Consider the following 140,094-nt stretch of genomic DNA (forward strand, 5'->3'; position numbering starts at 1 on the left):
ATCAATAAAATCCAAAAACTAAATTTCTAAACATTTATTATTATTATTTTTGTTGTACTGATGGAGAAAACTGAAGTAAATACATAATTTAATAGCCTAAGGCAATGTTTACGAAACATTTTCTAAGTTAGAAAATGTTCTTCATTTTGTTACAAGTGGTTTTATTATGTAAATATTTTTTGTGTGTGTACGTCTACAGCGTGACTCTCAACAGACGATTTAGGGCTTACTGTGAGATAAGTAGCTGGTCGGTAGTTATATTGATTTCGAGCAGTTTGACTAACCTATGATAAAATGTGTGCTAAAAGGCACTAAACTTTCGAAGTACTTTATCGAAATGCTTCGCAACTTGCTAGAAGAAATTACTTCTGATGTAAGACACACACAAACAAATAAAAAACAATGCAAGTCATTTCTCTCACACCTGCTGATAACATATAACTTGAGAAAGTCCAGGCTTGTTGTGTTTATTTATATGACCAATGCACCGTTCTTACATCAGGATGTCCAATGTTTGTTTCTTGGATCAGCATTGCACCGTTTTTCACATCACTAAATACAACGCATGTTTCTAAGATCACCGTTTCTCGCATTATGAAGCACTTGTTTCTCAGATTAGCATCACACTGTTTCTCACGAAGTTTAACACTTGCTTCTTAGATCACCAATTCACTGCTTTATTCTTCTAGGTGAGTTTTGAAGGAACCAGGAAATATCCTCGTATTTTCTCGATCAAAATGTTATCCTTACAGGCTTAAGGTTTTCATTGAGTCTAGTACGTTTCTAACCTACCAGAGTAACGGATTCTAAATCCGTCTTAGTATCCTTTGCATATTATAAAATCTGCTACTATAATTTTGAAAATAAATTATTTTACTTTCAAGCTAAAACTCGAAAAATAATTTCAATCTGGAATATTGCGTAAAACAGCAATTTTGCAATCCAACATCGCGCTCACTGCTGGCCTGGCATGGCCTAGCGCGTAAGGCGTGCGACTCGTAATCCGAGGGTCGCGGGTTCGCGCCCGCGTCGCGCTAAACATGCTCGCCCTCCCAGCCGTGGGGGTGTATAATGTGACGGTAAATCCCACTATTTGTTGGTAAAGAGTAGCCCAAGAGTTGGCGGTGGGTGGTGATGACTAGCTGCCTTCCCTCTAGTCTTACACTGCTAAATTAGGGACGGCTAGCACAGATAGCTCTCGAGTAGCTTTGTGCGAAATTTCCAAACAAACAAAATTAGGTTAGATAATTAGATAAACTTACTCACGGGCGTCTGCAGGATTTTTTAGGGGGCGGGGGAAAATTAGAGATAAATTTTAAAGTGAATAAAAGCTCCGTATTCATGTGCTAAACGAATAAAGAAGAAATTACGTTTCTTATTTTCCAGAGAGTGGACACCTTCCTGCAGACGCTTACGAACTTTCTTCAACAGTTTGGAACTGCTACACCGAGCACTGCGAAACGTATGTATTGTTTGTTTGTGTTTTGAATTTCGCGCAAAGCTACACGAGGGCTATTTGAGCTACCTGTCCCTAATTTAGCAGTGCAAGAAGAGAGGGAAGGCAACTAGTCATCACCACCCACCGCCAATTCTTGGGCTACTCTTTTACTAACGAATATTGGGATTGTCTGTCACACTATAACGCCCCCACGGCTGAAAGGGTGAATATGTTTAGTGTGACGGAGATCTGAACCCGCGATCCTCATTTTACGAGTCGAGTACCTTAACCACCTGGCCACGCCGGGGACTACAAGTATGTAAGTATTTTGCTAATATATAACAAGTCGTTGTAAGGGGGTATCTCGTGCTTTCCTTTAATAACACGAGGAGCATTTCCACCTGTAAAGATTATTTAGACTTTGGGTTAAGGAATGGTCCTCGTGCGCATGAAATTCCAAATTCATACTCAGAATTTTACCACGTATCTCGATAGAAATTTTAGATATTTTCAAATGTTTTTTTAGCTTTTAAATTCACGTTTGGTTTCCTTTGTGATTTGTTTGCCTTTTCGAGCTAAAACTAATGACCGTTGATTTACAAATACTTAGATTTTTGCACCATATTGAAATTCTATCAATAAAATCCAAAAACTAAATTTCTAAACATTTATTATTATTATTTTTGTTGTACTGATGGAGAAAACTGAAGTAAATACATAATTTAATAGCCTAAGGCAATGTTTACGAAACATTTTCTAAGTTAGAAAATGTTCTTCATTTTGTTACAAGTGGTTTTATTATGTAAATATTTTTTTTTGTGTGTACGTCTACAGCGTGACTCTCAACAGACGATTTAGGGCTTACTGTGAGATAAGTAGCTGGTCGGTAGTTATATTGATTTCGAGCAGTTTGACTAACCTATGATAAAATGTGTGCTAAAAGGCACTAAACTTTCGAAGTACTTTATCGAAATGCTTCGCAACTTGCTAGAAGAAATTACTTCTGATGTAAGACACACACAAACAAATAAAAAACAATGCAAATCATTTCTTTCACACCTGCTGATAACATATAACTTGAGAAAGTCCAGGCTTGTTGTGTTTATTTATATGACCAATGCACCGTTCTCACATCAGGATGTCCAATGTTTGTTTCTTGGATCAGCATTGCACCGTTTTTCACATCACTAAATACAACGCATGTTTCTAAGATCACCGTTTCTCGCATTATGAAGCACTTGTTTCTCAGATTAGCATCACACTGTTTCTCACGAAGTTTAACACTTGCTTCTTAGATCACCAATTCACTACTTTATTCTTCTAGGTGAGTTTTGAAGGAACCAGGAAATATCCTCGTATTTTCTCGATCAAAATGTTATCCTTACAGGCTTAAGGTTTTCATTGAGTCCAGTACGTTTCTAACCTACCAGAGTAACGGATTCTAAATCCGTCTTAGTATCCTTTGCATATTATAAAATCTGCTACTATAATTTTGAAAATAAATTATTTTACTTTCAAGCTAAAACTCGAAAAATAATTTCAATCTGGAATATTGCGTAAAACAGCAATTTTGCAATCCAACATCGCGCTCACTGCTGGCCTGGCATGGCCTAGCGCGTAAGGCGTGCGACTCGTGATCCGAGGGTCGCGGGTTCGCGCCCGCATCGCGCCAAACATGCTCGCCCTCCCAGCCGTGGGGGCGTTATAATGTGACGGTCAATCCCACTATTCGTTGGTAAAAGAGTAGCCCAAGAGTTGGCGGTGGGTGGTGATGACTAGCTGCCTTCCCTCTAGTCTTACACTGCTAAATTAGGGACGGCTAGAGCAGATAGCCCACGTGTAGCTTTGTGCGAAATTCCAAAAAAAAAAAAAAAAACATCGTGCTCACTACTTCAACTGTAAGTAGTTTACGACACATTAGGGAACGTTAGGTTCGCAAAATGGAAATTGATGACACAAACTGGGTTAAACGATTAAAATGATTAACAAATAATCGTGATATATTTCAGCATGTGTGCATGTCACGTGATATCCTAACTAGTAAATAAAGCCAGAAAATAAATTAACCGCGGAACGTGAGTGTACTTCAGTTCATTATCACGGCCCGAAAGGAATTTTCATATCGATGTTTTAGACATATAACGTCGTGACCATTACAGTGTTACCGTCACTTTTAGATTTGTTTTAATTATTATTATAAACATCTGGACACAGAAAACCATCTACATAGAACATATTTATTACGACGCAATTAATATCTTCTACATGTTACCATGGTTACTCTCCATCAAAACAAGTCTGTATAAATAAATAAAATAATTGAAACATTAATATATTCTCACATTACAATGGTTACTCTTTATCAAAACAAATCTATATAAATAAATAAAAAAATATTTTTCAGAATCAACATTCGTTAAAAATGAATTAATATGATAATTTAAATTAAAAATGTCACCGTAGCGTGACAGAGGGGCCTGGCATGGCCTAGCGCGTTAAGGCGTGCGCTTCGCAATACGAGGGTCGTGGGTTCGCGTCCGAGTCGCGCCAAACATGCTCGCCCTCCCAGCCGTGGGGGCGTTATAATGTGACGGTCAATCCCACTATTCGTTGGTAAAAGAGTAGCCCAAGAGTTGGCGGTGGGTGGTGATGACTAGCTGCCTTCCCTCTAGTTTTACACTACTAAATTAGGGACGGCTAGAACAGATAGCCCTCGAGTAGCTTTGTGCGAAATTCCTAAACAAACAAACAAACAAGCGTGACAGAGACACCTATTATTTGCTAAGCATACCACAACTATGTTTAATAAGACAAGGAATAGTGAAGGTTCGTAAAGTGTTGATTTTTAAGTAGTAATATCTTCTACATGTTCTCATGGTTATTCTACGGTAGCGTCAGTATGTGAGAGCAATAGCCTGGCCTGGCATGACCAGGTGGTTAAAGCACTCGACTCGTAATCCGAGAGTCATGGGTTCGAATCCCCGTCACATCAAACATGCTCACCCTTTCAGCTGTGGGGGCATTATAATGTGACGGTCATTCCCATTATTTGTTGGAAAAAGCATAACATAAGAGTTGGCGGTGGGTGGTGATGACTAGCTGCCTTCCCTCTAGTCTTACACTGCTAAATTAGGAACGGCTAGCGCAGATAGCCCTCGTGTAGCTTTGCGAAAAATTCACACCAAACCAAACCAAGCAATAGCTTATAGTAGTAACAGCTTGTGATAACGATATTTTGTGGTAGCAACATTTGTGACAGCGACAACGGATTCATCTCGACTTTGGATTCATGTAACATCCGTTTCCCATAAGGCATCACAGGTACAGAGTTTATTATTAAGAAATACATTCACCTCATTTTTGTTCATCTATAAAATTTTGTTTGCCTATAATTATGAAAAATGATAATTAAAACACGAAAAAAAAGGCTTGGTAGTCACTTGATCTTTGTTATCTGAGAATGTATGCAAATAGTTCCTCCACCGAAACCAAAAGTAAAACAATAGAACAACTGAATTCGTTAAACCTCATGAATGTACATTTATATTAGATTTTAAGCCTAAACCTGTGTTAAAGTAACCTCATTTATGACCAATCTCCATCTTCGATAAAGTACACACTTTTCTTCTTTTCAGAATTTAACAAACTTAATTGATTACAAACCACCTGGTGATGCAGAGGTGACATTTTGTAGATGAGTCATCGTGAATCCTTACAGTGGATATAAATAACAGTTTCTATAGATATATACTGGACTTTGAAAGAGTTGCCTTAAGATTTGTCTCTGCTAATAAGTGCCAGAGATGTATATCAGGAAGACCGTGAAAAAAGAAAAGTTTCTTTCTAAAGTAACGTTTTATGGTAGGCATTTACGTATGTATGTGATGCAGTTTCGTCAAACCCCAATTGTTGACATTTAGTACTTTGTTAAACAGTTGAAGTGAATATCTTTTTGTAAATCTAGGCTAAAGTCACTGCTCAATCTCATATAAATTCACACTGTTTGTAAATTGTTTGTTCGCATAATTCTCACACAATCTTTGAAGCAAGTTGGACTAATCTTTGAAGGCAGATTCAGCCCCCACCCTATATATATGAAGTGTGGAAGGTCGCTCAATTATGATAGGAACTTGGAGTATATTTGTAGGCTTACTCACTAATTTAGCTTAGTGAGACCAGAAGATATTTTTGGAGGCGGGGTGCAGATCTTCCCGAAATCAGAGGTAATGGAAGAATTTAATCGATCAACCCCATAAGTCATAATGGCGGGCCTGTGAACCTTGACGTGGACCTCACTTAGAAGAATCAAGAATTTATATAAATATTTTTAATCTCATAATTTACCTTGCGATACGTTTATTTCTTTAAGATTTGAAATAAATTTCAGATTTTAACTGTCTTTTGAAGACCATCTTCCGGTGGCTCATCGGTAAACTTCAAAGGTAATAACGCTAAAGATGAAGATTCAATGGTCGTGAACGACATAACACAGATAATCCATTGGATAACCTTGCGTTAAAACAAATAGATACACTGTTGAAGTTCAGTCTTGACCGCTGTAAAGCATCATCTGAAGATTATGAAATTTTCCTGTTTAATGAAAATGTTAAAACATCTCAGTGTTTTCATTGAGTTTTCTAACGTCATCATTTTGTCACGTATAAATGCATTTTATGCTCTTAATGAAAAGTGAGAATGAATGTTTTCTTTATCTCGATGCAACTAAAAAATATTGTTTGGTCTACTTTGAGCAACACTTGATGTCAGTTCAAGAATTATACCAGCCACGTCAAGATTTCTGAAAGGAATCACGTGTTTGTGCTGCCTTAGTTCGTCAGTAGTGTCCAGTCGTGTTTTTGTGTTGTGACCTAAATGATGCTTCAACGTTGCTACGTGTGGCTTTGTTAAAAACAAGGTGTCACGTTATTCGTCTGTTAACTCCAGAGTTCATGTCATTTTCCAAACCCAAATCGCAGATCTTCCAACTCTTTCTCCAGATACCATGTATCTTGAACTTTTACTGAGTAAATGTTCACATATTTTATTTCTGTGACGTTTTTATCATCGTAGTAATGTACCTTCTTTAAAATCAACCGAATCATGACAAAAATACATATATACAACATTGGAAACAGTAATTTAAACTGTATTTTGAAGTGATGGTCAGTGTGAAAGGATACAAATTTGAGAATACTGATGTTTAACTGTGATCATATATTTCTTGTTCTTCGGGAATGCCTTATACATATTAAACCAAAGTGGAGTTATTATCTCTGAACGTCTTGATTGATAATATAACCATGTTTATAATGATATTAAATGGTTTGGGTTTGAAAAGGGACTGGTATATCCTGATGGTCAGGACATTGGACTCTTATCCTGTGGCTTACAGGTTCGTATATCGTTACCAAACAAGTTTGCCCTTTTAGCTGTGGGGGCGGTATAATGAACGGTCAATTCTATTTCTTCTAATCTATCACTCCTTATTCAGGGATGGATATCAAATAGCCCTCAAGTCGCTATGAGCGAAATTTAAGAGACAAACAAATTGTTTGAAATAAACTTAATGTTTCTTGTTGTTGTTGGTTTTTAGATTAGAAATAATGAATGTTCCCTAATATACTTACATCTAATTTGTTCAAGTCTGTGTAAAGCTGAGCCAGAAAAGTAAGAAATTCTTGAGCTGGGGTAAAGTTGGCCTCTTTTATATATCCTTCTGGTGCTCCTTCTGGTTGCAATCAAAAGGGGATCAAGTATTAATTAATTAATTAATTTCTTATCTTACCCACTTTCACGTTACATCTTTACAGGGTTTGTTCTTTTGTATAAATTAGCTCAATTTTTTTATTCTAACTTGGCTGTTTTTTAAAACGTATTGTTTAGATAACATTACGTTTTGTTTTATTACAATTATCAAAAACTTATTGAATCAATAGAATTGTTGAAAATTTACTATTTTTATATAAATGCTCATCAACAGTTTGGGCTGTTTTTTTCTATTAATTTATGTCATATGACACATAATTTCAAAAAGGCATGATAATAAAAAAATTCAATTTAAACTGAGATTGAGATAACGCTATCAGAGGAGTTTGCAGCATGGATACTCAAGTTTTATTCTTTTCACTTAACTTTGTTTTATTAATTCCTTAAAGCTAAAATGTGCCCCCCCGCTAGTACAGCGGTACGTCTCCGGATTTACAACGCTAAAATCAGGGTTCGATTACCCTCGGTGGGCTCAGGAGATAGCCTGATGTGGCTTTGCTCTAAAAAAACACACACACTTAAAGCTAAATTAATTTAATTGAGATCACATTAATGCCTTTCGTTGCTGTAAGAGGCGCTAACTACCAACGAAAAGTATGAAAGATGTTTTTTAAAATAACTACACATCATTGAAACGTATTAAAGATGTTTTTAAATTACTGTACATCGTTAAAACGTATGATAGATTTTTCTTAATTATTATACATCACTAAAAAGAATGAAACATTAAAAAAAACACATTACTATACATACATGAATGAAAAGTTGTTGATAACAATAACTTTGGGCTTTAGCATTTCTGTATTTTTCGTTTTGTTTCTCACGGTTTCGGCACATTTTCATGTCCTTCCAGGTTTTGAAAGTCACGTTGCCAAAAGTGTGCTTCGTTTATTATGTCGCTAATTTGGCATTGCAGTAATTACTACATTTTTTATTTTAAATCAAAGGATCCTGATACCTACGTATGTAAATATATAATGTACATACGACACATACTAGACGTTACAATAAAACGTATAAAAGATGTTTTTCAATTACTAGTCATCATTGAAACTATAAAGTATGCTTTTAAATTACTAGACATCATTAAAACGTATGAAAGATGTTTTTAAAATTATTATACATGATTAAAACGTATGAAAGATGTTTTTAAAATTATTATACATGATTAAAACGTATGAAAGCTGTTTATGAATAACGAGACATCATTAAAACATGTGAAAAACGTTTTTAATTACTAGACATAATTAAAACATACGAAAAATGTTTTCCAATTACTAGACATCATTAAAATGTTTGAAAGATGTTTTTAAATTACTAGACATCATTAAAACGTATGAAAGCTGTTTATGAATAACGAGACATCATTAAAACATGTGAAAAACGTTTTTAATTACTAGACATAATTAAAACATACGAAAAATGTTTTCCAATTACTGGACATCATTAAAATGTTTGAAAGATGTTTTTAAATTACTAGACATCATTAAAACGTATAGAAGATGTTTTTAAACTACTAGACATCATGAAAACGCAGCAAAGATGTATTTAGATTACTAGACACCATTAAGAGATATGAAAGGTGTTTTTAATTACAATACATCATTAAAAGGTATGAAAGATATTTTCACAAATATTATACATACTTGAAACGTATCAAGATATTTTAAAATTATTATACATTACTGAAAGGTAAGAAAGGTGTTTTTAAATTGCTATTCATTATTAAAACGTATAAAAGATATTTTTAAATTACTAAACATCATTAAAACGCATAAAAGATGATTTTTAAATTACTAGAAATCATTAAAACGAATGAAAGATTTTATAAAATTATTATACATGATTGAAACGTATGAATGATGTTTCTTAAATTATTATACATCATTAAAACGCATGAAATATATTTTTAAATCACTAGACATTATTTAAACATATGAAAGATGTTTTTAAAATTACGATACATGATTAAAACGTATATAAGTTGTTTCTAGATTACTAGATATCATTAGAACACATGAAAGATGTTTTTAAATTACTAGACAACATTAAAATGTATGAAAGATGCTTTTATATTACTAGACATGATTAAAAAGCATGAAAGATGTTTTCATAATACTAGACATGATTAAAAAGCATGAAAAATCTTTTGAAAATTATTATACATCATTAAAACGTATGAAAGATCTTTTTCAAATTACTACACATCATTAGAATGTATGAAAGATTTTTAAAAATTAATAGGCATTATTAAAACGTATGAAAAATGTTTTTAAATTACTAAACATCATTAAAAGGTATACGAAAAATATTTTTTAATTACTCTAGATCATTAAAACGTATGAAAGATATTTTTAAAATCATTATAAATGATTGAAAGGAATGAAAGATTTTTTTTCAATTATTGTACATCAGTAAATCGTATATAAGATATTTTTTAAATTACTATTCATCACGAAAACGTATAAAAGACGTTTCTAAATTGCTAATTATCATCAAAACGTATAAAAGATATTTTAAAAGTACTATACGTCATTAAAACTTAAGACAAATGTTTTTAATTACTAGACATTATAAAATGTAAAAAGATGTTTTGAAATTACTATTCATCATTAAAACGTATAAAAGATATTTTTAAATCACTAGACATCAATAAAACATATGAAATAAGTTTTCAAAATTGCGATACATGATTAATACGTAAGAAAGCTGTTTTTAGATTACTAGACATCATTAAAACATATGAAAGATGTTTTTTAATTACTAGAATCATTAAAGGTATGAAAGATATTTAAAAATTATTATACATGCTTGAAATGTATCAAAGGTGGTATTTAAATTATTATAAATCATTAAAACGTATGAAAGATGTTTGAAAATTATTATACATCTTTAAAACGTATGAAAGATGTTTTTATATTATTATACACCATTAAAAGGTATAAGTAATATTTCTTAAATTACTATTCATCATTAAAACATAAAAAAGATGTTTTGAAATTGCTATTCGTCATATAAACGTGTAAAAGATATTTCTTGAATTAGTAAACATCATTAAAACGTATAAAAGATGTTTTGAAATTATTATACACCATTAAATTAAAACGTTTGAAAGATGTTTTAAATTACTAGATATCATTAAAACTTATGAAACATATTTTTAATATTATTATACATGATTAAAACTTATGAAAGATGTTTTTAAATTATTATACATTATTAAAACGTTTGAAAGATGTTTTTAAATTACTATTCATCATTATAAGTATAAAGTATGATTTTAAATTACTAGACATCATTAAAACGTATTAAAGATGCTTTTAAATTACTAGACATCATTAAAACGTATGAATGATATTTTTAAAATTATTATACATGATTGAAATGTATGAAAGATGTTTATTAAATTATTATACATTATTAAAACGTTTGAAAGATGTTTTTAAATTACTAGATATCATTAAAACGTATGAATAAAGTTTTTAAATTACTGGACATCAGTAAAACATATGAAATGTATTTCTGCAATTATTATACATGATTGAACGTATAAAAGATGTTTTTCAAATTATTATACATTAAATTACTAGATACCATTAAAACGTATAAATAAAGTTTTCAAATTACTAGACCATTAAAACATGTGAAATGTATTTCTGCAATTATTATACATGATTGAAACGTATAAAAGATGTTTTTCAAATTATTATACATTATTGGAACGCATGAAAAAGTGTTTAAATTACTATACATCATTAAAACGTATGAAAAACATTTTTAAATTACTAAAACATTTTTAAATTACTAAAAATCATTTAAACGTATGAAAGATGTTTCTAAAATTATGATACATGATAAATCGTATGAAAGCTGTTTTTAGATTACTAGACATAATTGAAAAATATGAAAGATGTTTTTTTAATTACTAAACATCATTAAATGTTTGAAAGATGTTTTAAAAATTGTTATACATCATTAAAACGTATGAAAGATGTTTTTATATTATCATACACCATTAAAACTGATATTTTAAAATTACTATTCATCATTAGAACATATAAAATATGTTTGGAAATTGCTATTCATCATTTGAACGTGTAAAAGATATTTTCTAAATTAGTTAACATCATTAAAACTTATGAAAGATGTTTTTGAAATTATTATACATAAAGAAGACGTATGAGAGCTGTTTTTTAAACTAATAGACGTCAGTAAGACGCATGAAAGTTGTTTTGAAAATTATTATACATCATTAAAACTTATTAAAGGTGTTTTAATTACTAGATATCATTAAAACGTATGAAATATATTTTTAATTACTAGACATCATTAAAACGCATAAAAGATGTTTTTAAAATTATTATACACCATTAAATTAAAACGTTTGAAAGATGTTTTAAATTACTAGACATCATTAAAATTATAAAGTATGTTTTTAAATTATTAGACATCATTAAAACGTATGAATGATATTTTTAAAATTCGTATACATGATTGAAATGTAAGAAAAATGTTTTTAAATTATTATACATCATTAAAACGTTTAAACGATGTTTTAAAATTACTATTCATCGTTAAAAGTATAAAGTATGCTTTTAAATTACTAGACGTCATTAAATGGTATTAAAGATGTTTTTAAATTACTAGACATCATTAAAACGTATGAATGATATTTTTAGAATTAATATACATGATTGAAACGTTTGAAAGATGCCTTTAAATTACTAGATACCATGAAAAAGTATGAATAAAGTTTTTAAATTACTAGACATCGTTAAAACGCATGAAATGTATTTCTGCAATTATTATACATGATTGAAACGTATAAAAGATGTTTTTTAAATTATTATACATTATTCAAACGTATGAAAAAGTTTTTAAATTACTATATCTCATTAAAACGTATGAAAGACATTTTTAAATCACTAGAATTCATTTAAACGTATGAAAGATGTTTCTGAAATTATGATACATGATAAATCGTATGATAGCTGCTTTTAGATTACTAGACATAATTGAAACATATGAAAGATGTCTTTTAATTACTAGACATCATTGAATGTTTGAATGATGTTTTTAAATCATTATACATGATTAAAACGTATGAAAGATGTTTTTAAATTTCTAGATATCATTAAAATTAGGAAAGATATTTTGAAATTATTTTACAAACATATGACAGATGTTTTTAATTACTATATATCATTAAAACGTATAAAAGATGTTTTTAAAATTGTTATACATTATTAAAAGGTATGAAAGATGTTTTTAAATTACTTAACATCATTTGAAACGTATTAAAGATGTTTTGAATTATTATATATCATTAAAAAGTTTCAAAGAATTTTTTTAAAAATTACTATTCGTCATTAAAACGTATATAAGGTGTTTTTAAATTGTTATTCATAATAAAACATATAAAAGATATTTTCTAAACTACCAGACATCATTAAAACGTATCTAAAGATGTTTTTAAATTACTAGACATCATTAAAACGTATGAGGAAAGTTTTTAAATTACTAGACATCATTAAAACGTATGAAAGATTTTTTAAAAATTATTATACATCATTAAAACGTTGAAAGAAGTTTTTATTTACTAGACATGATTAAAAATATGAAAGATGTTTTTAAATTATTAAACATCATTACAACGTGTGGCAGATATTTTAAATTACTAGACATGATCATGTGTGAAAGATGTTTCTAATTTTCTAGTTATCATTATAAGATATAAAAGATGTTTTTAAGTTATTATACATCATTAAAAAGTATGAAAAATGTTTTTTAAATTACCAGACATCATTGAAACGTCCGAATGATGTTTTTAAATTATTATACATCATTAGTACGTAAGAAGTTTATAAAAAATAATTATACATCATTAAAACGTATGGAGTTGTTTTTTAAATTAGTATACATCATTAAAACGTGTGAAAGATTTTTTAAATTACTTTACATGCTATAGATACCTAACTAGCAGCATTCCGTTGTTCAAATAAATATCTTCACGAATGGAATATATATGTAATAAGCACTTTTATGATTTACTTCCAAGGAACAGAGCTAGAGAAAGAACAATATGTTGACGTTTCGTTCCTATTAACCTGAAGTTGTTGCTTTTGATGTGTGTTGATAAACGCAAACTAATGATATTCTAGTATTGGGAGTAGTTGTGAAAATATGTTAGAGTTAGGCCTAGAATGGCTTGATGGTTAGGGCGCTCGACTCCTATTCTGAGGGTCACGGATTCAGATTCCAGTAACGGAATATGCTCGCTTTTTCAGCCATGAGGAACTTATAATGCTACTACCTATTCTACTATTCATTTTTAAAATTGTAGCCCAATAGTTGGCGGTAGGTGGTGTTAACTTGCTGCCTTCTTTTTAGTCTTACACTGCTAAATTACAGAAGGCTAGCGCAGATAGCCCTGATGTAGCTTTACGCGAAATTCCAACCCAAATTTCAGAGTTGTACTTGAGTATAGAGTAACAATAGAGCCAATACATTTGCTGCCGTGCCGTAACTGATATGTTTGTACATTTGTGACTGTTATTAGGCAAGATGCAATCTTCTATTTTTCTACGTAAAAACGTTTGTAGAGGCTTCGTATATAAAACAGAGGTTTATTTAGTAGATTTATTTTCTAAAATAGATAAACGTTATTCATAAATTGATTAAAAACTGAATACACTCCATTATTCTTGTCTCCCAGTGGCATAGCAGTATGTCTGTTGATTATTCACATTGCTAGACTCAGAGTTTCGATACCTGTGGTGGGAAGAGTTTGGTTTGTTTTAAAGTTCGTGCAAAGCTACTCGAGGGCTATCTGTGCTAGCCGTCCCTAATTTAGTAGTGTAAGACTAGAGGGAAGGCAGCTAGTCATCACCACCCACCGCCAACTCTTGGGCTACTCTTTTACCAACGAATAGTGGGATTGACCGTCACATTTTAAGGCCCCCACGGCTGAAAGGTCAAGCATGTTTGATGCGATAGGGATTCGGTTGAAAGGAGCTATGATGATTCGAACCCGCGACCCTCAGATTACGAGTGAAGTGCCTTAACCACCTGGCCATGCCGGGGCTCATGTGGGAAGAGCACAGATAACTCATTATATTACTTGGTGCTTAGTTTAAAAGAAACAAGTAGACAAGTAGTAATAAACAGTAACATTTTTACCGCTCTTTAAATTATTAATCTCAATTGTTAACATTTTAATATATATTGATATCATTAAAAACAACTATATTTGATAATCGAATTAAAATTGACAGTTTCAATTTAAACATTACACTTTCTAGAAAACTCATTTTACTTCCTTTTTTTTATATACTAGCTACCCTGCATTAATGAGTAATTTATATCTATAAACTTATTTCCATGGGTGTTGCCGTTTGGATTTAAAATTTTCGTATCTTAGACACAAAGTTGACCGATAAAATGTGATTTAAGCAATTTCTTAAACTTAAAGTGTTAATAATTAGTTATTCTTTCGTGGCTATTGAAAATATTAAAAGTATTTGCCACCAGGGATATTTTTTTGAATAGTAAGAATAATGAGGAAAGCTGCCAAATGTAAATTTGTTGTTTATGTTTTACTTAGGCAATAATAACAGTTATTTTCTTAAGGAATATTTTTTTTCCTGAGTTGTAGAACTACTATGAACAAAGAAAACACCTGTAAAGTTATAAAGATTTTTTCCATTTCCTGAATGCGCACACATAACGAAAAATGTATTCAAATGAGCGAAGGGAAACGGTTTGTAACTGTAACATTAGGCCTTAAAATTCCGATCTTCTTCGCTTTAGTTGCCATGGTTACGGCACGAGATTTTTCATGCTCTCCCAGGTTTTGGAAAAAGAGCAGTAAAAAAAAAAAGGCGTTAAGCCGCTTCTTTGTTTTTATTAGAAGTCACGTGACCAAATGCACGCTTCTTTTATAATCTCTCTAATTTGATATTGTAGTAATTACTATTTTTTCTGATTTTTTTTTCATTAGTCCACCTTGATACATATACACACTCACACACGTACACGCATATTGGACATAACTTTAAATCAATTAAAGTCTACACGTTCAATATCCATGACTGGGAAAGGATTCTAACTCTATCTGATCTCTTTTTATCACCACCTAACCTGATGAACCGTATATAAAAGCCCGTTAGGCCACACTGTGTGATGTAACACCATATCCACCTACCTCTCTACTCACCCAGTGCAACGGCTTCCTCCCAAATGATTTTGTAGCATGATGGTGACACAGACTGCGCGGGTTGGAAGTGAGTTCGCCTGCGATACTACAAATTATTGGAAGTCTAGTTCGGAGCTGCGCGTGCGACTTAGGTCTATACAGTTTTTCTGTGTCCGTGAACTTCCTCTACTAAACTATTGATCGAGATGTTCCGTCGAGTAACGAAGAGAGAGAAGTGAGGATTGAGTCTCGGCTCTTGCTGAGTTTCCACAGCGCACGACTCTTGGGCTAGATGGACCTCAGCATCAACCTATATCGGTGCTAGCGACTAACAATGAAGTACACGGTTGGAATTCTGGCATTCTTTGATTATCTGTTTTAAACATAAATGTTAAAAGTTCGCTTTCCTCAAACTCAAATCTCATAAGCGGTGCTATGTTTAACACATGTCTCCCAACCCTATTTCTAACAGGATGGAAGCCACATAGAGCTAAGAAGTTGTGAAATTTATGCCTGGCCGGAAGATTGCTACTTGACTACTTCCGGTCCGCCTGGAACGCAGTATTAGAAATGTGGAGCAAATAGGAGGCCAAGGACTAAAGCTGTCCACAGTTGGTGGACCTGCCACTGTTCAGATACTGTGTGTGGTGCTGGTCTAGTCATTTCTACGATATTTCACAAAAGGAACAACACGGATTGTTCTCAACACGTCAGCCAGCGCATCTATAACGCCGTAATATTCACGTCTACATAACTACACATGGAGCCTGACCAAGTGATTACTACAGGGTGCTCTACAGAAACAGGTGCACAGCAGAGAAACGTTCTGTATGAGATGTTTGTCTGTCTGGTATTCTCTTTCTATGTTTGATGTTCTTCAAAATAATTTCGCGTAGACAGATTATCTATTCTTGTACAAGGATCAGAAAAATAGGCTTAACAATCTATGTAGGTGATAAGAAATAATGAAAACGTTGTAGTTACAATATATTTAGATATTTCCACGAATTACATGTGAACTTATTTGCTTGGATGATAATGTTAAAGTTGATATATAACATTACTACCGTATGTTAATTTATTTTTCGTTATATATTAAAGCAATAACGTTTTCTAATACTATTTCCATCACCAAGTTATGGTTATAATGACAATATTTGTGGTTAAGCTATGTGGGTTGTGCCCACTAGGGTTATCGAACACCGATAAGTGTAAGCTTACAACTAGGCCACTGGTAGGGAAAGTATAATGATTTTCGATGAGATATAATTAACATCAGTTTCAGGTTATGTTGAAGACGAAAAGTTCATCTAGGAAATTAAACATGAGAAATTTACTGTGCCTATTTTAGGTTGATTGATCAACCGAAAGTAGGTCAAAATGGAGGAATCTGTCAGTTGTGTCGCTTGTCTCGAAAACTGTTCTTTATTTATTAGTACGTTCCGCAAATATGTCCTATTAACTATCTGACTTTGGTTCTACTACAAACAAACATACTTATATATCTTAAAACTACACAAATACGTGTTTATAAATTATCACTTACATTTTTGTAATTGATGTAAAACTACAAAGGTCGCTGCACAACCTGCATTTATGTGATAAGTTAACACGTAAATATTTGATTACGTGATAAACTTATTGTAACAAAGAAGTGAAGAAAGTAAGCAATACAGTTACAATAAAATAAACGCTTACTCTGTAGTCGCAATTCTAGAGTTATATAAGTTCTTCTGTACTAAATGGCCAGGTGGCTAAGGCACTTGACTCATAATCTAAGGGTTGCAGGTTCGAACCCCATCTCACGAAAGAAGCTCGCCCTTGACCAAAGAGTTGGTTAATCCCACTATTCGTTGGTAAAAGAGTAACCCAAGAGTTAGCGGTGGGTGATGATGACCTGCTGCCTTCCCTCTAGTCTTACGCTGCTAAATTAGAGACAACTAGCTCAAATAGCCCTCATTTAGCTTTGCGCGAAATTCGAAAACAAACATTTCTTTTGTACTGAATCTAGTCTTTCTTCATGTAACACTAAGATAAATGTTTATGAAATTTAGTTTTTCTCCATGGAGCAGAAAACGTAAATAAATTTTGCGTAACGTAGTCTTGCTACAGGTAATAACTGTATAAATGTTTATCCATCGTAGATTTGCTTCGTGGAACAGCGAACCAAAGTAAGTGTTCTAGAATGCAGAGTTGCTTTATATAAAACCTAGATAAGGTTTATGCACTTTAGTTTGCTTAATGGAACAAGGAACCTAAATATGTGTTATTTAGTTGAGGCTTTCTTCATGTAATACGAACCCTAACCCGCTTTTGTGTTTTAGTTCAGTTTAATAGTATGGAAAACTTGGGAAAATATTACGTAATAATATTGTTTTGCTTCATGCAACACCTAGATAAAAGCTTAGGTTATTGTAGTCTCAGTTAGAATAAGAGAGGACCTAGGTAAGTGTTCTGTAACATTGTATTGCTTCGTGTCACAAAATATATTTGGTAAATACTTATATATCATTCTTATACTTCATACACAAAGCTCAAGTGTAAACGTTTTTGGATTGTAGTTCTGTTTCTTGTAATAGTGCTATAGTTGCCATTACTTTTGCCTTGTACAATAGAGAACCTAAAAGTATTTTATCCTATTATTGTTTTATGTAAGAGAGAACCTTCCCTAATGTCTATGATTTATTATACCATTTCACAGTGACGTTTTGTAGTTTACTTTGATTTTAACGATTGTTTGTAGAATTTATTAGCAAGGTCAATCCATTTAATATAGAACGTGTAAACAAAACGTGTGACACATTTTTCTACATGACACAGAGTCTGTTCAAAAGTTTATATTTAGTTATTTGATTTGTAGTTATACGGAAGTATTTTGCTTATTGTTAAGTTCAAAGCTAACTGTTGAGCTATCAACGCTATACCAAATGCAGGGATGTACCCCAGAATATAAGAGTTATAAGCCCTCCAAATTGCCACTTAGCTACCAGAAGGATAAGTTTGTTTGTTTAAAGTTAAACACAAAGCTGCACAATGGGCTGTCTATGCTCTGCCCACGACAGGTATCGAAATCCTGTTTCTAGCGATGGGAGTCCTCCACTGAGGGTGAAGGAGACTAAGAAATGTATACATATAAACTGTTATTCTCTTCAGCACAACAAACTCGTAAAAATATTTATTTTTTCTTGTGTCTGAGTTTTGTTTGTTTGTGTTAAACACAGAGCTGCACAAGAGGCAAACCCCAGTTGTGCCCACCACGAGTATCAAAAGTTGGTTTTCAGCGCCGTGTCTTTCACTATAGAACTATTTCTGGGACAGGGAATTTATATCGGCAAAAGGATTTTAACAATGGGTATTTTTGTATTGTTTTTAGAATATAACTTACAGTCAAATATTACCGGTATACTGGACACTTTTATTCATAATTTACAGCAGTAAATTCGTCATTAATTCATCACTATAGTAAGGGTTGGTTAGGTTTATCGTGAAATTAAGACTACATGACGCTTTTGCAGTCGTTACCCGGTGGGACAGCGGTAAGTCTTCGGAGTTGCAATGCTTAAAATCAGCGGTCCGATTCCCCTGGGTGTGGCTTTGCTATAAGAAAAACACAAAACTCTTGGATTCAACATAATCCAGTTTTGTAGTTACTAATCTCGAAACTATTATGCGATTTTGCTCAAAAACGTTTTAAGGGTACAAAAACTTTAAACAAAGGCGAGAAAGGGACAGTGCGAAGTAATTATAGGATGTGTTTTACCACAAAGTCTATTTGATGAATGGGATAAATTTTAGTAATCACAAAATTAAAGCACTTTTTCCAAATAGGGAATAAGAATTTTATCAGCACGTGTGTGTGTAAAGTGTGCTACAAAATTATGTTAAAATTAACTCCACGATATTTCGCAGAAGTTGGGAGAATTTGATAATATTTTTTGGTTTTTGACAAATTTCAGTGTTTTTTAAGCGCTCTTTCGATGCATGCGACTTTCTACGTTATGTATATATAGTACAAATATGCATGATCTTATTTTATGTAAAATAGTTAATTAAACTAAGTTTGTAATCACCCAAAATCCACGACACGGGGGAGTATATATGCAGGTGTAACGTGATCTTCGGCTACTTAGACAAATAACTTCTTAACCCCCCTTGTCAGGATACCTTACCCTCTCTTTTACAGAGGTAATGATTTGAAATAGATAAACGATCAAATAATTTATTTTCTTTGAGTGTAAATTAAATCTGTCTATCTTACTCATCAGATTCAGAAGCACACAGGATAAACAGAAAAAAAAATATTATCAGAAAATAACCCAAATGATTTGGAAAATATAATATTTATTTGAGCATTCTTATTAATATACAAAATCATATCTTCCAAGTCATAGACGACTAATCAGTACACTACACCTAAATAAAATTTATTCGAAAAAAACAACAACTGCGGGACACTGAATGTTGTTTTATAGCTAGGGATATGTTTGTTTTACGATGATGTCACTACAGAACTTCACCAGTCAGATATCACTATTTTACACAGAAGTGTACATAACATTGTCAGTTTTCTTTTACAAACAACGATCTAAAACTAAACTTAACCCGCTGTCCTTACATTGCTCTGGAACTATTTGACTATGCGTGTTCAAACGACAAGGTGAAGCAAAACGTTTTTCTTTGCTCTTTTGTAGTGTATCCAAATTACATTACAACATAATACGTGAGGACAAATACAATTTAGCCTTTAACAGTGTAATTAATTTTAAGAATGCTATAAAACACTAGTAGGCAGCTTGCAAGTTTTACTTTTGTCTTGCCTTTAAGAAAATTGTCGTGTTCAATTTGTGGGACGTGTAAAAATAATGGCCGGAAGTGAAATCAACACTTAAAGCTTTCTGTCCAATCAGAGAAAAGTAAATAAAAGAAATAGACGAAAAAAAAAAATCCTCCCCCAGACGTAAAGACCAATGTCTGCAAAAATGTATGACGTTTTACGATCAAATATATTTATTGCATCCGAGACCTTTCATATCATCTTTACAGAGTCTTAGCTGTTATGTCTCCCACTAAACTTAATTTTTACAATTGGTAATAATAACGCAGAAGTTTTCTCAATTTCTACTCGTACGAGACACAAATAAAACGTTACTAGATGAAAATGCAAACTCATTAGAAATAGTAATCAATGGGGATTATAAGATCATTATAAACAGTACTTGATGAGGATTCTAAAAACATTAGCAACGGTACGAGATGGGGATTATAAGATCATTATAAACAGTACTTGATGAGGATTCCAAAAACATTAGCAACGGTACGAGATGGGGATTATAAGATCGTTATAAAAAGTACGTGACAAGCGTTCCAAAAACATTAGCAACGGTACGAGATGGGGATTATAAGATCATTATAAACAGTACTTGATGAGGATTCCAAAAACATTAGCAACGGTACGAGATGGGGATTATAAGATCGTTATAAAAAGTACGTGACAAGCGTTCCAAAACATTAGCAACGGTACGAGATGGGGATTATAAGATCGTTATAAAAAGTACGTGACAAGCGTTCCAAAACATTAGCAGCGGTACTAGACGGAAATTGCAAAATTATTAAATGGACGAGTGTTTCCTTAAGTTTTGGTTTTCAATAACTCAATACTTGACATGGTATAGAAGGAAACACTCGTCCATTTAATAATTTTGCAATTTCCGTCTAGTACCGTTGCTAATGTTCTTGGAATCCTCATCAAGTATTGTGTATAACGATCTTATAATTCCCATCTAGTGTTAAATGGACGAGTGTTTCCTTAAGTTTTGGTTTTCAATAACACAATACTTGACATGGTATAGAAGGAATATTACAATAAGTCTAAAGCTAAGTTACGATTTAAAACAATACATGATCGTCTGCACTTCACAAAGACCTGTACTTCCTATAAAAGTTAAACAGAACGAATACAAATATAGAAACTAAATTTGGAGAAATACAGTTTCACGTGGAATAAATCTAACTAAATTAAAGCAGTATCAATAACTATATTATAAAGTAGTACGTTATTTTACGAAATTCTTCTAGTGTTCAGTCCAGAAAACCAGTTCGAATAAGATTTTACCTTATGCTAATAGTCCTTGTTCACACTTTCCAGAAAAAAATAAAAAAACGGCGGATTCAAATAGTGATCTAGTGGAACATTGTAGTACTGATGAAAAATAGATTCCAATCTATTTTTATATATAGTTATTTCCAATGAATATGTAAAGCAATTCATCCAGCTATCGTTTAATAAACTTTATTGTATCCCAGCCGGCCTCAAGAGACGTGGTATTATACGAAAGGTCTCGTCGACCCTAAATTTAGTATATTCATGATGTCAGAAAAACACCTAGGTATAAGAAATCTTAATATACAAGATAAACTCTTTGTAAATTGAACGTTTTCGAACGCAGGCCTTCTTTCTTCAGGATCAAACTATACATCTTTCGAAAGATGTATCATGTAAGAGGATATAGAAGATAATATGGTTCACAAATGATTAGAAACTTTATTACATTCACTGGTAAACTGTTATTAATATATATATATATATACTAGTTTATTACAACTTTAAAAAAATATACTATTTTATTATAACGTAAAAAGAAGTCGAAACAAAAATAAATTAAACAGAAAACACTGTACTAATTGAAATGTTCCCAAGGTAAAAACTACAGTGTGGGATAATAAAATGTACTATAGATTTTGGAAGTGACTGAAGAAATAGGTCCCACATTGCGGTGGGGATACACTGTCTATCAGTCTTATTCTCTATTACCCAGTCTTACGTAAGAAATAAACGAGTAGCAATATATGTATAAATGGAAATTAGGAGAGCGAGATGTGGATGCTGAGGTCTACCATGTCCCACATCTGTATTATCCTTCACTGCCTGCAGACAGTTGTAAGAAAATGACCGATTTCAAAAGTAAAAAAAAAAAAAAAAAAATTAAAATAAGAATAAGAAAATAAAGTACCACCTTTGGGGGTAAGTAAGTTGAAAACTTACCTTTTGAAGTTAGCATTACAGCCCCCAATATGGTAGAAAAACCCTAACTGATAACATAGAAGACGAATTGTATTAGAATGAAGCGTCTCATCCAGTTATTTAAACAAACTAGTATAGCTCCGAACCTCCACCCATTTATTAAGTCTACTCTGACTATCATCCTCTAAACAAGCTTTCATATGCGGAAAGGTGTACATCCGCATAAAGTAGTGCCAAGTTGTTAAATGACTTTATTCATAACAAAAAATAGTTATTAGAAATTTTAAGTACGATTTCTCTAATTCTAATTTCTTTATATTCATTTAATACATTCTTATATTTTTTACAGAATAGCTTAATAATTTTATTTAAAGTTTATTTATTAAATCCATTAACTATTAATTTTTGTAGCAGCGTTTCAATATTACTGATAAAGCATTGTAATTTATTACAAATTTTACAATATTTGAATAATAGCGAAGTTATAATGCTTATAACAGAAGGATATGTACATTACTATTAAAAGAGGGTAAACCATAAATTAGAAAGGTATAATACCTTCTTTTATGAAAATATTTGCATTGATATCATATCAATTATTTAAATTTCTAAATCTAAATAATGTGTATCTGTATTAGATATTGAACTATTTTCAATTTCTAATTCTGCTGGACAAGTAATATTAATAACATTATTTATTTCAGGATTATTTATACTAATTAACTCAGCTACACATCTGTAAGTTAAGGTAAAAATATCTGGATTTGTGTAGTTTTCAATAAATATATTTCATACCCTTTGACAGATTGTTTAGGCAGAGTATTCATGATGAAACGTTGTAGAATGGAAGGCGACTGCCTGTTGTGGAGACACAAGTGTAGAGGACGATATTTTGAAAGTCTTCCGCCTTTTGTCTTCAAGTCAGAAGACTTTCGAAACGTCGTCCAGTACACTTGTGTCTCCACAACAGGCAGTTGTCGTCCATTCTACAAAGTTTCATCAAATATATTTCATAATAGTAAAGATACAAATTTGCTATACAAATGGCGTAGTTAGCTCCCATTGGAACTCCTATTACTTGTTTAAAAACTTGTTTATTGAAAAATATATAATTATTGTAAACGCAGAAATTTAATATCTATTATGTTTTTGGAGCTAAAGTTCCTTTCTTCCAGTTCTGTAAAAGGATAACAGAACTATTCTATTAATAAATTTAACACAAAGATTAAATATTTTGATGGAACTGTGGTGTACAATGTGTTAAAATCAAATGATAGAATATTATTTATTTGCTCACAAATTTTTAGATATTTTAAAATAGGTTGATTACTTTTCACTATCCAATTATTATGTTTTTATTATTAACACTTACATTTTTCATTTATTGAATTAGAAATAAATTTAAATCCAGTTGGAGATCTATGTAGTTTGGGAATAGCATAAAGAAACAGTAAATATACATAAGAATTTGGGTTAGAAAAAAGTTTATTATAAGCTTCAACAAAAATGTTAATTACTGTATCTTTAGATTGGTTACCAAGTTTAAATATTTGTGTACTATTGATTTATTTTATCATATTTAGTGCATAAAACTTTTTACAAATGATACTGATGTTACAGTTACCCTTATCAATGGGAACTATAACATATTTTTCTTGCAAATATTTAATCTTATCTTTTAACTGACGAAACGATAAATCTGTATGTTATTTCTTTAATTTTATATGAAATAATTTTATTTTTATTTTTTTAAGTACGTACAACTTCTCTTCTAACTTCTATATATATTGCTACTATTTTATTTCCTTCCTGAGACTGGCGAATGGAGGTTAAAACTGATAGACGGTGTATCCCCAGCGCAATGTGAGTCATACTTTTACAGTCACCTCCGAAACATAGAGTACATTTTATAATCTCACATTATAGTTTGTGTCATGGGATCTTTTCAATTAGTGCAATCAAAGGTAACATATTGTATAGGATGATCCATAATTATGTGCCCACCTGCTGTTTTCTATTTTCTACATGAGTTCCGCCCGTTTAATTAAATGCAAAATTAAAAGCGACCAGCGTATTCTTCGTCCACCTGAGTAAGCGTGCAACGCAGCTGGAAAGAAACGAAACGGCATATTACAGTCATATAAGGATAGCGCGCAAATGAGTATCTAATTATGATCCACTTTGTATTACACCGGCATTAATTTCTTCAGAATATCAATATGGACTTACACAATGAAACATAAGAATGGCTCAATCTTTATTTAAACGTTTGTTCTATTTTCATGTTGCTAGGCTTGTATTATCATTAATTAAAGGGGAGCATAATAATCTATCCATGAAAATGTAATTTGTGAGCACTTACAACAACCTGTTGTGTCCCCCGCTAGTACAGCGGTAAGTCTACGGATTTACAACGCTAAAATCAGGGGTTCGATTCCCCTCGGTGGATTCAACAGATAGCCCCATGTGGCTTTGCTATAAAAACACACACACACACATACAACGCGTGGCTTGTATGGTCTGTGTCTTGCAATCTCTAGTCTACCTTTTATCAATATGAACATGTCCTCCAATGGACGAAATGCTAACTAATAACTTTGTAACGTGTGTTGTTGTTCACAGCAAAATCTTGTACTCGTGTTTCCTTTATAAAAAAAATTCTCCATACATTTGTTTCTTTCTTAATTCATGAGTGTTGAAACTGTGTGTGGTTGAAAATTCTGTAAACACTTTTTTCTTTTTGAAGATTTTGAATCACATCTTGTTTGCATTTTCTAATACAAATATTTGTCATTCATATGAATAGTTCTTTCTCTTTGCATATTTACCATTTTTTGGATAATTCATTGTGCAATTATCGAGTTCAATCTCATTTCAAATGCACTTTACAGTTGCTTACTAAGCCTTTCTTTAATTAAGTTCAGATTCGAATATGGAAAAGACCGCAATATTATCGCCATGTTGAAAAACGACACCGTTTTGGCGAGTACAGATTAAATCTAAAGTTAGCTAAGCCTATTTAACTGTCGCTAACAAGGTGTAATATTATCGTCGTTCATTTCTACAAATAGTATTCCTTAAAGTCATAGTATGCTTAAAACTTTATTCTCGAAATAATGTTTTAGCATATAATCATATTTATCGAACAAGTTTATTAGAAGTAAGAGAGGATTTATTTTATTGTATTTAAGTGCCTGTGATTCGATGGACTTCCACCTTTTGTGATACATTCGTCTGAAGATTTCATTCATCACGTATTGGTTGCTTAACCCTTGAACAAAAGAAGTATAATTTGCGATAAAATTATATCTAACGTAAACCACTCGTAACATAGTTTGTTTGTTTTAAATTTCTAATTCTGCTGGATAAATAATATTAATAACATTATTTATTTCAGAATTATTTATACTAATTAACTCAGCTACACATCTGTAAGTTGAAGTAAAAATATCTACGAAAGGGCTATCTGTGCTAGCCGTCCCTAATTTAGTAGTGTAAGACTAGAGGGAAGGCAGCTAGTCATCACCACCCACCGCCAACTCTTGGGCTACTCTTTTACCAACGAATAGTGGGATTGACCGTCACATTATAACGCCCCCATGGCTGAAAGGGCGAGCATGTTTGGTGTGACAGAGATTTGAACCCTCGACCCTCAGATTACGAGTTGAACGCCTTAACCCACCTGGCCATGCCGGGTCCAGTCGTAACAAGTAATCGATTTTGAATTTTTACCGCTACCTTTATGGTGTGTAAGTTTCGTTCAGGATTCACAGTACATACAGCGAAACCATTTTATCGAAAAAAAAAAGGATTTACAGCTTTTCAAACTTCACTTTTTCAAGTATAATTATAAATCATAATAATGGCTTAGGAGTTGAGGTTTCTACTTATTTTGTGCTCTTAAAGATGACTGCATGCTCTTGTAAATGTTGTATTGAGTAGCCACATTGTTTTGAGATTGTGTTGCAGTAACTTGTAAGTTAACGTCAACATTAGTCTTTGTTCGGATAGGCTCTAACGAGATTCATCAACTAGAGATCGTAATGAATTAATTCATCGGGTAAGTCATTCATTTTGACCATAACATAGTTAACCCTTAAACAGCGGCCATCATAAACTCCTGCTGCTATCTACATTATCGTTGTTTCAAGGTCAAATAGATAGAAAATAAATTGTCAAATGTAATAAAACCTTCTAACGGATTATACAAGACATAATTATTATTATTTTTTAAATTACGTAAATAAAAGATATCATGGTTTGCTTCCAAGAAGTTCTATTTTATTATTTGCTTTTACTGTATTTTTCAACTTATGGATTAGCGGACGTTTTACGTCAGAATAGTCTTGAAAGATGTGGGCGGTGGAAATCGATACGTTTATCGGATTATACTGCTGTTCAGTTGCTATTACAAGCCAAACCAGGATTCAAACGTATACTTTAGTAATTCATTTTTTTATTATTATTTCGCTGCGTAGAGTCTCAACTAATATTTGACTGAGTTTTTTTTTTTTTCATGCTAACACTTCGTACAACCTTTATCTTCCAGACATCCGCGAAGAAGCGTCCATGTTTCAAACTTACATCTTCCTTTTTGAACAAATTATGTGTAGAATGAAACAGCTAACGGAATACCCTTAGCATCAAACTGGAGATCGATCGTTAAAATAAAGCCCAAAACTCGATTCTCCTACGAATGGTGTAATTGGCCCTTGAAAACGTTTGAGGGAGGGAATTGTAGAGAACTACTGTGATTGGTCTCCATTTTGCGGCATTCACTAACAGTAACTTGTTTGTTTTTGAATGTCGTGCAAAGCTACGAGGGCTATCTGCGCTAGCCGTTCCTAATTTAGCAGTGTAAGATAGAGGGAAGGCAGCTAGTCATCACCACCCACCCCCAACTCTTGGGCTACTCTTTTACCAACGAATAGTGGAATTGACCATACACATTATAACGCCCCCACGGCTGAAAGGGCGAGCATGTTTGGTGTAACGGGGATTCGAAACCGCGACCCTCGGATTACGAGTCGAGTGCCTTAACCACCTGGCTATGCCTGGTTTAACGTTCAAATAAAATTTTAATTTTTTTGTAGTACTCAAAATTTGCAACAGGTTTGTCTTTTAAAGTTACCTAACATGCAGTGTTTGCTTTAGAGCGAAACTCCGCTGAACGTAAATATAGTAAAAAGAATAAATAAAATATGTAATGTACAACAATAAGTGGATGGACATAAAAGCACAACTTACTTTTTTCTTTCGTTCCCACAAAGGGAAACACGTTGTGTTTTACAATAATTTCAACACAATATTGCCACTTCAAAAGACAGGAACATACTTTTAACAGCATTTTCTATAAAACCAGTTGCTTAGCAACACTTTTATTCCGCTTTTATTGACCTAAGAGAGATCTGAACGTTAGTACACTATGTAAACCCCAAGAGAATGCACTGACATTTGAATTTAGACCAAAAACGTCAATTTACTTGTACGCGTGGACACATCAAAAAATATATCCAGAAATAGCTTAGCCAAGTCTGGTGAGTAGTTGGTACAGGAATATATGAAATTACAGCAAGTTTATCAGAAAATAGTGGTCTAATTCTAAAGACATGTAATAGGAGAAATCTTAAAGTATAAATATATATACCTAAAACTCACCAGCGGATTCCAGGTCTGTTTTACGGTTTATCTTGAAATTGCTTTCAACTACACGTTTTTTTTCATGTTGTTCTGTTTTCATACATGTGAAACGGTTCTAGAATTTAATTACAGCGTGTGATGTTTAGGTTTTAGTTTAAGTTTACAGAGACCATTACTTTTTCTTAATATTTATGATCCCTCACCGGAACCGTGTTTCCAACTCGTGATGAGCATAGACAGCCTATTGTGCAGCTTTGTGCTTAACTTTAAACACATCATATAATCGCAAGGATTTCATTAAAGCGAAATAATTAAAACATGTTGTCACTTATACCAAGTTTTAACAGTAGTTGTGCGGGTTTGTTGCTTCCAATCTTGAAATTCCACTTTATCGTAAAAGAGTAGTCAATAGCTAACACCATCATAATCGACGCAAATGTGTTTTCATTTCGTCATCAAGAATTTTATTTTGTACGTATAATTGTGATTTTTTCTCTAGTATCGTCGATTTTATTTTATATTAAACAATTGACATGAAAGTATTCCTTAATAAAGACTAAACACTTTATATGGTTTAGAATATATGTGGTACAATTATTCTCTGTAATGTGAGACCTTGAGTGTGCTGTTGGGCTATGGCATGGTCTGGTGGTTAGGACGCTCTACTCGCAATCTGCGGGTTGCTGGTTCGAATTTGTGGGATGTTAAATAGTAACAGTTAATTCCACTATTCGCCAGTAATAGAGTAGCCCAAGTATTGGTGGTGAGCGGTGATGTCTAGCTGTCTTCCCTCTAGCCTTACACTGCCAAATTAAGGAGGGCTAGCACAGATAGCCCTCGTGTAGCTTTGCGCGAAATTCAAGACAAAAAGAAACGGTCAGAGCAATGGTCAATTCAAGTATTCCATAAAGAAGAGTTGGGGGGATGGTGCTGTTTACTAATTTCATTCCGTGTAGCCTGAGCTCAAAATCAGAGACAGCTTTGTGGAAATATTAGAGCAACATCATGGAGCGAGGACTCAATATTAAGTTATTATTATTATTCATAATTGAGTAGCTTAACCTACGATAATCTAGTCTTCATTTATCAACTTGTTTGTATATTGATCCTTACCAGCGAGGCATCATATTGAATAGTCTGATGTTTCGACCTGTTACAACACACGGTGTAAAGAACTATCAAAAGACAGTTTACGAAATCACTTGTTTTCTACGTAAAATTAATGTATATGCGTTCCAATTGGTAACTCATAGGATTAATTGCAGTAATACTAATAATATTAATGTTTTTTGGATGATCCGTATACTGTTAGGAGATGTAATACCAGCATATTCGTGGGCTCACAAGCAATGTGGTGTAAAAATATTTTTAAAAAAAGGTTTCACACGGATCTCGTCTGAAGTTTTACGGTTAACATAAGCCAGTATAATGTTTCCAGAGACCAATTAAATGTTACAGAATTTGGTTCTAGTTTTAAGTTGCACTCTTCTAGGCCTTCACTGATTAAGAACTCTTTTCAACATTCATTCTTCCTAATCGAGTGACTGGGATCTTGTTGACGAAAATAAAATAGAAACAGAAAGAAAAAAAACAAAATAAGTAGTGAATATCATTGGACATCTGGTCTTTGTGAGAGCATATTTAGTCATACTTGACCAGTTTTGTCTGTGAATAATAACAAACTTATTTTAGTCATACAAGACGTGGAACTGTTGGTAAAAATAATTCGAGTAAACATTTTGGCTCGATTAAGAACGTTATTGTTACTTGTACAAATAAATATTTACGAAATTATTCTCCATGTTGCCTTCCAGTGGCGCAACGGTATGTCTGCGGACTTGCAACGCTAGAACGTTGCTCATAATACTCGAGTTATTTTCTTGTTTGGATGAAAAATTCCCTTTACTGTGAATACCTGTCAGGTTATAGGTTAAACTGACCATCCAGCTCGACACAACACTGTTATTATGATGTATTGTATTATTCACCCAACGTATCTTACAGAGTTGTGAATTCATGCTCGTATTGCTTGGAATGTTTAATACATCGTATCCTGTTATCAATCCCGCTTAACATAATTTATCTTGATGTTGAGAACTCAAGCTTCGATAGAGTGCTTTACTATCAAACCAATTCAACATAGTGTATCTTGGACATTGCAAACTCGTGCTTGAATTGGACGGAACATTTATGATAGCATACAGCTTAACACAGTTTCTCTTTGTCATTGCAAACTCATGTTTGAATTGCCCGGAACATTTATGATAACGAACAGTAATATTTATCCAGCTTAACACAGTTTATCTTGGGACGTTGCGAATTCATAGCTTGTCGTACCATCCGCCTAGATATAAATAGTTGGACTGGTCGAGCATTCATTATTACGTACCGTTATTTCAAAGCAGCATTTTGAACTACGTTTTTGCCAGATAGGATTTCCTTAGCTGTTGAAATTAAGTGTGAAAAAAACGAAAGACATTTGATAAAACTATTAATTACCGATTTGACTAACAATACGGCAGAAATAAAGAACGTTGCGGTTTTATGTCGTGTATAAAATACTATGATATATCATTATTAATTTTGAACAGACTTATGTACTGTTATATAGACTTTACTTTTCTTATAGCGAAAAATGTCTTATATTATATATGTTAAACACCAGAAAAATTTACTGAATAATAAGAAGTAACTAGAATCTAATCTATATCTAATTCATTCTATTAATTTCTACGTATGTGTTGCTAAAACTAAATGTGTGAAACGTAAAATGGGTTTATGTAATTGTGTGAATTGTTGCCAAGATGGGTTGCAAACTTAGGAGACCTGACGCTACTGAGCACGATCAACACTTTCAACTGTGGGCGTGTTTTAAAAGCGGCAGCTAGTCCTGTATTTCACGTAAAAAGCCGGACTGTATCCTTGAAACGGTAAGACCTGCTATTCCTGAATTCTAAGATAATCTCATCTGACCGTTTAGCACACGTTCTCATATCGTGCCATTAAAATTGGAAATTCCTATTCAGAATTTACATAAATATCAAGATACGTATATATATATATACCCTGCTGATGACACGATTGTAGTTTACAAATATGTTTTCTTTCAAGCACTTAACGGGAATCACATCCTAATTGTTTTGTTTTCAAAGACATGCAAAAAAGAGCTATTGGCAGTTTTTTATTTTAAATTTTTAGGTTCTTATAAGACAGACTCATCGACAAAGAAGCTACTGGTAGGAATATAGTCTTAGGTAAAAAAATATAACGCTAGTAAAGTTTATATGATAAGAATTTTGTACTCGAAAATAAGTACTTGTCTTAGCCTACTGGGATTTTAGTGCATTAAATCACTCTGTTGATACAATTCTGCAAAATTAAATTTATCTTTTTTTTATTTTGCAGGACTAGGAGAAGTATTCACGATTCATGTTTATGTTTTGAATAAGGGAAGTATTCACGATTCATGCTTATGTTTTGAATAAGGGATGTATTCACGATTCATGCTTATGTTTTGAATAAGAGAAGTATTCATGTTTATGTTTTGAATAAAAAAAGTATTCATGATTCATGTTTATGTTTTAAATAAAAAAAGTATTCATGATTCATGTTTATGTTTTAAATAGGGGAAGTATTCACGATTCATGTTTATGTTTTTATACTTTTGTAATATTATTTTTTTTTTCAATTTATCCTCCCTTTCTAATTTTGTATTTGAATAGTTCGATATATTTCTCAGTTTTAAGTAGACGACCAAACCTACAGATTGAAACAGAAAGCTGTGAAGGCCTGTTTAATTTGACAACACATAGTCAAACAGTAATTTGTAAAGGCGTATTTAATTTGACAACACAATATGTCATTTTTGCTTATTCTCTGAAATCACTTTTCGAAATGGTCTTTAAGTTCTAATACATTTTACTTTTTGAAGTTAATGTTATTATTAATGATGAATGCAACGTTTAAAATTTTCTCAACATATTGTTAATTTTACGTTTAGAAATATTTTTTTTGCATTATTTCTGTATTTCTGAACATGTTTAATGTTCTGCAAACGGAGTTTGGAGAACACTGATCCAGAAACATTTTCTGCTACACAAAACAAGTGATATTTTGTCGTTATAGCTATAACGAATGTTCGACGAGGCATACTACACAGAAAGGGAAAAAAACAAAACAAAATAAGAACATCCAGAAACCTTATGTCAAGAAAACGCGAGATAGAAAATTTTCGTTTTATGTTTATTTTATGAAAATAGTAATATACACATACATAAGCAACTAAATCTAGTCTTTTGAAGTGGTATATAATTTTATCTGTGAGAATAAATAAACATTCGTATGAAACAAGCTATGGAATCGTATTTATTATTACGTGCAACGATATGCTTATGTCAGCGGGCCACGCTCTACCTTAGTGATTACTCTGCCCAGGTTATAAATATGAAAATTCGCGACTCGCATACCGTTACCACGTGAACGCACTCCAAACTCTGGATCATGGTTTGTTTGTTTTTTGTTTGTTTTTGAATTTCGCGCAAAGCTACTCGAGGGCTATCTGCGCTAGCCGTCCCTAATTTAGCAGTGTAAGACTAGAGGGAAGACAGCTAGTCATCACCACCCACCGCCAACTCTTGGGCTACTCTTTTTACCAACGAATAGTGGGATTGACCGTCACATTATACGCCCCACGGCTAAAAGGGGCGAGCATGTTTGACGCGACCCTCAGATTACGAGTCGCACGCCTTAACCCACCTGGCCATGCCGGGCCCTGGATCATGGACGCGCGATAAGTACGACGTTCAAATACAATCGTTTGGTTGAACAAGAGTAGCCAAAGAGTCAGCTGAAATGTGAAGTAGTCGAGTACTACAGGCAGATAACACTTTTGTGTTTATTTTAAGTTTATTTGAAGTAACAACTGTTACAGTTGGAGCGAGTACATGGAACATTATCAACTACAATGAAAGCAGAACTAATGTTTGGTATTATGATGATATACTTGTTTAATGTGTTCCTTAATGAATAGGTAAAATACACAGTATATCATTTCGGGGTCAGATATTGTATTTCAACTGAGAACAGCTATGGATACAACAACAAAGAAAGGGGACTGGAAGTCCATTTAATCTGTAAAAATATTATAGAAGTAGCTTTTGCCCATCTTGTATTAGACTGTAAGAAATGTTTGCACCATAGCTGGTGATTTTGTGAATCAATAGACCATAAGTTATTCAGATCCGAGTGAAGGTATGTGAAGGAAATATTAAATATGCCATTTACTGCTTGAGAAAATATAGCGCCATATTTGGAACTTTATAATGCCAAAACACTAGTTTCGGTACCAGCGATGGGCAGAGCACAGATAATCCATTGTGGAGCTTTACGACTAACAACAAATAAACAAACGGAAGAACAGTAAATGCATGTTTAACAATAACGTTAGTTAGTTTTTCAAAAGGTTAAATTTGTGGTTGTTGTTTTGTTGTTTTTAATTAAGCACAAAGCTACACCATGGGCTATCTGTGCTCTGCTCACCACAGGTATTGAAACCCGGTTTTCAGCGTTGTAAGTCCGCATACATACCGGTCAGCCACTGGGAGGCTAAATTTGTGGTGTAAGTTTGTCTCTTCGTGCTCCCCTCCCCCACTAATACAGCGGTAAGTCTACAGATTAACAACGCTTAAATCAGGGGATTGGTTCGATTCCCCTCGGTGGGCTCAGCAGATAACCTGATATAACTTTGGCTTAAGAAAAACACACACATATATTGTTTTTTCGTGCTTCAAAACATAAAATGTCCTTAGAAAAAAAGAATCATACATAAAGATATGGTTGCTTATAAATTCAAAGGCATGTAATGTGATGTTTAGGAGATTAAATCCATATAATGCTAAATTCACGTAAATTCACGTATAAAGACGCATTATTCACAATTGTAACAATGCTTAGCGTAAAAACTTAAGCATTATCTACTATTATGCAGATAAGTTATGCCTAATGATAACGCTATCTATTGTTATAAAATGAATTATTCATCTTAGTACAGTTACGTTCTGTTATAAAGATGCAGTGGTAACACAACCTACTGCCACTCAACTGTATATGTTGTGTTCCAGCCGTCTTAATGAGCTTTATATTGAGAAAATGCGTCGTTGGTGATGGACATAGTGTAGTTGAAATACTATTATGCACCCTTCTTGTTCTTATAAATCCCTAAGAGACTGAATAAAGAACGTACAGTTAAAATATAATAGGCTTAACGCTGTAATGGTTAATAATGTGTAAGTAAAGTTATTTTGACATGTTTACATCTAGTTTTGGAATTAACTAACTTTTATCACTTCCAAGTGAAAACGTATTATTTATTTCGGATGAGTCTCCGAGTTATTGGGTTGTGTACGTTACGTATTACTATTTCAAATAATCGTAAATTTGAATTTGAGCTTGGAAGTTAATTATATGTTAATATGTATTATATTTACATTACATAACCAAACGTATGTGGACATCCGACCATCGCACTCATATGCGCTTGTTGAACATCACATTCCAAGACTATGGGCATTAATATGTAGTTGGTCCCCGTTTTCCTGCTATAACAGCCTCCACTTTTCTGGGAAGACTTTTCACTAGATTTTGGAACATGGCTGCAGGGATTCGCTCCTATTCAGCTACAAGAGCATTAGTGAGGTCGGCACTGATGTCGGGCGAGAAGACCTGGCTCGCAGTCAGCGTTCTAATTCATTCCAAAGGTGTTCTATTGGGTTGAGGTAAGGGATCTGTGCAGGCTAGTCAACTTCTTCCACACGAACCTCTGCAAACCATGTTTTTATGGACCTTGCTTTGTGCATGGGGGCGTTATCATGCTGAAACAAAACAGGGCCTTCTCCAGACTGTTGCCACAAAGTTGGAAGCACACAATTATCTAGCTTGTCATTGTATGCTGTAGCATTAAGATTGTCCTTCACTGGAACTAAACAGCCTAACCACAACCATGAGAAACAGCCCCAGACCATTATTCCTCCTCTACAAAACTTTACATTTAGCACTATGCATTAAAGTAGGTAGCGTTTTTCTAGCATCCGCCAAACCCACATTCGTCCGTCAGACTGCCAGATAGTGAAGCGTGATTCATCACTCCACAGAACGCGTTTCCACTGCTCCAGAGTCCAGTGGCGGTGTGCTTTACACCACCCCAGCTGACGCTTGGTATTATGCATAGTGATCTCAGGCTTGTGTGCAGCTGCTCGGCCATGGAAATCCATTTCATGAAGCTCCCGACGAACAGTTCTTGTGCTCACGTTGCTTCCGGAGGTAGTTTAGAACTCGGTAGTGAGTGTTACAACTGTGGACAGACGATTTTCACGCGCTTCAGCATTCGGCGGTCTCGTTCTGTGAGCTTGTATATCCTACTGCTTCTTCGTAGTTGAGTTGTTTTTTGCTCCTGGACGTTTCTACTTCGCAATAACAGCACTTACAGTTAACCAGGACAGCTCTAGCAGGGCATAAATTTGACGAACTGACTTGTTGGAAAGGTGACATCCTATGACTGTGCCATTGCATGGCTGTTTGCTTGATTTTATGCACCTGTTAGAAATGGGTGTGGCTGAAGTAGCTGAGCCCACTAATTAGAAGGGATGTCCACATACTTTTGTCCATGTAGTGTATTTTGTTTGTATTTGGACATGTTTGTTTGTTTTCAATTTCGCGCAAAGCTACTTGAGGGCTATCTGCGCTAGCCGTCCCTAATGTAGCAGTGTAAGGCTAGAGGGAAGGCAGCAAGTCGTCACCACCCACCTCCAACTCTTGGGCTACTCTTTTACCAAGAATAGTGAGATTGACCTTCACATTATAGCGTCCCCACGGCTGAAAGGGCGAGCATGTTTGGTATAAGGGGGATTCGAACCCGCAATCCTCGGATTACGAGTCGAACGCCTTAACCCACTTGGCCATGTCGGGCCGTCCTTGAATATACAAACATAAAAATACAGTTTATAATAAAGGTTATTACCAGCGGTTGTTATAAAAGAAGACTTGAATACAATAGTTTTACAAACTTACAGACAACACTGAGTCTTGTATCCGGTCTAGAACTAAATATTTTATCGACGATCCAGATCCACGACGAACAAATTAATTCTGAGTTGATATTTTTACACCACGCTTAAGCTAACTGGTTGTCGTTTCTTCATTGGCCTTACACCGGGTACAAAATGACTCCTTCCAGCGTAGATATTTAATTTCCTCGTAGAAATAATAGCGTCTAAAATAAGTTACTGAAGTTGAACGGTTTGTAATGTTCGAACTCTATAATGTTCCTGGCCAAATTCTGTAGTTTTCCGATTAATAAGCGATAATCACAGATATAACTTCCTAGGCCTACAGCGTACTGACTCTAGCTATCCAATAATATTCTCCTCTTGGCACGTTACTGTTATACAAATCACACAAGTCCCTCGAACCTTCACTAAAGTTCGCTTGGCAACAGTGATCTAACGCGTTTTCATAAACAAATATTGTTTCTTCTCGCTTTCAAGAATTCTCTACAAGTTTCGAGGACAGGCGGGACTTACACAATACAAGTTAAGAATATAAATCACTAGCAAAAAAGAAAACTATACAGAAACAAACGTATGAACTAAAATAATTGTACAACGGTAAATCCGTTACATAAGTAAGTCATATGAAATACAATTATCATATGTATGCTCCTGTAACCCCCACCCAAGCCTTTGTCAGCTAAGCTAAACTTCTTAAGATAACATTATGTTACGTGTTGTTTATTGAACGAATTAATTCATTAGAAGCTTTCTTATTACTTACTGGCATCTATGAAAGTACGAACAACAGCGATCTAGGTCAAAGGTGATTAATATAATAACAATTCAGATAATTCAGTAATATACAAATTTGTAAATTCAGCATGTAAATAAGTTATACTGTATTACTTTTAATGTCACTTATATATATATATATCTTTACTAATTGTAAGAATATATCGGGTTGTGAGCTCAGTAACTGGATATAGTACTGACCTAAATCTCCCAGCATGGTCGATTTTTGAAAGATATTACTGAGATTACGCCCCAAAATATTGCGAAGAACAAAAATACTCAACTGATGACACAATGCATTCTTCTGATTGCAAGAAATAAAGGTATATTAAATGAAATTTGTTCATACATGACTTTCAGTTTTTATATATGTAGGTAGCTTACTTTGATCCGAAGCTAATATTAGGTAATAAAAAAACAGAATTATAGTCAGTCTCTGTCATCCAGAGTAGAGAATAATCCATAAATATTCTAACGTTTATAGAAGGCTTGAAAGAATAAAGAAGAACACTTTATTAAAAACTCAAGACGTTAAGAAATACACGACGTTTCGACAAGGTTTGTTTCTCATCAAGTATTAAACCTTATTAGTTCTAAAGTACGTTTCTCATTATTAAATTTGAGCTCATAAAACTAATTCGTCACATGTTTTGAGCTCCTTTTGTTTCAAGGGTATTTTTAATCAGTTTTCACTTTTATCTTCCTTTGTAATTATTCTAGATTACTTCCAGTACTCAATCGATGCAAAGAAATAGTTTGAGACCATTAAAAGTGATTCAAACTCAGATTCTCTTTCATGTACGAGTCCAAAGAGAAATCTAGCACAAAGACTGACCCACTTATATTTAATTTTTTTTGTGCGACCAGTTTGTCTGGTATAAAATTAGCTCGTTAGGATACAACACACACTGTTATTCCATCAGCATGTTAACTCTTTCGTGGCTGTTTGACTTTGACAAAACGTTACTTCACTATACATCCAGAGACGACCTCTTGTAAGTTATATACCAATTTATAAGATCTCTTCAAGCAATGCAACTTGATTGTTATTGAAAAGTATGTGACAATTACCTTGTTTTTTTCATTTTTCCCCAAACGACTCCAATTAGATTTCATAATAATTATGCTTTTGTTGCTCGCTAAGTTTTAATTGTAGTTGGTTTCTGGAGACACATATAAATATTTTTGATAAGAACGCTGTCATTTTATGATACAAAAATTAGATAAATATTGTTTACGAACACTAACTGAAACACAGTATAACTAATAGTAAAAGATAGATTTTGCCTTTTATTTTTCGTTAATGCTTTCTCTTTTAAATGTTTAAGCTTCTGTTTCACTTATGTAAAAATGCATATATTATTAAAAATATAAGATTTTCCTAGCAAAGAAAGAGAAAATTATTTTATATATGCTATATACATATAGCTTGTTATAAAGAAAAATAAAGAACGCTGCATCCCAGGATATATGCTATAATGTGGGATATAAAATGTACCCTAGGTTTTGGAGGTGAATGTGTAAGTAGGACCCATACTGCGATGGTGATACACCATCTATCAGTCTTAACCTTCGTTTGCCAGTCTCACGTGCAAAATAATAAAATAATCAAAGAACAGAAATTATAAGAACGAAATGTGGGTGATCAAGTCCACAACGCACCGCATCCATATCACCCCTCACTGCCTCCAGGAGTTATGCGAAGGTTACTGTTCCCCAAGGTAACGAAGAAGTAAAATGGAAGTTTTATGTACTTTAAAGAAATAGAATTAAAGAAATACCATACAGGTTTATCGTTTCACCAGTTAAAAATAAGATTCAAGAAGTAAAAGAAAAATATGTTTTAGTTTTATTTGTAAAAGGTTTTATAGATTAATAATGATAAAAAGAAATCAATAGTACACAAACATTTAAACTTGTTAACCAATCTAAAGATACAGTAATTAATAATTTCATTTAATCTTATAAAAAACTTTATCCTAAACAAAATTTTTATATACAGTTACCTTTCTATATGCTATTGCTAAACTTCATAAATTTTCCATTGAATTTAGATTTATTTCTAGCTCAAAAAAAAAAAATTAAACATCAGCCTATTTTGTTAAATAAATTAGTTAATATTTTATTTGATAAAATTAAAAATATAAGTGTTAATAATAGAAAACATAATTTTTGTATGATAAAAAATAATCAGCCTCTTTTAGAATATCTAAACATTTTTGAAGAAATAAATAATATTCTACCATTTGATTTTAACACATTGTACACCACAGTTCCATTAAAAGATTTAATTTCTGTTTTAACTCCATTATTAGAACAGTTCTGTTATCCTTTCAAAAAACTGGACGAAAGAAAATTAATATATATATTAAGTTTCTGTATTTATTATAATTACATATTTTTCAATAACCAGGTTTTTTAAACAAGTAACAGGAGTTCCAATAGAAGCTAACTATCGTATTGCACAATTACATGTTTATTTTTATGGGAAGAGGTTTATCGAATATTATATAAACCCAGATATTTTTGCTTTAACTCAATAATGTGTAGATGATTTAATTAGTATAAGTAAATGATTTAACACTATTTATACGGTAGAATTAGAAACGGCCCCGCTAGTACAGTGGTATGTCTTCGGATTTGCAACGCTATAATAAGGGATTCGATTCTCCTTGGGGGCTTCAGCAGATAGTCCGATGTGGCTTTACTATAAGAAAACACACATAGAGAATTAGAAACTAAAAATACACCAATATCTAATAAAGAGGCACATTATTTAGAAATTGATAATAATATTAGTTTAAATATTTTTGACAAAAAATATTTTGCTTCTCCAATATATAGTTTTCCCTCTTTTAATAGTAATGTACCATACTCTTCTGTTATAAGCATTATAATTTCACAGTAATTTAGATTTTGTAAAATTTGTAACATATCACAATATTTTATTATTAATGTTGAAATATTGATACAAAAATTAATATTTAATGGGTTTAATAAAGAAATTTTAAATAAAAAATAAATATTGTGATAAATATAATAATGTAATAAATAAATATAAAGAAACAAAAATTAAAGAAAATTCAATAAAATTTTCTGATAACTATTTTGATTTGTCTTTAGGTCATTTAAGCAATTTGGTACTACATTATGCGGATGAATTTTTCTAAATGTTTCTGTTAACTATTTTTATTTGTGAATAAGGTTATTTAAACAACTAGGCACTACTTTATGCGGATGAACACCTTATCACATATGAAAGCTTATTTAAAGTCTGAAAATTGGTAGTCACAGTAGATTTAAGAAGTGGTAGTTGGGAGTTATACTACTTGAGTTAGATAACTCTTTGGAACCCCTGATACTAGTATAATTCGTCTACAGGGCTACTAATTAGTGCCTTACTACCGTAATGGGGACTGGAATGCCAACTTCAGGGGATACGTTTATTTAGTTACTTACCCCCAAGTATGAGTACCTTATTATTATTTATTTTAAAAAAAATATAAATAAGGTACTACCACTTCTAGCAGACAATTGGGGGGTGATATAGATGTGAGGTGTTGTGGGGATGAGTACCCACATTTTGCTCTTTAATTTCTATTTTTGTTCCTTTGATTCTTTAATTATTTTTCGTGTGAAACTGCCGAACAGAGGCTAAAACTGGGAGACGGTGTATCCCCACCATATTTTATATTTCACATTATAACCTTGGGGTCCTTTCAATTGGTGCTGCGATTTTGATTCGGCTTGTTTCTCTCCACTGCTCATAAAAAGCCCAGGCTAATATTTCATGCAGTTTGTATATCGTATTAGTTAATATTACATACGAAGATTATGATTTAGTTCAGAACGTTTGTTTATTTTTGAATTTCGCACAAAACTACACGAGGGCTATCTGCGCTAGCCGTCCCTAATTTAGCAGTGTGAGACTAAAGGGAAGGCAACTAGTCATCACCACTTAACGCCAACTGTTGGACTGCTCTTCTGCCAACGAATAGTGAGATTGACCGTAATATTATTACGCTTCCACGGCTGAAAGGGCGAGCATGTTTGATGCGGCGGGGATTCTAACCCGCGACCCCTAGATTACGAGTCGAGCGCCTTAACCAGCTGGCCATGCGGGGCCAGTTCAGAACGTAAACAGGAGTTTATTGAAATGTTTGTATTTTGATAAACGCGAATTATTTGATTTTTAGTTAATCATTATTTTAATATCTGCGTCTAGTAGAAAATCTAACTAAGAAATCAAATTCACTCTAGATAAAAATTCTATAAAAATTCCATATATAGTATAGATTTAATGTGATAATTTTGAGGATAGTTCTTTGATCCGCCGTCTTTGTAGACTGTGTGAGAATACGATGATTGGTGATGTTACTTTATATATTGTATTTTTAAAAATAATGCCGTCTTTTTATGTTTATCAACTCTCTTTAATATCAAGCCTTATTGCACCAGAAATTTTATTACAATCCTTATTAGAGGATTGTTTGCTTTTTCTTCTGTTGGAAGGATATTAAGTCTCCAAAAGAATTAAAAACCTATTTTGAGAAAACTTTATATTAACTGATATATGAAAATAATCCTGGATATACTATCTAACAAATGATTAATTATTCATCTTTTCAGCTCCTAATATGCAATGTCTCTCCAATCATAGTAGCATTACGCATTACAATGGCTTTGTTGTACTTATTTTACCAAATTTGAAATATAAGAGAAATGAAGAAAGGAAAACAAGGATTTACATCACAAGCTATAGTTTCTACGTTACAGAATGTCGAACTTTACACAATGAATATCTATACTATAATCATGGCTTCTAGGAAAACTTTCAGACGTGAATAAACAACAAGAATGTAACAAGTTACGTGGGGCTGATGTAACAAGCAATTAACTGTAATACTGTTGCCTTTTCAGTATAAGAGTTGAAAGTAAACCAATGATTTGGAGAAACCATCTATTTTCTTTGTTGTACGTAAACTCAGTTTATGGATTTCAAAAACAAACCAAAAAAGACATCTTATGCCAACTGAGCATTTTTTTATTGCAGAAACAATCCACCAAAAATATGCTGACTTGAGGGGAGAGATCCTGGTCGTTGAACTGAAGAAAGGCCCTAATGGACTTGGAATCAGCTTGGTAGGGAACAAAGATCGAACCAAAATGAGTGTATTTGTGTGTGGTATTAATCCAAATGGAAGTGCCGCACGTGATGGCCGAGTACAAATCGGAGATGAACTTTTGGAGGTAACTGACACAGGCAGATAATTTTGTTTTTGCTAGATTTAAATTCATTAAATATTAGAAACATAAAAAATATACTTTTTTATTACTTTTATTAAATATTTTGTTGAATAGCTTCTGATACGTGACTATTTTTTTTTCCATTCAAAGCACGCCTAAAATAAAATATTATATTAAAATTACTACGAACTTTCTGTTTTAACTACATTATTTATTCCTCTAATTGAATATAACGTAATAACCACGATTTCCAAACTCATTAATTAGAAAGTAATAATGTAATAAAGTCAAAAACAGTTTTTTTTAATAAGTGAGGAAGATTGAGTAAGTTGTTTAAGGGGTTACATTACATATAATTATGTTATTGATTTTGCTAAGTCCTTTCATGGTTAAGTTTATATATATATATATTTATATGTATATTTGGTTCTAAGACTCACACAAGTATACTATTTTGCTTATTAAGATTATTTAGTATTTCATCCTTATTAGATTTTTAGATTTAGCCGAAATTAGGAAACAAAACAATTACAAAAATGAAGGAACCTTGATGTTTCTAGCAGTTGGTATGATTGTGAAAACATTTACATTCCCTAGGAAGGTGGGAACGATTTTGTTTATTATATAGACAGTTGGTATGATTGTAAAAACCTTTACATTCCCTAGGAAGGTGTGAACGATTTTGTTTATTATATAGACAGTTGGTGTGATTGTTAAAACCTTTACATTCCCTAGGAAGGCGTGAACGATTCTATTTATTATATAGACAGTTGGTATGATTTTGAAAACCTTTACATTCCCTAGGAAGGCGTGAACGATTCTATTTATTATATAGACAGTTGGTATGATTTTGAAAACCTTTACATTCCCTAGGAAGGCGTGAACGATTTTGTTTATTATATAAACAGTTGGTATAACTATGATTTATTCTACAGGTTCTACGAAAGCTAAAACAGTGGTAGCTACCATATTCCACAGGAAATTAGTTATATGTTCATAATTATATTAGTTTAAGTAATAATAACATAGATGGAGTTCTGTAACAGTTTGTAGGCTGTTCGTATAGATATGAAAAATAATCCGCTTCAAAGACAATCCTTGTATTAAGATATAGCATCTGTTTTATAGAAGTTTTGAAGATTTGATAGCCATTGTTACTAGATTTGTTCATAGACCGAAAACAGATTGAAGCAGAACTGACTTTATAATACCGCTCATACAACGCACTGTTAATGAGTTTTACTGGAAGTTAAATTACTCAGAACTGACTTTACCAAACTGCTTATATAACGCATTGTTAACATATTTTACTGGAAGTTAAACTTAAGTTTTGTGAAAGACCTAAGCTTATTGTTTACAGATTTTTTGTTAATGCGTTATTTTACAGAAACTCTGAGGGCAAACCCGTGGTCATAAACCTACGAAAAATTTACTTCAGCTGTACAGTCAAATATCGTATTTCATAAACCTACGAAAAATTTACTTCAGCTGTACAGTCAAATATCGTATATCATAAACCTACGAAAAATTTACTTCAGCTGTACAGTCAAATATCGTATTTCATAAACCTACGAAAAATTTACTTCAGCTGTACAGTCAAATATCGTATTTCATAAACCTACGAAAAATTTACTTCAGCTGTAAGTCAAATATCGTATTTCATAAACCTACGAAAAATTTACTTCAGCTGTACAGTCAAATATCGTATTTCATAAACCTACTAAAAATTTACTTCAGCTGTACAGTCAAATCGTATTTCATAAACCTAACAAAATTTATACTTCAGCTGTAAGTCAAATATCGTATTTCATAAACCTACAAAAAATTTACTTCAGCTGTACAGTCAAATATCGTATTTCATAAACCTACGAAAAATTTACTTCAGCTGTACAGTCAAATCGTATTTCATAAACCTACGAAATATTTACTTCAGCTGTAAGTCAAATATCGTATTTCATAAACCTACGAAAAATTTACTTCAGCTGTACACTTTTTGTTTTGTTTTGGGAAACGACTTGAAAAGTTTGTGTTAGATATTTTATGGTGAATAAAATAGATATCAACTATATTATATACGGCAAGCTTAGTTACTGTTATTTTAATTTATGAGCCAGGTGGTTAAGGCACTAGATTCCTAACCTGAGGGTCGCGGGTTCGAATCACGGTCGCACCAAACGTGATCGCCCTTTCAGCCGTGGGGGCGTTATAATGTGACGGTCAATCACACTTTTCGTTTTTCGTTAGTAAAAGAGTAGCCCAAGAGTTGGTGGTGGGTGGTGATGACTAGCTGCCTTCCCTCTAGTCTTACATTGCTAAATTAGGAACGGCTAGCGCAGATAGCCCTTGTGTAGCTTTGCGCGAAATTCAAAACAAACGAAACCAGCTGAGAATACAAACGCCTTGTAATAAATGATTGGAAGTTTGCGATGTTGTACACTGAGTTGCGTTTCACCCATTTATATCTTAATAATAGTGTAGATGTACTTAGAAAATCAAATAGGTAAGGAACACCTGAAAATCAGTCCACACTGCCAGGCGTAAGAAATCTACGGATAAAGTAGCAACGTTTGACCTTATTCAAACTCGCGGAAGAAGTGAAGACGGAAAGCCCATAAAAATGGCTGACGCTGATTTTATTTGCTGAATTTTTTCACTTATGGAGTTTGATAAAAGGCTGCAATGAAACGAAAGACCATACGTGTCAATGATATTCAGATACGTGTATATAATAAAAATAAATCCATAATGCATTTTATCAACTTTATAATACACAATACGTTATAATACAAGCTGTTTTTCTTTAGAGGGAGGAGCAATACTTAGTTCATCATAAATATTTGGGTGTTTTGATCCTCCAAGATCTCGTTAAAAACCTACTCAAAATATTATATTTTTTAAACACTAAAGATGCAGCCATTTTGTTGATATTTTGACTGGCTAATTTGGTAAAGCTTTGCGAAAAAGTTTAAATTTTCTCAGCTTTCTAACTAACCACACATTTTACCGAGGAGAATTCATATTACGTGATGACATCATAATCTGTACTTCCGTCCTACGTTTCTTAGAGGTCACAACATGCAGGAGTCTTTACTGTATCATTGGACAGCGTAGGCTCGTGAGAGTGATGTTCTGGTATGGGAAGAATATATAACATTTAATGTTTTTGAATATTGGTGCTGATTAAATCCACTCTTTAATGCTGCATTTTTTTCTAGACGGCAATGATTGTTTTTGAATTTCGCGCAAAGCTACACGAGAGCTATTTGCGCCAGCTGTCCCTAATTTTGCTGTGTAAGACCAGAGGGAAGGCAGCTAGTCATCACCACCCACCGCCAATTGTTGGGCTATTCATTTACCAACAAATAATGGGATTGACCGTTACATTATAACGCTCCCAAGGATGAAAGGGCGAACATGTTGATGCAACAGGGATTCGAACCCGCGATCCTCGGATTAAAAGTGGAGTGCCTTAACCACCTGGCCATTTCGGGCCGACGACAATGAACATTTCAATGTGTTCACATGTTATCTAAAGTACATGACCGTAGCATTGGTCATCTTCGTTCATCATCTCTTTCACAGATCTCAGTTCAGTTGAACACTTTTGGAATAGGCTTAATATTTTTGCTTTCGCTATTACAAAACTCTGTACAAACCTATGAATCGAATTTAATCCATTCTTTTTGAACAACAGATCACAATATATAAAAAACACTTTCTGAAATTTTTGCTACTCCGAATCCACGTTGTTATGAGACGAAAGCTGGCTTAACTTGATAAAACATGACTATCGTAATGGTGAAACTTGATATAATGTGGCAATCCTAACGTTAAAACCTAATAAAATGCGGTCCTAAGAAAGTAGTCAGAGGGTGCAGAATGGCGTTAATATTTAAACTCTTCAACTTATTAATAACACCGAAATAGGTTAGTCGTGTGGATACGAAGTCCAGCTAAACCATAATATTGAATCAACGATGTTTGTTTTTTTAATATAAGGTTTAGTATCTAATTACATGATCTATGTGGTTGATCGGTGTGAAAATACTTCTTTGTTAAATGGTTTTAAAGAAACCTGCACACAACATTGATTGGTCAGAGCAAGAAATATTTTTTTCTTGAACAATTTTAAAAGACTCGTTATCCAAAGTTGATTGATCAGGGTGAGAAATAGTTCTTTGTTGAACAATTTTAAAAGACTCGTTATCCAAAGTTGATTGATCAGGGTGAGAAATAGTTCTTTGTTGAACAATTTTAAAAGACTCGTTATCCAAAGTTGATTGATCAGGGTGAGAAATAGTTCTTTGTTGAACAATTTTAAAGAAATCGTAATCAAGACGTGTTGTTTTTTGTATATATATTTTTGTTTGATTATGTTTTAAGGGTTTTGCACCTTTATTTATGTACATTTTTGTTACTAACTCTTAAAATACCAGGATTTTCGCAGCTTTTAATTTCAGATTTTCAATACGGGTTTCAGTCGTCGTTGAAATAATATACAACTATTTCAAAATAGTGTTGCTTTTTTGATCAATTCTAGTACTTCTAGTATTCGTGTGTTTCGACGTTCATCTGAAAACACTTGTTAATGATTTTTCAAAATTGCGCAGCTGTTAGGGTTTGGTTTTGAGACATGCCTTGTAGAAAAGCTCAACTGGATACAACTCTGTACGTATAAACACATACTTTTCTCAAAACTACACCGTAATGCTTAGAGGCTCCAACAGCAAAACAACTGTCGTTTCCAATTTCACGTCTTGCTGAGATTTGCCTTTGAGGAAAGAAAAGAGAAATAAACAGTCGGTACAACTGACTTGTACAAATATCAAAATGCTCGGTATTTAGTTTGTTTTAAAGAAAAGCCACATTGGGCTATTTGCTGTGTCCACCGCTGGGAACCTAACCCTTGATTCCAGCGTTGGTGGTCCATAAACTACCGTTCTATCGAGGGACTGTAATTAAATAGGCGTTAATGTAAGGTGATCAGCCATTGGCTACATTTCAACTCTGTAGTATACGGAACGAAAAACATATGTTTGAAATTACATAAGCTCGGAAAGGTGAACATTTCTTGCTCCTAAACAGTTTGAACAATGTTCATACGTACACGTGTTTTACTTATCAATTTAAACGAACATATGCATTAGTTACACGCAATGACGACCTTTTGTTGTTGTTTTTTCTGATAATGTTGGGGTATTATTTATTGGTTTGTTTTTAATTTCGTGCAAAGCTACACGAAGGTTATCTGCGCTAGGTGTTCGTAATTGAGCAGTCTAAGACTAGAAAGAAGGCAGCTAGTCATAACCACCCACCGCCAACTCTTGGGCTACTTTTTATTAACGAATAACGGGATTGACTGTACGCTATAACGCCTTCACAGCTTAAAGGGCGAGCATGTTTGGTGTGACGGGAATTCGAACCTCCGACCCTCAGATTACGATCGAATGCCTTAACCACCTGGCCATGCCGGACCGCTAATTGCTGAACCTATAATAATGCGTTTTCAAGTAACATCGTCTGAGTATAGGGTGAGAAATTTCTCTGTTTGTACCTGTGGGATGTCATAATGGAAAGGGTAACAAATGCATTCTACGAGACTTGACTTTGTTTGATAGAACAAGTGTATTTCATCTAGTACATATATACCTGCTGAACTGTATTTCTGTGTATATGCATTGTGTTTTTATCCAGTTTTTCTTCGATTCAATCAGGCAGACTAGAGCAGAAAGATTAATCTTACTGGAAAGTTATCGGTTTAGCTGAGAAGGTAGAATGTTTATCACTTTCAACAACACTAATGAATAAAGTTGCCAGGACTGGCATGGCCTAGTAACCTGATGCCCATAAAGTGGTGCAATGCGATTCGTTGATGCAAAACACTATCCGCGCTTTGGGTCCGTGATGATCAAATACCACTCGCTATCAACCAGACACGACCCACCCCAGAATTGTTGGTGGGGGGCGTGTTAGTTAGGCTGTTTTCTTTTTTTTCTATCAATTTAAAATTAGGAATGTCTTTGCGTAGACGGCTCTTTTATAGTTTGTTTTCTTTTTTGCGAAAAGACGAAACAAACAAAAATCAAACAGCGAAACGAGTTTTTTTTCTTTTTCTCATATGATGCCATATTTCACTGTACTTTCGTCTGCAAGTTCACACACTGGAATTGTTGAAAGCACAAGCGAAATTTATTGATTTAAAGTACAATAACGTAGATAAAGTTCATTATACCAAGAAAAGCTCATTTAGAGTGTAGTATATTGATGTCTAGTCGAAAACATGCATGTTTGATATTATAAGAAAATAAGTTTGAAGTATGAACAGTCTTTTTTTTTACTTTTTTCATTTAAGTTCTGAATTTCCAGCAGGAAGTACGCGAGTTACTTTTTAAAAGTAATACACAAATAACAGAGTGATGGTAAAAGTATGCAAGTTTTAGTATGCAACAAGTAACTAAGTATGCAACACTGCCTCTTCTGTAGTTGGAATTCACGCCAGCCATGGTTATTTGTGTTTCAGCCTGTTCGCATTCAATGATATATAAATTTGACTGTGTCGTTTCTTGTTTGTTTATTGTTAAGTACAAAGTTACACAACGGGCTAGTTATGCCGCGTCCACCACGGGTAACGTAATCCAATCACTGGCGTTGTAAGCTTTCAGACTTACTGCTGAGCCACTAAAAGGAGAGGCTTAATATTTGATGTCTAAAAATTCAAATCAATGATGGATTGGCTCTCAATAAAACTAAGAGACAGGGAGGGATAAGGGAAATGGGTGAACATAAAATCGTAACGGTGGGGATAACATTCCTATTATTAAGGGAGTTACTAGAGAAAGATGAACGCTGTATAAACGAGTGTTTGTTTAAAGGTTACTTCGATTTAAACTGTTGAAAATCATTTATTGCTATTAGAATTTTGTAGTTTTTTTTAACATTAGATGTTATCTAATAGTGAGAACGCTTTGGCTGAAACCTACACGTTAATCAACATTGATTTAAGAGTGTCCTTCATATTTCGTGAAAAACACAACTGACAGATTTGAATAATATATTGGATAAGGAAAACATTACAAAGTAATTTCAGGTAAACGCAACTAGTTTCCAGTTATTAATCGCATTTCATGAAAAAGATGTTTCAGATTACATGCTGTTCTTGAAAGTTCCTCCCTTATTGTCAACAGTGTTCACTATTATAGCTGTGGTTACGAACTGTTGTTCAACACAATAATTTGGCATCATAACAATATTCTATTAAAAAAGATATGGTCACTTCTAGAACAAATACCAGGATATATTTTCTACAGAAACTCCAGTCTACGTAGACATCTAGTATGAAAACTCTTAAGCAAATGAAAGCGGTCGAAAGAAGATGCCAACATTTAGTTTTTTAATGCCATCTTTGTTTTCAAGGTGCTGTTGGAAGCTCGTGAGGTAATCTTCAAATACGTGTTTACTTTGTTGTTAATAACAGTTTTTGGATTAGTCTTTCGGTTACATTCATCGCATATCCTTTTGCTGCTCCTAACTGGATTTGGTGTGTTTTCGGAACTCGTTGCTATCCTAAACGCTTTTAATCCTGAATCCATGGAGGTCCTTGAAAACTTCGTCCTTTGAAATGCTGACCTCTTTCAGCAATCTTGCTATTATAAAATTTTACTCTCTTCAGAAAGACTAAAACTCAGTATCACAGTGGTATGTCTGTGGACTTACAACTAGGAACCGTCTTTGGATAGCCGTGGTAAGCAGATCACATATAACCCATTGTATAGTTTTACTTAATTTCAAACAAATATACAAACAAAAACTAATCAAAAATGCTTCTAATAACATTCCAGAAATACATTTTATCAAAACAATATTACACTGTCAAATTATCAGAAACACTTCTTCAACACGATAGATGGGCTAACATGTTCCCTCTGGCAACGCGCCACTGCTTTGTCATATACAAATCATTCAAACAAAAGTACGTCTGACCTTTATTTTTCATTTTAGCGTTTTTATTTTGTGAGTTTGTATACTTTAAGTCTCTTTTAAAACTATACTACTATGATCTGTACAAACTGTCTTATACTTATATAAAGAATTATTAATAGCGAAATATCAGAACAGTGGAGAAATTTGTTTCGAAATTATCTTATATTTTAGGACATTTCAGACTTAGGTCTTTAATCCAGTCTTAATCTTCGTAGTAAAAGCAATTATTGTAAAGTAAAGTTTATTACCCGTTTGGTTTTGACTGGCATTTGAAATAAACACATTAATTCTTATCTATACGGCAAGTTTTTTCTTGACAGTTTTCTTTATACACACACATTTATGTCTTACGACATTATATGACACTTATTTTATTTGATCTAAGCTACTCGTTAATTCTCAACTTTTTACAGGCCTAATTGTTAATACAATGGCTGTCTTTTTTCTTGAATCTCGTACGTTATATGCGATAGAAATCCAAAGAAATATTTTAACCTTAATGTTAACTTAATTGTATATTTTGTGTCAGAACAAACCTACTTATGCGACCATAAATTTCAGTTGTACATGTCATCATAGTTTTCCCCTGTCATCATAGAAACCTAGCTACTTGTTCATCTTAGTTTTCCCCTGTCAACATAGAAACCTAGCTACTTGTTCATCTTAGTTTTCCCCTGTCAACATAGAAACCTGGCTACTTGTTCATCTTAGTTTTCCCCTGTCAACATAGAAACCTAGCTACTTGTTCATCTTAGTTTTCCCCTGTCAACATAGAAACCTGGCTACTTGTTTATCTTAGTTTTCCCCTGTCAACATAGAAACCTAGCTATTTGTTCATCTTACTTTTCCTCTGTCAACATAGAAACCTAGCTACTTGTTCATCTTAGTTTTCCCCTGTCAACATAGAAACCTAGCTACTTGTTCATATTAGTTTTCCCCTGTCAACATAGAAACCTAGATACTTGTTCATCTTAGTTTTCCCCTGTCAACATAGAAACCTAGCTACGTGTTCATCTTAGTTTTCCCCTGTCAACATAGAAACCTGGCTACTTGTTTATCTTAGTTTTCCCCTGTCAACATAGAAACCTAGCTATTTGTTCATCTTACTTTTCCTCTGTCAACATAGAAACCTAGCTACTTGTTCATCTTAGTTTTCCCCTGTCAACATAGAAACCTAGCTACTTGTTCATATTAGTTTTCCCCTGTCAACATAGAAACCTAGATACTTGTTCATCTTAGTTTTCCCCTGTCAACATAGAAACCTAGCTACGTGTTCATCTTAGTTTCCCCTGTCAACATAGAAACCTAGCTACTTGTTCATCTTAGTTTTCCCCTGTCAACATAGAAACCTAGCTACTTGTTCATCTTAGATTTCCCCTGTCAACATAGAAACCTAGCTACGTGTTCATCTTAGTTTTCCCCTGTCAACATAGACACCTAGCTACTTGTTCATTTTAGTTTTCCCCTGTCAACATAGAAACCTAGCTACTTGTTCATCTTAGTTTTCCCCTGTCAACATAGAAACCTAGCTATTTCTTCATCTTAGTTTTCCTCTGTCAACATAGAAACCTAGCTACTTGTTCATCTTAATTTTCCCCTGTCAACATAGAAACCTAGCTACGTGTTCATCTTAGTTTTCCCCTGCCAACATAGACACCTAGCTACTTGTTCATCTTAGTTTTCCCCTGTCAACATAGAAACCTAGCTATTTGTTCATCTTAGTTTTCCTCTGTCAACATAGAAACCTAGCTACTTGTTCATCTTAGTTTTCCCCTGTCAACATAGAAACCTAGCTACTTGTTCATCTTAGTTTTCCCCTGTCAACATAGAAACCTAGCTATTTGTTCATCTTAGTTTTCCTCTGTCAACATAGAAACCTAGCTACTTGTTCATCTTAGTTTTCCCCTGTCAACATAGAAACCTAGCTATTTGTTCATCTTAGTTTTCCCCTGTCAACATAGAAACCTAGCTACTTGTTCATATTAGTTTTCCCCTGTCAACATAGAAACCTAGCTACTTGTTCATCTTAGTTTTCTTTTGTCAACATAGAAACCTAGCTACTTGTTCATCTTAGTTTTCTTTTGTCAACATAGAAACCTAGCTACTTGTTCATCTTAGTTTCCCCTGTCAACATAGAAACCTAGCTATTTGTTTACCTTAGTTTATCCCTGTCAACATAGAAACCTAGCTACTTGTTCATCTTAATTTTCCCCTGTCAACATAGAAACCTAGCTACTTGTTCATATTAGTTTTCCCCTGTCAACATAGACACCTAGCTACTTGTTCATATTAGTTTCTTCTGTCAACATAGAAACCTAGCTATTTGTTCATCTTAGTTTTCCCCTGTCAACATAGAAACCTAGCTATTTGTTCATCTTAGTTTTCCCCTGTCAACATAGAAACCTGGCTACTTGTTCATCTTAGTTTTCCCCTGTCAACATAGAAACCTAGCTATTTGTTCATCTTAAATTTCCCCTGTCAACATAGAAACCTAGCTATTTGTTCATCTTAGTTTTCCCCTGTCAACATAGAAACCTAGCTACTCGTTCATCTTAGTTTCCCCTGTCAACATAGAAACCTCGCTACTTGTTCATATTAGTTTTCCCCTGTCAACATAGAAACCTAGCTACTTGTTCATCTTAGTTTCCCCTGTCAACATAGAAACCTAGCTACTTGTTCATCTTAGTTTTCCCCTGTCAACATAGAAACCTAGCTACTTGTTCATCTTAGTTTATCCCTGTCAACATAGAAACCTAGCTACTTGTTCATCTTAATTTTCCCCTGTCAACATAGAAACCTAGCTACTTGTTCATCTTAGTTTTCCCCTGTCAACATAGAAACCTAGCTACTTGTTCATCTTAGTTTTCCCCTGTCAACATAGAAACCTAGCTATTTGTTTATCTTAGTTTATCCCTGTCAACATAGAAACCTAGCTACTTGTTCATCTTAGTTTTCCCCTGTCAACATAGAAACCTAGCTACTTGTTCATCTTAGTTTTCCCCTGTCAACATAGAAACCTAGCTACTTGTTCATCTTAGTTTCCCCTGTCAACATAGAAACCTAGCTATTTGTTTATCTTAGTTTATCCCTGTCAACATAGAAACCTAGCTACTTGTTCATCTTAGTTTTCCCCTGTCAACATAGAAACCTAGCTACTTGTTCATATTAGTTTTCCCCTGTCAACATAGACACCTAGCTACTTGTTCATATTAGTTTCCCCTGTCAACATAGAAACCTAGCTATTTGTTCATCTTAGTTTTCCCCTGTCAACATAGAAACCTAGCTATTTGTTCATCTTAGTTTTCCCCTGTCAACATAGAAACCTAGCTACTTGTTCATCTTAGTTTTCCCCTGTTAACATAGAAACCTAGCTACTTGTTCATCTTAGTTTTCCCCTGTCAACATAGAAACCTAGCTACGTGTTCATCTTAGTTTTCCCCTGTCAACATAGACACCTAGCTACTTGTTCATTTTAGTTTTCCCCTGTCAACATAGAAACCTAGCTACTTGTTCATCTTAGTTTTCCCCTGTCAACATAGAAACCTAGCTATTTCTTCATCTTAGTTTTCCTCTGTCAACATAGAAACCTAGCTACTTGTTCATCTTAATTTTCCCCTGTCAACATAGAAACCTAGCTACGTGTTCATCTTAGTTTTCCCCTGCCAACATAGACACCTAGCTACTTGTTCATCTTAGTTTTCCCCTGTCAACATAGAAACCTAGCTATTTGTTCATCTTAGTTTTCCTCTGTCAACATAGAAACCTAGCTACTTGTTCATCTTAGTTTTCCCCTGTCAACATAGAAACCTAGCTACTTGTTCATCTTAGTTTTCCCCTGTCAACATAGAAACCTAGCTATTTGTTCATCTTAGTTTTCCTCTGTCAACATAGAAACCTAGCTACTTGTTCATCTTAGTTTTCCCCTGTCAACATAGAAACCTAGCTATTTGTTCATCTTAGTTTTCCCCTGTCAACATAGAAACCTAGCTACTTGTTCATATTAGTTTTCCCCTGTCAACATAGAAACCTAGCTACTTGTTCATCTTAGTTTTCTTTTGTCAACATAGAAACCTAGCTACTTGTTCATCTTAGTTTTCTTTTGTCAACATAGAAACCTAGCTACTTGTTCATCTTAGTTTCCCCTGTCAACATAGAAACCTAGCTATTTGTTTACCTTAGTTTATCCCTGTCAACATAGAAACCTAGCTACTTGTTCATCTTAATTTTCCCCTGTCAACATAGAAACCTAGCTACTTGTTCATATTAGTTTTCCCCTGTCAACATAGACACCTAGCTACTTGTTCATATTAGTTTCTTCTGTCAACATAGAAACCTAGCTATTTGTTCATCTTAGTTTTCCCCTGTCAACATAGAAACCTAGCTATTTGTTCATCTTAGTTTTCCCCTGTCAACATAGAAACCTGGCTACTTGTTCATCTTAGTTTTCCCCTGTCAACATAGAAACCTAGCTATTTGTTCATCTTAAATTTCCCCTGTCAACATAGAAACCTAGCTATTTGTTCATCTTAGTTTTCCCCTGTCAACATAGAAACCTAGCTACTCGTTCATCTTAGTTTCCCCTGTCAACATAGAAACCTCGCTACTTGTTCATATTAGTTTTCCCCTGTCAACATAGAAACCTAGCTACTTGTTCATCTTAGTTTCCCCTGTCAACATAGAAACCTAGCTACTTGTTCATCTTAGTTTTCCCCTGTCAACATAGAAACCTAGCTACTTGTTCATCTTAGTTTATCCCTGTCAACATAGAAACCTAGCTACTTGTTCATCTTAATTTTCCCCTGTCAACATAGAAACCTAGCTACTTGTTCATCTTAGTTTTCCCCTGTCAACATAGAAACCTAGCTACTTGTTCATCTTAGTTTTCCCCTGTCAACATAGAAACCTAGCTATTTGTTTATCTTAGTTTATCCCTGTCAACATAGAAACCTAGCTACTTGTTCATCTTAGTTTTCCCCTGTCAACATAGAAACCTAGCTACTTGTTCATCTTAGTTTTCCCCTGTCAACATAGAAACCTAGCTACTTGTTCATCTTAGTTTCCCCTGTCAACATAGAAACCTAGCTATTTGTTTATCTTAGTTTATCCCTGTCAACATAGAAACCTAGCTACTTGTTCATCTTAGTTTTCCCCTGTCAACATAGAAACCTAGCTACTTGTTCATATTAGTTTTCCCCTGTCAACATAGACACCTAGCTACTTGTTCATATTAGTTTCCCCTGTCAACATAGAAACCTAGCTATTTGTTCATCTTAGTTTTCCCCTGTCAACATAGAAACCTAGCTATTTGTTCATCTTAGTTTTCCCCTGTTAACATAGAAACCTAGCTACTTGTTCATCTTAGTTTTCCCCTGTCAACATAGAAACCTAGCTACGTGTTCATCTTAGTTTTCCCCTGTCTACATAGAAACCTAGCTACTTGTTCATATTAGTTTTCCCCTGTCAACATAGACACCTAGCTACTTGTTCATATTAGTTTCCCCTGTCAACATAGAAACCTAGCTATTTGTTCATCTTAGTTTTCCCCTGTCAACATAGAAACCTAGCTATTTGTTCATCTTAGTTTTCCCCTGTCAACATAGAAACCTAGCTACTTGTTCATATGAGTTTTCCGCTGTCAACATAGAAATCTAGCTACTTGTTCATCTTAGTTTTCCCCTGTCAACATAGAAACCTAGCTACTTGTTCATCTTAGTTTTCCCCTGTCAACATAGAAACCTAGCTACTTGTTCATCTTAGTTTTCCTCTGTCAACATAGAAACCTAGCTACTTGTTCATCTTAGTTTCCCCTGTCAACATAGAAACCTAGCTACTTGTTCATATTAGTTTTCCCTTGTCAACATAGAAACCTAGCTACGTGTTCATCTTAGTTTTCCCCTGTCAACATAGAAACCTAGCTATTTATTCATCTTAGTTTTTTTTTTCCACACATTTTTCAACCGGCCCCGGCATGGGCAGGTGGTTAAGGTGTTCGACTTGTAATCTGAGGGTCGCGGGTTCGCATCTTCGTCGCGTCAAACATGTTCGCCCTTTTAGCCGTGGGGGCGTTATAATGTGATTGTCAATCTCACTATTCGTTGGTAAAAGAGTGGCCCAAGAGTAGGAGATGGGTGGTAATGACTAGCTGCCTTCTCTCTAGTCTTACGCTGCTAAATTGGGGACGGCTAGTGCAGATAGCCCTCGTGTGCCCCCCGCTAGTACAACGGTAAGTCTATGGATTTACAACGCTAAAGTCAGGGGTTCGATTCCCCTCGGTGGTGTCAGCAGATAGCCCGATGTAGCTTTGCTGTAAGAAAACACAAAAACATTATAGCTCTCGTGTAGCTTTGCGCGAAATTCAAAACAAACAAACATCTTCTTACCGCTTAATATAACGTTCACCTATAGTTTACTTTCCTGGTGTCCATATATCCCAATTTCCTTCCATAATCAACTGAACACCACTCATTAGTTAGTGGCGCGTCTCCCTTTCTTTTCTGTCGTCCACGTGTTATTTGTATAAAATAAGTGATTATTTTTCTTATATTATGATTTATCTCAATTGCAATATAATCCACTATACATTTTAGTAATAACGACAAAAACCTTTACCGACTACGTTTCGTCGAACATTATTAAATGATTAAAGCATTAATTATCTCATGAAATTTAATGTTCTGAGAAGATTAAATGTTCCAAGTACCTACTGTATGTTTTAGAAGCAACACGCACACACATACACTCATATATAGCTGTAAAATTTATACATAAGTTTATATGAGAATTTTGGCTTTAAGTGTCATTTAAGTATCATAAAAAGTGAGTGTAAATGAAGCAGACGTTTTTTACTGATAAATCATAGCTATAAAAAAGGAGTTCAATTAATATTAAAGTTAACACATTTTTGTGTTGTAAAGTTGATCAAGGCTTAGACTTCTTGACGTGAATCTATTACATGCACTGCTACAATAGTTATTCCTTTTTAGTGATGAATGTCAAAAACGCTCTTCATTAAGAACTTTGTGGTATCTTTGTGCCAGGTTGTTTTGTTTTTGTTTTTTGAATTTCGCACAAAGCTACTCGAGGGCTATCTGTGCTAGCCGTCCCTAATTTAGCAGTGTAAGACTAGAGGAAAGGCAGCTAGTCATTACCACCTACCGCCAACTCTTGGGCTACTCTTTTACCAACGAATAGTGTTATTGACCGTCACATTATAACGCCCCCACGGCTGAAAGGGCGAGCATGTTTGGCGCAAAGGGGATGCGAACTCGCGACCCTCAACTTACAAGTCGAACGCCTTAACACGCTTGGCCATGCCGGGCCATTTGTACCAGGTTCAGGAATCCCTTCTGCAGTTGCTGTTGTTCGGTGAACTATTTCATTACATGGTTTTCTTTTCGTGAAAGGCCCGGCATGGCCAGGTGGGTGAAGGCGTGCGACTCGTCATCTGAGGGTCGCGGGTTCGCATCCTCGTCGCGTCAAACATGCTTGCCCTTTTAGCCGTGGGGGTGTTATAATGTGACGGTCAATCCCACTATTCGTTGGTAAAAGAGTAGCCCAAGTGTTAGCGGTGGGTAGTGGTGACCAGCTGCCTTCCCTCTAGTCTTACACTACTAAATTAGGGACGGCTAGCGCAGATAGTCCTCGAGTAGCTTTGCGCGAAAATAAAAACAAACAAACAAACCTTTTCGTGAAAGTTTGTGTTTGCCTTTTTCAAAACGAATGTTGCCCAATCTTAAGTGACACAGCAATGATAATGATTATAACGCTAACGACCATTGTTCAATCTCTTTTGTGGGCACAGTGTATATTGGTCATTCAAAAGGTTTACGTTTAAGAACAAAGCACATAAACCAAGCAGACATTGGACTACTGTATGTCAGATGAAATAGCATGCGTGCAATAGGTTCTTATGTTAAAAATAAATAAACAAAATCAACACATTATTAGTTTGCTATTGGCTCCTAATATGAATCGTTTCACACACTTAAGCTAATTTGATAGAGAATACTGGAGTTTATTTCTGAGTCACTCTTATTACCCACCCGCTGACGCATAGAGTTCAGCCAAAACTGTGAGCTCTCGAAATTCTAGTTAAATATATTAACAACTAGACCACACCCAGCTCTTCGTCTCTACAGAAAATATATAGTTTCAAGAGCAAAACATGCCTTGGCTTTCGTGATAAGAATTTTAAAGATGATAGGTTGTAAATGTAGCTTTTATTCAAAATATATCCTCAAAGTGACTGGCACACTAATGTATTTACATAGTTTGACTGCATAGAAATAACTCGCCCGTAGAATAATAATAACTATAATAGATCAAGTTCGCGAATTTAATTTCACTTGGAGCAACAAGAATTGTTCAAGATCTCCAAATAATAATCCGTTTTCTGTATTAACATGTATAATATACATGTATTATTTACGAATTGGTTATTTTCAGCTCGAAGTATCTAGGTTCATGTTGATGTTGAGACGCCTGATATTTTACATTCCATATCTAGTAATGTTACATTGTTTCTTAGTTTAGATAGATCATTTGGATCTTCATTCACAGTAAAGCAAAAAATATGCATTTGTCATTTCGTTTTCATGGTTGTTTCTTTTTAATGTCCAGGAATATTTTACATTAAATTAAACTTGTTTGTAAGTTGTCTTAGAGAAAATTTAACTGAAGTGTAAATTGTATTGGATACGATTTATTTTTTTTTATGGATGGAATCTACACAAGAGTAGAAGAGGACGATGTCTCGGTCTTTGTAGAGTACTAATCTGGTCGCTGTTGAAGAAACCGTACTGCTGATTTATACGCAGTTGGTCTGAAGTTTATAACGTGATTTGCTTTCTAGAGTTCCTCTTTGATGTAGGAAACAGGTGTCTTCAATGAAAACCTAACGTTCTAGATATATTGAGATTATTTTAGTTTGTCCTAAATGACTCCTAGTTAAAATAAAACATATTTTGGAGAAATGTTGTTTTTTTTTTAATTACTTCTATATAGTACTTTATCTGTTTCGTTTCATTAGTAATAGTAAGAGAACCGGCGTAGTGCACCGATACGGTAAGAAAAAAAATACCTGATCGAAACTAACGGTTTGGTTTTGGTTTGAATTTTCGCGCAAAGCTACTCGAGGGCTATCTGCGCTTCCCGTCCCTAATTTAGCGTGTAAGACTAGAGGGAAGGTAGCTAGTCATCACCACCCACCGCCAACTCTTGAGCTACTCTTTCACCAACTAATAATTGGATTGACTGTCACGTTATAACGCCTCCACGGCTGTAAGGGCGAGCATGTTTAGTGTGACTGGGATTTAAACCCGCGAGCCTCATATTACGAGTCGAGTACCTTAACTATCTGGCCATGCCGGGCCCGAAACTAATGGAAGGGGAAAAATGCGATTACCATTTGAAATAAACGATATGTGCACAAGTTACCTAAAAGCCGATCGTTCTCTCAGTCTTAGTTCTAATTACACTAAATGTACCATTATTTTATGTTGCACATAAGGTTTGTAATTTTAAACAACTCAAATCTTCTTATAGAATAGGACTTTCATTGCAAGCATTGCACTTCTGTGACCAGTGGACTTTCAGATTAACTGAATGCCATTGTGATTTATAAGCCGGGATCATTTTACGATGACATTACTTCTTACCGGTTTAATGAAGAATGGATTTAAACGTATACATACGCAATCTCTCGAGTATAAGTAACATGTTAGGTTTGTTTTTATTTCTATTTTAACTTAGTTTGTTACATGGACATGCTTTTTTATAACTCCGATGTCTGAAATAATTGGACAATATAATCTGTTGTCTCTATTTCTGTAACTCGAGGTTGTTGTTTAACTTGAGTTTGACTAATGACTGAAGAATTACATTGCTTTATTTATTCACTTCATGTTTTAGGTGAACGGCATTGTTGTACATGGCCGCTGCCATCTAAACGCATCCGCCATGATTAAATTGCAGCCTGGCCCAACGTATAGACTAGTGATACTCAGGTAAGTTGAATTTCTTGAACAACCGTAGTTTGTAATTAACTTTGAACGAAACGGAACATTAAAAAAAATCATATTTCACTAAATTTTGTCAGTCTCTTCAGCAGCCTTGAGTGTACAGTGATGGTCTGAGAATAAATAGTTAAGATATTAAAAAAAATGTGTAGAGTAGATAATATAGAAATAAACACAACATAAACTACAGTAAAAAGCCACCATTTATGGAAATAAACATAACATGAATGGCAGAAGAAATAATCATAAAGAGAAGTAAACACAATATAAATTACTGTAAAATCCAACATATATGAAAAGAACCTTCACATAAACTGCAGTAAAACGCACTATATATGAAAATGAACTCAACATAAACTGTAGTGAAAACAACCATTCTAATACCTTTTACACTCAGTGGCTACTTTATTAGGTACACCAGTTCTTTGACACGTATAGCCAAACAGCAAATCACGTGGCTGCAACTCAATATATAAAGCATACAGATATGGTCAAGGGTTTCAGTTGTTGTTGAACCAAACGTTATAAGAAGAAAATGAGTGATCTAAGCGACTTTGACCTTGAAATGACTGTTGGTGCCAGACTTGGTGCTTCCAGCATCTCGATAACTGCTGACATCCTGGGATTTTCACATACTACAGTCCCTAGAGATTACAGAGTGGTGCAAAAAGCAAATAACATTCAGTGAGCGGCAGTTCTGTGTGCAAAAATAGCTTGTTAAAGGGATATATCAGAGGAGAATGGTCAGACTCGTTCAAGCTGACAGGAAGATCACAATACTCAAATAGCCACTCTTTACAACAGTGGTGTGCAGAAAGGGATCTCTGAACGCGTCGAACCTAGAAGCGTATGGGCTACAGCAGCAGAAGACCACGCCAGGCTCCACTCCTGTCAGCTAACAGGAACAGAGGAACACGAAAATTGAACGTCGCCTGGTCTGACGAATTTCGATTTCTGCTGCGACATGCAGATCGTAGGATCAGAAGTTGGCGTAAACAACATGAATCCGTGGATTCATCCTATCTTGTGTCAATAGTACAGGCTGTTGGTAGTAATGTTTGGTGTGGGGAGTATTTTCTTATCCCACATTAGGCCTCTTAATGCCAATGAGCATCAGTTGAATGCCACAGCGTATCTGAGAATTATTGCTAACCATGTGCATCCTTTTATAGCCACAGTTTATCCGTTTTACAATGGCTATTTCCATCAGGACAATGCGTCATGTCACAAAGTACGCATCATCTCAAGCTGGTTCCACGAACATGACAGTGACTTCAGTGTACTCCAATGACCTTTACAGTTCCCAGATTTCAATCCAATAGAAAACCTTTGGGATGAGGTGAAACGGTAACTTCGCAGCACGAGTGTGTGGCCGACAAACCTGCAGGAACTGCGTGATGCTATCCAGTCAACATGGATTAAAATTTTTAAGGAAATTGTTGCAGCATCTTGTTGAACTCATGCCGCGAAGAATTCAGGCACTTCTGGAAGCAAAAGGGGTTCCTACCTGATACTAGGTGGGTGTGCTATATAAACTTACTTTTCCATCATTCTTTGTGAACATTCCCACAAGTATACAGAACGTAAATTCGAAGGAATTAATATAAAAGTTTGAGACTTAACTATTGTAGTTTAATTTGCCATTGTTATCGTTCAAATATCTAAATACCTTTAAGATAATACTTCGAAGCTGATAATAAATTACACCGTATGTTTTGACGTTAAGTGACGGAAAACTTTTGCGTAGTGTAGAAAATCACTTATTGAAGTATTAATTATATATTACTCTTCTGAAATTTATAAAAATAAACAAGAAATTACTAACTATCTTGTTTACCAACGTGTGATCTACTGGTGAGAATAACAAAACATGCTGGTTCCTGTCTTTTTAAAGGGAGGTTTCGCTATTTAAATGCGTTAGCTGTAATATTTCAATGTGCATTTTCATTTCTAAACGCCGACTGATCGTTTAGTTTTCAAAGCTCGTCATATGTGTTACTTATGTGGTTAAAAAGCTCTTTAAATATCGAATGTTACGTTTAACATTTCAGTCGAGTTACACGGGAATTAGGATACCTTAATAAAAGACTTAGAAAACTACTCCAGAGGTCATCAACTAGTGTCTGTGTGTGAAAATGCGTTTTTGTGATAAATTTCTCAAACGAAATGGAGAACCTAATGAGCGACGACGTTTGAGTGGTAAAATTGGAAAAAAAAATCTGCTAAATATAAATGCTCGTAAAAAGAAAATATTATGAAAGCACTTTTGTGTTGTTTTTCTTTTACAAATTCACTTAGAAAACTAAGTTTGGAAATGACTTCTCCAAACAATTCACTTCGCATGAGTCTCATATTTAAGTTACTGTCGCAATTTAAACGTCAGATATATTTATTTATACCAAACACCATTCTTGGAAAACTTTTAGTTGCTTACAAAACTGTTCTTACTATGAAAGCTATCTCTGTCTTATATGTGGTCAAACTGTAATACAATATGAATGCTATTTACAAAAATCCATTGAAATATTTAGAGTCAAACTAATCCGAAATATACGATTAATAATTCTATAAAATAAACTTTATTTTTTATTGAAATGACGTGTGTTTAAAATCTATATTCTTTTGAAAAAAATATTATTTATTGAAATGACTCAGTCACAGGAGCTGTAAAGACAAAGGAATCAATGTGTACATAATGTGGATGTTTTACAGGAGAGAAAACTCCTTGAATGAAATGGCAATTAAACCCTTGACTCAGTTTCCACTCTTACTGGGAGATGAGGTAACTAAGCCTTCTTTTTATATGCATCTATAATTGTATTTCTTCTTATTTACCTTGACAGTATTGGGATTGATTCTTTTTTTTTTTAATTTGCGCAAAGCTGCACGAGGGCTATCTGCGCTAGCCGTCTCTAATTTAGCAGTGTAAGACTAGAGTGAAGGCAGCTAGTTATCACCAGCCACCGCCAACTCTTGAACTCCTCTTTCACCAATGAATAATGGGATTGACCGTCATATTATAAAGGCTGAAAGGGCGAGCATGTCTGGTGCGACGGGGATTTGAACTCACAACCCTCGGATTACGAATTGAACGCCTTAATCCACCCGGCCATGTCGGGCCGATTGATTCTTTAATATTTCGTGATCATGTATGATAGCATGACTTGACATGAAGTTCTGTGTCTTGTTTCTTGTTGAACATAAAGCTACGAATTGGGCTGTCTGTACTCTGCCCACTGCAGGTAGCAAAACCATTTATATTGTTATAAGCCTTGAGACTTAATGATGATACGCAGCTTTCGTCCTGTATTATCATCCATAAATTGTATTTTCTAAATAGCTTTTTTTTATGAAATAAGCTTAAATTGTTTGTATAAAACTCGTTGGTTTTATTTTTGTATGAAAATCTTCAAGAATGAAATCCTTCCAAGACGACTAGTGCAAGGAAACTAAATCTTCTATTTGTGCTGTCTTTCAACATGGCACAATTTTTAACCATGCGTGCACTCATGATACAGATGTTTCGGTACGTTTTTCAAATGCCGCTGATAAAATTGCTTGTGTAAACGTAAGAACATCAGTTATCAAAGGATTCATTCGAGCAACAGCTCCCCGTAAAATATTGCTCAGGATTATTTCATTTGGTAGAGCCCCATTAAAAAAAAATAAGTAACTTATGAAATGACAAATTATTCTTTATTGAACTCTGTTACAGCAGTGTTATATAACCTATAAGCACTTGCCCCCACCTCATTTTAGTTTAGGTAAAAATCACATTTGAAATATTTGTTTGTTTTTGAATTTTACGCTAAAAGAGGGCTATCTGCGCTAACAGTCCGGAATATGTGGTTTGCAGCAGTGTAAGGTTTTGTCGTTTGTTGTATCTTTGGATTTATTATTGCTTGTTTGTTGCTAATCTAGGTGTGTACGTATATTTTTCAACGGCTTATGAAGGATATTTGTTGATGCTGATGAAGTGTTGTTTTACTTTGTTAATTTCATTGTTAATGGCCTGCATGGCCAAGCGTGTTAAGGCGTGCGACTCGAAATCTGAGGGTCGCGGGTTCGCATTCCCGTGGCGCCAAAACATGCTCGCCCTTTCAGCCGTGGGGGCGTTATAATGTGACGGTCAATCCCACTATTCGTTGGTGAAAGAGTAGTCCAAGAGTTTGCGGACGGTGGTGATGTCTAGCTGCCTGCTTCTAGTATTACATTGCTAAATTAGGGACGGATAGCACAGATAGCTCTCGAGTAGCTTTGTGCAAAATTAAAAAACAAACAAACAATCATTGTTAATTTTATCAGGTGAGGGTAGTTTTGTGGCTGTGTTTATTTGGTTTCTTAATATGTTGAGTTTTTATTTTGTTTCATATGTGGAGACTCACACCTAGATCAACAACACAATCAAAAAATAAAACACTTCATCAACATCAACAAATACCTTCCATAAATCATTGTAAAAAATATACGCACACTTCTAGACCAAGAACAAACAAACAACAATAAAACCCAAGATACAACGAACAACTATTCCTTACACTGCTGCATACCGCATATTCCCGATATTATCGAAAAAATAACCAACATTTGAAAAAAAACAAGTTATAACAAAACGCAACATTCCAGTAAACACCAAATCTATTCAAAACCCAGGTGCAAAACTAAAGTCCATGCTATGTAAAAACTACACTGACAAACACAACATTATTTAAAAATACAGTGCAATAACTGCCACGTCTTCTGTATTGGAGAAACAAGCAGCAAAATGGAATCGAAATACAAAGAGCGCAAATAGCCCTTGTGTAGCTTTGCTCGAAATTCAAAACAAACCAAGAAAAACGATTCAAAGAACACACACAAAAACAACATCTTCACACGGTTTTGAACGCTGCAAGTCAAATAACCACAACATAAACACAGAAAACACCCAGATATTAAGTAGGGATACAAACATAAACAAACGCAAAATCAAAGAAACTCTACTTATACAACAACTAAAATCAAAATTAAACCAATATAATAAAGGAACACCTTTATACCTATACTAATTAATAGCCTAATATCTGGCTAGACATGGCCAGGTGGGTAAGGCACTCGACTTGTAATCCGATGGTCAGGGGTTCGAATCCCCGTCGCATCAAACATGCTCGCGCTTTCAGCCGTGTAGGTGTTATAATGTGACGGTTAATTCCACTATTCGTTGGTAAAAGAGTAGCCCAAGAGTTGGCGGTGGGTGGTGATAACAAGCTGTCTCCCCTCTAGTCTTACAGCTAGCGCAGATAGCCCTCGTGTAGCCTTGCGCGAAATTCAAACAAGCCTAATATTTATCTGAACGCCCCTACAATCCCGTACCCATTTACACTATCGTCTTTAAGACATGTGCCCGGCAACAGTTAGTTGCAAACTTTCACTTTGTTATCCTGAAGATGACCTCTGTTTTATTTTCTTAAAAGTGTTTATATCCATACCAATTCTCCTGAGATACAAAATCCTTAGAGAATTTTCTATAGTATTTTAAACAATTGGTTCTTTGATAAAAAATAAATTTGATGGAACTTCAACAGATACAAATTTTTGGCGATTTTTTTTCTTTTTTCTCCCTTTGTTGATTTGACATTAACAACTAAAGATATTTATTCAACGTTTCCTTTACTCCACTCACGTCATTGTAATTAAATAATTGAAAGTACAAAGTTCGTCTGTTACTGATGCTTAGTTAACTTTGTTTCTGCTCTAGGCCTGGCATGGCCTCGTGGTTAGGGCACTTGATTCGCAATCTGAGGTTCGTGGTTCAATTCCCCGTCCCACCCAACATATTCGCCCTTTCAGCCAGGGAGTATTATAATGTCATGTTCAATCCCACTAATTAAGGTTAGCCAAGGAGTTGGAGGTGGGTGGCGAAAATTGGTTGCTTTTCCTCTAGTCTTTCGCTGCTAAATTAGGGCTTGTTAGCGCAGATAGTCCTCGTGTAGATTTACGCGAAATCTATAACAAATAAACTCGTATTTTTATGTACTTAAAGATATTTTATTGTTGTATTCTACGTATTTAACGTTGACGTAACTCAAGGGCCTACAGATTCCACTCTCGTGTTGATTTAAACTCAGCGTTTACAGATATTACGTTTATCCAGTATTTATACTTAATTAAAAATATATCCTTACATCTTCCATGATTTGATGTAATTTTAATAGATACAGGTACAAATTTCAGTCATAAAGTCACTACTTTGATCACACTTTAATAAATATACGTATATAAAAGGATTATTTTATGATAATTTTAGGTTATTTTGAATTTTTTTCTCAAAACTGTAGTTTCTGTTTTTATTTTAATCACCAGTTTAAAATTTATATGTGACTAGTGTATTCGGACATGATAGTAACTGTACGTTTTCCTTTCAATGCCGTTACTTACATTGTTTAAATACCTTTGAAACATTTTGTTTTACACAGAGCACTGGAGAAAGATATAGCGACATCAGGACCATCACAGTAAAAAAGGTAAATTAGTTTTTATATAACAATTTTAAGAAAAGTAAAATTAGTTGTTTTTACTATAATGAGAAATAAACTGATTCATTTTACATATTTAAATAAATTTTCCAAATAATAGAACGGAATGGATGCATTTTCTTACTTTACAGAAACTACGTAAATTCACACGAATTTTAGTTGTTCAGTTTTGTCAATACAATAATACGTAGTAATTTCCATGATCTTCAATAATGATTAACCTTTGCCCCAGAACGGTAAAGACTTTCTATCTGCGACCGATACTTTAATAATTACCATGATCTTCAATAATGATTAACCTTTGCCTCAGAACGGTAAGACTTTCTATCTGCGACCGATACTTTAATAATTACCATGATCTTCAATAATGATTAACCTTTGCCACAGAACGGTGAGACTTTCTATTTGTGACCAATACTCAGTTAATTGCCATAATCTTCAATAATAGTTAACCTTTGCCACAGAACGGTAAGACTTTCTGTCTGTGATTTCATAAACTCGCGTGTTTTCAATTTGTTCTATCCAAATATTTATAAAATTGTTAATGTTTTACTGATTGCTAGATTATTATACAACAGAAATATCAATGATCTTAAAGGCACCTTAGCTTTTAGTAATCAATAATATAATTGTCTTGTGTCGTAACGTGATCAGAAAGTCAAATGTTTCTAAATACATCCTAAATTTACATATTTCAGTTTTCTAGTAAGATATGTTTAACAACATTTTCTTTATGTTTACCGAAACACCTTGTTTTTTTAAAAAAATTCATTTTCGTTTTGACCTGTTTTCCTCTTTGACCTTTTTTATATATTTTAAGTTTCATATAGAGTACTGTAAGTATAGGAAAAATAAACAATAACTTTGCACATTGTATGTGTTTCACAAAACCACATCAGGCTATCTGCTGTGCTTACTGAGGGGAGTCGAACCCCTGATTTTAGTATTGTAAATCCATAGACTTACCACTGTCCAAGCGGGGAACCCGAAGAATATTAAGACATTAGTAGTGTATTGTGATGTTTTACCTCACGGTGGTGGTGCATGTTACTGTTATATATTGTTAAAATTATACAAGTTTAAAATATTACTTATTATAGAAAACACTAAATAGAATACGATTTTCTGTTCTTTAAATCGTCAGGGTAACCACGGATTAGGAATTATGATCATTGAAGGAAAGCACACAGAAGCTGGACAAGGAATTTTTGTGTCCAATGTTCAAGAAGGAAGTCCAGCTTACCAGGTTTGTTTAAAAAGAGGGGAATATTGAATTGTTGGTAAATATTTGTTCACTTTTATTTGCGAAGAAAAGTGTTAAACTGATTCCTAGAAATATATTCAGTTTCTGACTTGGCGATGTCAGAGACTTCAAGAGGCATGACCTCACTTAATAATTTCAGTCATAAAAGTATTGAAATAATTCCAAGGATGAGAAATGTAGATAACCATTATCATCTGCTCCATAATAATGTTTTTAATTAGAAAACTAACAATTTTAAATAACGTTTTGGATTCATTCAACCTTTAGTAATTGTTTAAGCCTAATAGGAGTTGTAATTATAAAATTTATAATTTCTGTTAAAAGTATCTTATACTGTAAGTGACACGTTCCAAGACTGTTTAACCAGTTGTTTGGTCGTTTTGACACCACTGCTATGTTTTCTCAGATTTGGTATTTTTTCATTTAGCAGAATAAATGACATCAACACTGCACACTGCTAGTAAAAAGGAATATTTTCGTAGTTGAAGCACAAATAGTATTAAGATAATACCAAGCGATTTTTTTACGTTTATTCTACTGTAAAATATACATTCAAATATTAGTTTCGTTTTTTTACAGATCGCTACGATAAATAGTGACTACCATTAGTTTACTGTAAAACTGTCAGTGTCAGGAGCATTTCTTGTTTTCCACGCTGTTATTTTAGTCACTACAGTTACTTCGCTGTAAAGTACCAGATTCAATATTGCTTCCTGTTTTTACTACATAGTGTTATTTTATGGCGACTTATTTTAGTTCACTGTAAAATATGCATGTGAAGATTAGATCTTATTTTTTATAGGCTATTATTTTACAATGATTACAGCTTATGTCTGACAAGTAAAATGCTGTTGTTTACACCGTTAAAATATGATAAACATTTTTAACATTATACCTAAACACTCTAGACAACCTTGTTTAAAGAACAATCTTAAATTGTCATCGTGATAATAATGTACCTGTCCACTGCACTCGTTCTATTCTAAGTTGGTAGTCAGGTTTGACTCTAGTGATAGACCTGCCAGGCTGTTTATCGAAAAGTTCGTAGCTTGAGTCGCAATATGCTATTGAATGTATTCGGCACTTTCAGCTTTGGGAACGTTTTAACTGTAAAATACAGTTTCAATATTTAGCTAATAGCAGTCGATGCTTCTGTGGTTGTATTCCCAATAGTTAAAAGTTTCCAAATGAATTTTAGAAGCTTTCATTTGGACGTTTAGCTCATGCGTCCCTTAAGGTACCTCTTATATTGAAAATACCACACTGAAGTTAGATCTAAGTACCATCTGACTTCAGTCATCTTCTTTGGCTTATCATGGGTTTCGGATTTTAATCCGATTTCGTATGCTAGAGATTACATTAAATGTCTCATTCGCCACCGTAATCTCACGTGTGTGGACCACTTGCAGTTCGTACTTTTCGTCGAACGACACACGCTCCAGTATCTAGTAGAATAAATCCCATGACGAGTCTATGCTACTATAGTGGCAGAAGGCAGTCGAATATCTATATTCGAAATGGATTTTAACAAAGTTAGTGTATTTATATAAAATAGGTTTGTTTTGAATTTCGCGCAAAGCTACACGAGGGCTATCTGCACTAACCGTCCTTAATTTAGTAGTGTAACACTAGAGGGAAAGCAGCTAGTCATCACAACCCACCACCAACTCTTGGGCTACTCTTTTACCAACGAATAGTGGAATTGACCGTCACTTTATAACGCTCTCACGGCTGAAAGAGCGAGCATGTTTGGTATGAGGGGGATTTGAACCCGCGACCCTCAGATTAGGAGTCTAGTGCTTTAACCACCGGGCCATGACAAGCTTTATACGAAATATTTTAAAATTATTTAGTTACGTTTTTGCGTCGTTATTACGGTCAGTATAAGATTCTGGAAGTTAAATAACGAAAATATAAATTGTAAGAACAAGAGTGACACCAAGTTTAATTAATGAATTTTAAACCATTTTAATTCATATTAATTAAAGACTTCGTCTCAAACAAGGCGGTCAAAACTGCTTAGGGTTTAATGTTTGTTACGTTTTCCTTCTGTTACAATTTTAATTACACAAAACGCTAGTAGTGCTAATAATGATAAAATTGGTGTCATATGTGAAACAGCAGCAAAAGCTCTGAGAATATGTACGCTGTTCGTGGTTGCTATAGTTTTAGAACGAAGGGTAATATTTAATATTGCTTTGTGTTACTGGAGGCATAACTTATCACGTGGTGTAGAATTAAAGTAACATCCTTAAGATAATTTCGAGTGAATGACAATTAGACACATAAACGACTTAAGATCAAATTGTTTTGCAATCTAAATACAGAGTCCCTCTAATACAGTGAACTTTTAAAGTTGATAAGACCTATTAAAAAAATTCTCCATGTGAAGGCAGATAAGCCATTCATATTTTTAGAGAATGACATTATTATAGTTTGTATTTCTTGTAACAGTAAATAAAAACTGTAGTTACCACTTTCCGCAAACGACTGCGCATGCGCAGATTGAATACGTTCTTTTTAAGAGTATGAAATAATATAAGATTTATTAATCTTCTACCCAGGCTGGTCTCGCAGTTGGAGACATGATCCATTCTGTCAATGATTCAGTGCTGATTGGTACGGACTATGAGACAGTAAGATATTTTCTTATCTTTCGCTTTCGTAACTTTTGATCCTTAGTGAATGAAATGTTTCATGGTGAATAAATATCGACTGGTATGTTTCAGTTGTTTTTTTTTTAAATGATATTTATTGCCAATTATTTTGAAGTGGCGCGAATTACAATGTTTCGTAATTTCGTAGGAAACTAGGTATTTGTATTGGTAACGAAAAAGTCTTAATTTACAATTCTTTGTTGAAGTTTCAGAGATACTATTAATAGTGTTATTGGTTCATTTATTTATAAATGTTACACATTTGTTTTACTAGAGAATATTAAATATTTAACAGTAGCTAGGGTTAAGTATTATCACTTCAGTTAACATTATGTTTTATGTGTATGCAACATCATAAGCAATATTAAATAAATAAAAATATCTAAGTTGCATAATAGGCAGTTGTTAAATGAATGCCTATCGTATAAACCTAGTATGCGTATCCATAAAAATATTATTCTCACTTGATCGACTAAAGCGTTTTAATCCAGTCTGCTATAAAAGGATGTAATGCACACATTTCTTATTTTGTCTTGGAGAACAAGATTCTATGAATAGATTAATGATTTACATGTCAGTTTGTGAACGAAAGATATTCAATCTATGAGTAATCTAAACCTCCCACCACTTTATAATAATTCGTCACTATATCAGTAGCCTGAGACCTCTTACCACTTTACAATAAGTCGTCAGTATATCAGTAGCCTGAGACCTCTTACCACTTTACAATAAGTCGTCAGTATATCAGTAGCCTGAGACCTCTTACCACTTTACAATAAGTCGTCAGTATATCAGTAGCCTGAGACCTCTTACCACTTTACAATAAGTCGTCAGTATATCAGTAGCCTGAGACCTCTCACCACTTTAACAGAGTTCGTCAGTTTTAATCCGTGATGACGAGAAAACCCACTTGTAGAGAAAATTATATATGTAAAAACGGCTGGTGTGGGTAGAGAAAGCACTGATAGAGAAGCGAACAACGTTTCGACCTTCTTCGGTCATCGTCAGGTTCCGAAGAAGATCGAAACGTTGTTCGCTTCTTTATTAGTGCATTCTCTACCCATACAAGACGTTTTTATTAGGTTGAGGAATAATTCGTGAGCGTTTTTAAATAATTTCATTCAAGCATTACATGCAAGACTATACAATACTTCAATGCATGAACACATTACACCCAAAACATTTATTATGATACTTTATTTCATGTAATACCTAGGTATATAGTATGCATTGTTTTAAACGAAATTGCAAGAAATTAAATGCGAAAAGCAGATGGTGTCGAAAATGCTCGATTTTGTTCACTTGACATTCCATTTAATGAGCTGAAAATGAAAGCAAAAATTAAAGACATATGAAAATCAAACACACCATCTATTAGAGCAAAAAATTATCTACCAAATGACATGAAATATTTTGCGAAAGCGTTTCATTTATGAATATATTTTTTTTTAACTTGAAAAAACGCTCACGAATTATTCCTCAAACCAATACATATATAAAGTTCGTCAGTTTATCAGTAGCCTAAAACCTCTCGCCACCTTTCAAGTGTTATTCAGTGTATCCGTGATGCTGAGAAATTTACTTGAAGTAAAAATGTATCTCAGGACGGCTGGTATGGGTATTAAAACTTAGTAATAAAGCATAGAAAGACGTATCGATCTTCTTAGGTCATCTTCAGGCTAACAAGAAGAGTTCAATGTATCATTAACCTAGCACTTTTCACCACATTTCAAGTGTTGTAACAAGCAGTAACTTTAAGTCATAACATCAACCTTCATCCAAATCTGTGAAACTATAGTCAGTTTTCTTTTAATGTGGTAGTTGTTTCAGCTATTTACTTCCTAATTATTAATAATTAAATCATACCTGTACAGAATCAGTAAATAGGGAAATTGTAAAATTAATTTGAATTAAATAAATTCTAATATTCAATTATTTCTCGTGCCTTCTTAATGGATTAGGCTTCCTGGATTTTGAAGCAAGCGAAAGGAAACATTCAACTAGTTGTGTCCAATCCAAAGAGATCTTCCGAAGATGGATTGATTCTTGAAGAGGGAAAGAGAACGTATTCGGAAGCGTTCTCAGAAATCAGGGAAAAAGGTGAGTCTTAAATTTTTTTCGTTAATTCATGAGAACAAAATGGTGAATTCTATAAACACGCACACGATTATAAACGAGCATTTCTCTCTGTACGTTAAGACGTGTTTATTTCGAGCTTTTTGCACTCTCACTGGAACCTTCATCGGGCAATAATGCATTATTATTATTTTAACGTAAAGGGGGTTTATAATAATTGTGCAAACACACATGCGATTCGACATAAATATGTGAGTTTGCGAGAAGGTTGCTAAGTATTGGTTGAAACAACGAAACTATTTATTATGGTTGTCATGTTGTCCCGATGTCTCATTTTTGCCCTAAAATTTTGGATTCAAGTACAGATAGCTCATTGTCAAGCATTAGCAAAACAAACAACAAAGAAACAATTTTATATAAAGCCTTAATGGTTTTACGCCTTAGATCTTTACTGTTTTAGCCAATATACACGAGGCTAAACATTTTGGCTTTTTTAAAAAATATATACTCTCTGACCGTAGACTCTATATCGTACTCTACTGGGTAGAGTTGAAAATATAATTTGTTCAAAACTAAGACCAGATATTTTATTTCCTCACTGTTAATAAGGTTATCCCCGTCGTACCAAACATGTTCGCCTTTCCAGCCGTAGGGGCGATATAATGTGACGGTCAATATTCTTAATATTCTTAAGAATGCGCAGAAACCGAGAAAAATCTGAAACGTCTGCCTTTTATTTCGTCTTTAGCGCGTGTAGTGCATGCTGAAGGGATCTCTACATTTTGATAATAAAGTTCGAAGAAAACGACCTTTGTATTCTATATAATTATAAGAAAACGTTTAATCTAACCGACGTTTCGCCTTTGCGGCTTCTTCAGGGACAGTACATTAAAACGTTTGACATTTCAATATCCCTTAAATTATAAAATTACCTGTGATCTTATATTTCTGCCGCAAGGTGACTCTAACAATGTATAGAATATCATTGTTGCTTCACTGATGGCTTTTGATTTTCTGTGTTTGGGGTTTCGTGTTTGTATAGGAAGAGTTCTGCTGGGGCGGTTTTGTCTCGGTCATGCGTATATAAAGCATTAACGTGTGTGTTTGTGAAGGTCATTCGGTTTCTCCTATTCACGTGCCTTTATATTTGTTACAAATTATTTGATAAATTACGTTTCAGATGTGACCCATTTGTCTTGATCCGTTTTCTCTGGCGTAGTATTGTTTTTGGCAAATTTTGTTTGTGACTATTATGAGAAAATTAATGTATATATTTCAGGGTTGTACTTAGTTTTTGCTTTATGATGATTGTCAGTTGAGATTACTTAACGCCTTTACGAATGATGGTTATTACGTTCTTTATGAAAGGATTATTCGTAAACTAACATTGTTAGAGGTACGTTACACCAGACTCGAAAACCTGAACATTACAAACAATTTTATAATTTAACAAATGTTCTAATAAGGACTAGATCTGAAGAAGTCGTAAAGGCGAAACGCCAGTTAAAATTAAAGTTTTCTTATAATTATCTGGAGTTTAGAGGTCGCTTTTTTAACTATACAACTGGATGTTTCATACTTAGTTTTGTTTTGATCCATACCGAAAGATTTAGTTGAGATTCAGTTGCTTCATTCTTACTATTTTCCTCTTTTTCCTTCTATCTTACTCTTTATTATTATAAAACAATTCGAGAGTAAAACTGACCGTTTCGGTTGGGAAGCCGTTGTTGTTAGTTAAATTTTATGTAAAGTTACCCGGGAACTATCTGCGCTAGTTGTCCTTAATTTTAAAATAGTAGGCCTAGAGGAAAGGCACTGCCATCTTTTGTGATACACTAATCGACAGTGGGATTTGACCGTCACTCTTATAACGCAGCACGAACCCAAGGTGCGATGCGCACTTCTTGGTGTTGTTGTTTTTTGTTTTAGCGGTATAACGACGAATCGCAGTGGATCTCGAATCCCCCAGAGTTTTATAATGGTTATAGGTACAATCAAATTAAATTTGTCAAACTACTATATGATATCTCGTGTTATTCGTTTTAAAACCCAGTCTAAATACCAGATAAAGAAATTAACAAAACAAACAAAGATTTTATAGTATTAGATAGACTAGGCTGTTCAAAAGACGATGCTTATAATTTGTTAGACGTATTCTGTTTATAAAAAGTAATACAAATAATTACTTCTTAACTTATTACACTTTTCTCTCGAAACCTTAAAACTAATTGGGTATCAATATCATAAGTTAATAATAATATACTAAATAATTAAGTACAACAGAGAGTAATTTATGAGCACGCATTTCTCTCGAGTCCATGTTTCATTATTTTCGTTTTCCTGTTGGTTTTTATGTCGATTTTAAAAATTCCCAAACAACAAAACTTGGTTAGATAAAGCAATAATATAATTATATGACGTGTCATGGGATTCCTTGAAATGTCCAACTTTTCTATTGTTTACCTTTTTTTTGTCTTATGTCATTTCAATATGATTCTCCTTGGCATTTACCTGATGTAAAAATAATAATACTTAAAGAGATTACTAAATTAAAACTGGATGATTAGTAGACGTTTATGCCCAAAGGTCCCAAAGGCAATTACTTTGGAACATTACATGAACCTCGAACTGGAGTGAAAAGTTCGATATTTTTATGTATTATCATAAGTATATTAACGAGGAATGCTTATATAGAATTTATTTAAAGTTTAGCATCAGTCATTACACCAGTTGATAACTTTCACTCATTATTTGTTTTGTTTTCAAAATACAACACAATATTTCGTTTGCCTTTCATTATAGTATCAAATGACAACAGGAACGTGGCTAAAAGAAAAAAACCTAACTGTTAGAGTTTATACAGCACCACAACACTTAAATTTAACTGTCACTTAATCTGCTAGATTTTAAGTTATCGGACGAGACGATGTAGGTAGGATTTGTTCACTTCTGTCAGAGAAGGGGTGTGGGTTGGTCATATGGTAGAGATCTGGATTTTAGGGCTAGCGATGCTGATTCAAGTCTAAGCAATATCGCACAATTTTCCATGCACTTTAAATATCTGAGTGAGTTATAAGAGTGACAGTCGATCCCTTAACGTTTATGGTAAGGTGCTGTTGACTGGCAGTCTTCCATATGCCTTTAATATTTTAAAATTAAAAATGGCAAGAGGTAACTTTGCCATACATACAAAATACAGATGCGAGTCCTTTAGACAAATAACTCATTTACTAGCTATTTCTTTTAAATATTGTCTGTGATCTGTGAACAGTTAATAGAGTACAAAGTAACAATATCAATGTTATTACGTGTTTCCAACTTATTCCGTAACGTATTCTGCAACGTATTCCAAAGAAATATTTTATTTTTTGCAAATCGAAAGCTCGGAATAAATTTCTTACATTTTATCGTTTTTATTATGTTATTTAAGCGCGAAACAGTTGACTAAGCGCGATAAGCCTACCACAAGGATCAAACACAGAATTATAGCATTATGAGCCTCAATCTTAACACTAAGTCACGGTGGAGTATTCAAGAATACCACAAAAATGTACCGAAACTTTAATAAAATGTGTGATGTTTTGTTAGAAATCACGATAAAATAAGAAACTGTCAATGCATATTAACTTCTGATTGCCAAACTTAATTTTAGTTAAATTTGGCTTCATGAAATGAATGATTTTTATCCAAATCTTATCCGCTTGCTCGGCATGGCCAGGTGGGTTAAGGCATTCGACTCGTAATTTCAGGGTCGCGGGTTCGAATCTCCGTCTCACAAAACATGCTCGTTCTTTCAACGGTAGGGACGTTATATGTGAGGGTCAATCCTACTATTCATTAGTAAAAGAGTAGCCCAAGAGTTGGCGGTGAGTGGTGATGACTAGCTGCCTTCCCTGTAGCCTTACATTACTAAATTAGGGATGGCTGGCGCAGGTATCCCTCTTGTAGGTTTGCGCGAAATTAAAAACAAACTCTCTACTACTTGTCTGTTTAGCCTACTGTGTCCAATCATTTAAACAAACTACAAATACTTATAGCACGAGTAAGTTATGTCATCTTAACATGGTTCTTGCTTTGAACAGTAACGAATATTCTGTGTGAGCAAACTGTATTTTCTTAAATTCATTTTAGTTTTTGTTTGTTTGACTGACCGTTACATTATAACGTCCTCACGGCTGAAAGGGCGAGCATGTTTGGTGTGACAGGGATCCGAACCCACGACCCTCAAATTACGAGTCGAGCGCCCTAACCACCTAGCCATGCTAGACTTTAATTTTTGATTGAATCGTACAGAATTCAGAATTCTTCAAGAACAAGTAACAAACTAAAAAAAATCATAAGTGCGGGAGTTTAGCTTAGTGATTGTGCTATATATATATATATATATTACTTATAAAGTATTTGTGTGTTGTATATAAACAAGAAAAAAACGAATAGGTTTAATTCTTAAATATATATTTCATTTATAAAATGTGCGTGTTTAGACCAATGCGTGTGGCTCATAAAAAACAAACACATGAATGCTTATCTCATAAATATATATTTTATTTATATAGAAGTTATTGACTGCAGCATCTACCAATACTGTGGCTATAAAAGTAACGATTTTGGTATTAAACTATTCAGAAAACTGTTCATTGTTTGTAGCAGTCGTAGCAGCATCTGATATATCGATCGCGAATTTCCAAATCACTAGTAAAAGTGGCAGTGAATGAAGAGGAGTCAATGAAAACAAAAGCTGATGCGGTAAACATACGCTAGAGTTTTAAGTACAACATCAGAATAAAGTCCATTTGAAAGTTAAAAGTCAACACCAAGCGTTAGCGTATTTTTGTGTTCAGTCATTGCATTTGCAAAAAAAAAAAAAAAATTAAAAATGTATCTGAAGACGGCTGGTATGGGTATTAACACTTTTATTAATAAAGGAGAGGACAATGTTTCGACCTCCTTAGGTCGTCTTCAGGTTAACAAAACGATGTTAGTAAAAAAGTGTTAATACCCATACCAGCCGTCTTCAGATACATTTTTATTTCGTCATCACGAAAATAAATTTCATTTCGATACTGGGGATATTTAGCTGTGCACTTGCAATACTGCACCGTATCTACTTGCCTGGGCTCGGCATGGCCAAGCGTGTTAAGGCGTTCGACTCGTAATCCAAGGGTCGCGGGTTCGAATCCCAGTTGCACCAAACATGCCCGCCCTTTCAGCTGTGGGGGCGTTATAATGTGACGGTTAATCCCACTATTCGTTAGTAAAAGAGTTTGCGGTGGATGGTGATGACTAGCTGCCTTCCCTCTAGTCTTACACTGCTAAATTAGGGACCACTAGCGCAGATAGCCCTTCTGTAGCTTGCGCAAAATTCAAAAAAACAAAACAAACAAAACATCTACTTGCCGCGCTTATGATTATAATATTTTCATGTATATATTAATATGAAAATTAATACTTGTTAAGCAAAATAAATAAAATGGAATTTGTAAAAAACTGGTTATTATCTACTCGTCACTTGCAAGTTTAGGAATAGTAAACTATCGAAGTATTTGTTTACGTTACGCGTCGATTGTTTTAACTTGTTTTTGAAACCTGCATCAAGAGGAAGAAGCTGCAAACTCATTTGGACTTATTTCTACAGCTGTCCCTACTCCGAAACATTCTTTTCTTTTCTCCAAACTATCCTTCCGAACTCGCACTAACCCTTTATCCTCTGCTATCTCCTCGTTGTCCCGTCTGTCTTCCCCCTCCCCAACCTCTACTACTACCACCCCTATATCTCAAACCTGCATCTTAGAGGATTGTTCCTCGACATCCTCTTCCTCACAAGATCTGACACAGAATCCCAGGACGTGCGAGATTGTACCAGGACGAGGAACAACAATAGAAATCATCAAGGAAAAAATCGGCCTCGGTTTGAGCATCATTGGTGGTTATGATACTCCTTTAGTGAGTTATTCCTTTATTTTTCGTAATAAAAATGTTAACACATAGGCAGTTAATAAAATAAAGATATTAACATATAGATAGTTGATAAAATAAAAATGTTAACCTATAGGTAGTTGACAAAATAAAAATGTTAAATAATGGGCAGTTGATAAAATAAAAATGTTAAATAATGGGTAGCTGATGAAATAGAAATGTTAACTTATGGGTAGTTGATAAGAATTCTACTGATATTATGTATGAAATATAATTTTCAAAAGTTAATACCGTAGAAATATGTAAGTTAACAATATCCTGAGATTAGAAAAGCCAAAACGTTCGACATTAAAACTTTTGAAACAGGTACAACATTTCACACATTCGGTGTATATAGCAGAAGGTATAAAAATTGAACTAGTAAACTTATCATATTAAACAAAACACATTCATTTTTATTGTTTTTTCTTTTTTGTTGCGATTGTTGAATTTGGTTTATTCATTATTTTTGTGATGATTGAGAAGTACAAAACAATAAACAAGGGTACTGCAACGTTAGTTACACTTCAGGAATACTCGATTGCGAAACACATAATTAAAAAAAATGAATGAATAAGGTCAAATTATGAATGTGATGTTTAATTTGAGTAACTAATTGTTCATTTGGATCTGTAATTTTAATTTGTCAGCAAAAATGATTTCTAGTTACCGTACAATAAAAATAAATTATTAAAGAAACGGTCACTTGCAACATCCATTGAACGATAAGAAACTTAAACTTTCTACCTCAAATTCGTCTTTTTTTGTTTACTTAATTAACGAAAATGTTTTCAACCTTTCGCCTTTGTGTTGTTTTGTGTGCCTAATTTAAGAACTACAAAAGCATTTTCAAATATTCTTCATTATGTTAAAATCATTAAACAAAATAGCTGCAAACAGAATACAGTAGTGAATGTATACTCTTCAAAAAAAGAAACGCAAAAGAGATATTTTTTTATTTTAAAGAGGAATATATGTAATAACGTTACAAGCTCAGAGTATGTGATGTTACACGTGTTAAAGCACTGATTGTCAGACCAAAATCAGAATAAAAGTTGTGCACTTTGAAAACAGAGGAAAACAACGGATTTTTCGCCAAAACGCATTCGTGTCCAATAAATTTGTTTGAGAGATCTGCATGTTCTGCAAGTGCAACATGTACAAAATCCCTATAAAAGTGACGGGTTCTCGGTTTCCATAGCTCAGTGTTAAGCCACCGACACGCAATACAGTTACGCCAAGACTGACTGAAGCACAACGCAACAACGCCATTGGTCGCTTGGAAGCAGGCGAATCTCGATCAAATGTTGCCAGAGCTGTGAATGTCCATCCAAGCACCATCACAAGGCTATGGAATCGTCACCAACAACATGGATCAACTCGTCACCGTCCACGATCTGGCAGACCTCGTGTGACCACGCCCGCACAAGATCGCTACATCCGGTTACGTCACCTTCGGGATAGGACCACCACTGCGACGTCTACTGCCTCAACTATACCAGGGCTGCGTAGGATTTTCGATCAGACCGTACGCAACCGTCTACGAGATTCTTAGGCCCCATATGCAACCCATCATGGTGAACGTCAACGACGTTTTTCAACATGACAACGCCCGTCCTCACACACCCCGACTCACCACTGTCTTCTTGAGACACCGCAACATCAATGTTCTTCCCTGGCCCTCCATATCACCAGATTTTAACCCCATCAAACATCTTTGGGACGAGTTGGACCGACGTCTGCGACGGCGACAACCTCAACCGCAGACTCTACCTCAGCTTGCAGCAGCTTTGCAGGCTGAGTGAACAGCCGTTCCACAGGATGTGATTCGTCATCTCATCGCTTCCATGGGCAGGAGATGCCAAGCAGTTATTGATGCTCACGGGGGGCATACTCGTTATTGACGTTGAGTGACGTTAAACTTCAACTAGTGAGCGTGGACTTCGCCTTTGCAGATTTTGGATGTTCAGTAGTGAATGTGCAAAGTTACACACATGTCATACAGAACTACCCGGAATAAACTTGTACACAATTTGTCTCAAATTTTGCCTTTTGCGTTTCTTTTTTTGAAGAGTATATTATTAACAACTATATTCTGAAAATAAAGCACAACAATATTATTGATGTCAATTGTTACCAGTAAACAAAACAACTAAACTACAGGGTAGTTGTAATGGAAACCTAAGTCCAAAATTATTAATGCGTGAAGAAACCTGAACGTTTTAATGGAATAATTTCTCACTACAAGCTCATTTAAAACTATAAAAGGATTTGGATTTGGCAGAAAGTGTTCAATGCACTTTCCACCATTTTCAGTCAGTATATTAAGCCTATCCCTAAATGAAGCTCTGCAGGCCTTATCTGTTCCACCCAAGTGTCCTTTGGTTCTCGTATTATCCTGCACGCTGACACGTTTTATTTAAGTAACCAACCTGGTGGTGTTGAAAGGGTGATAAAAGAAATAAAGACAGCCAGAGCTGTTTTGCAAATTTAGTAAAAAAATAAAAAGGTTATGCATGCAGTATAACGTGGCTGTTGAACAAATTGTACCATATCGAAGCTTTCACGTGCAAAACTTTCGATTTTCAATGTGCCTCTAGTGAAATTTTGTATCCATGAAACAAGTAGTTTTAAAGATATAATAATTTTAAATATATATTTTTCTTTATAATCATCTTTCAATATCAAATTAATTTATTAAAAGTTTAGTGTGATATATATTAATAATGATGAATTGTATGTCACTTCGCACAGGTTTGGACAAATACAAGAAGCGAGTGCAGACAATTTTTTTTTTATTTCGACATTTTTCAAATTCTCATACATATGAATTTTATAACGCCCTCTGGTGAAGTTATTTTATTAAATGTGTTTAGTTATACAGTTTATTAATTTATTAGTGTAATTCATAAAGTTGCGACCTTTATTGAGAATTATATTACACTTTTTTTTATTACTAGAGAACAGTTTTAATCCATGAAATATATCCAGATGGAGCTGCGGCAGTTGATGGGAGACTGAAACCTGGAGACCACATTCGTGAGGTTTGAACTGTTTTGTTTTTTGCTACTTTTTGTATAGAAACTCTTTCGAAATTGTGTGATTGTTTTATAGCGTTGACTTATTCACAGATTCTGATGTAAATTCTGATGTAATGTTAGTTACCAATATCTTTAGCAAGGCATTTCTAACGCACGATCTAAATGGTTGACTCTGCCTTCCCAAATTACAGAAACATAGAAACCATAAGAATAGAAACAAAATAAACTTATGTTATCAGTGGTTGCCAGAGCATTTGCCGCATTCTTATATGTTCTTTTTTTATTTCCCAAGAAGTTCCAAAACAACAGAATTCTATGAACACAGCCTGATGACGAAAGATGTTTTTTTTCTAAGCGATACCTACTGCGACTATCTAAGCCTTATTTTTGGCATTATAAGTCCTCAGAGTTACCGCTGAACAACATTGAATAAAGTGTCGGGTAAACTCATTTGTAGCTTTTAAATTGCGAGGCCTCCTCCTAGTTCAGCGGTAAATCCTACAGCTTGCAATTCTAAGATTTGGATTTCGATACCTGGGCAGAGAATGATAGCTCATTGTGCAGCTTCGTACTTAATGACAAACAAAATAAACTACTAGAATTATAACCTGGAAAACATCCTTTTTAATATATGTATTTATTTTATAAATTCTCTTCATCGGTGAATTATTACTACTAATGACGCCTGTTGGATTAGTTTTGTTCGACAAAACTGACCTACAACCAATATGCACAAAAACAGAATATCCGGAAATCGTGTTAAATATTACTTATTTACTTTTAAATGTGGTGGAACTCCTCATGGTGCCGATATATCCCATGCTCGATGCACTTTAACTCCGTCAGTCTAACGGAATATAAGTATTCCTTGTAACAGTGCCCCCTCCCGTCAATGTTTCAGGTGTATGTCAGAACACATCGTTGAACATTTTCACAACAACAAACAAATAAAAGAAAACTCTGTAACACGAGACTAAAGGTTTTGGTTTTGATACACGGGTTCATAAACTTTTGATATAATCTCCGAGAATATTGTATGTTCGATTTCGAAATGCTCATGTCCTGCCAACTTTTGCCAAATGACAACGTTTACGTTTTTACTACGCTTTGAGCTTAAACTTTCCATACCAATTTGAACGTTTTATTGTTTTATTTTAAAACAACTGTTTAAAATTCACTAGGGTTGCGGTTAGTTTCACGTTTGTGAATTTTGTTTGCTAAATCGAACTCACTTTTCCTACGTAGATTTTTTGTACTTATCGAAAGTTTGGTAAGGTATCATCTGTCGGAAATGAATGATTATTCCTCTTACTGAAGATAAATAAGAAAAAATTGGCAACATATGCGTTAATAGCTAATTCAACGTAAACGTAACATAGGAACCACCTTTCCTTCGAAAGTGTCTGAAAAACCAGATCTCTCCACCGAAACATATCTCTTAGAAAATGTTCTGTTGGATTTCTTGCCTCAATTCTTTGTAATCCGACATTGACATGAAATCAGAAATTAAAAACAAAAACGAAATCTAGAATAGAATACGTAACTCTTGTTTGTTTGTTTGTTTTTTAAATCAGTTTTTCACAGTTGGTTTTGTCTTTTGTTTAAGTGTTTGATTCAGTAAGATAAATCATTAATACTCTGAGTTGAAAGAGTTTTCGTGATTAATAATAATGTGGTTAACACACAGCTCAGGGGTTTCATAGAGGAATGTTCATTGTATTTTTTAAAATAGGCTTAGTATATTCCTGGCAGCGAATTCAATAGAAACATTTTGTTATTATCTAAAAAAAATGCTTATTATGCATGAGAATTCGAACAGTATTGTATTTAAATTTTTTGATAATATTCTCTTGAAAAAACTATATGAACCTAGTATTTTTTGCTGACTAACGAAGGAACGGTGCAGTTACTTCTAATTTCAATTTAAAGAATCTTCGCATTGTCAATAGTTTAGGTGAACACCGACGTTCAAAGTCTGCAATTACACAGACGCTTATTTGTGTAAGGATTCTGATTTCCATCCTGTCTTACATTAAACGTTGGCTTCGATCCCTGTAATGGGCACAATGCAGGTAGCCCATTATTCGTTTTGTTGTTAATAACAGACAAATGTATAAATTCGTTATAATTTCAATCCAGGTACGTATTAATTGTTTCGTGTTTTTTTTGTTTTTTTGTAAATTTTGCGCAAAGCTACTCGAGGGCTATCTGCGCTAGCCGTCCCTAATTTAACAGTGTAAGACTAGAGGGAAGGCAGCTAGTCATCACCACCCACCGCCAACTCTTGGGCTACTCTATTACCAACGAAGAGTGGGATTAACCGTTACATTATAACGCCCCCACGGTTGAAAGGGCGAGCATGTTTGGTGCGACCGGGATTCGAACCCGCGAACCTCAGATTACGAGTCGCACGCCTTGACACGCCTAGGTACGTACTAAGTTCAGATTCTAGCGTACAGTATTTGATTCTTTTGTTTGAAAGGTGAATGGAGAAAACTTAAGATATGCCACTCGTGAAAAAGCAATAACAGCGCTACGACAAACGCCCAGCACTGTAAGGATGACTGTCTACCGTGAAGAGGGACTGGACGATGATGGAGGAAACATATTCGATGTCATAGAAGTTGATCTTCTTAAAAAGAGTGGAAGAGGACTAGGCCTTAGCATCGTCGGTAAAAAAAGTGGTCCAGGAGTTTTTATATCAGACGTGGTAAGTTTATAAGCCCCTGTCAACTGGCAATAGTATAAAGTAAGCTACTGTATAAAGACAACGACACATCAAAAGGTTATATTTTATAACGAGCTAACAGTACATATTAATACGTTTCCAATTTAAGTTTCATTTTCCCGCTACTAAGATCATTTATTCAATATTCCCGTTTATTATAATAAACGCAGATTCAATAACTAGATGACTCTTTGTCGTTTTTCTTTCAAGCCTAAATATTGATGCAAATTGTTATTTCTTAAATTAAGTCATAAAAATTTCAAATTTAACGTCTTCGTCAAAATTGATGGCTTCAAGATTTTTCACTCGAACGTGGCTAACTTGAATGACGTGTTCTTCAGTGAAAAGTTTACTTACAGATTAAAGGAGGTGCGGCAGAAGCAGATGGAAGATTGACACAAGGAGATTACATACTAGAAGTCAACGGACATAATCTCAGGGATGCTACACAAGAAACTGCCGCAGCTGTGTTAAAAGTAAGACTTCTGTTTAAATCAGTTTAGGTTAAATTCCAACAAAATGTATCGCATGACTCAGATTCTAATGAATGACTTAAGTGTCTACTAGTGGTCTTGAAGTTTTATAGATTACTTTTGTGGATAGTTTATATTAAGTGTCTTAGATTCTAGTAAAGTGATAAATTTAGGTTTATTACCTTTGCTTCATCTGAATATTTTGTTGGTTTACAGTTACAATTTGTTGGTATAAGTACTGTTGTGCAAACTATTGTGCAAAATCGGATGTTTTGTTATTACACCCGAAGATATATAAACAGCACACAAATACCCTGCTGTCCAAAATCTTAAGGCCAATGAACATAAAGAAAAAATATGCATTTTGCGTTGTTAGACTCAACCACTTATTTGAGCAGAGCTTCGAAAGATGACAATAAGAAAAGGGAAAATAAAAATAAAAACTTCTTCAGCATTTAATATGGAACATGTGAACACTATGAAATTAGTCTAAATACTAGCTGGTGAAAAGTTTAAGGCCATATGAAACGAAGCGTTAATCGGTAAACACGTAATGAAATTTAGTCATTTGTGTTCAAGCACTAGCGTTGTCAACATCTCTCACTGACATTTCCTGTGTTACCTTAGGTAAAAACATGGCAGAGGTTAAAAAGTTGACAGAGTTTGAACGTAGCAGAATTGTAGAGCTGCAAAAGTAAGGTCTCTCTGAACGTGCGATCGCTGATGAGATTGGGCGTAGTAAAACTGATGTTGCAAATTTCATAAAAGACCCTGAGGGATACGGAACGAGAATTTCAAGTGGTCGGCCCAAGAAAATTTCGCCGGCGTTGAGCAGGTGGATTCGACGGGTTGTCCGACAAGACACCAGCCGATCATCAAACCAGATAAAGGCCTTCACGGACGTAGAATGCAGCTCAAGAACAATAAGACGCCATCTACGAGAGAAAGGCTTTAAAAAACGTAAACGTCTTCAAAGGCCACGCCTCCTTCCACGCCACCTAACAGCTCGGTTAAACTTTGCTCAGAAGCACCAAACATGAGACGTAGAAATGTGGACGAAAGTTTTGTTCTCTGATGAGAAAAAATTTAACTTTGATGATCCAGATGGCTTCCAACGTTATTGGCACGTTAAGGATATCCCATCGGAGACGTTTTCTACACGACACAGTGGAGGAGGTTCGATCATGATCTGCGGTGCTTTCTCCTTTCATGGAACAATGGAGCTTCAGGTTATACAGGAGCATCAAACAGCGGCTGGCTACACTGGGATGTTGAGAGAGTATTCTTATTGACTGAAGGCCCTCGCTTGTGTGGAAATGTATGGATCTTTTAGCAGGACAATGCTGCATTTCACAATGCCCGCAGGAGAAAGGACTTTTCTTATTTTCACCTTTCGAAGCTCTACTCAAATAAGTCGTTGAGTCTATCAACACAAAATGCATATTTTTTTTTTATGTTCATGGGCCTTAATATTTTGGCCAGCAGTGTATATAATTGTACATGAATATTTATTTCAAATGTAAGCTCTCAAATTATGAGTGAAATTTCAGTACCGCTTTTTTAATTGTATAAACTCGACTTAATTTGAATAATCAGAATAATTTCTTTTCCGTTGTACTGTTACTTTAAATACAGTAGGGGATGGATTCATACCGCATCTGGCTAGTTCATGTCGATTAATGCTTGTGTTATCCTTGAACCCGAGATTAGAGTGTTCTTATAAATGAACTCTCAGCCTTTTAACAATCGATCCGATGTAGGAGTCCTCACACGTTTGCAGCAAAATTCTTAAATGACACTTGATTGTAGAGAACTGGATTTGATATTTTTTTTCACTGGAAAAGTTTGAATTCTCAATGTTTGAACACACAATGTAGGTTAATTTGTTGTTAAGTTCTGTTGGCTACGATGTTTATTTTTCATCAAGATTCGAACCCATATATAGCTAAGAGTTTATTACGTGTAGCATTTGAACTTCAAAATTCAGTGACCTGGACAGATATATTGGTATGAAATTCTCAACAAACGTGCATTTAAAATTTTATTAAACACATCAAACGTTTTAAAATATTTTAGAATGTAACTGACAGCCACTATTATTTATATTTTGAAACATTATTAGCCATACAGCACCACAAATCGAATATATATGACATATGGTATAATGAATAGTGCTCTCTGATGTGAAATTCTCTTATTTTTGTATCATTTTGGTAAATAAAATACAAACTTGAAGTAATTCTAAATAACACGAAAATTAATCAGTCAACTTATAGTGATTACCATAGATGAAAGATTAAATCAATGGTTTCTTTCGTTTTTGTTTTAAGATTTTGAGGTGATTTTATAACGTTGTGAGCGCTTTAAATTACAAGATATCTTACTTGTGATACGCCTGGCGTATAAATATATTGCATACAATTTATTTTATAATAATAAGGTGTAATAAAAGAGGAAAATGCAGTACATAATTATGGAATTTTTTAAAAAATCTGTACAAGTATTGGCTTTAACCATAAATAAATCTCACGAGCATTGTAATAAATTTATCTATTTATTATGCTTACAAAAGAACGGAATTAGAAACGAACATACCACTAGATGGCGGTAAAATACTTCCTAGCGATAATCCAAGTGCAAAAACGATGTTGTTGTTTTGAATTAAGCACAAAGCGACACAATGAGCTAACTCTGCTCTGCCCACTACGAGTATCGAAACCTGGATTTTAGCGTTGTAAGTCCGCAGACATCCCGCTGAACCATTGGCGGGTATGTGCAAAAACGATTGTTTGTTTGTTTTTGAATTTCGCACAAAGTTACTCGAGGGCTATCTGTGCTAGCCGTCCCTAATTTAGCAGTGTAAGACTAGAGGGAAGGCAGCTAGTCATCACCACCCACCGCCAACTCTTGGGCTACTCTTTTACCAACGAATAGTGGGATTGACCGTCACATTATAACGCCCTCACGGCTGAAAGGGCGAGCATGTTTGGCGCGACGGGAATGCGAACCCGCGACCCTTAGATTACGAGTCGCACGCCTTAACACGCTTGGCCATGCCGGGCCATGCAAAAACGAACACGTAGCTTTTAGTTGCAAAATCTCTGTAGTTTTTAGATACATTATTATTTGTTTTTAATTTTTATTATGATTCTCTTATTGCCATAACCTAATGTTATTTAAGGCTTTTACACAGAATTACCTTCGTGTAATGATTACTGTATTTTAAAATTTATAGATATATTTGTTTCAATTATAAATTAATCTAGTGACATTTAATGAACACAGCTTTTCATCGCTATCAACAATACTATTTTACTATTCTATTGTTTTCCACATACTTTATAGTTATGTTACAGTTTAATATTTGTTAAACATGTGTTAATTCTTATTTGTGACAAAAGGTCGTTTTTATCAGTTAGTAAGACATCAAATGATAATGGATACACATTAGTCTGAGAAAGAGAGTTTTTTTAGCAGATGTATTTTCCATATGGCCTTTTAACTACACATATTAGAAGTGTAGCTTAGAATAAAGTTGCTGTCTTTTTCAGACTACAGTGGGAAGAGTGTGTCTGAAGATTGGGAGATTAAAAAGTGGCACTCACCGACGGACTATTTCAAAGGTTGTAACAAACGCAAAGCGGAATGATACATCAGACCCGTAAGTTTATTATATGTTGTTACTGGATAATAATGAGTTTGAGTAAAGAATGTATACGTACACTACTGTCCAAAATCTAAAGGCCAATGAACATAAAGACAAAATATGCATTTTGCGTTGTTAGACTCAACCACTGTTTTGAGTAGAGCTTTGAAAGATGAAAATAAGAAAAGGAAAAATAAAAATAATAAACCTTTTTAGCATTTAATAGCGAAAATGTGAACATTATGATATTAGTCTAAATACTAGCTGGTCAAAAGTTTAAGACCATACTGAAACGAAGTGTTAATGGGTAAACACGTAACGACATTTAGTCATTTGTGTTCAAGCATTAGCGTCGTCAACATCTCTCACTGACATCTCTTGTGTTACATTGGGTAAAAACATGGCAAAGGCTAAAAAGTTGACAGAGTTTGAACGTGGCAGAATTGTAGAGCTGCAAAAGCAAGGTCTCTCTGAACGTGCCATCGCTGATGAGATTGGGCGTAGTAAAACTGATGTTGCAAATTTCATAAAAGACCCTGAGGGATACGGAACGAGAATTTCAAGTGGTCGGCCCAAGAAAATTTCGCCGGCGTTGAGCAGGAGGATACGACGGGTTGTCCGGCAAAACACCAGCCGATCATCGAACCAGATTAAGGCCCTCACGGACGCAGAATACAGCTCAAGAACAATAAGACGGCATCTACAAGAGAAAGACTTTAAAAATCGTAAACGTCTTCAAAGGTCATGTCTTCTTTCACACCACGAAACAACTAGATTAAACTTTGCTTAGAAGCACCAAACATGAGACGTAGAAATGTGGACGAAGGTTTTGTTCTCTGATAAGAAACAATTTAACTCGGATGATCCAGATGGCTTCCAACGTTATTGGCACGTTAAGGATATCCCACAGGAGACGTTTTCTACACGACACAGTGGAGGAGGTTCCATCATGATCTGCGGTGCTTTCTCCTTTCATGGAACAATGGAGCTTCAGGTTATACAGGAGCATCAAACAGCGGCTGGCTACACTGGGATGTTGAGAGAGCATTCTTATTGACTGAAGGCCCTCGGTTGTGTGGAAATGTATGGATCTTTCAGCAGGACAACGCTGTAATCCACAATGCCCGCGGAACAAATGATTTTTTCATGGCGAATAACGTGATTCTTTTGGACCATCCAGCGTGTTCGCCCGAACTGAATCTCATTGAAAATGTTTTGGGGTAGATAGCAAGAGAAGTCTATAGAAATGGACGTCAATTCCAAACAATGTATAATCTTCGTGAAGCCATCTCCACCACTTGGAATAACATTTCAGCCAACCTTCTGCAAACGCTTATACCGACCATGCCAAAGCGAATGTTTGAAGTTATTCACAATGGCAGCCGTGCAACTCACTACTGAGATCTCTTGTTGGGCTTTTCCTACCCTGTTTAGGACTTCTTTTTGGTATGGTCTTAAACTTTTGACCAGCTAGTATTTAGACTAATTTCATAGTGCTCACATTTACTCTATTAAATGCTAAACAAGTTTTTTATTTTTATTTTGCCTTTTATATTTTCACTTTTCGAAGCTCTAATCAATAGGTGGTTGAGTCTAACAACGCAAAATGCATATTTTTTTCTTTATGTTCATTGACCTTAAGATTTTGGGCAGCAGTGTATATATATATATTGTCCTAACCAACATACGGAACATTGATAATGTTTTATAATCATCTGGGTGGTGGGAGAAAGCTCAGACATGACAGGATTAGTATTCACAGGGTATGACCGTCACATAATAGGGTATCAAAAATTCGCCACTAGATAGTGCAACACTGGAATCTAGCTTCTGCAGCCTTACTTTCCACCTAGAAAGTCTGCAATTTTACAGTTGTAAAATTCATGTTTCTATACCCGTGATGGGAAAAACAAGGAATGCTCATTGTGTAGCTTTTGGTTAAAAAACAAACAAACCAAAACATATTTAGTAAACAATTTGTCTTGTCGAAACTAGTCGGGTTTGTTCGGTTTTGTATGGTATGTTATACCATTTCTTCATTACTATTACTTTATTGTTTTTTACTGTCTGGTTTATTGTGCCGACTCATGCTTTCTTAACTAATTATCACGTGAAATGAATCCGCGTTCCCTGGTTCTACTTTTACAGAGTCAAGAGCACGTTCAATGTCACGTGCGGGAATTTTTTGTCGTTGTTTTTCACGTGCTATGAAGATCACGTGTTGTGAGGTTCAACTCTGACGGCAAGTTGCAAGACATTATCAATACTCTACACATTAAGCATTTGTCAATTTATTGAGGAAAAAACCTTTCGACTGAACTCTTACTTCGTTGAGTATAAATATTCAGTTATCTCGAAGAATTTTAAGAATAGTAAGGAAATGCTTCCTCTTTCAAACGGAAAAAAAAGCATATGCTTAAGGGAATTACGCTTACGCTAGAGTTGGTTGTTTACCCAAATTGATGGACTATTATTCAAGGGCGTATCCAGCACTACAGATTGGAGGGGGGGGATTCTAAAAGAGTGTAGAACTTTTCTTCTACACCAGCGGTTCCCAAACTTTTTCTTGTCGCGAACCCCTTGAGTTGTAATAGTTTTCACAGAAAACCCTTTTTGAGTAGTAATACATTTTGTGAGATAAAATAGTGTTGAACTTATTGAAAATAAAACGTTTCTCTTACACACAGTATGTAACACGTTTACATTGAAATCTGAATCTCTATTGTTATCACTTTACAGTTAGTGCTCAGTAAAACTGAAATGTAATTTTCGAAACAAAACCATTTAACTAAAACAGATTAACTAGTCTTATTTTGAAGAACACAATGCGTTAAAGATCAGTTAAACAGAATAAAAACAGTTTTAAATCTGGTTTTGTATAACGTATTTCTTTCGTAAATATTGTAATCAATTAGAAGGATATTAAACATTGGTAAGAACTGATGAACGAGAAAAGTGAAAAAAGACGCCATTACTAAATTTTTCTCGCGAACCCGTCAGAATTGTCTCTTATTACATTATTTTTTAGAGGCTTTGCGAGTAGTCTTCCTTCCAAAAATACACGTTAATGTATCGTTAGGTTGCCTAGTCTTTAAGAGTACAATACAAAGATCCAGCAATGCAAGTTAATGTATTGTTAGGCTGTCTAGCCTTTAAGTATACAATACAAAGATCCAGAAACGCAGGTTAATGCATTGTTAGGTTGCCTAATCTTTAAGTGTACAATACAAGGACCCAGAAACGCAGGCTAAGGTGTTGTTATACTGTCTAGTTCTCAAGTATACATCACAAACATCCAGAAACGCAGGCTGTCTAGTCCTTAAGATTGTAATATAAGGACACCTTTTTGTCTTTACTAAAAGTGAAGTAAGTGAAGATTAGATCGATCTTACAAATACTTGTTAAAATATACACTTTGTTGTTGTTAGTGATAAACGTGTAAATGTGGCATTTTATTTGTATCTTTGTTGTGCTTGAAAACAATGTTTTGGATGAGTTATTCTACTTTAACATTAACTCTTAATATTTCTAATATTAAACGAAACTGTCTCCTACCAGTTATTGGCTGTTTTATTCATTATTTTGAAACCAAAATTTCACGTCGCTATTTTTTTAAAGTACTAATAAACTTTTATTCAATAACGCATTTCGTGTTTAAACGTTAACGATGAGAGTTCTTTGTTTGAAGTACGTAACGCTACTCTGTTGCACTTATAATAATGTTAGTAGTCTAATTCTAACTTAATTTAAAAGCAGAAATTCATCATGTTTTCTCATTTATCTATTCGTTTCTAACTCGATTTAAAGGTTTTTGTTTTTTTATTCATTCTTTGTCCTCCTGCGCCGTAGAAAACGAAAATGAAGGTAGGTGGCCAAAGATTTCTCAATATTATATGTTGTGTTACGCGATACATTTAAAGTGCTCTAAGAACAGACCAATACCTAACCATTTCAAGCACGAACCTCCTGGAAAACTAAACGCATGCTTTTCTGAATGTTCGTATTAGTTGAAACTTTCTTTGTTCGATAACTTTAGAGAAATGACATAAGTAAAAATGTAACTTATTAAGTAAAAATACTGTTAAGTAAACAGAAAGGAAAAGTAGAGACAAGACCTAATCCGTCATGCCAATATGAAGTATATTAAGTATGTATATTTTATATACAAATTCACTGTTTATTTAATTTGTTTCATTGTTCATTGAATTTTCGCGCAAAGTTTCTCAAGGGCTATCTTTGCTAGCCGTTCATAATTTTGAAGTCATAAAATATAGGTAAGACAGCTACTTTACAACACCCACCGACAACTATTGTGTCACTCATTGCAAATGAATAGCGGGATTGATCGACCATTATAAGGTCCTCACGTTTCAAAGTCGAGCGCAAACCACACCACACTTATTTACTTAAAAGGCTATTAAAATAATTAAAAAAACATTTTTATTACTACAGAGAAATTATATTTTTAAATTAGTTATTGTTTAAAGGTGCTACCTTATATTTATTGACGTTTTCTTCTAAAAGATGCTGAAGTTAGCGAATTTTTAGGTTAACTTATTTGTTCCATAGATGTTAGGGTTATAAAGTGTTTCAAGTTTTCTAGGAGTAGATTATTCTCTTTTCTCAACTTAAAACTGCCATGAATAGCTTTATTTACATTTAACGCAAAAACAGTTAATATTGGATTTAGCTGTACTTCTACGAAATAATTATCTGTATATTCTACAATTCTCAAGATTTATACGTAATTTTAAAATATTTTAGTTATTCGTGTTTTCCCCCCTCAAGCTTCTAGAAAGTTAGAATTATAGAAAGATAATAGAATAGTTTATAATGATACCAGAAAATAAGCTGAGTAAAGGTAGTCCCTTTACGAAACAGCAGTAAGTCTATGGCGCCACCTAGTGGCATCACGGCATGTCTACGGACTTCTAATGATAGAATTTGGGTTTTGATACCTGTGGTGGGCCGATCACAGATAACCATTTGTGTAGCTTTGTGCTTAATTATAAACAAACAAACAAACAAACAAACAAATCTAGTATTTGTGATTTACAATAAGCATCAAATAAATACCGTATTACTTCGAATTTAAGACACAACTTTTTTTCACATATTTTCGAACCGAAAATTAGGTTCCGCCTTAAATTCGAGGTATTATTTTTCATTCTTCGAAAGCCTCGAAAACATCATTTTTGTCGATATGTCCATTAACAAGTCATACAAAAATCGTATCCGTAAGCATCATGATGCTTGGCTGAACAAAGACAATCATACTTTGACACCAAGTGGTATAATAAAAAGGGTATCAACAACAGTGGAGTCTATTTTAAAAGCTTGAAAGGAAGTGTCGCAAAATATTATTATAAAATCGTTTTTAAAATGTTGTTTATCTAATGCGGAAGATGGAACGCGAGATGACATTTATTGGGATAATAGTGCATCAAACGATGAAGAAGGTTCATCTTCAAAATATAACCGTAAATCAGAAGACACACTGGAGTAACATTCTGATTAAATAAAGACAGCAGGAAGAAAAATTATTGTAATGAAAATGTTTAATTTCCTGTATATTATATATTTTATTTTAAATACATTATTAACATTTTTGATTCGTTAATAAACTTTATTAAAACATATTTATTTATTTGTAATTATCATCCTTTTTTTCACTGAAAATCCCTCATTAAATATAGGGAGCGTCTTAAATTAGAGGGCGTCTTAAACTCGAAGTGATACGATACACAAAAGGTTCTAAAGGTTAAAAAAGTTTGAGATGTTTTTTCACGTTAAATTATTTATTATTGGCTAGTTTTTAGTCTGTTTTATTTTATTTTGTTAGTAATAAATATCTTAATGTGAGAAATGCCTGAAAGTGTTTTTAAATTTTCATTCTAAATCCATGTTATGAGTTTAAGAACAAAGTACTTAGTTACAACACTTCAAGATTACAACAAGATACGGGGCATAATAATGTTGTATTGGATAAGAATTCGTGTTTTAATTTTCACTATATGTTCCTTTTGCAGTTCTCTTAGACTCAAAGCAATTCGACTTCTACGAGGACCAAATGGTTAAACTTTAGTGTTGTGGGAAGCTTGTGATGCTCTAATTGGAACCTAATGCTATACGTAAAACAGTGTATGACGAAGGAATGGTTGTTGGAGAAGAACAGCTTCGATGGGCAATTCTCGCCAAGAATGAACAATGATTTGAGGACATCGCAAAAATCAGATCCTAGTTAAGAACAACCAGTAAATTGAGAAGGAAAGCTTTGGCGTGGAAACCAGACCATTGTTCACAATGAACAGTTATTTGAGAAAGTCGCACATAAACAAGGTATGGAAATTCCAAAAAACGCTGGTGATTATGTTCATCTCGTCCTAAACGTTCGGTGGACCAGATTCCTGGTAATACATTCGAAAGAGGTACTTCCAAACGTTCACCTTTAGAGCTGTCTATTATCGCATAACAGTGAGAACTAATAATTTACAGTGCGAATGTATGCTACTAGGGTGTTGAAACTGCATCTCATATAAGACTGAAGATCTTCTCTTAGGCCTTTTCTTAATAAACTGATGCTCAGTTTACAGCTGCAACTTGCATATGATGATTCTTCATAGTAATTGTTTATGTTCACCTATGCAGCAATAACAAGTGATACGAGTGAGCACAATATATTTATATTTATCTATTAAGGCCTCGCATCTGTGGCCAAGTACGTTTCACGTTCATAATTAAATGTGTTAATTTGGAAGTATATGTGCAATTAAAGAAGTCATACTTTAAGGTATTGCATCGGACATCATTGTAAGTATAATGGTGAGGAGAAACTTGTTTCACCAAATCAGAATATTGTGCTTTTTAGAGGCCTTGACAGTGGCCTTCCTTCTAGAAATGCAGGTTAATGTACTGAGAGAATACCAAGTCGTTTCATCTGCGCAATACGAGGATACAGAAATGCAGGTTAATGTATTGTTATACTGCCAAGTCTTTAAGTGTACGATACAGAGATCCAGAATCGCAGGTTAATGAATCGTTTATTCTTTACGTGTACAATATAAAGATTGCAGTATAAGGATACCTTTTTATCTTTACTAAGAGTGAAGTAAGTGAAGATTAGATGGATCCACTCTTTGGTCGTACTGTTTAAATATATATATATATAAGATAAGTAATACCTTAATATGTAATTAAGATAACTCTTTTTTAATCACGAAAATCGTAATTCTACTCATAATATCAATAGTTTAATTCTGAAACAAGAAATGTGATTTTATTTAAATGCGGTTGTGCTGAAACTAGAGTAAACTATGTCTGTAACGAGTAGAGGTCTTGAATGAAAGGTATAAAACCTGCTGGATCGAGAGAACTAAGTTGTATATTTGTTTAGTAACGTGAACTGTATGATCAGTTTAAATGATTAAACTAGAATGTCTTCCTTTTTGTGCACTTCTAATCAATTCTAACTTACGCAAAATCTTGACTTCGATAATAGTTGTTTATAGATACTTACGTATCCAGTTTTACATTACAATCTTGGGCGTGACCTCTTAGTTAGCGTGCTAGTCTGCTGGTCAAGCCATGTGTCACTGAACACAGCACTTTTAGGTGCGTATGCGTTATAAAAGTGACGTTGTAATCCCGTTTCAAAAGACTCGTGATCTCGTGTGCGTTTGCTAACCATCTTCTTGTAATCAATAGTTCAAAATTAAAGACTTCTATATCTGAATCATGATTTTTTTAAATTTGGCTGTTTAACCCATGGATGCACAAGGTTGAACATACTAGTATCACTCACTTTTATAGATATACATATTTAGGCTCTTATTCGCATCATTGAGTAAGAAACAGTTCCCTAATACATATAGGTAATTATGTGATTTAATTATATTTTTTTTTTTACGTGTCATGAAGAAAATCTTCCAGTTTTATAATTTTTGCAAATAAAATCCAAGCATATATGTATTAGCAAAGAAAGCTTATTTACGGCAATTGTGCCACTTCGGTTCACATGGAGAACTTTCACCGTTTCTTTTGTGTTACATCAGACCTATTTTAAAATTTCCAACCAGTTGTGTTAACGGGTGTGAAGAGGAAAAAACTGACTCTTTAGTTACTACTAAGACTATAGTTACTACTGTAGTTTACAAAATATTTATAAATGGTATTTCGATAAAAAATATGCTTTATAAACACATTTTTATCTTATTTTTAAAATTTATCATATATGTCACTTGGTATAATTTCTTAGTAAAATTACAAAGCACCTCACTGTTTTTTTTTTCTCTTTTCGATTGCCACAAAACAGGCAAATTTATCAACTATATAAATTTTTAAGACTCTTGTTGCATATAGTGATGCATTCTCTATATTCATAGGTTCAGGTGGATTATTTAGTTTATTAGGTCTCTTTGAAGTTTATTGATATAAGGGGTCCCTAAACCTAACGTGATCAAATACTTATATCTAGATTATAGAACTTACAAATATAATTTATCTTAAAGTTGACTATTGTGAAAGTAATTGTTTTTGTCGTATATAGTCTGTTTAAATCAAGTTTTTGTAAAGATATTACTGATCTTTAACTGAAAACACAAGTATATATATATTCACGTTAACATTATTATAAACGGATCAGTAAAATACGTAACCCCAAGCCTCTGTTACGTGTACAAAAACGATATCCTAAAACTGCTAATGATAAAGTCTCCGTAAGGCAGACAAGTAAAGACACGCCTCAGTTACGTGGACAAAAGCAATATCCTAAAACGTGATAATGTTAAAGTCTCCGTAAGGCAGACAAGTAAAGACACGCGTCAGTTACGTAAACAAAAACAATATCCTTAAACGTGCTAATGATAACGTCTCCTAACGTAAAGACACGCCTCAGTTACCTGGACTGAATAACAAGTATTTGTTACTTGCCAAAGACTGACTTCGTATATGCACCAAGATAAAGTTACCTAGCAAGCTATTTTATTGTTAAAGCATTCCTCACGCCGAACAAGCATAGAGTAAAAAGCCTAAAATAAAGTTTATTATAAACTTGTGTTTAAGGAAATCTCAATCAGCTACTCGTTTCACTTTTACATACTTGACTCGCATAGCAACTGAAAATTATTATATTAATCCTACGGGGGGCCTATCTCCCTAGTACAGCGGTAAGTCTGCGGATTTACAACGCTAAAATCAGGAGTTCGTTTCCCCTCGGTGGGCTCAGCAGATAGCCGGATGTGGCTTTGCTACAAGAACAACACACACTCCTCCGGCGGGAGGGGGGTATGCCCCCAGGTATACTCTCTAGATCGAGCTTCTCCTTACACTTTCAATTCCCCATCTTTGCAACTTCTTCCTAAACCAGTATTACATCTCATCGTTTTACTTATTCCGAAGTAATCATTGTATATGAATGCGAGCTGTTTCAATATTATCATAAATATGTTATTTGGGCATCTTGAATTTAAGTACGTTTCCAGCAAGAACTAAATTAAGATGAGATATGTTACTTTACATAAAATACACTAATTGTATGAGATATGTTACTTTACATAAAATACGCTAATTGTAAACAAAGAAATATTTCGTTTTTCTTCTTCGTTTGATTGTTATTTATTATTTCTAGTTCATGATGACAATCTCTACCAGATGAATACAGTCACGTGATACTGTTTTCAGACTTTAAAAGATAAATATAAGATATAAATCATTGCAGTGGGACTCAGACTTGAGAAGTTATATCGTTAATGTTTAACAGTGGTTTCGCGCCTGATACTTAAGAGAATGATACACGATGCTTTATGTTTATTATTATTTTTGATATTTAAAATTACGTGTTAATGAATAGAGTTGTAAACTAGAGGGTACAATTAAATAAATAAGGGACATCATTGTTCACCTAGGTCGCGTGACAGACTGGGTATATTTTGTAGTTAGACTGAAATAATCAGTCTGCTAATCAAGTTATCTGTCGAAGTTTGCTAAATATTCTCCTTCCAGCTAATTAATTACTTAGTTTTCTTTCGAAAAAAAACATTCCAGATCTCCTGAAATGCAAATCTTCGTTTAATTATCAATTTTTTTTTCATTAATAGATCAATAATTATTCCATGCACAATATTTCCTCTTTTAAATCGAGGCCCAGTATTTAAAGCTGTCGCTTTTTTGGATTGGAGGGGTGGAAGGTTGAGTGGAGAGGGATCATTATACAAGATAAAGGCTTAGTTTCAAATCTACTTGAAGATATCTTATGGACATTAAGAAAAATATCCACCTCAATATTTAATGTAGCTAATCTTAAAATTTAGAATAACCAGTTGTTTTTTTTTATTTCTCGAAAATACACTTAACTGATGAAAAGCGTGTATTAACATATATGATGAACTACGAGTTACCACTGGCTTAAAATTAATATATGATGAACTACGAGTTACCATTGGCTTAAAATTAATATTTATATATTTATGTGCAAAAAAAAGGTTGAATTATACTTTTATGTTAAAAAACTAAATCCAAGATGACCAAAAAATTTCTCGAACGTAAATGCAAATAAACTTCCTCATCTTTGTTATTTGATTTGTTGCGACATCTTTCAAAGTGTCTTTTATGAATATGTTAGACTAAAATATTGCAAATTTCATATCAACCATTTATTAACACGTGCACATTATTTTAACAAAGTATTCAACCTAAAGTTAAATATTTCTTTTATTTGATTGTTTTATTGTATGCGATATCGAAATTCCAATAAAAATGAATAAAACGTATGAAATACTTGATGTTTGATATTATTTCGTTAAAACTTTTAACAAATCAGAATTGGTGATAAACGAACTGTTATAAAAAGCTACAATAATAATAATTTAATTTCGATATGTAAATACACATTTACTTTTATTTGTTTTATTATCGCTGTGTATCTTTACATTGATCTCTTGATGTTTATCTTGTTAGCTTCAGTGGCGGCGCCAGGATATTTTCGTTGGGGAGGCTGAGGTAAACTGTGGAGAGGCTTCCCAAAATGCCATCAATATGAAGTATAGATGGTAAATTATAATAATGTAAATACCAAGGTACATTTCAGAAAGGTGTACTATTTTGAACTGCGTTTTCAATGCAGTTTTCATTGGAAACTTATACTCTGATTAATAACTCATTATTACAAATTAGAAATAATCTGTTTATGAAAATATGTGTATATGTAAAAGAGGAAGCTCACCTAAATTCCACCCAGTTGATCTTCACAAAAAAGCTGGTTTCTTCATAAGTTCACATTATTCATACAGGCCAAACTGTGATTGTGATATTGTTCTTATTATTATAAGTGTGACAAGCACCTGTTACAATAATGTAACTACTACATTACATTAAATTAGGCACCTCTAAATAACCCAATGACAATTTCAAAATTCATTTTAGAATTGTTTAGAATATTATTTGGTCAGTTGACATGTAAGATTATTATTTAATCATAAGTATAACATTAATTGGATTGTAAGTCACAATTTTGGATGGCTGATACACTTTGCAAAATGATCTCACAGAGGACACAACACCGGCTAAATGCTTCATAGTTTTGATCTATATACAATACACTTATACATGCATGCTATGTTTTACTTTTCAATAAAAGATAAATGAAATTAATGGGTAAATACCTGTGAAACTTTTGGTTTATCAAGTAAAATCCCTGATGATCTGTTGTTACTTGAAATCAACGTGATTGTCTAATCTTTGTCAAAGCTCAAGATAGAATGGCATTACACAGGGGGCGGCAATACAGCACATGAGTTTCAGTGCATTCAGTACGTTGCTATGGGACGCATGACACATACTTCCGTCTTAATGAAGACGTTGCGTTCTACAGATCTATGTCTCTTTGATGTTAATTGTTAAGCAACAACGACGATTGTGTTTTCCATATTTTATGAATATATGTAGGTAACAATATTTAGGGGTTGAGGGGGGCTGGGCACATTTTGGGGGGCTCAAGCCCCCCAAATACCCCTCTTGGCACCGCCACTGATTAGCTTATCATTCAAATATTTAAGGATCTTATGATCCAAACAAGTAAGTAAGTGTTGCATTTAAAAAAACAACATTTTTTCCAAATGGATTTTAAGGAAGCGATAATGTTGGAAACAATCCGTTATTACCTGCAATCACTGTTATCAAGTTAAACCTGGATTTCTTACCTTCGGAAGGACATTGATTGTTATAAAATTTTCAGAGGCTACTAGGATGATACCTTGGGTGGAAAGATTGTCATACGAGAACAAGTTAAGATATTTGACATTGTCTTATCTTGAAAATAGTAGAATGTTGACGGGATCTTGTTTAAGATTGTAAAAAGAATAGATTCTTTTGATGACTCATCTTTTTACATATTTAATGGTGAGAATGGTAGATGTAGGGACGTAAATAAAAATTCTGGAATTGTATGAGTCATCTAAGACAACTTTATTTTTCTAACAGTACGGTTGGCCTTTGAAATGGGTTTCCTATAGATTTGATGGATGCTGTTAATTTAAGTAAGTTTGAAGGAAAACTTGACAAGTAGTCGAATGTTAAAGGCTGGCTTTAATTGTTTTATATTTACTTTTAAAGGCTGTCTTGGAAGATAAGATGACTTAGTTGATCCAGAAAGTTACTTGCTGTCCTTGATTTATAGGAATGTATGCATGTATATCTACAGAGTTACTCAAAATAAACCAACTAAAAAAAATCGTAATTGTGATATCACAGAGGTTTTTCCGTATTTCAAAGTTGTGGAAAGACTGGCTTTTATGAAAGGGTAATTGACTCATTGTATAGCTGTACTGTTCTGATTTGTGTATATTTTCAGATAGTTAACTTAATTTTCTTAAATTTGCATCATTACACGTGTGAGATGGAGAAGTCCCTTGATGTAACAAATTTAATATTTTTAATATTTTAAAAAAATCTTTAGTAAAACTTTTAACATTATTTTCCGTAGTTTGTTTGCATTTCATACATAACAAAATACAAAAGGAAGAAAAAGGTGTTTTTTTATCGCCGATTATTAGTGGCTTAAGAAGATATTAAAATAGGACTTGTCCATCGATGAACTAACTAGGTTTTAGCAAAAGTCGTAGAAAAAAGGGATACCAATTATTAAAGTTTTCTTTGCTCGAATGCTGGGACCCGGCATGGCCACGTGGTTAAGGCATTCGACTCGTAATCTGAAGGTTGCGGGTTCGAATCCCCTTTACACCAAACATGCTCGCCCTTTTAGCCGTGGAGGCGTTATAATGTGACGGTCAATCCCACTGTTTGTTGGTAAAAGAGTAGCCCAAGAGTTGGCGGTGGGTGGTGGTGATTAGCTGCCTTCCCTCTAGCCCTACACTACTAAATTAGGGACGGCTAGCGTAGATAGTTCTCGCTTAACTTTGCGCAAAATTAAAAAAAATAAACAAAATAACTAATACTAGATTTGTCGCCGTTTATTCGTAACCCAGGTGATAAACAAACCGTAGTTAAATCGCAGAAAAAAAGCTGAAAATAAAAATAAACTGTTACGACTGATTTAAAGGAACAAGAGAGAATTATATGATCATTCTTTACTGGAAGTCATTTGACCAAAACGATGACCACATAAAGCTTGTTCATTGAAACCTTAACCATAAAATTCTTTTATTTCTTTTTATTTATGATTTATTGACCCTATGTCAACCATTCTTTTAATTTTTATGTCAAGAATATTTTAATTAAACCATCGAAAATAATTTTTCTTTGTTCGAGCAGGGCGTGGCCTGGAGAATAACGTGTTACACTGTGGATTGAATTATCCAGGGTTTGAGATGTGATTGGCTGAACATAATCTTCTCTTCATATTTCTGTTCAGCAGTTAAAAATTAAAGACTGTATCTGAATCATAGAGTAAGGGATCATGAAATTTCTCAGACCAAGGCCCCTTGGAATATTAAAAATTTTGCGGCCCACACCCCTAGAATCTATATATACTAAGACCCTTAACAGTATTATGTATTTTGTGTATTTACTACCCCCTCCACCTGGAGTCAGATTGGGAACCTCTGTCCTATAGGACTCTCTTACATTGTCACTTGACCAACAGTTCCATAAAGTCCCTGCCAGGTTGAAATACCAAGACTAATGTACAGGGTGTTCGGAAAGTCACTGTGCACTTATATATTTATTAACAGACATGTTTTAATATAGAATACAAGAGGTAAATATGAATGACAATTATAAACAATGCTGAAAGTGACCCCCGTTGGCATCAATACAGGCCTGGATCCTTCTTATTTTGTTTCTAAACACTGCTATCAGTTGCTGGCTTGAAATAGACTGAAAGAATGCTGATTACAAAACTACACAGTGACTTTCCGAACACCCTGTATTATCTGCTTTGACGTAACAATAAAAAAAAAGTTGCACTGAATTTATCATAGTGAGGATGCAATCATATCGGTTTATTTGTTACTGGGTTTTTTACCAACACTGTTCTAGTGCTTGAAAATAAATTGTAATTCAGGACAAAAAACATCGAGTAGAATAAAATATAAAACTGATATGGTATGTTTTTTGCACACATATATTAAGTTTTTCAATTCATAATTACTAAAATTTAACAGCAGAAAAAAAATAGGTTTCATGAACAATTTTTCTGTAAATATATGTTTTGTAATTTTCGAGCAGATCTACACAAAAGGGTTAACTCTTCATAGCCAGACTAAAGGGAATACAACTTGTACACAGCTCCCCTCCCAATCAACTCTTAGGTTACTTTGTCTGACCAACTAGTGAGATTTGGTAGTTATTATTATAATGCATCTACAGCCTCAAAGCGATTGCAGCTCGGCATGGCTAAGTGGTTAGGGCCTTCCATTCGCAATCAGAGGATCGCGAGTCTGAATCCCTGTCATACCAAACATGCTCGCCCTTTCGCCGAAGGGACGTTATAATATTACGATCATCCCACTTTTCAGTGGGTGGTGATGACTAGTTGCCTTCCCTCTAGTCTTATGCTGCGAAATTATGGACGGCTAATGCAGATAGCCCTCGTGTATCTTTGCGCGAAACTGAAAAACAAACAAGCAAAGCGATTGCAAAACGCGTTCTGGATGCTAAATGTCGCGAAGCAGATACACTCGGAGTACACTAGCCACTAGGCCACTTTAGGATCGTTACTTTTGTTGTCTCATTTAATCCAAGCTATTTAGTTTTCTTTCCTTTTTTTTTGTTTTACACATTCTGTTCTTGTTGTTTTTAAATGTATTTAGAAACCTGCAGAAATAGGGTTTATTTTTATATTCAAAAATTGACGTTTGAAACTTGTCTTAGCATTTTTTTTCTTGTGAAGCCATTTAATGTGTTTCATGAATAATTTGAAGAATTTTAATTTGCATCCTGTTAAAGTTTATTATCGTTTGATTGTGTAAAACCACCACATTTTAGTGTTAATAACATTTATTAATGGCACAGTTTAAACATCAGCAACACTAGTGTTGAGGGTATGTGACAGGTTAAGGTCCAGATGTGTGAAATTCTATAGCACTTGTCTTTCTGGTAAATATGAGTCTAGTGAGAAAAGCTTCTCTTGTTACAAACAAATTTAAATTGTACAATATAGTCTAAGGTAAGATTCAACAGTGGGAGAAGCATGACAATATAGTCTAAGGTAAGATTCAACAGTGGGAGAAGCATGACAATATAGTCCAAGGTAAGATTCAACAGTAGGAGAAGCATGACAATATAGTCCAAGGTAAGAATAAACAGTAGAAAAAAACCCATAAAAATAAGGCAATATTCAATAGCAGAAAAATGATGCTAATACAGTCCAAGGTAAGATTAAACAGTAGAGATAACAAGACAATACAGTCCAAGGTAAGAATTGAGGGCAGGAAGATCATGGTAATCTAGTCCAAGATAAGATTCAACAGTAGGAGAAGCATGACAATACAGTCCAAGGTAAAATTCAACAGTAGAGGTAACAAGACAATACAGTCCAAGGTAAGAGTTGAGAGCAGGAAGATCATGGTGATATAGTCCAAGGTAAGATTAAACAGTAGAGATAACATGACAGTACAGTGCAAGGTAAGAGTTGAGAGCAGGAAGATCATAGTAATATAGTGCAAGATAAGATTCAAGAGTAGGAAAAGCATATATTGTTATGAAAAAAAGGGAAATTTGATTATTCTCTACCAACACCTAAATCGGTCTGGGTAACTATTCGAATTTTTATATTTTAAGAGAGAAAGAGAACATAAAGACGAAGGTGGTTCATATCCATAATTCGCAGAAATTATTCGTTATCCAATTTCTTCAGAAGTGCAAATGATATACATATAAACAGAGAATATAACAATGTATCATCTTTAAGTCTTATTTTATTTTATCTTGCGTGCACAATAATCTCTGTGGGCACAGTATATATAATCGATACATTACACCTCATTACTATAACAAAAGCCGTGTGAAACTGACACCTTTGTAATTTAAGGCTAAGTAATTTCAACAAATACTTCTGAAGATGTATATATATATATATATCACATATACACCAATATCGAGCTGTGGTAAGAAAAAGTTCGCTCTATGATATTTAAAGCGGTCATCCATGCAAGAAACTTTAATATATATATATAACTAATACACGTCTTTAACGAGATTGAATATTACTTTCTAGATTGGAACCAGTTACATGGGTGTAACAAATGTTTCGTAGTTATTTAATCCGCCATATTGAGATCAGAACAAAAAGTACGTTTATCTAAGCACGCAGTTAATTGGTACAATACATGGACTACTAAATCTGTAGGGGGAAACAAACATCGAACAACTTTCCGCGAAAATGTTTACTCCAGAACCAGGGAAAAACAGCATGAAAAATTAAAACATCATATTTGTTCGCCTTACTTGGAACCATAAAGAAACAGCTTTATTTGCTTAACCACTAGGCCTAATCTTCTTTCTCCACTTTAATTAAATTTCTCAAATATGTTATTCTCGTGTAAAAAAGTTTATGGCAGAGAAAATAAACTTAAGGTAAAAATTAATTACATTTATTTTGTTTTATGAAAACAACCAAGATTTGTGTAATAAAAAATAACGAATAAATAAAGAAAATAAACATATAGATTATAATTAATATCCATATAGCAAAAGCCTGGTGTTCCTTTCAAAGCTTTCTCTTTCTGATATAGTAGATGTTCTCATCTGTAAGTCATTTGTGTCCTAATCTAAGCATTTTTCTGCTAAATATAGACCAATAATTACAGAATGTTCACTTTCGGGCTTTAATTATTTGACTACATAAAAAGGCTTTAAAACTCGTAAAATAATACGATCATTTTAATCTAACTAATTTGAATGATAACTTGTAACTCTTTCCTCTAATATCGAAGATATCATTAATAGAAAGGATACTCAACTGGTGATTTAACATATTCTGATCGTTATAGGTTTAGGTTTCTTGTCTATTAATTAACAACGTTTTGCATTTCTTGTCCACTTGCTGTATAGAACTGACTTCGATAATTTATCACTTACTTCTTAGACAGCTACAGTATTACGTTAACTTTAATCAAGAATTATTAATAATTACATTTCAAATATTAGTATATGAAATTAACTGGTCCTGCTTCAGTTCTTTCACTAAGGAATATTTGTTTTCGTAATATAGCTGCTTTTTACAACTCAAGTGCCATATATTTTTACTAAGTCAAAAATTAATGTAAAACATTTGGAAAATTCACATCAAAACTGACTAGGTTCCTTAATTATTTTTCTTTTTTCTTTACCCTTTATGAGGCTCAAAATACAATGAATTATTGAATATTATCTACTAAACAGGAATCCTAGTATAATATATAAATATAACATAAAATAGTATAAAATATCCTATCATTATAATAGTCTAATAAACGTAATTAAAATACAAAAAAAGCATTTATATAAACACTGAAATAGCCTCATGTTTTAGAATCCGTAACAAACGTAATATCTTATTATACTTTGATATTCATAACATAAAAAGTATGAGCCCTCAATTCACAGAGCTATAACTTACTGACAAACAACAACAACAACAACAAAAATTCATATCACATGTACAAGCGTTTCTCATAAATCTCATCTCTTAAACAAAATCACAGTTGTTTTTATAACTAAAAAAATTCGTTATAACTCTCATAAAATTTAAGGTTAAATTTATATTTAAAAAATAAAATGCACACAAAAGACGAAAACAATGAAGTATTTATATATAATTCTATTATCCTTCTTCTTAGCAATGCCTTTAAGATCTGTATCTCAAACTTCTCGCTATTCTATTTATTAGTTTTACTTTTCCCTCACAGAGTGTTATATTTATTTTTACTGTACATGGTTTTACTTCACAGGAAAGAAAAGTACGTGAACTGAATGAACACTCCATCTGATTACAGAAACCTAATACAAGATGGCTGAATACTTCAATATTTCATTTTGAGTTTCCCTCATACGAGAGTATAGCGTTTGTATAATAACAAAAAAAATATAGTAACTTTTCTCAATTCCCAACCAATTATCATTTTGTGCTAGTACACTATGCTCGTATAAATTGGTAAAAAAAAATTAATTAACACAACATTCACCTGCTGGACAGATTTTTGAAAACAATACACGACTTTATTAGGTTTAGTTTCTGTTTGTAGAAACAGTATACTATTCAAATTTTTTAATATGTTTTTCTGCTGTATTTTGACATCAAATATGTTACAAATTTTATAAATTTAGTATCGTACATTAATAAGCAGTGTTACTTAAACACTCACAAAATCTATTTTTTTCCTTTTTTGATATTTAAATCTGTTTGAAACTAATACCTCGTTTTTTAGTTTTCGTAATATTATTTTTAGTTTTCGCAATATTATTTTTTAACAAACTCATTAAAAAAGGAGATTTTACGAAATATAACAATCGTACAGAATACTTGATTAGAATGAGCATTTGTTTACCGTTATCGTTTCAAGGAGAAACTTATACTATGTTACGTTTAAAAGAAAAAAAAATATTTATCCTTCATTAAAATTCTTACGTAAGTATTACGCCGACAATTTAACAATGTATCTGAGCTGATTGTTTGCTACATTATCAGGGAAGATTTGCTGTTTATAAGCCACTAGTTGGGTTCTACTACGTTCATTTGTTGAAAACAGTTTCGTTTCCACAGTCTCATTTCTTTTCATTCTAACACTTCTTTAACTTTTAGATTTAAGTTATACGAACTTGAGCTACACTCATATATATATATTCATATATATATTTCCTATTTTTTCATTGGCTCTTTACTCTAAGACCAACTCAAATAATCTTATTCCGTTTACTTTGCTATTGATATTCAACGTCGAATTCGCAAAATGTATTGTTATGAAAATGTTTACTTTACTTTATAGACAATTTTCATATCTTTAAACTTGCTAAATTCTCTTTAGGATACAGCTGCTGGATCTAAATCATAATTACTTTTTCTATTAATAGAATGGAGATAAAATATGTATAAAATGGATGAAGCTGTTCCTTATCTAACTTGAATAATTTAGTCGTTACATTCTAACACTCTCCGATTGCTGTGCCCTCTCCTCTAGATGGTGGGTACAGGGATAAGTTAGTGGGCTTACAACGCTAAAAATATCGTTTCGATATGTGCGCGGTGCAGAGAACAGCTGGTATATTGTTATTCCAACACCTGAACTCATTCGTTCTAAAATCTTTCTTCACGTTCTTGGTTTCACACCGTCTAATCAGGAGTGTGGGCATAGTTGAGTTTATATAGACCGATTTTTCTGTCTGATGTTTATTTATATAATGGGGAGACATCGTTGAAACAATACAATTTATACAAAACAATTTGTAGAACATGATTGTATAGTATAAACATTTATCTAAGTCCATTACATGTTCTATAAACCTATCGTGAACATTTTCCAAACCTAACAAGAATTCTTTCGTTGTTTTTTTTTTGGGGGGGGGGCTGTCCCCACTTACATTTCACAGCAACACCCGAAATTTCCGCTTTGACAAGTGTTTGGGTTACCTTTTAATCAGAATTGTATGTGAGTGTTTGCAGCCACCTCTTCTTCTTCCTTTCGTATGTTTATTTATAAAATGGAGGAATGCATCTTCAAAACAATAAAATACATACTCAAAACTGTCAAACGTGTGTATAATGTAAACACTTCCCTCATTTAATCTGTTGTGAACAAAGTACAAGCATAGCGATAACTCCTTCTTCGTTTTTTCTGCGAAACTACTTAGAATTCATAGCGACACCTAGATTTTCCGGTTTGGCTAATTTTTGACGAACAATGTATTCAGGTGTTAATGAAGCAATCAGAGAACAATGGAATATAACAACTTTACCGTTAGGACTAAGCCTTATCTTTCTCATAAGGATGGGAGTGTTAGGCTTGTAACGCAGAAATTTGTCACAAAAAGAAAGAAAAACAGAAACTGATGTTGTCAGGTGCTGCAGGACTTGTTTATACAATATTTAAACTCTATATATATGAAGCCGATTCCAACTTTTTGTAGCTGGGGGAAGAGGATCACATTAGCTCGGGTTGGGGACAACAAGATTTCAGGGGGTCTGTCTCCCTGTTATCCCTCGATAGCATCGGCCTTATTTGAAGTTATTTCAAAGAATGCTACGTAATAAAAAGTATAAGTCGCCTCAAATAATCAAAAATTCAAAAGACCGCAAAGAAAAATATTTACCAAATATTACGAAAGGTCTGGTTTCTACTAAGTAAAGTTGAGCAGTCTCCTGGTATACGTAACTTCTGAGACTGCAACTATTATTTCCAATACTTAGTGATTGAAACGTAGTTGACACAAACCTCATAAAACACGTTTCTGTGGGAGAAAAAATAGGGATATCTTAGAGTTTAACTGAATTCGTACAATTTAGAAATATTTTCATTAAATAATACATTAGCTGGGATACTTTTCTATCATAAACAGATTCACGACATATGATAACGTTAAAATGTCAATGTTACAATATAGTTTAGTAGTAGCTTTAATAAGTTGACAGTGATCCCGTTAGTGGCATTTCCTCTGCATCACAACAAAGGTTAAAAAAGTCTTAAAGGTTTATTTCTGCTTTAATCTGAACCAGCAAATTCGAATGATCATTGATATGGAAGTTATTTATTAGATGAAGAATACTGAATGAGGTTATTATGAAAATAGCTTTTGATTCCTTTACGAATATATCGTTTACCGAGACATATTTGTCAATTAGTAACTGTTCAGAGAGTGAGGTCAAACTATGCCAGTAGGAGCTGATTTTTAATAAATTGTGAATAATTAATCTGCTTTGGTCTACATCATAAGAAACGATACTTGTATATAGTGTTTTAACAAATCTTAGTTCCTGAGCGACATTATGTATTTTGTGTTATTTTAAAGTTTTTTTATATAGATTCTACGGTACGATATTTAGTAATTTTATTTAAAGATATCAGAGAAAAATACAGATAGTTATACGATGAACTAAATTTTGATGAGCAACAAATTATATCATTAATTACTGTTTTAGTAATTATGGTTGCTTCATCGATTCAATTTACCTTTAAAATTTCTAAACTCAAAATTGAAAAAGGTTATAACATCAACTCGCTGTTTCAAACGCCTTTCAGTTTCAAGTCATTAATAATTGTTTTTCTTATTTACGCAAAGATGAAATGAAGCCAATAGGACTTGTGATGAATGTTAATAAAGTAAAAATATGTCATTTTAAAACACACAAAATTCGGCCATTACTATTCTCTAGTCAGTTGATAAAATATGTTTAAACATTGTCGCTCATGACTCAAAGAAATTTAAGTTTATTTGAGTAGTAATCACTTTGCAGTTAAGTTGTGAAAACTATGACATTTTCACTCACGGCTCACATTCTTCAGTTAACTTGAGTAGTAATTACTTTGCAGTTAGATGGTAGAACCTATAGAACATTTTCACTTACGGCTCACATTCTTCAGTTAACTTGGGTAGTAATTACTTTGCAGTTAGGTGGTGAAAACTATTAGTTACTGTCACTTATACATCATATAATTAAATTCCTATAAATAATTAATATAATATACTTGGTTGTACATTGATTTTACAAAAAATATATAAGACGTTAATTTCAGTAGAGGCCATTTCTTAGAGTAACTCACATTTGTACCTAAACATCAATAACATCAATAACTACATCAACAAAAAAAAAAAACACTTTTGAATAACGTGCCATGGTTTAGTAATGAACTGACAGCAGTACCTTTCATAAGACAAAACTTTGTCCTAAATTAAATATAATACAAACACTCTACTCACTTACCAAAATAATTTCTCATTCTTTCTTTAAGTTTAAATAATGTATCGGAAAACAATGATATATTTTTCAGTACAATAAAATAGGTTTTGTTCAAGCAATAAAACATAATATAACAATTTCCTTTATATCAAAATATATTTCTGCTACTATACATTAAAAAGAGGGTACTTTATATTTGACACCGTTTTTTACGTACATCAAGTTAATTATTAGAACACTTCAACTTTTTCATGTGTTCACACAAAAATTATTTTATTCTAACAAAACTTCATTTCACATATCACATTATCTTTCTTGAATTAGCTTAAAAAAACACAAACATGTAATTCTACTTAGCACATACCTATCTATGTACAAGGCAACAAAGGCTCCATTGGAAAACTAACTACTTGCAAGTTAAGATGTAAGGCAATCAGTGGATTAAGCAATTGCAATTATATCGGAGCATAACATGAGTTAGGAACAAAGTTTGAAATATTAATGATCCAGTTTTCGTTTCTGTTTAATTTTAAAGTAACAACAATTGTTGCTTTAACAACCTGCAACAGTAAGCTTAAAATAAATACATAAAACGTCCAATCAAAACGAGCAAAAGACGTAATATGAAGCTGTTCTACGCCACCTGGTAGCCTGAAGCATGTCTTTCTCCCTTACGTGTCCAATTAAACTTTTCATATCAAGGTGTAGAAATGCTTCAGCAAATCCTCGGGAAGATGGTAAAAGGTTTGAGTGGCACCAAAGGACTGCCGGAAAAGCAGCAAATCTTCCACAGTGAGAAGGTCACCTCTCTCGGAATGGATCATCAAAGAGCTGTTAGGGACTTGGAAAAGGAGCCGCTGGACTTCCGGAATGGAATACTTGAGATGAGCCCCTTCCATCGAAAACATGAGGGGTTGAATAAGACTGTATTCCTTCACCAGAGCGACCAATCTGTCTATCATTTCCAGAGAATATCTGTTCACAGTAGAGAAGAGAAAACAGTCCCATAGGTTTTTAGTAGAAACATAATGAAATCATTCTAGTCAAACAGTAACACCTCAACAACTGAAGTAGAAGTCGCTTCGATAAAAATATTAAACTTCTATAAAAATGTATGTATACGTTAAAGGGAACACGTTCTAAGTCGTCACGCAATAGCTCCAGCCTTATGAACAATGTTCAGCTAATGACAGACCAAAACACACAAAACAACAAAAAAATCCCTATGCTGGATTCGATAAAAAAAACTTATGTTTCTAAAATAAAACCGTATTGCCAAAATATATGATACAAAGTACCATGAGCTTTCTTAGAAATATAGCTTGTAGATTCAAATACGTTTTAAAGTGACATATTGCAGTCCTATTGTTTACTCAGTAACGTGTTAATAAAGCGGTCAGAAATTATCATTTTAGACACAATATTCATAGCATCGCACTTCTTGTTCAGTATATAAGACCAAAGCATTGTGACCATTGTAAACATGTGTTGTGACCTGACTTTAACTTGTAGTTAAGGTGCTAGACTCACAATTTGAAGTTTGAGTGGTCGTTATAAAGTTTCGGTGAATTCCACTATTCGATTATAGTAGTCTGATAATTCGCGGTGAGTGGTATTCATTGTCTGTTTTATCTCTACCAGATCATTTCTAAGTTATGGAGGGTTAACGCAGCTTTGTACGAAATTCAACCAATAAACTAAACTATTATTTTTCTCACTCTGTGTTTCCTAAGGCTGATAATTCCAAAGTACAACCGAGAAATTAAGTCGGGAACTACAAACGCCAGTATAGAGTGAAGCGTGTTGCGTGGGTCGAAACGTACATTACGAACCTTAACGTTACTTGTCTCCATTCATTGTGAAATGGCTATTTTTAGCTTCCCCTACTTCACATATTGGTAAAGTTAGGGATACTTCAAATCCGAGAACGTTGCGTAATGCAAAGGTATTCTCATGGACTGTTAATACAGTAGTTTTGATATAGAATCAATAAGCTAAGGCTGATCGATACGTAGAATTCATACAACAAAGTGCTACAACAGAGTATAAAGTGCCCCAAATAAAGTCCGTGTGGGGCCTAGTCTATTAACATGTCCGGATTGTAAATTCAAGAGTTCATTGTTCTTGGCCTCTTGCCACAGAAACGCGCTCCGCACTTTGGGGCATTAGGTGCACTATAAGAGAAACGTTGAGATCGAAACGTTCAACTACAAAAGAGTAAATGATGGGTGCTGTTAATTAGTTGCCTTTCGTCTAGTTTACAGGTTAAGAACGGGGACGACCAGGCATAGCTAGACCTTGTACAATTTACGTGGGCAGGGCACATATAGCCCATTTTGTAGTTTTCTGCTTAATTTCAAACAAATAAACATTTTAAATGAAACATTAAAAATAAAGATGTGGATGATACATTCTGTTAAAAAAAAAGAGAACAAAAACAAACAAACAAAAACAACGTTCAACGACATAAGATTTAAATCGGATAAGTTGTGTCAGTGTAATATTATTCGAATTGTTATTATTAGTTCAGTTCTCAGCAGAATACTGAAATCGACCCATAATAATGATACAGACTCTTAATTAAATTAGAAGAATCTCAGCCGTATTTATAGTTTTCAGTTATTTTTTTGGTTTTCTAAAACACATTACTGTAAAATTGCGCTTCTCACCGAGGAAATATAGGTGCGTTATAACAGTGACAGTCAAAGCGCACCTTTTTGTTAAATGCAAGTTCTTAACGCTAGGTGATGTTGAGCAGCTGCTTTCTTTCAAGTCTGCCATATAATTATATGATGCAAACATATGTATTTATATGATGTGAATATATATAATTATATGATATAAACACATGTATTTATATGATGTAAATATGTATAATTATATAATATAAACATACATAATTATACGATGTACACATATAATTGTATGATGTAAATGCACATAATTATATGACATAAATATGTATAAGATGATGTAAACAACATAAGTACGTACGATGTTAACATGAAACTTTATATATTTATATATATATAGTTTATTTAAGCTTAGAAGATTATATTAGAGAGAGAATTTTTATAAGGCTAAACTATCTGGCAGAAAACTACAGAACACGAGTCATATAAATCCATATATCATGTACATACTAGAGATAGCATGGTGGGTAGGGTGCTCCACTCACAATCTGAGGGTCGAGAGTTCGAATCCCCGTGCTCCACCATGCTCATTCTATATGTTTGCCTATTGGGTGTAAAACTTCTTATGGACCATAGGGATTAGTACGAGTATCTATTTAACATTACACTTTTCTGAAAACACAGAGATATAAAATAATGATATAATGTGAAATTTAATGCAAGTCTGCATAACTAAAACGGTTGATGGTGGTTGTATTTCTAAACTCTAACTCACCCTGGTTTACTACAGATGTCCTCCTGTACCTCCATAACTTCTGGATACATCGTCCAACTGATGGAGATAGTGGAGTGAGGAAATCGTGTCCGACAGAGAGTAAGGAACGTCCAGGCGTCCACCGGAGGAGTCAAAGCACTGCTAGGACCAGGCAAAATTTCGGCATTCAGGATTATGGGTCCTCTTAACTAAAACATATAAGATATCGCATACTAAGCACATAGGCACTCGTCAAGATTTATCGATTTAGTTATTAGTCTAAAAGAAAAAAACTACAACAGATTGGTACGCATTGGTTCGCCTGATCTTTCTTGGAATATGGAGAGAAATTTAAAGCTAATTTGTTAAAAAACCTATAATTCTATTTGTGTAACGACTATTGTGATATGGATCGTAACAGTCAACTGATAAGGAAGCACAGAACCTGTATCATAGACCCCTCCCTCATTTATCAATATTTCGTGGATGCTTTTTCTCAAACGATGATAAACAATAATTACAAAATAATGAGCCATAAAATGACGACATGTTATCACTAATAACGTCGTCGTGTTATCGCTCATTATATTGTAATTATTGTTTATCATCGTTTGAAAAAAATGTATCCACAAAATGATGATAAACATGGGAGGGGCCTATGATTATTAGTTATGGTTATTAGTGTTAACACATCATTTTCCAATGAAATATTAATCGATGTTTCGTACTAGTTTGCTTGTTTCATGAATTTCTGCGCTAACCGTCCCTAGTTTAGAAGTTACAGAATTAGTTAGTACACTTCCCACTTCAATTCATGCGCTGGTTAATCGAATAATTGGAGTAACTGTCGTCACATAATTATGTCCCCACGGTTGAACTTGCGAAGATGTTTAGTGATTCGAACCCGCGACCAGCAGATTGCAAGTCGTATTCCTTAACTACCAATCAAAATGTGCAAAGGAAAGCGACCATAGTTGACCTATATTTTAGTGATTTGATCTATTTGGAATTCGCTAACGTTTTCTCTCAACATAAGTTGAATGGAATTGACTTATGGTCTCAAATCGATAGTCTTCGTGTATTTAGAAATATATAGAGCATCAATCAATAACACTCGACAACATCCGGGCCTTTGTTGTTACTTTTCGCCCTGCAACTTCAAAAAAGAAAAACATTAAAGAAGATATATTACAAACGTCACTTCCGCTTTTACACTTTAGATCTGATTTTTAAGGGTTAGTACTGCTTGTGTTAAGATAAACCACAACCGTTTATAAACCATATAAATGAAAGGGAAGATACTAAAGATTTCAAATAAATTATCTTATGAACGTTTACCTGAACGCAACGCGTTAAAAAAGTGTTAAAGTCTCCAATTAGAAGAAAAGGGGGACTTATTTCACTTGAGTGTGTGTTTTCTTATAGTCCACATCGGACTATCTGCTGAGTCCACTGAGAGGGATCGAACCCCATTTCACTTGATAACGCCAGAAAAGCTTATATCAAAACAAGAATGCCTTAAATTTATTGTAGTTTAACCGTTGCTTAAACGTTATCGTGACTCGAAAGCTTGGCAAGACTGTATTAAATTACTCCATTTGGGAAAAAAGAATGAATCAGAACAGAGTATTGGTAAATATATTAGTGCAGTTTATCCACGATATTAGAGAGGTTTACAAACCTAAATACTGACTAAGCCCTTTCTCAGTTCCAGACAATAAAGTTTGAAGGCACAGGTGTAACGTATGCTATAGGTTTTACAACCTAGTTCTTTATCAACTGTTGAAGAGCTAAGACTTTCATATGAAGGTCAGACAGAGATCACGTGAAAGTGCCCTCAAAGAAAAATTTATATGCCAGAGTTTTGAAAGTAAAGTTGCTTGTATACCGAAATCACTTTAAGACTTAAAATGACATAACTTCTTTATACGAGAGAATTATATATTTTATTTATAAGATAACTGGTTAAAAGTAGAGGGAGAAATTAAAAACAGTTTATTACTGTGTAAGCTTATTTTGCAACATCAAAGGTTATGGCTGGTACAGTATGTGGTACAGTAACGTAACAAGCACGTGCACATTACGTTGTACTTTCTTTACGATTAAATTTTCAGTATTCATGACGTACTCCGTACTTCTCAAGGTAAGGATCTTGTGTTGTGGTTTTGTTTTGTTTGTTTTTGAATTTCGCGCAAAGCTACACGAGGGCAGTCTGCGCTAGCCGTCCCTAATTTCGCAGTGTAAGAATACAGGGAAAGCAACTAGTCATCACTACCTACCGCCAACTCTTTGACTACTCTTTTACCAACGACTAGTGGGATTGACTGTCACATTATAATGCCCTCACGATTAAAATGGCGAGCATGTTTGATGCGACGGGGTTGGAAGACGCGACCCTCGGATTACGAGTCAAGTGACTTAACCACCTGGCCATGCAGGGCCTTAATGAGGTGTGTATAATCATTTCTACTACGTTCGATCTCGCCTAACACACAATTCTAAAACAGCCCGGGATAACCAGGTGGTAAAGGCACTCGACTCGTAATCTGAGGGTAGCGGGTTCAAATTCCGGCACACCAAATATACTCGCCCTTTCAGCCGTGAGTGCATTATAATGTGACGGTCAATCCCGATATTCGTTGGTAAAAGAATAGTCCCAGAGTTGGCGGTGGGTGGTGATGACTAGCTGCCTTCACTCTAAGTCTTACACTGCTAAATTAGAGACCGCTAGTACAGATAGCTCTAATGTAGCTTTGCGCGAATTTCATAAAAAAACAAAACAAGCTTCTAAGATTATACCAATCGCTAATGCTTTCGAACTCTTTCTTAAATATCAATTTTTTGTTTAATTTTTAAATCAGAATACCCGCACACAATAATATTTAAATATTCTAAACAACGTATCGATCATTAGAAAATAAAAAGAGTGTGTGTTTTCCTTATAGCAAAGCCACTTCAGACTGTCTGCTGAGTCCACCGACGGTAATCGAACTCCTGGTTTTAGCGTTGTAAATCCGTAGACTTACCGCTGTACTTGCGAGGAACAAAAATAAAGACATCTTTGTTTTATTTTAGTGCAAAACTGCACTGTGACCGACGCAAAGGGGCTCCTGTCTTGCGCATCTTACATCGGCGCAATGTCTAAGCAATACAGAATATCGATATACAGGGTGTTCGGAAAGTCACTGTGCACTTATATATTTATTAACAGACATGTTTCAATATAGAATACAGGAGGTAAATATGAATGACAATTATAAACAATGTTGAAAGTGACCCCCGTTGGATCAATACAGGCCTGGATCCTTCTTATTTTGTTTCTAAACACTGCTATCAGTTGCTGGCTTGAAATAGACTGAATGAATGCTGATTACAAAACTGCACAGTGACTTTCAGAACATCCTGCAGAATATCTTGCACACGAATAGCTGTGTACCGTTTAAACAGTAGAGAAAATAAAATATCCTTGTAACCAAATCGTTGTTTTGTACTTCGCGCAAAGCTACACACAGGCTATCTGCCCTCTCGTTCCCACCATCCACCTCCAATTTTTGGGCTACTCCTTTACTGACAGATAGTGAGATTGACCGTAATATTATAACTCTCCACAGCCAAAAGAGCAAGTATGTTTAGTGTGACGGGGATTCGAACCTGCAACCCTCAAATCGCGAGTCCAACCTCCTAAACACCTGGTCATGCTGAGCCTAAACATTGTAGAAGATAAATTATCTTACAACTAAATAGCTACGCATCATTTAAACGAGCACACAATAGTCATCGTAACTGCACATTCACTTACAAAGTTTCCAAATTCATTATGTGAAAGTGGTCTAACTTTGAAAACTTTGTTTTGTTTTTTGTTTTTAAATTTCGCACAAAGCTACTCGAGGGCTATCTGTGCTAGCCGTCCCTAATTTAGCAGTGTAAGACTAGAGGGAAGGCAGCTAGTCATCACCACCCACCGCCAACTCTTGGGCTACTCTTTTACCAACGAATAGTGGGATTGACCGTCACATTATAACGCCCTCACGGCTGAAAGGGCGATCATGTTTAGCGTAACAGGGATGCGAACCCGCGATCCTCAGATTACGAGTCACACGCCTTAGCACGCTTGGCCATGCTGGGCCACACTTTGAAAACTAAAGGTTACGCTGCTACTAGGTAACCAATAAAATTACAGAAAGATATACACTATCATTTGAATATCTACACTCAATTTACCATGGGCATTTGTCTGAGAACAACCATGTAGCTTTTGTTAGAAACTGTAAATACTCATTATAATAATTGATTTGCCAAGTAATATATACATAACTTGAAACAAAATAAAGCACTACAAAAATCATTGTAATGTTTCTTACGGTATATTTCAGTAAATACAGCGAGCTTCTACAGTATATGACACATTCGTTACCTGATCAGCAACACGTGCCAATACTCTACAAGCAGGTTCAACCACTTCAGTAGTGCGAAAATTCAGTTTAATTCCTTTGTTGTTGAGACACAAGACATCTTGTAGCCACTCCTCCAAAGTAAGGTCATTGTTGTTTGATGATTGGCCCATTACAGGGATGGGAAAACGACTGCTGCTACACATACAGACGTCAGCTTCTAAAATCATCACATAAGCTGAAAGAGCAAAGTTGAAAGTTTAAGAATCAGTTGACAAATTGGTAGATAGAGGGATGATTTTTTTTCTTAAATCATAAATCCAAAATGGAAGACAAACTAAAAGTACTCGAACGTTAATATCTAAAAAAATGACATTTTCGATCTTTCATCTTCAGGAATAGGAGTACAAAGGAGTAGCCTAAACATTTTTTGTTTATTATTATACATCAGTAAGATGTAAAAATGTAGAAGTAAGAATAGACATGAAACGGTCGAATTCCTTTGGCGTTGCGCTTATACCTCACATAATAACAAAGGTTTCATACATATCAACATGCTGTAATGATTTAACAGTTTTACTTTTATCATATATATATTTATATGTATGTATACACTTTAGAGAGTAACATTTTTACAGTTCAAAAATAACGTTCAACTTTCAAGGCACGGATACAGTTTGTGCTATAAACTCTGGTATTTCAATTTATTTCACGTATTGAAAAGTAACGTAGCCAAAAGTCCCACGAAAGTAACCTCAACCAAAAAGAGAGAATCTCAAGAAATCTATCGTCATCATCAATTTTTATACACAGTTATTAGTATTTAATATTTTAACTTCCTTTAAACACAAATGACATCACATTAATCGCTAAAATTTAGAAAAAAATGTCTTAAAGTATGTTAGAAATAAAAGTTGTGATTCTGAAATTGAAGTAACTTTAATGAGATTTGATTCGACTATATATATATATATAACAAGCAAAGACTTCCGTACATACCATTAGCAATAAAGATACTTAAAATTTATATTTCTCAAAGCTTTAGTGAATTCTATAAACTCAATTTAATAATGCAACTGAATAATGTTCAAGTAGACTATGATACAAAAAAACAACAACAAGAGCAATATATCTTCCCGGTAACCAGTGAAAATAACCAGCTTTTGGTACTTCTAAATCAGGATGACCAAAAGAAATTTTTCAAGTGCCTAACAACATATATGTTTGTGGACTCACACTGCTATAAACCTGGTTTCGACACTCTTGTGGGCAGAGCACAGATAGCCCTTTGGGCTTACTTCCAACAATTAGTCAAAGCCTAACAACACACGCTTTGGCGGAAAAACAACGAAACAACCAGGATCAGATCACACTGTGGGGATGACTCAGGATTCAAAAAGGATCTGTGATGATGGAACTTCCATCTGCCGAAATTGGAAGGGCACAAGGATGGAGGCATCACTACTTTCTGGAGGATGTTAAACACAATCATTTTAACAGATGCGACACCAGCAAGTCCAGCATCTGGACAGAGATCCCCCAAAAATGAGTCATTCCAGAAAGATTTGGATTGCTTTGGTTAGACAAAAAGAAAACGTTTGACACTATTTTCTAGGACTAGATTGCTGGACCAGATCCTGACCTGAGCAAAGACTATGAGAGCCAACATTGAAAAGTTAACATGTAAATTAAAACATGTAAAAAATCATTATAGCAATGAAACGTGCTTAAAATGAGATAGTTTAAGTGTAGTGATCAACTAAACCATGAGTTTAGGTCAGTTGAGGGAAGGAAGTTTTGAAGATATTCCAAGCAATTTAACATATCAACTGAATCGAAGATTCACCATTTGATTACTGCATTGACAGCAAAACATGAAACAAAGGGCACATCAGTATAGTTACCTTCAAAAGAGGGGATTAGAATCATGTATAGAAAATTATTATTTTCCAGATCAGGTGTCGAAGTTGAAACAGTTATACGATGTATTACAAGACGATTTCTCTAGCAATTATCAAGTTACAAATACTATTTCTGTAATGACGAATAAATATAAGAAAGATGGTATAATGTCCAATAGGGTACCACCATAGTATAATACCTATAGATTTCATCATGTCATATTTTATTTAATATTAGTTTATTACTGTTTTAGAAGTCGTGTCGAGTTTCATTCATTGAGATATGTTGAAATAATTTCAAATCACCAGTTTCTGAAATAAGCTCCCTGTTGACCATCCTAGGCTTGGTACTAAAAGATACTAGCCTGGCTCGTGTGGCAGGCAGGTGTTAAAACGCTGGGAAGTAGGGGTGGGGTGATTAGATATTTAAATACTAATTAGATTTGAAATATAATTTCATACGGAATTTTTAAATGTTCTAGTTTTATTATCACCAATGAAGTAAGTTAAAATTTTATAACACTAATTTTATTTTGCTTTGATAATCTATACTTTTCTGGCATTCATCATTATACATACACATATATTGATATATGACAAATAATTGTATATCATTGTATATCTTTGTACGTGTGTGTATATGTTTTATTATGTACATATATATATATGTATATGACTGTGTTTTCTCTCGAGCCTTATATTGTTACTTCAATTTTTATTATGTTGAAGTTAATTACATTTAATTAGGTGTTCGTTTTGCTGGATTTCGCGCATAGCTTCATGGAGACTATCTGTGCTTCCCCTAATTTTGAGCCTGAAGACTAAAGGGAAGGCACCTAGTGCCAGTTCGTGAACTTCTCTTGCCAGAACAAACAATAGGATTTTACATTCATTTTTATAACGCACTCACACTGTTTTTGTGTTAATGGAACGAGAACCAGCAAATCTTAACTGCACATTCTGTTCTAATCGCTCAAGAAGAAATGTGCAGTAATCCTAACCAGTCTTTACCATTCTTCATAGATTTAACTATTGAAAAGTCAAAACTATTTACAATAATATAAAACACCCTTGCTCCACTGTAGAGATTAAAGACCCTTTGTAATCCACAAACGCCCCAATATAGTAGTCAGGTTGTTCCATTATCCCTAATTACTTCTATAACTATTCCATGAAAAGGAATCTATACTCTCCACACACAACAAAAAAAAATCATTGTAACACGTGAGTTTGGTCCCTCTTAGCTTCTGAGAATTGTTTGTTTTGAATTTCGCGCAAAGCTACTCAAGGGCTATCTGCGCTAGCCATCCCTAATTTAGCAGTGTAAGACTGAAGGGAAGGCAGCTAGTCATCACCGCCCATCGTCAACTCTCGGGCTACTCTTTTATTAACGAATAGTGGGATTGACCGTCATATTATAACGCTCTCACGGCTGAAAGAGCGAGCATGTTTGGTGTGACAGGGATTCGACCCTGCAACCCTCAGATTACGAGTCGAATGTCTTAACCCGCCGGGCCGCTTCTGAGAAAGGGCATAAACACAGTTTGAAATGTAGCATTAAAACTACTGTTATTTTTAACTGATAGTTTGTTAATCTGTGTTTACTTTATTTGTTGGCTAAAGCAACATTCAAATATTATAAGTTACGTTGTAACTTTTATTCTATTTTTATGAATTGTATTTATAATAGGTTTTTACAATCAAATAGACTTTAGTGTAATAAGAATATTTACATATTACATGAAGTGTCTTTTGTTACAGCTTTACCACAGTTTAACTATTATTTACAAGTTCGTGCTTTTGTTAGATATTCACGAGACACTTAGGGGATTTTCGCATGTTTTGCGATCATACATTCAAGGGAGAGTTTGTGTGTTTTGTAGGATACATTTAGGATAATTTTCGCGGGTTTTGTGTTAGACATTCAGTGGAGATTTAACGTGTTGGGTGAGTGATATTTAAGAGAGTTTTCGCATGTTTAATGTCAGACATTCAAGGGAGATTTCGCTTGTTTTGCGGGAGACATTTCGCACAAGCTCCACTCTCTCAGAGACAGAAGCTTGAGCAAATTGCCGTCGACACATCAAAATGGTATTGCCTCCATTCGTTTGAAGAAATTCGAATGAAATAAATAAACAAAACAGATATCTTCGATCAGTTGTAAAAAGCTATAAGTAGAAGTGAAACTGAATACCACACCGTATGTTTTTCTTCCAAGGTATTTTTTGTAGTTTGTGAATACTTACATCTAAGGGCAACAGCTAATCTTCCTCTGTTGTTGACTTCGAAAGCCCAAGAAACGTTCCGACCATCGCCTTTGGCGTCAGGAAAATAGTCCAATAAATTGAAAGGTGGCATTACCTGTGAGGGACAAAAACAACCTTTTCCTAGTAATATATAATGTTTTCAATATATGATTAACCATTTCTTAAAATGATACTTAAAACAAGCAATCAGTTAAAAAACAAACAAACACTTAGAATATTATGAACTGTGAAGTTTATTCTTATTTTAAATTCCACGAAGGTTTGTTGCTGACCAGCTGTAGTACTAGTTTCATTTAACCTTCGTACTTTTTACTGGAACGCCCAGATGTTAAAGATAGGGTGAGGCTCTCTAAACATCTAGAACCTCTAACAATGAAAACAGTATTTCGGTTATTTAAAAGTTATGTCTTGTATTCTTTCACACTATACTTTAAGCCCAGTGAATCCCCAAAAAATGAAGAAACCATACGCAATGTTTTGAGCAAATATCCCACAACACTTTTACTTTACTTACATTTCACACCGTTAGAAACGGTATCATATGACAAAGTATTGACAACACCCAGCGATTGTTCGTAACAGCGTCTATTTCAAGGAGCGCTAAGTTAGTGGAAAACCTCAGGAAATGGAACAAATTGTCAGAAGTTTTAGTATTAGAGAAACTAGTTTCAACACCTTCATACGTTCTTTTCACTCTCACGTTGTCTTTCTAAAAAATGTGTCGAGACTAGTTTCTCTAATGCCAATACTTCTAATAGTTTGTTCCATTTACTGTCGTTTTCCACTAACTGCTACACACGATATTGTGTTCTTTTATTACAGAGCTAGGTTAGATTGCTTTTGAGGAATTACTGTAATATAAAAAAAATTAAACGAACATCAACATTTGGAAAACTCAGAATACAAAGGCTGGTTACGTTATATTAGGAACTATTTTAGAGCCACGCCATGTTGTTCAAGCTCACATTGCCGCGTCCATTCGTACTCTATCTGACGACCGTATCTCTTTCCAATAGCCCTGCAACGTCGTTTCCATATGATGCGACAAAGAGAATGCTGTGAAGCTTTATGATTGAAAGCAACCGACTTACCTGAACTCCTTTTGGGCCAGTCCTAGTGCCAGAAAATGTGTGTTGCCATCTTTGCATCCATGACTGACAATAACCACCAAGGAAAACAACCGTTAACATCAAACGTAGCACAAATAATGCAATAATTCAGAAACTAAACGTAACAGAAACTTAACTTGGAAGTTCAGACTTCCAGAAAATATAACAATCGTCTATAATGGTATTGTCTACAGTTTACACAACGATAGAGTCGTCGATATTTTTGCAGTCATTTTATCGGGTTTATTGACGATATCAGCGGTTTTGGTGTTTATAAATTATATCAGTTGTTTTATAATGATCCCAAATCTGGCTACTCCATTTCCCTCTTGTAAGTACTTCAGATATTTGTTTGTTTATTGTTAAGCATGAAGATACGCAATGAATTATCTGTTTTACTGCCACTGCTGATATCAAATTCTTATTATTTTCTAATGTTATAAGCTGTCAGATGTCGCGCTGAGCCACCGATAGAGGGATGGGGAAATCGTATACACATAAATTTTGTTCTTGCCTCAGTCCTGCCTGGAGAACACTAATGAGATACTTCTGTAGCCTGTTTTTTATTTGTCTTCAGACATATCAAGAACGTCTGTGAAGTTTACAGCCAATACGTTTTGTGATATTATATTTCTGAAGCATGGACATCTGTACGGTTTATTGCATGGCTTAATTTTACCCTTAATGTGGTGTCAGTTTTCTTTTTCATAGCTTCGTGAAGACGTTTTGCGTCACTTTCTGCACACATTTTGTGCAACGGGTTTCTTTCTGTTTCCTCAAAGTTACACACACAAAAATAAAGTTCTTTGTTAATAGGTCAAGATTTTGATCTCTCTTAATAGCAAAAGCTTAATGACTGAGAAGAAAGAAGAAGTTGATGCTAGAGATGCTTCATAGTTCTTTCTTGTACGCTTATAGTTTCTTTTACAAGTTGTAGTTTAGTAGCAACGTTCGTGCCATTTGCCTCTGTATATTGTCTTTGTATTTTTATTTTCAGATTTTCCTGCAATTTATGAAAAAAAACAACTATAGCAATACCTTTTCATAGGAAAATTGGAATCTGTTTTAGATCTGTTGTTGAAATCTAGCAGATTACACGTAAACTCTATACATTTGCGAGACGAAGCGACTTTGTGCTTGTGCACGAACTGTTTTCTGATTTAAATTTTCGTTTCTACTCAACATGCTGTGAAGTAAGATAGATATTATTATTATTATTATTTCTGAAATCACGCTTTGAACTGGGCAGTTTCTAGTCTCAAGTGCTTAAACTTAGCTGTCATGATCATAAGTTTGGTCTAATAGATAAATAATCTCATCCGTGTGCTAACTGTCCAATACATGCTTTTTTTCACTCATCAGTGATCTTTAAACCTTGGCTAGTGTATTTTTAGTAGAAACACATTGATAATATTACATCACCAGTAAAGTTAAAGTTTCTTCACATTCAGACACATCATTTTCATTATGATGTAAGTCATTACACCATCTCCATGAAAAATTATATTTAATGATGACTGTGTAGATCTATTGTTTATACAAAGATGACACATGACACGTAAAAACAGTATGGATATAGGGAGGTTTACATTATCACATATAAAGTTATAAAAATGATGAATTTGTGGCCTTGACTTTGATTGGTCAAGATTATATGTTTGCTAAATAGCTGACACTAAATTAGATCAATATGGTTCTAAAACGAAGTTCTTATAAACTGTAATTCTTAAGACGTAGAATTTTTGTGTTTGATTTGTAGTTGGCTATTATTTGTTATATTGACCAAAGCCAAACACGGATGCAAAGGTAAAATCATGAAATTTTTTAAACTAGGACAGAACAGAAATATTTATGCAAGTCTCACGCTATCAGTCAAAAGACTCCTTTGTACGACTGTTATATTTTCCTTGTACACTAGATGCATTAAGGAAAATCGTTTCACAGCAGTCGTTTCAATTATGCAGTCCAACTGATATCCATAGATAATTTATCTACATCATCTTGTGGTATGATATGGTTGAACAGATATGTAGTGAAAACAACTTGTTTACTCACGACTATGTCGCTTTTTCGATTTGGTGTTATTCTTTCTTTTTTTTTTAAATTACGTTACATTCTGTTGTCCAAGGCACGACGATCGCTTTATGTTACGGGTATATGTGTTTGTGTGCTTGTGAGTTTTCATCTGTTAAAAGAGGCCACATTTTACTCTTTGGGGTGGGTGGGGCCCAACTTGTTGCAGGTCTCTTTCTGGATGGTCCTGAATTCCCAAATTCATCCATATTCATTTGCTTTTCACTGCCATTAAGAACAAGGGATTCGCCGTCTTTGAAATTATAAATCTAATTTCTAAACACATCTTTATTACATGTACGTATGAACATTTTGCGTCGGAAATTACTGTTCCAAACCTCTTCCGAATGTGATTAGTTTTCGTAGGCATTTCGCTTCCTAATTAAGACTAAATATTGTCAAGAAGTAGCTGTCATACATTCCGTTCACTGAGACATTTATGTCAGTTTTGGTATCATATAACTTGCTGATTTGCGAATTCAAATTATTTTAATATAACATACATAACCTTTTGTAATTATTAAATAATTAATTCGGTCTTTGTTAATGTCAATGCACTTTTTCCAATAACACAAGCATTTGTTGCATGGAAACTGCTAATAAGTTGCATAATACTTACAGGTTAAACAATCTAGGAACAGAATTCATTGTACGAAGAGATACTGTAAGGAAACAGGTTAGCAGTCATGAAACTATAAACTAAAAATAGATATCTGAGTTTTACGAAATCAATTTCTTAAATATAATACCAGCCTTAAAATAAAAACGTAACTAGCTACAAAGCAGGAAAATATGTACCTAATTATTTCTGTTGTCGCGAATGCGAGGTGGATAACCCGCGCACCTGGTGCCAGAAGGTTCGATTAAAAATAAACGGCGGTCTCGAGGCTTGCAATTGGAAAGAAAAGTAAAACATCCCAGCGACTTGTTGAGATTTTTATCTCGAACTGTCTGCTACAACTGGTGTATTTGCCACTTATACTTACGGCATGCTTGTAAATGAACATTTAAAGATTGAAAACTTTAAATGAGTTTTTAGGGAACACCGAAAATAGATTTATAAAATATATTATCAACATAAATAATTAAAGTGGTGAGCTGAACTGTTCAGCGATGTACTGGTTAATCAGATAACCTTGGAAATAAATACTATAATTGTATATTCGTGCTGTTTAAAAACAAGCATGGCATTTCGCTTAGCAAGCTAGATATAGGTACTTTCGAGATTCGAATAAGATATATCTGATGATGTAATCCTTACTTACAATTTTATACGCACAAATGTTACACAACGGGCGCACCTTCGTAAGACCAAAATATAACGGGTTTTCATGGTGTTGTTTTTCTCACTAGTACAGGTAAAATATTACCTTTTTTTTTTTTTGTCAGGGAAAGAAGTTAGGCCTTATGATGGAACCCTGAATGTGAAAGCTGGTGAAGGTGGTTCGAATCTCCGCGTTACCACAGAACATTTTTCTCACATTTAAAATTGGGGTACGTCACAACAGTGGCTGTCAATCCCTTAGCGTGACAGATGGGTGACATTAACTGGCTGTCTTCCTTCTGATCAGTAGTTTGAAATTATGAACAATGAAAATGTCTTTAATAGTTGTGCCATAAATATAAAAATATTATTTTCAGTAACTTTGTTCGAAATTTGGTGCATCTATTAAACTATAAGATTCGTGATGACGAGAAACCTACTTGAAGTAAGAATGTATTCTCAAGACGGCTGGTATAGGTATTAAAACTTTAATTAAAATCAAGTACACAACAACGTTTCAACCTTCTTAGGTCATCTAACCTGTTAACCAGAAAATGATCTAAGAAGGTCGAAGCGTTGATCTGTACTTTATTTTAATAAAAGTTTTAATATCCATACCTTCCGTCTTGAAAATACATTTTTTTAAAATATAAGGTGTTGCTTAAAGTATAATTTAGAACCAAATGAAGAGTTTGTCGAAACTACGCAATACAAATCACGTGATTTATTTTGAAACAAGATTATGGTAACATCCAATGCTCCGATTGGTTCAGAGTAAATCTTTCACTGTAATCAGACATGTACAAGTGAAATCGAAGCTTGTGATACGCTACACTCATTCCCTGATTATCCATAATCTAGCAAACCAAGAGATAAAAAAACTGGTTTGCATAAATCCGGTTGACCCATGTCTCAGATCACTAGTCACTTAATTACAGTAGATTTTAGAAATAAAGCGTTGACCCTTTTTACCATTTGCTTGGAAAACAATGAAGAATTGTAGAACACTATTAGAGAAGTTAAATATTATATCATTATAATACAGGCGGTTCCATGATCCACTAATTCGGGAACTGAAACTCGAATATCCAGTAGCAGAAAGGAGGTTAATATTAAAATTAATGTGATCACAGGGTGTTTTCTAGGCTTACGTTACACAGAAGTAAGTAAGATATTTTGGTAACTTGTAGCATCACATAAGATTATTCAAAACTGAACTGAGTACCTTGGTAACTAGTTGGTTTAAGGATCCGTCAAAACAACATCTAATTAGTTATAAAACTGGACATAGCGATACTGCAACAGTAGGTTCAACACAAGTAGTTTAACGTATTTCGATATGAACTCCTATGAATCTCATTTCTTTCAGTGTGGCACGACGTGGCCAGGTGGTTAAGGCACTCGACTCATAATCAGAGTGTTGCAGGTTCGAATCCCCGTCACACCAAACATGCTCGCCCTATCAGCAGTGGGGGCGATATGATGTTATGGGCAATCTCACTAGTTGTTGGTAAAAGAGTAGCCCAAGAGTTGGTGGTGGATGGTGATAACTAGCTGCCTTCTCTTTAGTCCTACACTGGGACAGTTAGCGTAGGTAGCCCTCGTGTAGCTTTGTGCGAAATTAAAAAACAAACAATACAGCTAGATTTGATTATATAGTCTCACATCTACATGTTCAGCGGAATTTGATTTTCTTTTACAATAGTTGCATGCCTATATATGTAAAAACGGCTCGTTTGGGTTGAGAAAATTTTTTACGTAGAGGAGTGAACAACGTTTCAACCTTCATCGGCCATCGTCAGGTTCACAAAATTTTCTCAACCCAAACGAGCCGTTTTTACACATATATTTCTCTACAAGTGAGTTTTCTCGACATCACTGATTAGTTGCATGCCTGACCAACTTTTCAATGTATTTTTAAAATTAAAAAAAGAAAGCTTTGGATATTACTTTTCAAACGTCTGCAATCAGATACCAAATGTTTTAATGTATTCCTCTGACTTCTCTCATGAAGACATTACTTGTTAGAAAAAAACAAACATTTTTGTATATCAAACTATCAATAGTTTCAAAGGAAACATGTTATCTGGTAATTACTTCTTATCTGTTCACTTACTCTTGTCACGACAAAGTTTATTAAAAAAAAAAACACCATTAATGACAAATCGAACAAAACTGTTCAATTTTAGGTATGATTGATAAACTTTCCTGTTTCTGCAAAACATTTATATTCAACATACAGTTAACAGATGACCTTCGTTGTATTGTCTAACAAAAAACTTTAATGGCATTATCCGTTCAATAGCACGATGTGCCAACCCAGCAATGACGTATATTAATTATCTTCAAATTTACATGAGCATTTTTTAAAACAATTTTAATTCCTAGGTTATTGACAACGCACAATTTTATTATATGGTTTTGTATTCACAATAACATGTCTTATACGCGAAAGTCTGTACACCATAAGTTTATTAAGAAGCAATCATTTCTGCTTATGAATATCAACATCATAATATATGTATGAATACGCAATCCGTATTTTTTCACTATGTTGTTACCAATACAAACACAAGTAACTCCTCTTCTCCCTATATTGTTACGGCTAACAGTTCTTCAATCTGTTTCTCTGTATTGGCTGTTAGATTTTGTTATGGCTATACAAAAGTATATGTGGTTCGTCTGTTCTCCTATATAACTAAAAGAATGCGCAATCCATATTTTTCTCTGTATTGTTATGGTGACTAAATGTAACGTCTTTTTCTCTTCTGTACTGTTTGGTTACAAATTTTTGTAATCGGTCTTCTATCGTGTAATGTTACAGATATAAATATGCGTGATTTGCCTTTTTCCCCTTATATTGTTAAGATTATAAATATGTGTAATCCATCTTTTCCTTACAATGTTTTTAAAACACCTTTAATGTTCATTAACCTAATAAAATGCCATGATCCAAATGGATCTTTTTTAAATTATTATTAAACGTACAATTCATTTACATTAAATAATTATAATAAATTCAGATCAATCAAAGTTTCAAGTGAAATTGCTCAGAATTTTTTCGTTCACGCACGTAGCCATGAAAATGCATTCCTCATTTTAGAGCCGCAGGGACTCACGTGAGTGATGGTCAAATCTCACCTTTTATTCAGGTTACAGCTAAAATAATGGCGGTAAGTGTTGTTGATTAGGTGCAGGTAACTCTTTTTTTGTAGCTATAGTGACCAACGTTTGTTGTTGAAAAACTGTTTATATCTCATTTTAATGTTAGTATTTATTTACGTAATGGTGTGCGTGACAATAATGAAGCTAGTTCTTTTCACACTATTGAATCCGTCAAAGTGAATGAAATAGTTTCTGGTTGGTTGTATTGAACAAGTCAAAACAAAAGTGATGTTACAGAAACGTACCCATCGAGGTACATCCGATTAAAACAATAGGGTTCTTCTGAGAAACAGCAATAAATTACTAATGTGGATTTGTTGAGAGACAAAAAAAAAAAAAATGTTTCTGGACATAATCCAAGAGGGTATAGGTGGCGACACCATAGTCTGGTGGAGGAAGTTCATTCAGCTTGGAGCTTAGCTACGCCTCTTAAGGTTATGAAAATGTTGAGTGGCAGCATGTATGTATACGTTGTGCGTTTGTGTTTTCTTATTGAAAAGCCACATCGGGATATCTGCTGAGCCTACCGAAAGGAATCGAACCGCTGATTTTAGCGTTGTAAATCCGGAGACATACCGCTGTACTAGCGGAGGGCCTATACGTTGTGCATAAACTAGTATTATCTGCTCAGACATAATGAAAAAGATTATTGGACCATCGAATTGTGCTCTGTAGAGCTTCGCTAACTCTTTGTTTCGTAAAATATTGAACAGAGGTTTATGATTAACATGATGTATTTATGCCTCATTTGATTCTTTTTGGCAAATTTCGGTGTCAAAAAATAAGCCAATGATTAATTTTAAGTTAATTATTATAAGAGGATAGGCGACATTATACCAACATTACTAAACAATTAGGCCTGATGCAAGTTTGGAAGCACATAATCAGGAACGAAATGCTATTAATTAAAAGATCAACCCGGGAGATATCATGTGATGCAATAATGCCCATGTTGCTAGTAGAAGGATCAGTGACAAATTTCCTGCTATCGTTTCTCTGCTTATGTTTGGTGTATCTCTACTGTATTATCAAAATTTACAAAATTAGCATGTTAGTGCGTGAGCAAATCAAGACGTACTTATGATTGGTTTTTATTATTACAGATTTAATAATTGGTCCCTTCCACGTGCCAAAGAAACTACTGGAAGTTATTAACTTCTCCTTTTTATCACAAAGAACAATTGTGATTTGGCTGGTGTAGTAAGCCAGCTTTTTATCACACAGGAAACCTTGATGAAAATGTTGCTCATTTATCACAGGAAATGATAGCCACTGGATAATTTAGTTAGCCGATTATGTAGTGTTGTCACATTATTTGACTAATTAATCTGCTGAAAATATTAATTATTTATTACAAGGAACGATACATAGTGGCTGATTTAGTGAGCCGGTTATATGGGGTTGTCGTATTATCTGCATAATTAACTTACTTGTAATATTACTTATTTAACGGAAGGTATTTACTGGATACAATCCGATTATGTGGTATTGTTGTGTGACATACCAAAGAAATCTACTGGAACTATTAATTATTGAAAATAAAGAACAAAATTCACTGTAAGATTTATTAAGCTGGCTATATGATGTTATTACTGACTTGCCAACAACACGTGCTGGCAGTAATATTTTAAAGGGTTGAGTACGTTATATTGAAATTGTATTGAACATGTAAATCATTACGTAACGTATCAACGACGGACAATTTAAAGTATTGATATAAGTGGATGTATCAGAACTATATTTTGACATTGTTTGGTGTCAGCAAATGATGTGTGATACCACCGAAAATTGGTTCGGTATGGTCATATGATTAGGGCTTTCGAATTGCACTCTGAGGGTCACGGGTTCGAATCCCTCGTCTGACCAAACATATTCACCCCTTCAGTCGTGAGGGCGATTTAATTTGACGATCAGTCCTACTATTCGTTGGTGAAAGAGTAACCCAAGAGTTGGTGATGGATGAGGGTGAATATTTACATACTCCATAGTCGTTCACTTTATGGATGGCTAACGCAGACATTCCTCGTGCAGCTTTGCGCGGACTTCAGAAGCAAACAAAGAAATAACCTCTGAAAATAACAGTTTTTGGCATGTGTATGTAATAGCCCTTCTTGGCCCAAAATATTCATACATTCAGATCATTATTTTATGTTCAGAGCAGGGATTTGGAATTTCAAATACTCGACGTATACCTTGTTCTTAGTGGCATTGGAAAGCAAAGGAAAATGCATAAATTTTGGGAAACAGAATTATTCAAAAAGAGTCCTGCAACAGTGCACGTCATCATAATTAAGAAGGATCTTGACACGAAAAAGTGAAACAGGCCACGTGAACGCAATCTACTTCTATAGCATATTTGTTCTGCTGTCGTATACTAGAAGCAGCTGCAGAATAAAACGTGTAATCATGCTATTCCTTACGAATATACACCAATCAAAAATCACTTGGCGCAACACCTACAAATTTCTATATGACCAGACTGTTGAAAAAGATAGCATATAACAGTATCAAACTATTGAAATTGGCACCGGAAAACAGTCGCCTTCATACACTAAGTGCATCATGGAAAGCATTTACAGAGCGATGGTGTGTTTAGACTATGACAGCTTTATAATAGAGCCTTTTCAGTAGAACTACGCTGCAGGATTATTGTCAAAATGTACAGTCTTGAGAAAGAACGTTACTGGACATTACGATACTGACTGTAACGATGTGATGACGCATCAAAATCGTTTCAACATAACGCTCTCAGCTTCTGTATAACATCCAATGCTATATAAAAAAAAACTCCACAGATTCACATGAATGCTGTTTCTCCTCTCACTTCCTAGTCCATTGACGTCATTGTAATTGGGTCACATAAATGTTAGCTATAAAATATTGGACTGCTATATGCCGCAAACGGAAGTTTTTGTCCCTCCCCCACCATGTGAATTATTTGAGACGCATGGATAATATTATGAAAAAGGACAACGCAATTTTATCGTAGTTAATGTGAGTGAGCTTGCGTAGAAGAGGTATCAGGTAGTTACAACTGTTGCTGACGCTTTAAATTTATTTGAAATAATTCATATGGTATATAAGATATTACTAATTGTGTAAATGTTACCTATATTAGGTTCTCATAGAAGAAGTAACTGACAGAGATTTTCATGATCATTTTCAGGCATTTCAACTTTTTATTATTTTTTATATATTTAGTTCATTTTCTAGAAGCATTGTCCTATAATGCTTTATAATATATTGATCTTCAGTAACCGCGCGATAAACAAAGACATTAAAAAGAATGTAATTTGAAGTTTAATAACGGATAATATAACTCGAGCTTTCAGCTGGTAATTCTAACTCTTACCTGTAGCTGTTTTATTTAATTGATGTCTGGTTTATCCTTTGTAGGCTGACTGTAGCTTGTGAAAGTTCAAATAGTAGACTTTCTCAATGCGGACAAGAACCAAGAACAGAAACTTCGAATTATGAATAACTAATTTTCTATGTTTCGAACATTTTCCAGTTTTGAAATAAGTATCACATAAAACTATTAATATTTCCCACTCAAAACGTTTTAGTTTACATTTAACAGTTCGCTTCAAGTGCAATAGCCAGAACTCGGGTAGTGGTGTTGTAAGCAACAGTGGTGATCTGTGATCGGTGGGGTCATTGACACCACGCTGCTTACACTTGCAGGACCAGATGACACAAGGAGGGAGGTAACAGCACGAACAAATCTCTCACTTTGGCGCTCGTGCACGTGGAACGTAAACGTCACTAGGAGCAGACAACTGCTGGTAGAGATTGCTTTGAGTTCCTGCTGATACGTTAGCAGTTTTATTCTACAAAAACAAAACGCTTACCATTGGAGTATATCAACATTCATCCTATAATTTATAGTACACGTGCCAGATAAATGCACGTAGATAGAAAGAGAGTTGTATAGCTCTTTTTTTGAACCGTATTTCTATGAAATTACCTAACAGTCGTGATTTCTGTCACGGAATACCAAGAAATTATGGCGTAGTGGAAGAAGTCAGATGTTGGTAATATAATAAGTGTAGTGTTACCATAGCAATTCTGAAAGCCTGAATAAAGAGGAAATTAAGAATTCTACACTTTAATAATTACCTTGTAAGAAATACAAAGTTGTTATGAATCTAATAATATCACAACTATTCTCTTACATAAAGGTTTTTTCTTAAACCGCCGTGGTTGGACAAGGATTTTTCATCTTTTTCCTCTTGTTGCTTATTGAATTTCGCGGAAAGCTACACGATGGCTATCTGCGCTAGCCGTCCCTAGCTAGTCACCACCACCCACCACGAACTCTTGGGCTACTCTTTTAACAACAAACAGTGGAACTGACCGTACGTTACGACGCCCTCACGGTTAAAAAGGCGAACATGTTTGGTGTGATGGGGAGTTGAACCCACGACCCTTAAATTACGGGTCCAGTTCCCTAAACACGTGGCCATGCCGGCCCTCTTCTTTTTACTGCGAGTTTAAGAATATTAGCTATTAGCGAGCCGCCCCAATCAAATTTTAACTGTCATTCTTGTAATGCACCCGAGGCCTCAGAAAGCAGAGCGCGATTTATTTATTGATGATAACAGGACGCGAACCACTGAACCCCAGATCCATAGTCCGACACGCTGACCACTGGAATATGCTTGGTCCATCTTATAAAAATGCATCTACAACTATTATTGCTAGGACTCCTTGGTAGTAACATAAATCGAAACCTAAAACATTCGGATCCTCAGGTCCATACGCTAATTAAAAGACCACGCTCGAATCAAATCTGCTCAACGTAGAACTCCAACAACGGGCTTTCGGCGTTATTTGTGAATCAAACTCCGAATTCTTGTGTTATAAGCTTTGATGTTTTAAGCGACAATTTCATCATAAATGTAGAAACATTTATAATAATACCTAACATTTATTATTATAAAAAATGTGATATAAGATATTGATTTACGTTTCATCTTTTGTAACAAACATTCTTCTCATTGGTGTTGATTTTTCTAATTTAGTGATCATAACATTTGTTCTCTCATCTAACTTACAGACAATTATTTTATTGTACTCTGCTCTAATTTAAAGTTTTACTGATATAGAAATAGCGAACGCATACAAAATATATTTAATTCTATTATCATTACTCTAACAAGGTAGATTTACCAAAATAATAAAAATTAAAGTGTTCTTTACAGAATTTCAACCCCTCCCCATTGGCACAGCGATATGTTTGTGGGACTTACAACGCTAGAAACAGGGTTTCAATACACCCGAAGTGGGCAGAGAACAGATAGCTCATTGTGTTGCTTTGTGTTTGATTACAAACATTCACAGGATTACAAAATTCATCACCTGGTGTCCGAGAGATTACATAATATCTAAAAATATGTAAATAACAAAATTACTTTTTATTAATGGGGTCTCTCGTTGTTATTCAACTTTTCTAACCAAATCGCGATCGTGTTTCTCTGAAGAATAGTTATTACATAAAAACAAATGTTCGTTTAAAACAATACAGCAGAAAGAAAATGTAAGTTTAAATAACGTTTTTATATTGAGTCAGTACAAACGCTTAGCTTTAGTTTAACTTTTCCAAAACATGTAATACATGAGAGTACTGAGATTACATGGAACAAACATAGTGAAGTTAGAGCTGAAAATTACTATGGAACTTGGTGCAAGTCACAAATGACCACTATTGGTAGAAAACAGGTTTCGAACGAGACAAAACCGGCAGCTGCCCATATTATTTTACGTAGTTTTGTGAATGCATTTGAGGGTATTTTTGGACACAGTTGCGTGGTCCTTTGGGCATATTTGTGTGATTCGTTAGATACATTTTCATAACTTTTTGGGTATGTTTGTGTGATTTTGTGATGCATTTGTGAGAAATTTTGGATAAATTGGATTGAATTGTTTCGAATTTCGCGCAAAGCTATACGAGGGCAATTTACACTAGTCATCCTTAAATTTGCAATGTAAGACGAGAGGGAAGGCAGGTAGTCATCACCACCAACCACCAACTCTAGGGCTACTCTTTTGCCAACTGATATTGAAATTGACCACACATTATAACACCCCCACGGTTAAAAGGGTGAGCATGTTTGGTGCGATGGGGATTCGAACCCACGACTCTCAGATTACGCGTCGAATGCCTCAACCACCTGGCCATGCTGGGCCATTTAGCAGTGTAAGACTAGAGGGAAGGCAGCTAGTCATCACCATCCAACGCCAACTCTTTTACAAAAGAATTGGGGGATTGACCGTTCATTATAATGCTTCCACGGCTAAAAGAGCGAGCATGCTTGGTGTGACGGGGATTCGAACCTGCAACCCAAAAATTACGAGTCGAGCGCCCTAACCTCCTTGCCATACCGGGTCCACAAAAATGAGCATAGAGATATCATCAAGTGATTTCCTATAAACAAACACTTCATAGTTTTACCATAAAGATATTAAAGTTAACTAGGAAATACCAAACCTAAACATTTAAAATGTGTTTATTAATAGCTTAATTTCCACTGTATTCTCAAAGTAGTACTAACAAAACTACGCTTCGTAAAATAATGTAGAGAGTCCATTTAATAAAATCTAATAAAAATCAAAACACAAAATTAAAACAAGATATACAATTATTGTTTTGCTTATATGTATTTATTGACAAAACAATTATAGTTACTTTTCTGATTAATTAGTTATAGCGCATTTGGTAGAATTGGAGAAATTGGTGATGGGAAACTAAGATTTCAATAAGTTTCGAAATCGTGTCAGTACATTAAAAGAAAAGGTAATTTAAGTAAATAAAAGGATTGTTTAAGTTTCTAACTTTGGTCACTTGGCAGAATTATAAGATAAAACTATACTATAATAACTGAAAATGTATTCATGCACGTGTTTTTATGCAGTCTTGAAAACATGCAGGTATTTTACACACGTCTTAGTCCAGGCTATTTTCTGATATTTTTAAATGTCTCATTAGAATATCGCGCCACACATTTTACTAAGGACTTCTACTAATTTTATTAATCTTACATTTTCCACGTCTCGCATGGCCAGGTGGTTAGAGAATTCGGATCGCAGATTCGAATCCACATCCCGCCAAACATGCTCGTTTCTTCAACCATGGGGGCGTTATAACGTGCAACGATCAATTCCCATTATTCATTGGTTGCCCAAAAATTAGGAACAGCTAGCGCAGACAGCTCTCGTGCAGCTTTGCGCGAAATTCAAAATAAACTCAAACTTTATTTTCCATGGGGAATCGCAATATCTAAATTCTGAATTGTTTTTATAACTCTACAAAAAGGTTAAATGATAGTGATTCACTTTTTCTTTCTTGTGATCAAATGATTCATCGACTTACTTGTGAATAGTCTCGTTATGAAATACCTTTTTTACCTCCACATGATTAATCATAAAATAAATGAGATTTCAACTGCTTTGACAGACATAGTTTATGCTTTTTTCCCCTCATTTACTTAAGAAAAAAATCAAACGTTTATGCCGCATCACATTAATGAGAACACACGGAATCGGGTTCTACGTATTACTCTGCTTTCTTTACTAGATCTAAAACGTAAATGATGTTTTAAATTAACTTTGTTTTATAAATATTGACTCAAATAATGATGGTTCTCCTTACGTTTGTTTGTTTTGAATTTCGCGCAAGCTACACGAGGGTTATCTGAGCGAGCCGTCCCTAATTTAGCAGGGTAAGACTAGAGCAAAGGCAGCTAGTCACCACTACCCTTTGCCAACTCTTGGACTACTTTTTTAACAACGAATAGTGAGATTGAACGTCACATGATAATGTCCCACGGGTGAAAGGGCGAGCATTTATGGCTTGACGGGGATTCGAACCCGCGAACCTCATATTAGGAATCGGACGCCCTAATCACCAAGCCATTCTCCTCAAGTCCTGCAGATATTTATCAGTGTAACGTAAAACGTCTAATCGTTTACATGTAATGATTTGATGTATTTACCACCAGGGGGTGAGGTATGTGATTCTGAATTTCACCTTTACCATTTTTATACATCGATAAAAAAATCACGGTTGTTCCTTTATTCGCACTGATTATGAAATAGTGTTATTAGACCACATCGGTTGTTTTTTTTTCACTTGTTATTACACAAGTATTTTAATGATTAAGATTCTGTTTAAAATAACACAAAATTCCCTTCTCTTACTAAATAGATGTCTCCCGCTGGTACAGAGGTAAGTCTGTGGATTTATATCGCTAAAATAAGGGAGTTCGATTCCCTTTGGTGGACTCAGTAGATAACCTGACGTGGCTTCGCTATAAGAGAACACACACACACACACAGAATAGATACTACGCTTCTTCCTAACGTAATAGGGAAGTTACAAACTGAGTATTGGGACATTAATAACAACACAAGCAAGCAGAAATTGTGTGAAAAACATGTTTCGGATAATAACTGAGCTAAAGGTTTGTTAACTTTTCTTAATATTAATAAATGATACAAAAATATTTTGATTTACATGAATGTATTTCTTTAAAAAGTATTTTTCAAATAATTTTTTGTATATTCGTGAAACTCGCGCCAAACAGTTATTAATCTATAGATAACAGACTAGTTTTTATACCGTCCTCTTCTTGTGGTGTCCGCTCAATGAATTATATGAAATAATTCCGTTTTTGCCCGTTAACAACATTCAGTGTAAAGGTCGAGCCAAAACAGCTGGACCAAGTAATGAACTGTGTACGTAAAAATACACAGGAAACTCACTAGTAATTTGTAGAATTAACTACAATAATTATTTTAATTTTTTTTAAGAGTCCTGTAATTAGGTTTCCTGTGTTTCATTTTTGCGTAAAGGTACACGAGAGCCATCTGCATTAGAGGTCTTTAATTTAGCAGTGAAATACCAGAGGGAAGGTAGTTAGTCATTATGACCCACCGCCAACTTTTTTACCAACGAATGGTGGGACTGTCCTTCACATAATAACGCCTACGCTGCTGAAAGGGAGAGAATGTTTGGTGTGACAGAATTTCTGGCTTAGGAGAAACTCATTTACCGAGATATTGACAGAACATCAGTGTTAAAGAAAAACAAAGTCACGTACATGGACAGTGTGGTTCACCCATTTTAATGGATAATTTCCAAATGCTTAACCGAACCTTCATTGGCAAAGATCTATGCTAGTGACTTGCATTACAACTGCTATCTGTATATATATATATATATATATATATATATAGTGAAGAACTCGACCTCGCGTCACGTGCTCTTAACTGTGAAAATGAAGACTAAAAAGTTGAATTACAATCCAAGAAGAACCATGAATGAGTACATCGACAGAGAATTTTTTTTAAATCTTTATTGATAATTATTACACTATATTTTGTTACAATGTTACAAAGCACAAAGGATTTTAAAGAAACAATACAATACTTGACGTGTCACGGTGTTAAGACCCAAATTTCAACAACTTGCTCACTGTACTATTTTATTCCAAGAAGAAAAACGTACCACATATACGTAAGTGGTAGTTGTGACTATAGAGTCTACTGCACTGAAATATACGTAATACTTAATAGAGAAACTAAAGTCTGCGTGGCATTGGCTGCTGATAGAAGTTACAAAGATACAAGTTACCCATAATGCAATGAATCGATTCTCTCTAGTTACTAGCATCTTTATTCATTTCCTACTTGTTCAATAATACTGTAGGTTATTAGAG

The 140,094-nt window shown here is 34.2% G+C and overlaps 2 protein-coding genes across 2 annotated transcripts; one reads left to right on the top strand and one right to left on the bottom strand.

Annotated features, from left to right (window-relative positions):
- Window positions 1-15,619: 15,619 nt before the first annotated feature.
- Window positions 15,620-94,572, top strand: LOC143245478 (multiple PDZ domain protein-like). Its single transcript, XM_076491840.1, has 14 exons — window positions 15,620-16,204; window positions 41,950-42,146; window positions 60,033-60,127; window positions 62,852-62,921; window positions 66,595-66,642; window positions 67,799-67,900; window positions 70,483-70,554; window positions 72,537-72,675; window positions 78,287-78,594; window positions 81,567-81,650; window positions 84,130-84,357; window positions 84,735-84,851; window positions 88,400-88,509; window positions 94,524-94,572. The coding sequence occupies exons 1-14, from the start codon at window positions 16,159-16,161 to the stop codon at window positions 94,570-94,572; spliced, it is 1,665 nt and encodes a 554-aa protein (XP_076347955.1). The 5' UTR covers window positions 15,620-16,158.
- A 10,279-nt stretch (window positions 94,573-104,851) lies between these two features.
- On the bottom strand, window positions 104,852-118,828 carry LOC143235468 (protein FAM151B-like). The gene is made up of 3 exons (XM_076473679.1): window positions 118,620-118,828; window positions 114,227-114,414; window positions 104,852-111,793 (listed from the first exon to the last, which is right to left on the bottom strand). The coding sequence occupies exons 1-3, from the start codon at window positions 118,824-118,826 to the stop codon at window positions 111,511-111,513; spliced, it is 678 nt and encodes a 225-aa protein (XP_076329794.1). The 5' UTR covers window positions 118,827-118,828; the 3' UTR covers window positions 104,852-111,510.
- Between the last annotated feature and the right edge of the window lie 21,266 nt (window positions 118,829-140,094).

Source organism: Tachypleus tridentatus, chromosome 2 (assembly GCF_004210375.1).
Source record: "Tachypleus tridentatus isolate NWPU-2018 chromosome 2, ASM421037v1, whole genome shotgun sequence".
Taxonomy (NCBI): Eukaryota; Metazoa; Arthropoda; class Merostomata; order Xiphosura; family Limulidae; genus Tachypleus; species Tachypleus tridentatus.

Excerpts from the sequence above, each read along its gene's own strand:
- LOC143245478 (XM_076491840.1), top strand. The coding sequence starts at position 16,159 with ATGGAGCCTGACCAAGTGATTACTACAGGGTGCTCTACAGAAACAG. Across the intron at positions 42,147-60,032 it reads TCGGAGATGAACTTTTGGAG|GTGAACGGCATTGTTGTACA; the intron begins GTAACTGACACA and ends TTCATGTTTTAG. Across the intron at positions 84,358-84,734 it reads GAGTTTTTATATCAGACGTG|ATTAAAGGAGGTGCGGCAGA; the intron begins GTAAGTTTATAA and ends GTTTACTTACAG.
- LOC143235468 (XM_076473679.1), bottom strand. The coding sequence starts at position 118,826 with ATGATTTTAGAAGCTGACGTCTGTATGTGTAGCAGCAGTCGTTTTCCC. Across the intron at positions 114,415-118,619 it reads TGGCACGTGTTGCTGATCAG|TTAAGAGGACCCATAATCCT; the intron begins GTAACGAATGTG and ends TATATGTTTTAG. Across the intron at positions 111,794-114,226 it reads GACATCTGTAGTAAACCAGG|ATATTCTCTGGAAATGATAG; the intron begins GTGAGTTAGAGT and ends TACTGTGAACAG.